Below are 140,966 nucleotides of genomic sequence, written 5' to 3' on the forward strand. Positions count from 1 at the left end.
ATGGGGACAGAGCATCTGCGAGGACATGGCCGGTGTGTCCCCAACTGCCTTGGCTCCCTGGGGGTGAGGCAGGGAACGAGGCATTGCTCTACCAGACTTCTGACCCAGCCAGATGGTGACTGCCGGGCTGCGGGCTGGGGGGTGCCCAGCGCCGGCCCCTCGTCAGCCCGGGCCAGACGCTGGGATAAAGGGCTCTCCAGGTACAGCTGTGCATCATGGTGATCTCGTGAAGGATTAGCCCCTCTTCCAGCCTGGATGCAGTAAGGGCAAATGAAGAAAACAGTTCCCACATTTGTCAAATGGGAGAGAAATACACTCCTGTTAGATACATATATTCCCAGAGTAGGGAGGAGATAAATACGAAAATAAAGTCAGAAAGAGCAGGGATTAGCAGAAAAGTGGAAATCTCTCTTTAAAAGACAAGGCATCAATTTTCTTAACATGCCAAGGCGCAGAAGCATCTGAAGGACAGCGGATCCTCAAGAGCCAGGAGGCTGAGGAGGAAAGCAGGAATTTCCCTGGAGAGGCTGCATGAGCTGCATTAACTTCAGGAACAAGGAAAGTGGTACTTGTTCTTGTTTTCCAGGGCTGCCACTCCACCACTGCCTTCACTGAAATAAATTAAATCCTGAGCGCTATAAATTTCTGGGACCCCACAACACCCCAGCAGAGCTGCATGGCCAAGTGGTGGTGAGACTTGCTGTTCGCAAAATAGCTTTTGTCCAACTCCTAAAAGAATGCTTTGGGCAAGGAAACCCAGGAGGATTTCTTGGGTGGTTTATGATTCGTTTTATGCAGATGTGGTCAAAGGTGAGACAACGTCACAACAAATAATCTAACCTTCTGAGCATATTTAATTATCAATGACATTTCTGGAGGAGCCACCCAGGCTGCCACGGTGGAGACTGATATGGAGGGGTGAAGTCAGGGAAGCCCTGGAGCCATGCCGGGACCTGCCTGCCCTGCTGCCCCGGCTCTGACTCACCTCCCCTCTCTCTCTCTCCCAGGGCTCAGCTCGGCCCCAGTCAACCCACTTCACTTTCCCTCCTTCTTTTTTGCTTTTTTCCTGTTCCCCTCCTCTCCCTGTCCTGCCTCTCCACTGCATCCCAGCTAAGGGGTTAGAACCACCGGCCAAAGCCAGTCTCCCTCCCTTCACCCTCTTCCAATGAAATAAATCGGAGTGAAACGGGAAGAGAGGTTTAAAGGTCTCGGATCATTCCATAGGGCCAGGTTAGGACTGCAGGGTGGGACCACTTCCAAGCAGCGCTGTTGCAGGGAGCACGTGGGTGGCTCATGCCCAGAGACTCCTGGCTCTGTCCCACCACCTTCCTCCACCTGCTGTGCTACAGCCTGCACCAGCCCCTCCAGCCCCCCATCCTGGGGCAGATGAGCAAAGGCCCCCTTTCTGCAGAGTTTAACATACCGATGGTGCCTGAGACACTTTAGGGAGGGCTTGTGCAAGCAGCTTTGCTGGCAGCCTGAAGGGGAAGGTAAGGTCTGTTGGTGCATGGCCATGAGCAGAAATGGAGGGACAGGTCCTGCCAGTGCGCCTACACCCACAAGAAGATGTAGTTGCACCCTTAGAGCATGTCTCCACATAAAAGGCATCCTACATCACTGGTGGGAGAGCTCTGTTTTGATGGCTCAGAGGTGCCCCGGCGTGAGCGCAGTGCTCCGAGGGAGGGTACGGACACTCTTGCACTGCACGCATCCTGGAGAGGCTGAAGCTGCATATTCACAGTGGCACCGACACAGTTGCTCAAGCTGTGTGTGGGCGACCAACCTGGCAGTTATCATTGCTCACTCCAGATGAACGCTGGCACGGCCGGCCTGGGCAGACGTCTGGCAGGCCAGATCCGGCTCCTAGCTGCGAGAGCACCGGAGCTGCCGCGGGAGAATGGCCAGAGGCTGCCCAGCACCCTGCAAGGGGCAAACCCACCTGCCCACAAAGTGCCCGAGGTCTCGGACTTCGGACAGGCAGTCCCATGTGCTCCCGGGGGCCCGCGGGGAGCCGGCAGGGCTGGGGAGAGCAGGCAGGGTTAGCAGCAGAGCCTGACGCAGGAGCTGACCCCAGAGCAGGCAGCCAGTGAAAGGGCTGCTGTGGGGAACATAATCCTTGGGTTTGGGGTTGGAAAAGGTCATTAAAGGGCTGCTCCACTCTGACTGCACATCTCTTATTGTTGCTTTACACAGAGGCTCAACGTGGACAATCAAATCTGGGAGGATAATCTTTGTTCTGCTACTTCAGTGAAGGACAGACTGTAGCAAAGATGTCACAGCCCTTGCTAGCAATTTGCAGTCTTTGTCATGGTCTCTGGAGCTTCTGGCATCTTCAGCCCCAATGGTAGAGACTTTCCAGAATAGACTCCATCCTGTGACTGGGAAAATGCCTCCAATTATAAAGGTGAGGACAGTCAGCATCGCACCGTGTCAGCCCTCCAGCTGCTCGGCAATGCTGTTTGCTTTGGATCTTCCCTGGAGTTTCTGCTGCCAGACGGTTTGTGAGCGAAGTGGGAACCTCAGCTGTGTCGCTTGGAGGGAGACGGAGACTTGGGGTGGACTGGATGCTGACCAGCTCTCAGCTTTGCAAGAGCAATGTGCTCCCTCTGTTTTTTACTAAAAGACTCTTTGCCACATGGGGCTTGCTCCAGCTCCATTTAAAGCCAACAGTGTCATCACCGGCTTTGTGCAGGAGCAGAGCACAGACAATGCATGCATAGCAGGGATGTAAATATCTTCTACATGTACACCCACAGACACAGTGTACGCAATAAATACTCACTCAGCCAGCGCTTGCTGTGTGCTGGATCATAGACATAATTATTGATGCAGCAGGTTTTCAGAAAGACACAACAGGGTGTGTACTTAATTTGGCAATAAGAGCATACCTCAGTGGCCCTGGTATTTTCAGCCGAGTATCAGACCACTGCCACCCACGGGTGCTGCTACTTTTGTCTCACATCGATGTGTCAGCAGGAACAGAAAGGAAACCAAAGGCAGATATTTGTTTATTAATATGGAAAAACTCCACCGAATGCTGCCAGGTGCTCCTTGCAAGCAGGATTACTGTAGACCAGTTCTCAGTTTATGCCACCCACTACACTTTCTAACAAGGCTGTTAGGGCTCTGCTCTTCATAGCACCCGTACACGTGCCTAACCATAGGGATGGCTCATTCCACCAAAGACAACACATGTCATAGCTCCCAAAAGGAGCCAATATCCACAGAAGTGATTTTGCAAGCTCCATATTCACTTGGAAGGTGGCTGCCATCAGAAAAATAGGCTAAAATATTAAGCTTGTCACGGCACTATGCAGAGATTCAATTTATTGTGTTGCCTCTGTTTGCGTCAGCCCACCTCTGAAGGCTGATGATCTATCCCAGTCAAAGTGGACTTGCGAAAATGCTCATAAAATCCTAGATCCTTTGAGATCTAAATAACCTGTCAAGGGAATACATCAGGCTGTACTTTCCAAAATTTCCCAAGAAAGGAAACTTCAGCAGACAAGAGATAAAATTATTGTGTAATTTCATGTAAGTAATTTATCCAGATTTTACAACATCACTTAACTAAGTCCCCCTCAAAAAGCTATGATGAGAGCTGGGCTAAAAAACTGCCAAACAGCCCAAACTGTCTGAGTCAGAAAATAAACAGGCAATTTTCAGCACACCAGGAGGTCAAGATGCAGATGCCAAGAAATTCTCTACTGGGGCCAGCCTTGTTTGGGGATGGTATGGAAGAGTGCTGCTCTTCCCTGCTCTGCGAGGGATTGCAAGGACATCAGGCAAAACCAGATGAAAGGGCAGTGCAGGCAGAGATGAAACCCTGCCTAACTCCTGCCAGGTGACAGGAGTGGAAAAGAAACATCTGGACTATTCAGACACACAGCCGTATTTCAAAACTAACAGCAGAGGCAAGAAAGTGGGATGAAACTCTGCCTCTATTGAAGGCACCTGAAAAAAGACTTCAGGACTTCACACCATGTGGAAATGTGACTGCCTTCCAGAAATCTGGGGACGAGGACAACCAGGAACAAAAGAACATTTCAGAGGAAATTGCTTTCTATTAACTCATAATTACATAATGCAAAATTAACTCGCAAAGGCCAAGAGCTTAATTGGATTCCCAAGTGGGGGAGACAGTTGCATGGTGAATAAGAATGTTCCACAGCTACATTTAAAATGGTGTTTCACATACAAAATATAAATTCTTCTGCTGTGTAGCAAAAAATACCCATTACCTTTGACAGCTACAACCAAGGGGATTTTAACGATGTCCACTCAGTTGCTGACCGGTGCCAAACTACCCAGGTGACCCTATGAAATTACTCCGTCCTGGATGCCTCCTTGCAATTCCAGCCACACAGCTGAATCCTAATTAATTCTGTGAATATATTTGGATATTCTGCTGGAGTAAAGTATAAAGGCTTCCAGCCATCTTAACCTTCTTCCCAGCTTGGATTTTGATTAACTGGAATAAATGTTTAATTAGAAAGCCATAGAGCTGAACCTCTTGACCACCCAGGCGCTGCCTCTGTAGTCACTGCCCTTTGATGCACAAGTAAAGGGCTTGTAGGACTTTCTTAAAACATGTGCAGCCTTTCATTTCTCTTAAAATCGTAGCAAGGTCGGGCTGTGTTTTGGGGTTTGTCGCTCAGAAGCAGCGCAGTGAACATTGCACAAAGTGATTCCTGCTCATCCCGGTCTGATGAGGGGAGGGGAGGCTTGCTTTGCCCTCCACAGCCAACAGGAGCTCGGGCATTTGTTTCCCAGGTCCCTATGTCACTCACGTCCCCATGAAAACCATAGGGCTGGAAAGCTGGCCCTGCTGTCTCACACCTGCCTGCATGCTGCCGGCTCCCACAGCAATCCCCAAGCAGCGCCAGCCTGGCTAAGTATCTGCTGCGATGCTCTGTAACGTAGCCGCAGGACCAGCTCCTGGTGACGGGCAGCGCCCAGCTCTGCAGGAGCTGCCAGCTGCGGCGTGGTGGTACCGGTGCGGTGGTACCAGGAAGGATCGTACTCTGGACGGTTTCCTCCTGCGTAGAGCACTGATGTGGTGCTGACAGGAGCCGGGTAATGTCGACACATGGCATTGTCGGGCTGCACATTGGTGACAGCACCGGGTGAGGGAGGGGCCCATTTCAGCCATGCTCCCTTTCCCTTCCCTGTAACCAGCAAATCGACAGAGCACTCGAATACCTGCTTAAGAGTCACCAATTTCAGCGGGGATTAGGCATGTGTTAAATCAAGGCTTAGGAAGCACCTTAGCCTGTGACAGCAATCTGCTAGAACCATCAACACCACCCTTTCGGGTTCCCTCTCCTCTAGGCTTAATTACCGCCTGCTTTTGGCGCTGGGACCATTTGTGCCATATGCTTTTATTTTTCTCCGAAGGAGCATTTGCACCTTTACTATATTGATTTTATTCTGAGGAAATCCTAATGGTTTCCTTTCATGCTTGAATTTGTTCCTGTTTGCAGTGCGACTTCTGCTGTCGCTCTATAAATATCTGACTCTGAAGTCTTTGCAGGACCGAGCATGACTGAGAGCCGAGAAGGTGAAGTCAAGCTAAAGAGACCTTTCCCAGCTCTAAAAACAGCTGCTGCTCTTGCTGCTGCGAATGATTTATACCTCATCTGGAGAACAACCGTTCAGAGCCCAGAATCGTTGCCTCCAATGATTTGTTTGGCTGTGCTGGAGTTTGGCGACTTGCTGTATAATGTTTTTTGCATGGAAGTGTCACTCTGAGGGTGGTTTAATTGCTTTCAACGTGGATGGTGATGAGAACGCTTTGGAAAAGCTATTTGCATACATTTTCTTGAACGCCAAATGTGTAACTTCCTCCACGCTCAGGCAGTCTGAGGCTGCTTCCCCGTATTACTCAGCTTCGCTGGGTGCCTCTGAAAAATTAACAACCCGAAATTCCCCAGCATGGAGCGGAAAATGTAACTCGGGGCCAGTTGGTTTAAATGTAAGATTCTTTGCAACAGACAAGCCAGCAAGACTCTGAATATGGGGTTGCAAACTACAGACACAGACCAGCCCAGGCCCCCAACGCTCACGGCTCTACAGCTGGCGCTGCTGCAGAAGTCCGGGGCGAAGCCAGGGCAAGGGCTCAGCACTGCCTGTTCCCAGAGTATTGCCTTGACTTGCTGAACAGAAGAAAGTCAATGAGCGATTTCAACAGTGCGGGCCAGTGTCAAAGAGCCGAGCCGCCACCAAGGGCAGGGCACACACCTGCTTGTCACCGCACCCACACTACTGCTCACATACTGCCTGCTCAGATTCTGGAAAGCGCTCACCAGTCATCCCTCCGATGACCTTCACGCAAGGCCAGGAGGTGCCACGCACAAATCTCTTGTCCTTTCCTCACAGAATTCAAAGGCACAGTATCTCTCGAGTGGCCTCAGAGGTTGACATAACATCAGTCACGACAATCTGGTCTAAACAGATCTTTACTCAACCACATATCTCACTCCACAGGGCAGTTCATTTTTGTAATTACTTAATGCTTTGAAGCATCAGCTGTTGACATGAGCAGGACCCTGCCTATAGGAGTGAAATAGGTATTGATTTAATGTCCTTAGTGCAAGGGATCCTAAAGCACCTGGAAGCAACTTGTTTTGGAACTGCAGCCACCCCCCCAGGTAAGCTTGCTGCCTGCCTGCATTTCCCCAGATACACGCTCTTTTTCAGCCTAGATGTTTTACCTGGGGAGAAGAGTTATTTACAGCAGTCTGGGATTTGCAGTCTGGTTGGCAGCGCTGTACGTCAGCCCCAGCTGTTCTGCCACACACAGCAAAAATCAGGAAGAAAAAGTACAGCGTTTTTCTGTCCATCACAGAGTGAATGTGCTGCAAGACCAACACCTTCTGGAAGCATCAGATTTGTTGTGGAGGTGCAGGGCAGCTGCGTACGTGTGTGTGATGGATCAGCACCTTTCAAGCGCGATGGATTTGCTGAGCGTGTACAAACCATCTGCTGAGGAAAGCCACAAAGAAAGGCCCCAGCCCTGGTCCCCCACGCAGGATGGCAGTGGTCCTGTTCACCCATGGGGAAAGACAGCAGTCATGTCAGGGTGGACCTTGATAGAGGCAGAGCATTTCCTGATGGACACCACGTTTCTGGTGTGACAGGGTTGTTTGTGCTAACCTGGATACCGCGACACGGCGCCATTTGTGCTGCCAGCCAAATTTGGGCTTGGTTTGGTTTTGCACACGTGGCTGCGTGTGTGCTGTGCATCCATCTGAACAACAGGAGCAAGGGCTGCGATCCACGGTCAGGCTGAGCCTGTTCTGATATCTCCTCCAGGGAGCTCAAGCCCTCAGCCCAGGTCCATACCAGGGTCTGCAGCTGACAGTGCAGAATGACCCAGGAAGCAGGGCAGGGCAGGAAAGGCAGAGCATCACCAGCTAGCGCAGAAACAGCAGAAACTGTAGCAAAGCAGAACACAATCCCCTAAACTGGCATTTAATCAAGACACCAGGGCTCATATTTGCTTGCTATGAATAACCTGAGTTGTAACTGCTGTGAGAAATAGTCCAATTAAAAGTCAGGCTAAATTTTGTAAAAGAAAAAGTGGAAGTGATAGTTTCTTTATTTCTTGCTGTCACCCAGTTAAAGCAGGGTAATTCTGTGCAATTTGTTTGTCAGCCACACATCCTACTTTCAGGACGGAAGTTATGGAGCTCATCACAGGGTTTTACAAATGAGACTAGGCAGCCTGTGATACAGAGGTGGCCAGCCGTGATGACCTAATGGGTCTGCTGGCCCTAACCGCTCAGTGTCCCCAAGCAATCACCACCGCATGATTCACCGGGAAGAGAGGTTCTCCCTGCATTACCAGCGTGACAGCTGGTTTCAGCCAGGTTTGCAGAGTTTCTCATCTTATGCAACCTCCATTAGTTATTCACAACAGCTGACTGCGGCTAGCAGGCGAGTTTGCTAGGAACGGTGCCTAGTTACAACAACAAACCAGGCTTGGCTTTGCCATGGGCGTATTTTTCTCAAACCAAGAGAAAAAATTTTACAGCACACAGTTCATTGTATACAACCTGGATTTAAGCTGTTTAGTTTGTAAGGGTATTTTAAACTAAACAAACAGCTTTTTGTTAACATTTTCACTAGCGCTGCAAATTTCTAGGTTTAGAATAGCACTGATCACTCTGAGCCAGTACCGCTTCGCTGGGACGGAGGGATGAGATGTTATATGCCCCAGTCAAAACTCTGGGACCACACAACCATTTTTCTGGCAGTGTCCCTGAAATTAATCGCAGTAAGTATCAGCCAAAGGCCTAACCCTCGGACTTTCCCTTGGCTTTCAGAGCAGGAGGAGGTGCTGGGTTACAGCTTCATCTCACCCCACAGCTGGGGAGAGACATGGGCAGCAGCACTAAGGCAAGCGGCAAGGCACCCACTCCAATCCGTGTGCCACAGCTGGACGGGAGTGGCAGAGGGAAGGAGCGGCTGGATCTATCAGAAGAGTCAATTGCAGGGGTGAAAGCAGCCTGCCAGAGCTGATCTCTTCCTGGAAAGAGAGGAGGATCCAAGGAGGATGGCCTTGTCAAGGAAAGAAACAATTCCCTTGCCCTCTGCTCTTGCTCTTTCTTCATGAGGCTCTCCTCCTCCAGCGCTGCCGGACTGGGTCTGGCTGGGGCAGAGTGGAGTCCCTTCAGAGGCGCTGGTCGGGTGCTGTGTTTTGGATTTGTGACTAAACCAGTGTTGATAACACTTCAGTGTTTTACCTGCTGCTGAGCAGGGCTGGCGCAGTGTCAAGGCCTTTTCCCCACTTTGCTCCCGCAGCGAGGAGGCTGGGGGAGTGAGAAGCTGGTGGGGATGCACAGCCAGGACAGCTGACCCCCTGTGACCAAAGGGATATTCCATGCCATAGGACATCATGCTCAGCAATAAAAGCTCAGGGACAGGAGGAGGAAGTGGGGATGTCCGAGCTTATGGCATTTCTCTTCCCAAGTAACCTCTATGGGCTTTCCTAGGAATGGCTGAACACCTGCCTGCTGATGGGAAGCAGTGAATGAATTCCTTATTTTGCTTTGCTTTCTTCACTATTAAACTGTCTTTATCTCAACCCACTATTTTTTTCTCACTTTTGCCCTTCCCCATCCCACTGGAGGGGAGCAAGCACCAGGGTGGGTGCTTACCAGCCCACCACAGATAGACTGGTTTCCTTCCATTCATCCTTTCTGTTTCTTTTGTTATGTATCCCCTCCTTCCTATGGGACAGGTACTGCTTTTGCCAGCCTTAAATCTTTGTTATCGTTGCTTTTTCACTTTACCTCTCTTAAATCTGTACTTCTCCCCTTCTCTCTGCCCCAGGCTGCAGAAGCAATGTTGCTGGATCCAGGGCAAGACAGGCCATAGGGCCATGGGAAGGGATGCCCCTCGCTATCACATGGGGCCTGCCTGTTGTGTGTCAAAAGTGATTAGCAGAGTAGGTGTGAACAGGAGCTGTGTTTTATCAACAGAGCAATTGCTGTCCTGGTGAGGGATTACAGAGATAACAGAAGCAGCAGAACATTCTTCTAGGGAGACACTTCAGACCAATGCCTATAAAAACAGCCACCAGCTGCCTCTGATTGAAAAGAGACGCAAGAGGGAGCGTGGCCTGCTAGTCAGAGCAGGAGTCAGCATGCTCAGATTATAATTTTTCTCTCTGCTATCACTTTGCTGGGTACTGAACTGGATACCCGCATCATTTCACCGGTGAATCTTCTCTCTCCCAGCAGAGGCACCATGGGCAGGGTGACAGAGCCTACCAAAAAACCTAGGTCCTGCCACCTGGATTCCCACCAATCTGCTAAACAGCACTGGGCAGAGATCCCTGTCTTTCTGGCTGCTTCAGGGCTACTGAGCAGAAGCAGGCTGGAGGCTGGGAAGACCCAGCTGGTGGGAAATCTGTGTGCACGCTGTCATTCAATCCCACTTTGGAGTGCTCACCCCAGGTGCCTCCCCATGTCCCAGCTGCTTTTGCCGTGCCATCCCATTCCCGGCAAAGGGCAGAGAAGACTGGCATCCTTCTCCTGCAAGGGCTGGCAGATTTTGGAGGCACCTCGAGAGCAGGCTGCTCGTGTGAGCATGAGGCGACAAGTCCTGGGAGTGCCCAGCAGCTCCAGGCTACCACCGTGAGTGAGAAATGCAGTTGTTTGTACAGTTGTTCTCTTTTCCCAATGCCATTTGTTTGTAGACATGTCACAGCAGATGCTTCTCACCAGTACAACGGATACTTGGACTCATTTGGGGCTGGTACCAGTAACTGTAATCCAGCTAACAAAACACTCTATTTATCAGAGTTGTCACAGAGTTTCGTTAATTCCCACTGGCAGAAGGGCTTGCAGAATAGTCTGTGACAAAGAAGGAGGAAGAACTTTTAATTTATATGCCAACAAGAATGTAATCCAGCAAATACCTAAATGCTGCCCGCAACAAAAACCTATTCAGCATTAAAAACCCCAGCGGAGGGGCAGGCAGTGAAGGACTGCTGGCGGAGGGAGGAAAGCAGGGGACAGGCAAGGCCAAGCTTCCTGCAGCTGGTATTCGGGTTTCACCTCCCGGGTGATGAATGGCTTCTGTCCAGGAAGCAGCTGCTGCCTGGGGCAAAGGCGAAGGACACAACACACACGGTCCTCGCAGTGCATGGACCCATGTCCAAGGAGGCTGGTGGCAGCCAGGTCCTGAACAGAAAAGGAGGTGGCTCTGCTCACAACCCGATGCAAACAGGGGACTGGCTGCTACAGGAAGCTGCAGATACTATAAGTTTCCATGATTTCAACACTCTGAAGAGTAGCTGGAGAGGCTATCAGGTGCAGGACTGCATCTACTTGCCCTGCTCTTTGTCTCTCGAGATGTCTCCTTACAGCCTCTGCTGGCTTTTTTGTAGCGGAAGAATCACAGAATTACACAGAGTCACAGAGTGGTAGGGGTTGGAAGGGACCTCTGGGGATCATCCAGTCCAATCACCCTGCAAAGCAGGGTCACCCAGAGCTGGCTGCAGAGGACCGCATCCAGGCAGGTCTTGAATATCTCCAGAGAAGGAGATGCCACAACCCATCTGGGCAGCCTGTGCCAGTGCGTCGTCACCCTCAGAGTGAAGAAGTTCTCCCTCATGTTCAGCTGAAACTTCCTACACTTCACTTTGTGCCCGTTACCCCTTGTCCTGTCACTGGGCACCACTGAAAAGAGTTTGACTCCGTCCTCCTGACACCCACCCTGCAGATATTTATAAGCATCTGTAAGGTCCCCTCGCAGCCTTCTCTTCTTCAGGCTGAACAAGCCCAACTCCCTCAGCCTTTCCTCACAGGAGAGATGCTCCAGTCCCCTCATCATCCTCGTAGCCCTCCGCTGGACTCTCTCCAGTAGCTCCTCGTCTTTCTTGAACTGGGGAGCCCAGAACTGGACACAGTACTGCAGATGGGGCCTCACCAGGGCAGAGTAGAGGGGGAGGAGAACCTCCCTCGATCTGCTGGCCACGCTCCTCCTAATGCACCCCAGGATCCCATTGGCCTTCTTGGCAGCCAGGGCACGCTCCTGGCTCATGGCCAACTTGTCACCCACCAGCACTCCCAGGTCTCTCTCTGCAGAGCTGCTCTCCAGCAGGTCCACCCCAAGCCCGTACTGGTGCATTGGGTTGTTCCTCCCCAGGTGCAGGACCCTGCACTTGTCCTTGTTGAACTTCATCAGGTTCCTCTGTGCCCAACTTTCCAGCCTGTCCAGGTCTCACTGAATGGCAGCACAGCTTTCCAGTGTATCATCAGCCACTGCTCCCAGCTTTGTGTCATCAGCAAACTTGCTTAGGGTACACTCTGTCCCTTCATCCAGGTCATTGATGAATAAGTTAAAGACTGGCCCAGTACTGACCCCTGGGGAACTCCACTAGTTACAGGCCTCCAACCAGACTCTGCATCACTGATCACAACACTCTGAGCTCTGCCATTCAGCCAGTTCTCAATCCACCTCACCGTCCGCTCATCTAACCTACACTTCCCGAGCTTCCCTAGGAGGATATTATGGGAGACAGTGTCAAAAGCCATGCTGAAGTTGAGGTAGACAACATCCACTGCTCTCCCCTTGTCTTCCCAGCTCACCCATTGACTTGCTGTCAGTGTCAGGGCTATTTATCCAGCCACTCTGTGCCTCAGTCTGTAAAACAGCAACTGCCTCCTGCCGAAGCCTGTCACTAAGCATAACCTGTTCACACTGCGAGAGTCACATCTTCCGACAGAAGGCCCATCACACACTGCTGCGAGACCAGACTTGGATGAGTCACGGCGCACAAGCACCGCACCAGCTCTGAAACACATGAAATGCCTGAGTTCACAAAGCAAAAAATTCACTGCTTAAAAGTAAAACCAAAGGAGGACAATCCGTCTCTGTCCTGGCTCTGGGGCAGCACCCTCTGCCCCCACTTGACAGTGTTCGAACCATTCACCCAGCAGAGCCTGACTGTTGGGAAGCCAGAAAGCTCTGTGGGTGGGGACTGTCCTCTGTGCCTGCCTACCAGGCAGAGCGGCTGTTGGTGCGTGGCAGAGCACATGCCAGCATGAACAAACATCCAGTGCCAAAAATGAGGAAATGAGGTTGGGGTCAGGAGGGCTGCATTTCCCTGAGGGCAAACAGGGCTGGAGAAGTCAGCTGTCGCTTCTCAACAAGGTACCCCTCACCCTGTCCGCAGCTCCAAGGCAAGGGAGGAGTTCAGTGTCCTCAGCCCCTGTATTCAGCCACTTGACTGTCAGTGCCAGCAGGTGACATGGCAGTGTCTTTGGGAATATTCCCTCCTGCTGCCCTTTGGGTCCCTGTTCCCAAGGGCTGATGCCATTTGCTTGCGTTTCAGGCAGATCACAACCTCTGGCACCTGGCTACAGCAGTGCATCTTGCTGGGCACTGACTAGAGCCATGCGATGTGTTTCCTTTTCTCATTGCTTTCTCCTGGATAAACTCCAAATTTAGCATCTCAAAAACAGACAAAACATGAAATGAAAAGCAAACAAACCAAGCATCCAATAGTTTCAATCAACAAATATCAAAGCAACAGGAGAGACATTATCTGCTGAGAACTTGCGCCTGGAATTTGTCTCTCTCTCTGTTTATATTTATACATAGAAGTGTGTGTATATGTATGCACACAGGCATATGCCTACTGCGTATATCTAGAGAACAAGAGAATGAGATGCTACATGTTCTAAGACACATTAAGCAGACATAAAAACAAATTTATATAGTAAAGGGTTTAAAACAATTTTCAGCATTTCATCAGTCAGCCTAAGAGAATCCTTCCCATCTGCCCAAAAGCAATAAAGCAAGCAAATTACACAGCTGACGCTTTCCCTGCCTTCTTAGCAGCATGCTTAACCTTCGCCTGTATAATAAATAAATGTCCTGAGTTTGATAGCAAAAATCATTCATCCTTCCTTTTAAAGTACAGTCAGTTCTCTCTTTCTCAGTCTCGTACTGGAGTGCAGGAAAATTGAAGGAAGGGAGCAGGAGGAGAGGATCTTTTTGCACAGAGGTTGTTTTCAGGCCAATGCAGCTCCCCGGCATTCACATCCCAGCCCGCCAACATCTTCAGGAGCTGTGATGGAGCTGATCCTGGGTGATGATGAAGCCCCCTAAAAGACAGGTCTTTTGTAAGCATTAAGTACCCTGTTGTCACTTTGGTGCCATAGCCATAAGCATTTCCTCACACACAGCCTACAGATACATTTTAAGGCCACTGTTGATTTAGGTATTGTTGATACTGCTGATTTTCCCTGACATCTTTGAAATCCCAGGCTCATCTTGTTGTTTGGCCCACACCATATTCCATGCCAGAATCAGAATCTGGCTTCAGGTGAGCTTAGAGCTGAACCCCTCTCCGCACCCTGGGGAATATTTTACTTTTACTAGAAAGCCAAGCTATGAAGGTGATTGGAATATGTAAATACTCATAGGATATTTCTACAGTAAATCTAGGTGAAGCACTTCCACGTTCCCTACAACATCTGTCAGCCTCCTCCCACTACCTAACTACCCACTGCGGCAGGAGGAAGTTCAGTGCTTTCTATTATTTCAGAAAGACTTGAATCAAGGGTGACGGTTCAACCTGCCTGAGATCACAGTGTTTATAGATCATCTAAGAAGCTAACCCAGATCTCTCTAAGGCCAAAGACTGCCGTAACTTCTAAATCCACTCCCCAGAGTAAATCTGGCATGCCCTTGCTCTTTAGAGCCCACAGCCTCCAGTTGTAAGAGAGAACAAACTCCTGTGCCTGCAAATTAGTGCCCTCTCCTATGCTTCCAACACAAGGTTACAGCTGGTCACTTACTCATCTGTGCCTGCCCGCAGTGTTCCACACAGCTATCTATTTAGGCTGCTCTGTATAATTTAAGAATTAAAACTAAATACTGTGTTACCTACAGCCACATCATCTTAGATGAGCTTAAACAACTGTGAAATTCCTGAGATCTATTAAAAGCAACATTCAGCGCACACATTAATCAACAGATGCTCAGTAGCTGTGCATCAGAAATCCACAAGTGAGAAGCAGGCTGAAAGGCCTCCTGCCAAAACGATGACTTTCTGTTGCAACCAAGTCATTGAAAAACCATCTGTACAGTGATGCTAGACGGGTGTTTGGTTCAGTCGCCATCTCAGTGGCAGTAAGTCCGACTTACCCCTGCTCGGCGGCAACAACAGGTCAAACAAGCAGTGGCATTTCCTGCTGATGAGTCAGAGGTGAGGCATGAAAATCGCCATCTCTTCGTACAGAACATTTCAGACGTTATAATTTGTTATCACCTGTGGTTACTTCACCCACAGCATGCTGCTCTGTGGGATGACATTTCATTTCAGCGGAAATGTGAAAATTCACCGTAGCTGACCAATACCTATACCTGCGGCTTCCCATTCTCACACACTTGCTTGACCCAGCGGCCCTCGATCCGTCCAGCTGCCCTGAGGCTCCCCCTTCCTACAGGGGTCCCTGGGATCCTTGTCCTCCTTCTACTTCTTCTCTTTTTCTTTATTTCCCTTCAGATCCTGGCTTTTGCGAGGTTCAGATGTGGCTCTGTGTTTCTCTAGGTTCCCAGCTCTCTATTTTCCTGTCTCAATCCTCCTTCCTTCCACATCCCTTCCTGAACCCTTCCCATGGCCCCAAAACCTATCTGTGGTTCCCCTTTGGCCAGGGCCAACAGGCACAGTGAGGAGAAGGTCAGCTCACATCTTGAAGAGTTACATTTGCTGTCATCCTTTTTCTACATCAATCTCTCATGATTAAAAGCACATGACAGCTACAAGGCCAGTAAAACAAAACAAGCGTGGAGTTTCCTGATCATGCCAGTTGAAAGATTTAAGGAGCAAAACCAACCAAAAAAATGAGGCTGAGGCCAAGGCCAAGACCAAAACCAAAAAACCCCAAAACAAAATAAAAGCAAAGAAAAAGCAAAGATAAAGGAAAACAGCTAAAATTTCTGGCCTTCGTTCTTAGGCCAGATGGCCTGCTCTTCACGCCAAGCAAAACTCAAGTGACGAGGAAAGATACTTTAAGATTTTCTTTATTCTGCATCAGCCTGGTACAGGATTGAACATCGCTCTGGTGACAACTGCAAGAGTCCACTGCAACAGGTGAAGATTACACTGGACCCTAGCCATGCCCTGTTCCCTGACCAACACTGCCGCAACGGCTCTACATCTTCCACCACTTGCTGATTTGCTTTTAAGAAACTTTGCCCTTGCAGATGGATGCAGCTACTCCTTTTAATTCCGAGCAGCATAGGCACAGGTATACGATACGGAGGAAGGGGGTTACCGGGAGGGGCACCAAGACCTGTCAGAGCTGCACAACGAAAGAGGCACCAGTTATGAAGTGCAACAAGAAGGCTTCCAGCTGCACAACATGGAAAAAGTGCTTCTCCCTGAGAGTGGTGCAGCACGGGGATGGGTCTCACAGAAGAGCTGGGGACTCCTCATCCTTAGAGGTTTTCAAAATTTCTCTGGACAAGGCCCTGAATAACCTTCTCTAACTTTGAAGTTGGCCCTGTGTTGGGCAGGAGGTTGGACCAGAGCTTTCCACAGGTGCCTTTCAATGGCATTTTCTCTGATTTCTAGGTGGGCAGGATAAGGACCAGGCAAGGAGGACTGGGCTGCAGAGCAAGGGAGCTTCTTCCTGCCATGGGACCCAGAGCATGAGCTGTTCTGCATGGAGGTGAGATGCATACGGCCCCCACTGTCCTTCTCTGCCACATTTCCAGACGTTCTCCCTCAATCCCTTTTCAATTTAACTTCTTGCATTTTCACAGGGCTTCCCAGAAAAGCAAAATTAAAACACAAAAAGTTATTATGAGCTAAAAATACGCAAATTTGCAGAAGACCAATTCCTTTCTAGAGATGTTTCTCAAGGGAAACACTGATAGCTCCAGCTCTGGAGTCCCCAGTACAGGAAAAACATGGACCTGTTGGAGCGGGGCCAGAGGAGGCCACAACAATGATCAGAGGGCTGGAACACCTCTGCTGTGAGGAAAGGCTGAGAAAGTTGGGGCTGTTCAGTCTGGAGAAGAGAAGGCTCCAGGGAGACCTTATTGCGGCCTTTCAGTACTTAAAGTGGGCCTACAGGAAAGATGGGGAAAATGTTTTTAGCAAGTCCTGTTGTGACAGGGCAAGGAGTAATGGTTTTAAACCAAGGAAGGGTAGAGTTAGGCTAGATATAAGGAAGATATTTTTTACAATGAGGGTGATGAAACACTGGAATGGGTTGCCCAGAGAAGTAGTGGAGGCCCCATCCCTGGAAACTTTCAAGACCAGGTTGGATGGGGCTCTGAGCAACCTGGTCTAGTTGAAGATGTCCCTGCTTATTGCAGGGGCAGCTGGGCTAGATGACCTCCAAAGATGACGTCCAACCCAAAGCATTCTATGATTCTACGAGAATTCACCTTTTAGTGACCAGCTACTTCAGCCATCTAGTGACTTGCACTGGTCTCTGTTCATACTGATGTAACCCTCCACAACTCTATGGTGCTTTGACACAGCACATTTGGAGCACATCACAAGTACAGAAATTGGCCAAGGCTTGGCAAACTTTGAATTTTAATTTTTGCACAAAAAAGGAAGACAGCATGCACAAGGAAATTTCCCGTGTTTCATCAGTTTGTGTGACACATTCTGGATCAAACTTCATTATTTATGGATGAAGTGTTGTTCACAATCTCTGCTAGAGAGCATTGTGAAAACGGAGATCAAAGAGAAGAAGCACCTGAGCTTCAGATGCGCTGGAGGCTCACAGTCCCACCAGTTTCCAAATGGAGTGAGATGTGCACTTCAACTCTGGAAATCGGCTTGCACCACCCTGCCAAGTGCCGTCCTCATTTTGCACTGGCACCTGTGAGCTTTCAGTGTGCCACAACACATGTGCCTAAGCTGAAGTCATGTGCTCTAAACTGTCCCACACACAACTGGGATGGAGAGAATGAGTTAAAGCAGATGGGGATTAGCAAACTGCAGATTGTCGGAAATTAGCCAGTGTGGAAAAAAAATTTGGTTATAACTGTCAGAAGACATCTAAGTAGGTCACCACAAAACCACATCAGAATATGAGAGCCAAGACGGAGGTGTGGGTTCAGTCTCACTACAGGAAACCAGACATTCTCCAGCTCCATCCCGCCTGTGACATAAAGAGAAAAACAGCTGCTGTGCGAATCTCGCTGTTTTTTAAAGCTCACGCATATTCGTACCTATTTGAATGGCTTTCATTTTCATGTAAATGGCTCACAAGAGTGTCCGTGTGTCTGTGCCATGAATCTACAACTTTGATTAAAGTGCACAGCTGATATGCTAGAGGACCTTCGAAACGACCTGAGGCATACAAACCAGTATGTCTGTTTTACAACCCCCTTTTTTTCCCTGAGGAAGTCGGACCAGAAGTGAAGAGAAATGCATGTGATGCTGTTACTCTGTTTGTTTCCATAGTGCCTGTCACGCCAGCATCTCAGACTTTCACAGACTGGATGTAGACATGTCCACGACTGGCTTTGTAAGCTGGGAGCTGCTAATTAGCCCCGTTTTCCAGGTAAGAACTGGTGCGCAGCAGAGCTTAGAGACCCAAGTCACAGCAGCAGCCTGCGCCAGAGGAGGGCATTTGAAACTCACACCAGGTAAGGCTGACAACAGGATGATATTTTAATTCAAGAGCATTTTGACACTGATTTTGAGGCAGTGGCTTTCTGATTCAGCTTGATGGTAACTGGATAAACGCCTGTTTGACGCTTCCGTTTTGCTGTAAGGGTAGGTTCTCAGTCTGTGGTTGGGCAGTGAACGCTGGCCACAGATCAGCCGTGCACTCACCCAGGTCTGCTCAGCGGGCAGGAAAGGGTTAAGCGGGCTGCAGGCTGAACATGTCGTTTAAAAAGTCGGGATCCATTTCCTGCTTCTAGGCAGCACAGAGTATTTTGATGTGATGCTTCATTACACTTCTGCAGTCATTATATCCAGGTTTCCAGCACACCCTCTGAAACAATAACCCCGTGCTACCATGACCTCCGTCTCCACTTAAGCACAAGGGGTTACTTACGAGCTTGGGCGATGGCAGTTGAGGGAACAGAAGCCACCAGGCTATGACAGTTGAGGGACAAGGAGCTGCTGGGCAGTGGCAGCTGAGAGACGTGGTGCCAGGCAGCGAAGGCTGAGGGACACGGAGCTGCTGGGTGATGCCGGCTGAGGGACGTGGCGCCAGGCAGCAGTGGCTGAGGGACACGGAGCCGCCGGGTGACGGCGGCTGCCGGACACGGAGCCGCTGCAGGCCTGTCCCCAGCGTAAACCGCCGCGCGGGCCCCGCGAGCTGGGTGACGTCACACCACAGCACGAGGGCATGACGACGCGGCATCGCCCCGCAACAGCAAGCGCAGCGCGCCCGCTCTCACGTGACCACCCTCCCTGTCACGCGCCCGCCGGAAGGATGGCGGCAGCCGGCAGCCGCCCTGCACGCATGCGCGTTGCTGCCCCCGCGTCCCTCTGCGGTCCGATCATAGAGATTAGGGGCGAGCTCGCTAGAGCGCCGCCCCGGAGTCCCGGAAGTGGCTGCGTGCAGGGCGGCCCCGCGGGAGCGCGGTGGGGGTTTAAGCCGGAGGCCGGCAAGATGGCGGAGTGAGTGTGGCGGCGGTCGGGCCGCGCCGCGCCGCGGGCGGCGGGAGGGGTCGGCCCGCTCCCCTGGGCCCTGCTGGCGGGAAGGCGTCCCCTCCGGGGCGGGGCCTCGCCGCCGTCTGCCCGGCGGGGGTGCCTTTCCCCTCAGCAGGGGCTTGCGGGGCGGCGGGGGCCGCGTCCCCAGCCCCTCGGTGCCGGCCCCTCCGCGTGGTTCCCGGGGCTGCGGGGCGGCTCGCCCGGCCGGGCTGGGCCATGCCGTGCCCACCCCTGGGCGGAGGGGTTCCGGGAGCGGCCTTAGCGTGTTGGTCACCAGTACAGATTCAGTGTGGTCTGGGGTTGCTTCGTGCGTGCATGTCCTTAGCAGGCTGGGTCTGTGTCGTGCCGCTCCCATCCCCTGTAACCACATGTTGTATCATCCCGGCAGGTCCGCAAATGCCACCCACGAGTTCATCAACGTCACCCTCCACGCTACGCTGGCTGCTACTACCAAGCTGGTGGTACCCACACCTGCTAAACCTATCCTGCCAGTTCAGACTGGAGTCCAGGCACAGCAAGAGGAGCAATCTAGTGGCATGACCATTTTTTTTAGTCTTCTTGTTTTAGGTGAATGATGAACTGAAAGTCTTAATTTCTGTTAATTGTGCTGTGTATCTGAGGACATAGGCCAGCTTTCAAAATGATAGCACTTTATTTCTCTTCTGGTTTTCTGTCTATAAAGTAGTATATTGTACAGGCACAGTTGGGTATGTAACTGCCTGAACATCCCAAATCTGTGGAAAGCTGAGGACCATTGCAAACCTTGTCACCGTGGTCTCAGAGTGCAAACATGTTTAATGGGCTTTGCCTTCTTTATCAAGCACATGGCATGTGTTCCTGTGTGAAGAACGCACTGTCAGAATATGCCATGGTGCTTGCAGCTGTCTTTGAGGACAGTGTGTTAGAGATGCCAGTTTAAGTACTTCTAGCACTTCTGGACAGCCCTCAGATATTTTGTTCTGTTAGCCAGTAGCCGGCAGTCAGATTTACATGCACAAGTGCTAAAATTCAGTATCTGTTTTTCTGGCTCTCCTTACGTTCTTACATTCCTACAAGAGTGCAATAATAACATGCAGATTTCCATAATTATATTAACATTGTTGTCCCTATATAGGCGTTTTGAATGGCAGATGTACGCCCAACTTATGGAAAAGTCTGGGCTGTTATCTTTCGTCAGTAGAATACAGTTATCTCTCTTTATCTGCTAAGAACAATGCTGTAGTCAAAACTGTAAGAATAACAAAACTTTCATGGAGGGTGAAGGGTTTGTTTATTTTCCTTTGGGTGTTTGTGTGCTTTAATCCTCCAAAGCAAGCTACACTGAGAGACTTTTTGGTGACAGGTTAGTCACCTAGTCTATAGTCTAGGTTACTTTTTCCAGTAGCAAAAGGAGAAAATGATAGGTGTTGAGTTGACAGCAATGCAGAAAGTTCTGCAAATCATTTGGGCTTAAAAAAAAAAAATTGTCTCCTATAAATAACTGCTATTAAGTGCAGCACAAAGTAGAAGGCTTCTCCGTATTTCTGAAGTATCTATTCATCCTTAAAGAGGGTTAATGTTTTCCCAGGGGTCAATGATGTATTAGAATTTGAACAGAAACAAAAGCAAGACGAAAGCAAAATGCAGTAGATCAGAAGTCTTCTAAGATTAAAATAAAATTTCTGAATATGTGTGTCTCATGGATTTTAAAAGGGCCTTTCATGGTAAAATTGTATTCCTAGAACTTAAGAACAGACTAGGATTTTTTTTTGCTGACTTCCAGCCTGTTTATGCCAGTCTGATAACTTAATGGGCCTTAAAAGCATCGCCCCCAGGACAGGGGAGTTCCCTGAACAAAGTAAAGCCAGTATAAAAGCTTATTGTTCATAGTTATTCCCATTCATAATCTCTGATTTTAGAGTGTAGGAAGGGTGAAAGTGAATGTGTGTGCCATACTTTGGATGTTGCAAGCTGTAAAATGGCCTTTAAAATGTTCTAAACTGGAATAGACCCAGAAGCAGATCCATTCTGAGCTGTGCTGTGTCAAAGCCAAGCCCCAAATTTAAAATGCCTGAGGTAGCACGGGTTAGTCTCTGACCCCAGATTTCTGTAGCTTGTTTATCCGTTCAAACTTTCAAATTTGCTTTCAAAGTTCTACCTCTGTTCTGCCATGTTCACGTGATGCAGGAATTCCCTTCTGTTGTGTTATGTGCTTTTACTGTGCTCTTCCTTAAGGGGACACTCAAATGTTGTTTTAGCTGGTCCAGAACACTGCTTTTTCCAGCCTCTTGCCTGATTGTTACACTTCTGATCTGTGCAAGTGCCTGGAGCAGACAGTACACTGCCAGATACAAACTGTGCAGTCTTGCACAAGGAATGGGTGACCAACAGCTAAAGAATATACCAGGCTGCCATTATATTTATGGTGGTGGGAGTTAATTCTTAGACTATGGTTGCTTTTTTGTATTATTGCCAAAGCAGAGTAGTCAAAAGCTGGTAGAAAGGAGCTGGTGATTAGATCTGCTAAATAGAAAGCATGGTTGTGCTTGCATTGGAGTTTGCTGTAAATCCATAATATCTGGATGCCTTTATGGTTCTATCCCAAAGAACAGTATAGAATGCTTTTAACATAGTAGTACTAGATGTCTTTACTGGATGCATGTTATTCATGTTTAACAGGTAGGAAATTTATACGAAACTCAGTAATAGTGATTGACAGGTGAATAAAAACTTTGGGATACATGATGAAGCTATTGCTCCTATAGTCTGTTTGGCAGTTGGCAGCCAAGTGTCTTGAGTTGCTTGTTAGTCAGCTTCTGAACTGCTGCAGTTTCAAGTACAGCATTTTAAAGTAAACACCAGTTGGAGGGTGCATTAGAGCATTGTACTGTAAACTCAGGTGTTTTGAGAACTGTTTGACTGACATCATAAAGATTGGTGGAGTGGAAGTGGGGTAAATATGTGGGGAAGGGAGCCCTAACGATCTTTATGAATGCAGCCATCCCTGCTCATCACTCCAAACCCACAGCTTTGGTTCTGAGCACATTACATGCCAGTAATTGAGCAAATATTACTGTTTTTCATTTGTCTTTGCTCAGTTCTTAAGCCCATCCATCTATTCACATGCACATCAATGAAATGCTCACCAAGTTGTGTATGAACTAGGTGCACAAGATAACAAGTGGGAGAATGCAGGCGTCAGTGTGATACCCATTCCTTAGCACCGTATTGGAGAGTAGGGCGATGAAAAGTGATGTTTGTATTTATGAGGTTTGTACTTCTTTTTTGTGACACTGTATAGTAAATGCAGATCATGTTGCAGACCCCAGTAGTTCACAGGTGGTGTGATCCAGCAAGCATGCAGTGCTCAGAACTACTTGTGCACCATTTTGCACCTTTTCAGGCTGTAAATTGAAAGTGCTCTTCTGAACCATCTGCGAGTGGCTGTTTGGTTGTTAGTTAGTTGGAAGGAGCTGTTATACCAAATCACTAAGAGCAGTTCCTAGAAGCTAGTTCGTTCCCAAGTTCAAAATCTGTGCTGTGGTAGTGTGGCCTGGCACTGTGCTGCCCACACTGAAATTGGGTGAGTCTCACAGACACTTACAAGGCAGAGAGTGAAGATTCCCATTGCAGTTAGGAGTAGGTTTGCCAAATACATAGTTTAAAACAGTCTCCACTGCGATTTACAGGCCACAATTTGATTCCAGTATATAAAATGCTATTGACGTTGCTTGAGCTTCAGTTGCTTTCTGACAAAACGCAAGCAGTAATACTGCTTATATCCCAGGCCACTGCAGAATGATTTTTTAGCAAATAGAGCGAAATACATCTACTGCAGACATGCAGGCAAGAGGTTGTTTTTTTCTCTGACCCTTCGTTGAGCTAAATTAAAATCGCAGAAGTATTGTGTGATTTTCAGTGCAGGGAGTATTCAAATCAACATAGCTAGGAATTTAATAATCCAGGATTACTTGATTCTTGTTGTTTTGATTCTTGGTTTTTGATTCTTTGGTTCTTGATTCTTGACGTTTTCTGTCTACAGTAGTTCTAAAAGAATCAAGTGATGTCTTCCAACCATATCCACAGATGGTACCCGGATCTGCCATAGATCCTGTGTAATTTGCCTTTGCTGTTGGCATAGAGGCTGTGATGGCATTTTCATATTACTGTAAGCTTGTTTTTGTTGTGAGACATAGACTTTCTCCCTACTGGGTGAAATACATTACTACAGTACAAAATTGAGTTTTTAAAAACAGTAAGTGAATTTGCATCAGATTAAAATTCTAATTTTTATTTTAACTTCAAGCCAAATCTAGCTGGTGGTGTTCTACACTGGTCCTTTCCTGTTACTGGTTTAACTTTTAGCAGTGCTCAGCAGTAAATGACTCTTGCTGATTTGGGGAAGAAGTTGGCTGATGCTTGTTATGAGAACCAGGACATTTCAACAGTTACCCATTCTGCAGCCTCATAGACCCGCTGAGTGGGAGTTACAGGTAATGTGGAGCCAGACTCTTCTGAGGTGCGCGAAAGAACGAGAAGCACCAGTCACAACCGGCAGCAAGGGAAATGTGGGTTGGAGAGAAGAAGAAAATTCTTCACCATGAGACTTAAGCACTGGAACTGGGGTCAAGAGGGGTTGTGACTTCTTTGTGTTCAGAGATTTTCAAACTTGACTGGACAAGGCCCTGGATAACCTTTGACTTTGCACTTAGCCCTGCTTCGACAGGATGTTGGACTGGATGACCTCAAGACATCCCTTCCAATGTATTTTTTCTGATTCTGTGATGATTTCATTTGGGTAAAGCCCATCTGCTCAGAGGGACTCATATGTGAAAGCTGTAGCTTTGAAATTTTAATTGAGGCCATGTGTACATGTATGTTTTATTTCAAATATATGAAATGTTTACCAGAAGCTTTATTAAAACAGTGTATTCTGTGTAACTGACATTTTTTACAGCTTCTGTTCAGAGAAGGTTTTCTTGTAAGCTGAATTAGGCTGTAGAAGTAATAATACTGGTATTTTTAGAAGATAATTTTAAGTCCTAGAATCTACCGTAGTTATTTTCAGTCATTCATATATCCATTTACGTACTTAAGTGAGAATTAGGTTTGAACTAAAATCTGGTTACTTGCATTAGTGGATTTCTGCTACATCATTAGGAGAAGTTTTGCTGCATATTTTGCTGTAGTATTTTAGACATACTACTTAAAAGTATGTTTTATTCTCTTCCAACACTTCTAAATCTTTTTTTTTTTCCCTTCACAGCTATCTGCATCATATTGGTGCATTTACTGATAAAATACCGACTTCATTTTTTACCAGAGAGTGTGGCTGTTGTTTCTTTAGGTGAGTAACTGTGACATTTTTATACTGAATTGTGTTAATTCAGTGACTCTCAGTAGTTGCTACTTGAAATAATGCTCTATAGTGTGGTAATCAGCACTAGAAAGATGCAACAAACTGGATGCAGTGAAGAAAACAACCAATTCATAGAATTCAATTCGTGGAAGAAATCAAGAAATGAGCACGTGTGCAGAGACTGGCCCAGTAAAATGACACATGTAGGCACTACAGGGATGTCACTACCTAACTACTGTGGCAGCTTCCTCTATTTTTGCATCTGTACTGTACGGCGTGATACTGTAGCACTCTGGCAGCAAGACTCTGGCCTTCCCTTTGAGGTCGTGCACATGTTTGTATTTATTTTGGTAGAATTAAGTCTGTATATGTGATTTTAATCTAGCTGGGGACTGTAATTGTATCCTGAAAACTTGCCTGGACTACCAGATACTTAACTATCCCTGTATTACCATGACAAGAGCTCTTCCTATGACTTCAGCTATAAGGATGCCAGCCTTAATGAAGATTAAGTGCTTACTTAATTTGAATTAAATTTGAAGTATTCCTAAGCTTGTAGTTTTATGTTAGTGTAATTTCATTTATTTGTATGCTGTTACTCCTAATTTATAAATGTGTAAATGAGGAGGAAATCAGGCCAAATACATTTATTATTTTCTGTACATACTGTCTACCATAATGTTAAGAGCCTCGTCTAACTAATGCCAGCAACACTTTTTCAGCTCTCTCTGTAACTTGTTTACAAGAATATGTGATATTTTTGCTTCTGTTACTAGTGACGCTTTCACTGACAGCCATTCTAAAAATACAACAAAAAGAGGAAGATGCTTAGCTATGATCCTAACGTAGCATGGAGGAGTGTAATACTTGTTGAGCTGGTAGATTTTTGACTTTCTTCTGGGCTTTGCTGGTACCTTCTTCTATTATATTTCTTAACTGTATTTTGACACATTTTCTTAATGGGAGGAAGTAAGCTTTCTGGTGCTTGTCAGTACCTTGTGCTTTCTGGAAAACAGGGATCTTCTTGCATCTTGGGTGCTAGATTGTGAAAATCTTTGAGCTGTTACTCAGCAGAAAGAAAAGCATTTCTTCCTGCAGGCATGACTCCCTGAATTTTTAAATAACTTTCTTTGGTGCAGACCACATCACATTACTAGCATAGCAAAAGGTATTGAAGCTTAAAGAGGCATTCACTTGCAAAGCCCTGTTTGAGTTTCGATATTTCTGTGCAGCTGCAAAACAAGTAGAGCTGTAAGAAATCTCTCGTAGTGCTGGTATGGATTTCCTGGGTATTGCACGCACACCTCGTCTTTGTAGGAGCAGCATCCATCAGACTTCTGTGCATTTATGCTTCTGTCTACCACAGTGTGACATAGAAAGATCAGAGCAGCTGCAGATCATCCTGACTTACTTTGTCATCCCCATAGAAAACATGCAGTGTTTGATTCACTATTGACACACATCTCTTTCCTACCCTGCTTTCATTGTTGCCATGGACAGGTGAGATGTCTTGTGTATCATCCAGTGTCTTGAGAGGTTTGAAAAGCACATTACTATCCCTTCAATATCCTTCCTCTTTGTACACAAAAATCCAGGTGAAAGGTGTTGGTGTGGACTTCTAATCAGGTTAGTTACCATTGTTATTAAAGATAATCTAAATTTAAGCATAATCCCAATTAAAAATGCAGCAGTATATTAATTGCTCTTACTGGCATAGTTTTGGATTTTCTTTACCGTCATTCCTTGTATTCTGCCCCAAGCCGACTACTGGGCAGTGCTGAGCTGAGGTGTTAGGCAAGCTTGCGTCACTGCTCCTGCTGAGCTTTGCAGAGAGCAGCAGAGGCACAGGCATTCTTCTCTCTCCGTTTCTTGTTCTTGGCATCTCAGCATCAGGACAAGGATTTTGGCTGTGCTGGTGTGTTCTGCGCTCCTGTCAGTCACAACAAAACCTTGTTCATGAAATGGTAAATTTTCATGCTAGGGCTGTCACTGCTACTGAAGATGGGTAAGAAGGAGCAGCATTGCATCTCTTGTGTTTTCACACAGAGGACATATAGGAAGCTTGCACAGTTGTGGTGTGGACCACAGCATAGCTGTAGTCTGTCTCCCAAACCAGACAAGATGATCCCAGCAAATGCAATTCCACCAAGTCAAGAGAATGTTATACCCAGAAGCAATCCAGCTAACAGATGTCCTGTGTCACTTAAGGCTTATTTATTTAGTTTATTGAGTCAGTCGTATTTAAACTGCTGTCAGCTCTGTTGACAGGACACGGCATCTGTATAATCGTTGGCATTGCCAGCTAATTGCTGGTCAGTGAACCTCTGTTACTGGTAATGATCTATGCAGCTGCAAGAGCACAGTTTGAGTTTCAAGTATCCAGTTTGACTAGCAGTGCCAGAAGTGAGGTGTGTCCGGCTTTGAGTTGTGAATTAAGCAAATGTTCTCAGGCAGTTATTGAAGGCTAATAAAAATGGCATCAGAGAATATGAGTATGATTTTTACAACTGCTTTTCCTCCTGTTGTTTAAGCTGCTCAGAACCTTCTGTTTTAAGATTTCTAGGGCATGTTACTCTCCTGGTGGACAGGGTGGGAGTGCATTCTCTAAGGCTGGATTTTGATTTTTGTCCGTAAACGTTACTGGTATTTTATGGGTAAAAATAGTTGCCAGAAAAGTTTTTGTCTTTGATTTGTTACTGACTTTTAACACGTTATCAGGAAAAATAAAGGTTGGTTGTAATAAGAAAATTCCTATAACATTTTCAAAAGAATGAGGCTTAGATTAACTCTTACAGACTTAGCTTTTGAATTAGCCTCTTGACGAAACTGATCTACTTGATTTAACAGATGGAACCAGTTGAACAAAAACTGTGTTCAGTTATCTAGTAATAAAAGAAGAGTAGTTTGTAAAGGTGTGGGGCACAGGTTTTAAAACCAGCGTCAAAGTTTGATTCTGTTAAACCCTCTTGGTGATACATTATTTTGTGCAGCTCTCTTTCAGGACTTGGCTTAGCATAATCTTAGTTTAGTAGTACTGTTGTGTGTAATGTGCAGCTAGAAGTAATTTGTGCTATATAAAGGTGTAAGCTGTACGATTCAGCCTCATCCTTTACTAACCTACTTAACCTCTGCTATTGCCTTACATTATTAATATTGTTGCTCATTTAACTTTTTATATCATGAAAGGACCTCCTTGTCTGTCTGTGACATTGTTGTTAGGGTTAGTTTGTGATTAGCTCTTCCATCTAAAAAAGAAATTGAGACCAGCCTTTTACTTAAGCCTCTTGAGCTCGTAGGGTAGGGATGCCCAGCTTGTAGCCCACAGGCCATGGGTGGCCTACTCGCAGGAGTCCAATTTCACAAAGTTGCCCTGGACTTCTTCCACTTCAGCAGAAGTGAGTTAAGGATTCTCGTTTCTTTTAAATCCCCTCTGAACATGGCTCTATGTGAGGGCTCTCAATACTGATTCATAAAATACTGAAAGTTTCTTCAGGAAGTACGCTTCCTGAGGTCTGTGCTTTCAGCTCTATGGGCTCTGGTTGTTGTGGTCTGGTTTTCCCCCACATAAACTTCTTGTTAAGTGAAACAAGTGCTGCCTGTACCAGTTGAAGACAGTGTTGCTGCTCTTCAAAAAATGGAATTGTTCTGGTCTGTGGCTTCTGACACAGCTTCCATCCCAGAATGGAAAGCCTGACTGCTAGTACTGAGACCTGTGTTTATATGGCATGTGAGTGGCTGTGTCTGCCTTCTGTCCTCCTGCAAAGAACAGCAGACCTTTGATGTTCCTTCGTTAAGGTTTTGCTCTTCCTTTCCATATAAACCATTTCAGGGGATGATTATTTCTGTTCTCTGGGACCGATGCCTTCACATACTTTTGTATGAAAGAAGGCTTAAGCCTCGTGGCTTTGTGTGTATGACACATCCGTCAGGAGGAATCCACGTGATGCTATTTGTAAGACTCTTTTGATAGCTACAGCATGAGAGAATAAAAACACAAGAGTTACAGGAAAGCATACGTTAGGCTTCTCAGCCACATTTTACCTTTCATTCAATGTATTTCACTTCTACATCCCAGTGTTTGACTATGAAGTCTCTATTCTGTAAATAATAAAACACAACTATGCAGAAACACAGATCTGGAATCTGAATAAAGACAAATTCCTCATAACTACTTGAAAGCAGTTAATGACAGTTCATGAATTAACCTTCATGACTTCCAGAAGAAATCTTGTTAGTTTGGAGTTTTCTGTCTTACCTGTTTGAAGGTATATAGGAGGAGAGAGCACAATAACCTTTAACCATTGAGTTTGCAGCACCCTTGATAAAGTTTTTAACACAAACTCAAATTTGTGTTTCTGCATGACTTAAAAGATGTGTAGTTCATTTGGGAAATAGTTCTGACAGTGTCTCCACCCTGATCAGAATTTGTTATCTACTTCATTGCCAATAAGTGCTGTGATTTCATTGAGACACAGTTCACTTCTGTGGAGAACACTGATTTCACTTAAGCTGTGTTAACACTGCAAATAGCATTGAAGTGACATGAAGGTGGTGTGCTGCCACACAGATACCTAACTTGTAACTTGCTGATTCTTTAGCAAAGGTGGAATTTTATTGGAGTGCAGCTTCAATGAGAAGCATTTTCAAGTAGTTAAACCTGTTACCTTTGTGAACCAGTGAACACAGCACTTTCAATGTATGTGTTCAGTATCTGGGTATCCCAAGCGACAATCTCTTATGTAGGGAAGCTATGTAAATATGTAACTTACTGGAAACTGTCATATATCGGCCCCCAAATCACTTTGTGTTGTTGTGACTTAGGAATGAAAGACTTGCTGCTTTATATTTTGCCTTGTTTTCATGTTTAAAAGTTTGTTGACTGAGAGTTGATAAACAGTTAGTGGAAACAGTGATGTGTTCTGTGAATATTTCAGAATGTTATCTTATTCTCTCCTAGGTATCCTTATGGGAGCTTTTATAAAAATCATAGAGGCTCAAAAGCTGGCCAACTGGAAGGTATATTTGGAGCAATTAATTTTTAATTGTAGAGCAATCCTTAAATGTTTAAAATAAGACTGTTTGTAATATTAGTTTCTTTAGATATAATTTCCAAAAACTTATGTACATTGTACTTGATGCCAAAGCTTGGGGTTCTTTTAATAATAATAATACAGCCAATATGAGGTCCTGATCCTGCTGAACATTTTCTACACAATATTTTTTTCCCTGAGTATTTTTTTTTATGGTACCAGATCTGTTCTTGTCACATATATGGTAGAAGGTGGTACTGGGCATCTTTGGGATCAGTTACAGTAAAAAATAGAGCAATTCAGTTCTTTGTCTTCTATACTTTTTGACTGTATTTAATCCTCTTCCTCCTTTTAATTTTGTAGGTGTTTACATAGAAAAAATGTGTTTTGATAGGTTGTAAAGTCACATGTTTTACCTGAAGATGTTAACAGACATAAAAAGGGGCACTGCTTCAGAATAGCTGTGCTAAAAGTCACATTATTTACTTATTTTATTTACTTGAAACTGCAACAAAGTGTGGTGCTAAGAACAGACAGTTCACAAAGCAATCCATTCAGCATGGCCTGTTTCTTGGGTACTCCATGGCTTCTTGTGGAAAGACTGCCGAAACCAATATGCCTGTAGCAGAAGCGTTTTTCACGCTGGCTGAAACAATGGAAACATGATTTGGACTTTATTTTCAGTAGAAAAAACAGGCAAAGCTTCTGTGCAGAAGGTTGTCCTTGTCTTGGTGCCCAGAGCTTTACGGAGTTAGATATTAGGACGAAAATGTTAACAGTGATGGCAACCAAACACAGGAACGTGTGTCCAGAGATATCATGGGAATCTCCATCTACAAAGATACTCAAAACTTGTCTGGATAAAGCCCTGAGCAACTGAAGTTGCTCTGAGTTGGCCCTGCTTTAAGCAGGGGCTTGGATCAGACACCTCCGGAGGTCCCCTCCAACCTGAAGTAGCGTGTGATGCTATGAGGTCTTGTCTGTGCGTGTGTGGAGTTACAGAGGTTTCCCCAGGCAGGGAGGATCCTGGCAGAAGTGTCCCAAGAGGTGAAGTCTGCAGTGAAGCAAGGATTTTGCATCCTGCAGTTTATCCTCACCATCCAGGCAATGAACTCTTCACTATTCCTGCTTCAGTTTGAAATCTTGCAGTATTGAAATTGTGATTTTGTTTCATAGGATCAAACAGTTTATTAGGATTAGATCAGGGAACTGACTGAAATCACAGTGATTTGAATGACCAGTTTTAAACAGGATTTATATTAGCAAGCTGAAAATCTTGATCTGAGTACTGGATATTAATCCTAGCTTGCAGCTTAATGTTTCTTGGCAGTTATATCCCTAAAGGAAGATTTTTTTTTTCTGCTTAGTTGAAATACATTAAAATGTGTAGCTTTTTCAATCAGATGTAGCTTTTTAATGACATATTATTCTTTTTTTGTCAACTAACTACACTAATTCTGTGTACATTCATTTCAGCAATTACGTAGTTCAAGAGTCGTGATATTTCATTTTTACGTATTTACTTATTAGAAACAGTGGGTGGTGCACTGGTTAGTGTTTTTTTCATTTCATTCCTGATTTGTGTCTACTGGATTTGACTTAAAAATCGAAAACAGCCACAAAATCAGCATTTTAAAATAGCTTCTTAATGGTTAAATAAAATAATCTGAAGCAGATCAGATTAGGAAGATCTATGTAGGAAGAAAAAAGAAAGCTTAAACTATGCTATGATTTGAGCACTGGTTCTGTGAACACAGGAAATATTTATCATAGCTAGTGAATTACACAGTTTATTTCTGGTAAGCGCTATTCAGATCTTGGGAGGCACTTGGGATGCTGCGTCCTGTTGGCCACATTATCAGCTAAGGTAAAGGGTCACAGATATCACATTATTATTTACTTATTTAAGTTACTTTCACTGTATTAAAGCTTAGGTTTTAACATAGGCTGTCATAATTTCAGATGCAAAATGTTCTAATCAATTATTATTATGGACTTTATAAAATGGTTTTAAATGGTTTTAGATGTTTTTAAATTTACTAGAGAGTTTTTGTTTATCTAGTATGGAAAAAAATAGAATATTTTACTGCAGGCTATATCTGTGTACAAAGCAAATCTTGGATCATATTCCTGCCCTAAGAACTTTGTAGTGTAATTTCTTGTAATCATGCCTTGCTAAGTCTTCAGTGGACCTTGTACTTGCTGGTGATCCTTGCTGGCTAGCGTGGCTGATAATCACAATCCTCTTGTTTTACTTTCCGAGTCTCTGCTTCAGTGCGGCCAAATGCAGCCCTTCCTTTTCATTGTTTCTTACCTGCTTGTTCAGCTTTGCTTTCAGGGGCTTTTAAACAGTGTTATTAATCAGGTATGTGTGGTTTTTGGTCTAGTGCAGTTACTGTATTGACAGAAACTAAGTAGTGTTAGCCATCAACGCACAGAATTGTGCATGCAGAATAATGGACTAGAGCATTTCAGTATAAAGGATGAGTTTTATTTTCTAAGTCCCCCAAATCCTTTAAGATGATTATCGCTGGTACAGACAAGAATGAGACTTTAAAGAGATGAGTATTTCTTTTATGAAAGCTGGTGTTCTAACAGAACAGTCAATCAGCTGTTTCAAACACATGAATTGTTGCTTGCAAAGGTGACAGGTTCTGCTGTATTCAGAACTGTGGGGACCAGGAGGGAGCCTCGTGGGTACGGAGAGGCACATTCAGCAGTGACGAATTTGCCTTCTGTGCTTAGTCTGCCAGCAGAAAAAAGCAGGGTGTCAGTTTGGGGTACAACTCCATAAAGCAGTGTTAGCCAAGTGATGAGAGAGGTGACAAAGAGTAAGGTCACCAAAAAGTAAGATCTTACTTCATGGTAGGTTTCAGTTATATCACTCTGGTGGTAAAAAGGAGCCATCAGAATAATACCATTAAATTACAGGCATAAATTACATTTGCCAAGAAGAATCAAGCCTCAGACTCAACAGTGGTGTATATCTGGAGCCTGTGCACTTGCAAGTGCACTAAGATGATCTGATTTCTTCTTCTCAGGTGATGAGTTTTCTAGTGAAACTATACTTGGTCACAGTTAACCTAGATAATATTCAAACCAGTGGCCAAGAGGTCACCGTTCCTTGACAGTCCTTACATATTTTGAGACTGTGAGATAAAATGGGAATATTTTCTGTGGAAACAGAAGGACTTTTCCTTTGCCGTAAATAACCTGTTTTCTGTGCAGCTTATTTGGAGACAGTAATTTAAAAGAAGTAACACCTAGATTTCTATCACTGGATTAAAAAAACCCGAATAGAAGTAGCGGCCCCAGAGTAGTTTACTATTCTTCAGTCTTTTTATTTTGTGCTAAGAAGGGAGAAAGATTAATGCTATTTTCGTTTTCCAACGTTTTGGGGTGATTTTTTTTTTAATAGTTTCTCCTTTAGAAGATTTTATGTTATTTCAGTAATTATGACATCCTTGAAATTATGCTTCATTTTTGTTTTGCAGGAAGAAGAAATGTTTCGTCCAAATATGTTTTTTCTCCTTTTGCTTCCACCTATTATATTTGAATCTGGATATTCATTGCACAAGGTTAGTCCCTGTCAGACACTCATTTTACATGTTGAGGTTTTGTTTGGAACTTACATTCTGCTTTTAGTTATCTTCATGAAGTTTAGAATAATTGCATTAAATTCCATCATATTAATCATCAGGGAGTGAAGAATGCAAAATTTAAGCCTCTTCAACCCAGAATGCAAGGAATGTAGCTTGTTGCTGTGAACTGAATGTTGGCAAGGAGTTAGGTACTGCGCAGAGGTTTTTTTCCGTGGTTGGAGAGGTTTCCTACCTCCTCAGAGCTGTACAAGGGCTGATGTGAAGGACGCAAAATGGGAAGGAGTAGGATCAGAAGTGGGAAAGGTGGCGTCACTCTCTAGCTAAAGAGGAGGAAAATGTTTACAAGGGTTTTTACCCTTTGCCTGGGAACCTGTGCTTCCATGGACATTTCTCACAGCTGAAGTGGTTTTGGTTCTCCCTGTGTGCTGCCTTTCTACTTGAGCTGTGTTGCAGGAGAGGGAGCGAGCAGTGGGTGATAGTAATATCGTTAACTGCTACCAACACTGAAGATGTTTTCATACAAAATCACAACCTGAGAAATGGAGTAGCAACTGGGAAGTTTACAAGCCTTTTTTACATTCCCTGTCTACAATAGATGGATTAATATACCGTTCTGTCAGGTGGGGAACGTGTCAAAGTGCTGGTGAGCATCCAGCTGTTCGTCTGAGGATTGGTTTGTTGCTAGGGTACCAGACTGACATCCTTCCTGGGTACCAGAGGGATTTGCTGTTGTCCTCAAGAGAGCGGGCTCTTTAGGCAGCGGGTGTGGATGTATGTCTTGGGGTACCTGGAACCAAACTAATGAAGCTTCATTATCAGAAACCCAGTTGTGAATCAGAATCTAATCTAGAAGAAAACCCAAACATGAGTTTTCCGTCAGATCATTTGCACTAATTTACTTACTTTATTGTTGTGTTGCAGGGTAATTTTTTTCAGAACATTGGTTCCATCACTCTGTTTTCCGTATTTGGCACTGCAATATCAGCTTTCATTGTAGGTGGAGGAATTTATTTTCTGGGCCAGGTAAGAATAACTGCTTTGAAGTCCTTAAGTTTATCTGGCTTGCTCTTTGAAAGTCCATTTTTCAAGAGCAGACAAACAGTCAAAGTGAATTCCTGGGTCAAAGTTCAGTTCTCTGCTATCACAGAGGCAATGTTATATAACCCCTTCCATAGATATAGCATGCTCCATGTGAAAAGCAATTAAGACTTGTGTTGACTTTTTTTTTACTTACTCAATATTCCTGTCAGAAGGCTGTTCCAAAACCTGTATTCTCTAGAGCCATCTACTAATTTCCTGTATTAAACTTATTTGTCCTTTTGTCAATATCTTTTTTCACTTCACTGCTTTGAGTGTTTCCCCATTGATTCGATATAGACATAGATAATTGTATTTTCTCTCAGACTTCATTCTGGTAGGCCAAACAATCCATACCATCCTCTTTGCCTCTCAGATTTCCATTCCTTTGAATGCCTTAGTTACTCTACTCACCTGTGTCTGTTCCAGTTTCATTTGGTCTTCCCTGATGTTGGGTGACTAGAATTGTAGCGGTAGATCACTGTTGGAGGGCAGTGTTAAACCGGGTAACATCGCTACTGTGACTTTTTTCATGATAACACACTTAGGATTTGATGAATAGTTCCATTTTTAAAAACAGCAGAAAAACACAGTTGATTGTGATTTTTTTTTTTTTATGTTTTACCTATTCTTTCAGGCTGATGTAATTTATAAACTCAACATGACAGACAGGTAAGCTCTTGGGGAAATGGTGTAGTATATGAAATGAAGCATTCTTCAAGATAACTGTATATGAGAAATGCACTGTAGTTGGCCAGCTCTGCTGGTTATTGTTTAGATTGCTTAGATTCAATATGGTATATGAAACTAATAAATAGATCAAACACTTCTAAACCCTATTTATTACACACTTCCATATACTATTCTGTGCTCAGTGATTTTTCTAGACAGGAAAGACACTGGTATTTTTTAACCAACCTTTAAAGTTAAAATCTGTGATTCTGTGATTAGTTGGTATTATTAATGTATATGATAAGGGAATAACTTCCTTGTCCAAATCTTCTCTTAAAAGACAGAATGAGTTTTTCAGTATCAATAACATAGATTTTTCAAGAACCTGGCAAAGAATCTAATCATTTTTTTAGGAGTGCACCACCTACCATTAAATAAAGTTCATTCCTGGTTTATTTGGGATTTTTTTGTTTCTTTATTGTATAGCAAATACAGCAGTTTTGTGTTAAAATCCATAAATAACTCGGGTGGCAAGCAAGAAACATAACAAGTAAAACATGCATGAACAGCAAAAATCTTCCTTACTTGCTTCCAGTGTCTGACTTTACACAGCTGAGCAGTCCCCTTGCCTCTGTATTGTCTATCTTTGGGTTCCAAAGTAATGAAGTGTTAGCAGTTCCCTGTAAATGTTCATCTCTAGTACTCCTGAACAGGTAACACTATGCACTTATGATACATGGTTTGGGCTGGGTCTGTGAAGTTGTTTAGCTTCCCATTCCTCTCATTTTTTATTACTTAGTTGGAGTAAGACATTGATACTGTTGTTGAGAGCTGGGAGATAGGTATTTCTTCAACATCTCTTCCAGCTTTGGTATATCAGTAAATGAAAAACAAAACCTTCCATTTTGTCACCTCAAGTTCTTATGAATGGGAAGAGAGCATAACTTTTCACTGTGTAGAAAACTGTAACACATAACGTCTTTGTTACTAGTTGTTCATGTAAGTTTACTAGGTACATATTTTTCTTTCATCTAGTTTTCTTTTTTGTTTTGTGTTCTCCCAGTTTTGCATTCGGCTCTTTAATATCTGCAGTTGACCCTGTAGCTACTATTGCCATTTTCAATGCCCTCAATGTGGATCCTGTACTTAACATGTTGGTTTTTGGAGAAAGCATTCTCAATGATGCAGTCTCTATTGTCTTGACCAAGTAAGTGCATTTAAACTACATGTGTGTATGGAAACAGCAACCACATGATTTTCTGTTAATTAGTTTATTCAGATATTCAGTAATTCTTCCATCTCTGTTTGGAACAAACCGTGCATTTCTGGTGTGAAGCTGAATTTTGTATAATCCTTCTTTGTTAAAAGCAATCCATAACATAAACTGCAGAGGCAGAAGACAGTAAATGGATGTCTTGTTACCACTACCTCTGTGCCTCATCTCGTTGACCCCAGATAATTGATTGCGTTCTGAGTCCATACGTTTACCAGCTCTCTTTCCATCTGAGGGTCCTGACAACAGAAGACCAAACTGTGTCCTTTCAGGCTTGCACAAAAATATTTACCTTGCCAAATAACACAGCTGCGTCTCCTGTATCATGGGCTTATACCCAGAGTCACACTTGGGGGGGGGGGGGGGGGACGAAGTTACATCAGCATCCATGCAGAGTTTTATATTTACGTTGGGGCTATCACAGGGAAGAACAACATCCAATGTCCTTATCCTTTGCCCACGATAATTCTTAGAGGCTGAAAGAGTAAGAAAAATATAGAAATATCTTCATGTTATTGTTGAAGTCAATACATGTACTGTGAGTGTATAGAAGGAGTAGCTATACTAAGAAGGTGGTGAAGTTAGAGTAGTTTTTCAATGAACTAACTGCTTTTTAATACAGTCGTGGTTCTTTTATGGAAGACCATGAAGGCTAACAGCAATCAAAAGGAACACTAGTTAGAATCCGTGTTGTCTTTGCATGGAATTCTATGAAATACATTCCTGATATTCAAAGAGATTTCTCCCCTTTCCTCCTCAGAGCTTCTTTGTTTTTCTTCAGTGACTTTCTTGTCTCTCATCCACTCCTAAATATTTGATGAGAGGTCTTCCTGTTCATTTGTTCTTCTCTGAGGCTCAAATGATCCGTCTCTTTTTTATTTTCCATGTCCCAAGTTTTTACCACTGCAAAAGGTGTTTTCCTTTTCAAAGTTTGAAAATTGTTTTGTAATACTGGGCATTATTGTAGCCTATTTATGCCATTCTGGGGATTCTTCAGAAGAGCCATGCTGGATTTCCAGATTTTTAGCAGAATTAGGTTTCCCTTTGGGGATTACACTAAGACTTGATTTAACATCTTTTGACATGCCTCTTGTTATATATACGACAGTAAAGCCTTTTAAAAGTGGTAGCAACAAAGAAATGAAAGTCTTTGTTGTTGTTCTCAAAAGATGTTTGGTATTTTTGAATCCAGGCTTAGAATTTATAACCGTTTCTTTTTATTTCTTTTTTAATATCTAGCACAGCAGAAGGTTTGACAAGAGAAAGTATGTCAGATGTAAGTGGATGGCAAACCTTTCTGCAGGCACTGGGATACTTTCTGAAGATGTTCTTTGGCTCTGCAGCGCTTGGCACACTTACCGGTCTTATTTCTGCATTAATATCCTTTTTTAATTTTGGAGATATGCATGAATACATTGGTGAACTTCAGCATTCTATTAGTATTTTTCTTTCCCATCTTCTCCAGCATTTCTTAGGGGTATTTCTTATTAGACATTATTTTGTTGGCTGAGGATTTTCTCGTGCTCATTTTATGTTAGTGTACGTGGGTGTGTATTAAAAAGTTGCATCAAATTTTTATGAACATAATTAAGGTCTGAAATGCTGTATAGTAGCTTACAGTATGTGCATTGGAGTGTTAGAAAGTATGGTAATTGTTTTGTAAATTCAAAATATATTAATTCCATTTCAGTGCTGATCCATTTTTACAAGCATATGGCTCCTTTTTTACATACATCAAACAGTTCATTAAAAAGGTAAAAAAAGCTGCTTTTCCCCAGGGCTTTTGAGTCAGACCAGCTCATTTGTCCCTATATATCATATCCAGGCAGCTGAATGCAGATGTGGTTCTGTTTGGATTTATGTTGAGTTACATTTTGCCTCTTCCACTTCCATGATTTGGTTGCTAAACAACTCAGAAGCTTCTCTACTGAGATACGGAAGGATATTTGTTGTAAGTCAGACACCTTTGTTCCTTTTCAGAGCTTGTTCAATGTTAACACTGACTTCACTGTAGGTAGCCTTTTGTGCTAGGGTTGTATAGCAGTTACTCATGTCATCTGGGACATACTGTTAAGCACTTTGTTTGTAAATAAGAAGAACAGAGTGTTTGATTAAATACGGACATATTTCCTCTCTTGGTTCATTAGCCTGATTCTATGAACTTTTAAATTATCCCATACATCACAACAAAAGAGGCAGACAGATGTTCAACACTTCGTTCACTGATACCTAAATGATACAATACAAAAAAAGCTTATTTGCCATATTACATATTTGTGCATCAAAGTACTGGATTTACCCTAAGCATGCAAAATTTCAGTGCAGCAAGGGACATCTCTTATTAGTTGCTAGCAGATAACTATAGTTGAAGGTTGTAGCTGGTTCATGACCCAGGAGGAATGTGAACTTCCATGTCACAGGCTCTAATCCTCTGGATTTTAACAAAGACTATAGGTGGAGTATTTTAAGTTTAAGGTAAGGATATGATTGAAGGAATATTCCTCACTGTTAATATTACTGCAAATCTGTCATATCTGTTTGAAAGTAACTAGAAGTCTAGGGACTGAACAGAGGAGATTGCTTGCATGCTTAGTGCAGCAAATAACGATGTTTGAGGCAAAATCTGCTTGTACTTGGCAGCTGTGCTGCAGAACCATGCGTGAGATGGAAAGCAGAACTTGCGGCCCTTGACAAATGTTCACGTTTATGACTATAAATGTAAAATAAGTTTTTAAAATCTTGAGTATTGAAAGGACATTATTTTGGTTAAAACATAAATGAGAGCTAGTTTACTTTTAATTTGCTGTTTCATAGCTCTCACCTATTTTTAGAAAAGCCTTTCGTATTTAATGATTCTCTGGATTTTCTGCACTGGTTTTGGAGCAGAGATTTCAAAGACTGAACGTGTAGGGAAATGGCCCTTCTAGATCCAAACAAACAAATTTGCATGTTGTTGCCAGTATTGTATAGGCACATCAAAAGCAGATCGTTTCTGTGTCTAGGTCTGTCCATTCTGATAGACTTCCGCCAGCAGTAGCTTCTATAAGAAGTACTTCTCATAAGAAATTATTAATCTTTCCATACTTGAATTCAAGGCCAATGTGTAGATTTTGTTAGCTCTTCAGTAGAGAAGTACATTAAGCAGAATCATTGTTTGGTAATGTAATCACACAGATTTAAATTTTTCTTTGAAAGTTTTTTAATTTACTTTTTCCATAACATTTTCATGTGTACGTGCTAAAGCACATTGATTTAAGGAAGACACCCTCCCTAGAGTTTGGGATGATGATTATCTTCGCTTACCTTCCTTATGGACTTGCAGAAGGTATCTCACTCTCAGGTGAGTAGCAAAATGAGTATGTGCAAGTTAATTTGATAAATTTAGGGAGTAGGGATTGTTTGTGTCTAAGAGGGCCCCTGTTTTTTTACGTGTTTTCTCATTTAACCTGTGCTCTTACTTTTAACTTTGACTTACTTTAAAGAAACACTTACTCTTTACTTCATGTTATAGGAGTATAAACAAGGTAATTGCAGTTTTCATAAGAATGTTAGCCAACACAAATACTAGTATTCTCCCTGGTTAACCTCTGTCTAACACAGAATTAAAATTCCAGCTGCATGCTGTAGATCTCAGCCTCAGCCACATCAGCTAACTTAGATAATGTCCAGCCTGCTACCCTGTAGCTGTTTTTCTGCCTGTCCTTCAGTGCCATTGGGGAAGTTAGCTGAGACTAACTGAGTGTTGTATAGATCTCTGAGTACTTGGTAGCAGTTTTGCTGAAGGCCATGAGAAGAGGCTTACAGGTGAACTTCTTCCATCATTCTGTAACATCAAGTACAAAGACAGGGTCCAGTTCTGCTGGATGCCCAATGTCTCTGACCTTTGCCGATTGAAGTGGTTTTTTAAGGCAATCAGCTTCATGTCTCATTTCTCAAAGGCAACTGGGAAGGGGTGCAGCAGTTAGTATAATTCAAATAGCTAGGGAATCTGCGTGGTTCTTTTTTTTTTCTTGTCTTGTTTTGTTTTTTGTAAGTTTTAAGTGCATTGAAAGATATATTTGCTCTACATCTTGGACTATATAAGACTGTCACAAGTTTGTGAGGAGTAGTAGCAGGACTAGATTTCTTGTGAGCGAGCTGTAGGTATGAAATCTGACTTTCTGAAAATGTACATGTGAGCTAATGAATATTGTGGAATGTATTGTAGCAGTTTACATCAGCATACCTTCACTGGTGTCAGTGGAGTTGTATTTTTTTGTACGCATGAAGATGTGGCCTGTAGTCATGGTAGTTAGTTAGACATTCAAGATGTATAATCCTAATGCAAACATTCCATTCTGCCCATTTGCATCCAGAACTACTCTGTATGTGTGTATAGGCCAACACATAAGTAGGGGAATGAAATTATATGAAACCTGAGCAAGCAGTTTGATACGTTAAAATATTTGTATTGCTGTAAAAACAAGTTTTGCTTTGTGAGATGATTCTGGAGGGTCTCAGCACATGGCCTTTTCTATTTCTAATTTATATTGCTTATTAATATAAGATTATGATAAAATATTACAGAATTACAGTGCCATTGCATTATGTAACCAACACATCAGTATGTTGGTATCCAATGAAAAAGAATTTACAGTAAGATTTCTAGTTAGTTACTCTCGAGGTTCTTTGTAATTTTATTTGTAAAGACAACCTCTCTAATTTGCTAACGTGTCTTCAGGAATGACTTATCAAGAAATATAAACTTTGAAAGACCGAAGTTGGGTCACCTCTGTGTTTCAAACAAAGGATTCTTTCAACTGTACCTCAGCTATTCTAATCCTCCCAAGTTGTGTTCATCTGGGCCACTCCTGGGCACATAGCTCCAGCCAGACACCTCTAGTTGTTGAAACTTGCCTCGTTTTAGGCAGAGCAGGCATACTCCCACATGTCATCCTGTCCTCTTGAGATCTGCATTACAATTGATTTCTTATAGGTTATATTGTCAGTTTTGGTCAGTTATTTCCTCACAAGGAGTACTGTAGTTGTCCTTCAAGTGGACTGCTAAATTTTTCCACAGTCCTAACCATCATCTCCAATGACATCCTTTGCAGGTGTAACTCTGTGCAGCAGCTGTGGAAACGCTTAAAACTTCCTTTAAGATACCCAGCTCCCCGTGAACAGTGAACAACTGACAGTGTCTGTGATATGTTGTGAGCAGTTAGTGAAACAGGCTGAAATTCAGATTCTTCCCATAAATAACCAAGAGCTGGGAAGCAAGGTAGATGAAAAAAATTCCTAACACAAATCAAAGGTTTGTGAAATGCACAGAAATCTGAGGTAGCTGTTCTGGCCTGTGATATCAGTTGCTGTACCTCTGTCCTAGTTGTGCATGTCATTAGGACAGCTGATTTCTATAATGGAAAATTTGGTGGCTTTTCCCATAGTTGATTGCTGAGATTAATCTCTGTAGTAACTTACAGCGGATGGTTTAGTGACCCTGTCAGCTGGAGGCAAGCGACATTCTGCACAGTAGCATTCCTTGCTGGCCCTACATATTAGACTGTACCTTCCTTACGGTTGGACTCGATGATCTTGAAGGACTTTTCCAACCTGAGTTATTCTCACTCCTATGAAGGTAATTTTTGCCCTGAATGCCTAAGTCCCAATAGCTTTTCTGATTCGCAGATTGATAGAAAATTGGGGGTACACCTGTGTGCGCGCTCTTTGTTCTTAATTTTTTATGGTATTAGATGTGGTGCACCATACTGGAGTGGATTCACACCCATGCCCTGTTGGTCTCATTCTACTTCTGTTGGTGTGATTGGGCCTGGCTAGTCAGCAAGTAGCAAAGAATGACACTCTCTGGGAGAACTGAATCATACAGTTCTCTAGCCCCGCTATTCTCAAATTGTTCTTATTCTTCTTTTGAACTCACCTCTACATGTTAGGAGAGTGAAAAGCAAGAAAAACACTGAAGAAATGGCTTTTTATTTCCCTCACTTTTATGGGAAAACGTGACATAACAGGGACTTATTCTAGCTTGCAAGTGACATATACTGGACATCCTAGTATTTATTATGACCAGTGGAATGAGACCAGTATGAATTACAACGGTAATAGAAATCCCACTTACTGTTTCATAAGCTTTTGCATTAGTAAAGGCTGTAAACACAAATATTTGCAGAGTGCAAGCTGATCTTCTTCTTTTGACTGCCACATTTTTATCTACAGGTATCATGGCAATCCTCTTCTCTGGCATCGTGATGTCTCACTATACACACCATAACTTGTCACCCGTCACACAGATTTTAATGCAGCAGACACTGAGAACTGTTGCTTTCATGTGTGGTAGGTGCTACCTGCGATTAGTATTGAATATTAACAGTTTAAAATTTTATTTGCCTGAAATGGTGGTTCTGATGGGAGCAGCAGAGGTGTGAATTTTCCTCTAGTCATTTGTACGTCAGTGCTACATGTCTTTAAGAGAAGGATTCCTAATAGTGAGGCTGAAAGGCAGTCAGAAGTCACCTTTCCTGCCATACTGGATAAAACATACAGTAAATCTCTTTCTCCCATCCTGCAGGCTGCTACTAAGATTTGTCACAAGATTGATGACCAAATAGAGATCTCCGACTCCTGTATTCCTCTGGTCTATTTTTAGTTTTAGGAGATGAACTTTTAGCGGAATTTTTTAAAAATTGTTTTGGATATAAAAAGCTACTTGCAAAAGCAATAGCTTCACAAATGGAGAAGAAGGTTTTGGAAGCAGTGATACAAGCAGCTCAGAGTCCCATATCCTTTCAATTTCCTTTTACAAGCCAAACTTTTGAAGAAAGAGCATGCTTCTGTATTACAAATATATTCTTGTTTTTTTAGGGGATGGCATGAATGTGTCCATATTGTTTGCAAGAAGATGTATTTGGAACATGATCAGGGAGTGGCCTTGCTGCAAACTAAACTTAACCACTCGTTACCTGAGCACCAGTAGCTCATTGGGATTTGGTCTTAACCTATTACATATGCTAAAAAAGCACATACTCATTCAGGTCACTGTAAAGGAGTTATTTAAGATACTGTGCAGTTTCGTACATGTTTGCAGCAGGTTTTGAACATCCAGATGTTAAGTAGGCAGTACCCAAAGCATGACCCAACAATATCTTATGCTGCAATAACTTGGGTATTGCTACCGTCTGTCCAAAATCATCCTGTTTCTAGCTGTCTTTGTGATAAAGAACCTGCCTTGCTAGGACAGCAGTGAGCCGACGAAACATCTTGACTCTGCGATGCTTTGATGCTAATGGGTTGGTGCTGTGGAAATAAAATGTTTGGGTTACTGCAGTCATTGTGCAGTGGTGGTACCATTTCAGATTTGCAAACATCACTTCTAGAGGTTATCAGAATATACAAGGGTTACTAGATCATACAGTGCAGTATTTTATTACAAGGAAAGTCACGAACTGATGCCGTTTATAAGAATTTAATGGATTGAATACTTTATGATAGTGTTCAATTTGCAATATATGAGATTGTGCCTGACATTTCAGCTTTATGTAGAATCTCATTCAAATCTACAGAAGTTGTTAGTCACTCCTGTAGCTTGTGTTCTGCAGCTTGTCCTATATTCCTCAATTAAAAAATTCCTCAGTCTTTAGAACAAGGTTTTACTAGCTTTGTTCATACTCGTTAGTAATTTACGACTGAAAAAAGCCTATACATACCGACTAAGGTGCTGTCCACTGACAGCGGGAGTGGAAGAATCTTGCCTTTTGCCTAATGGCATTTGTGCCTATTTTGCGCACTCAAAAGTCAGGAAATATTACCTTATGTACCATATGTAGTAACTTATAACAGGAGTAGAAAAGGTTTTACAGAATTGTTTATTTAAGATGTGATTTCTCTTTTTCAGAAACATGTGTTTTTGCATTTCTTGGCCTGTCAATTTTTAGTTTTCCTCACAAGTTTGAAATGTCCTTTGTCATCTGGTGCATAGTAGGTATTCACTTTCTTCCATACGTGTTTAGATGCATTTTTGGTATTGGGGAGGGGGGAAAAACATCTTACAGTTAAAATGTTTTAGAATAGGTTTATATGAAAATCTTTTATATTTTTATATGTTGCACAAAGTTAACTCTCACTAATAGCATGAAATCATTCTTCTTGTTCTCAGCACTTTGGTGTGCAAATACATCAGTCTTCTTTAAGGAATTCCAGTTTGCTGTTATTTTGAAGCCCTTTTGTATAAGATTATTAAAACCAAGGAAAAGAACCTTGCTTGTTTTGACCCTAGTAGATTTATTAAAATAAATCTCAAAAGACGTTGAGATTATTATACATGCCAGTTAATTCCAGAAGTTATTTTACCAGAAAACAATCCTGAGCTTTTATGTATCTTTAGCTTCATATGAATGATTTGTGCGAATGGGAGGTTCTTAGAAAATGCAGTGCAAACTAGTATCAAACTCTGCTCCATTTCATCTCTCCAGGACTACAGCCTTTGAGTCTTTCTCTTTCATAAATCATTGCAGTTTGTTTACATAAATCAATTTAGTCTGCCCATCAACTCTTCACTCTGAGCTCACCTTCTTCAGAGGAAGTCCTTAGTCAAACATTCTCCAATGTGTATTCAGTCTTTGACTCCATTCTTAATTCTTTTTCTTTCATTCTGTATTTCACCGTAGCTTTGTGTAGTGGCACTTTGAATTATGTTTCACGTGGGGGTTACCTACATCTGTTGCTATTATAATTGTTTAATGTAGATGTGAAAAGTATGTTCTGTTTCGCAGAGTCAAAAGAGGGAAATGTGAATCCATTTCCAGTTGCGTACAGCAACATATATTAGCACATTTTAGCCCATGGTTCAAGGGATGAATTGTTATCTGCAATTTACGGATGCATGAGGAACTGCTTTCACTGTACACCCAACTTCCTTATCTAATATATATCTAAGGTGTGACATTTCCTTCTGTGCAGCATTGCCCTCACAGGCATAATGCAAATTGCGTAATTTGGGGGTGATTCATAATGGAAAACAGCACAGCGCTTCAAGGATCCTGCTGACTAATTCTAGGATATTTACCTTATCAAGGTCTGTTTGTTGTGGAGCTTGAAAGCAATGCCACTGTGAAAACCTTTGCTTTTCTGAGTGAAAGTTTTCACTGTATTTGTTAATTGCCTTCCATTAAATCAGTAGCACTTTTTTTTTTTCCCCTCTCAAGCTGTTGCTTCAATGTGTGGTATATTTTATAACCAGACCCAGGAAAGTGTTGAGGAACCAGATTACATGTGTTCGGCTTCTGGCCTTTTTCTCTGAGGAACTGGTCCACGGGGAGACAATGGAAGTACCTTATTGCCTCTTAACTGCTGCGCCAAGGGAATGATTAAAGGAGCTGAACTGACTGAACTGAGGAGAACTTCTACCCAGAGTAATTCTTGGTCTCCCAGGAATGCCTCTTGGGTTTCATTTATTTATTATAAGTAAAGTAGTGTCTGGTCTCTGTCAGTGACAAGTCTGGTTTATTTTCAGTTAAGCAGACAAAATGTTTAAAAAGTTAAATTCCACAGTGACCTATGCTGAGAGATTTCTTTCTGTTAGTTTATCAGCACACCTACTTGCAAGACTAGCGAGTAAAAAGAGCGTATTCACCTTACCCTGTACAAACCAGATGCAACTTGGGCCTGCATGAATGTAACACATAAAATGGTCTTTTGCTTTTATTTCTGTTTTTCAGGTACTTGTTTTGTTTGGTAGAGCAGTGAATATTTTTCCACTTTCCTACCTGCTCAACTTTTTCCGTGATCATAAAATCACCCCAAAAATGATGTTTATCATGTGGTTTAGTGGTAAGTTAAAGCTCAAAGTATGGAAAACTGGAAAAAAAATATCTTATTTTTTTGGTGCGTGGGCCACTATGGGAAGAACTAGTTTCCCATTTGTGGAGTGAAACTCAACTGAACAATTGTGCTGTTATCAAACCCAAGTGCAATAGCTATGTTCTCGTTCCCCTTAGTGTCAGAGGACTATGCAGTTGTGATCCCCACTAAAGCTTTTCTGCAAAGAGTCTACTTTTCTTTCTAGGTCTAGCTACTTCACAGTTTGAACACCAGTATCTGAAGAGTTCAAATCCATTTTAGGGTGGTAACCAAATGATAGATAAATGGACACAGTATAGGATTGTAAAAATCTTTTAAAGATGGAGAATTTCTGCTGAGTTACCAGAGTGCTGAGGACCAATGTAGCTGTTGATTCACGCTTCACTGATTTACTCTTCTCTCTGATAAGGTCTACGTGGTGCAATTCCCTATGCCCTCAGTCTCCATTTGGGCTTGGAACCAATAGAGAAGCGCCAGCTCATTGGGACAACAACAATCATCATAGTACTGTTCACAATTTTGCTGCTGGGAGGAGGAACCATGCCCCTCATCAGACTGATTGACATTGAGGACTCCAAAGCACGCAAGAAAAACAAGAAGGACATTAATCTTAGCAAGACAGAGAAGATGGTTTGTTTGGGTTTTTCATTCAGAGGATCACTGGGGGGTTCATTGGTTGATTTGTTGGGGTTTTTTTAATTCTTACATTTTCCAAGACTAGTACATTATTTTTTACTGAAAAGTAAAATGAAAGCAATAGAAAAAGCCAGGGTGGTAGGAAAAAGCCAGGCAATGTAACTTTAAAATATCCCAAAGACAGAACTTGGTTAGTGTTTACACAAAATTACTGTTTGGACAAAGGGAGGAGAAATAGTTTCTTAATCTAGTTATAAATTGATCCATACAAATTAAAGTAACCCCTGCAGAAGCATAAAGCAGATGATACAGGACTGAGTCATATACAGAAGGAAAGTAGCTAGTACAGTGTGAGTCATGAATTAATCATAAAAGGCAGATGGGAATTATTTTGAAAAAGGCAAAGCAAAGGCCATGAGAAGGTGGTAACAACAGCACCCCTCTGACTGGGTTTTATTTTAAAGCTATTTCTGGCTAAGCTGGAGTACTGAAGAAAACTAACAGCCACTCTGAAACCTCACGTGCAAAAGGCTGGAGTACATGGAGTATCCCAGCGCATTTGCCTGTTTTTCCCCAAACCATCAAACGATACATGCAGGGTATTGTTCTGCAGGATCTGAAGAACAGCTCCTCTTGACGTGAGGTTTCAGAAGGCTTGCAGTCTTTAGAGTTATCTTACTCTGTCCATGTAGGGAGGTGTGCATAGGAAGAGCACAGGAATAGGGTGTGTTTTCAGGGCTTATTTTCAGTGAGACAGCAACATCAGTGTTGCTTGCTGGGTAAAATCCTTGTCCAGCTCACAAGAGAAAACCTACACGCTAGAAATCCGGTCTCAGCAATAGCAACAATACAAAATATGGAACATTGGAGGTCTTTTACTTTCAGCATGACAAAGGAAGCTAAGTGGCTCTGGGAATCAACAGCTGGACAGATTCTTACGGCCATAAGCCCTGGTAGACTGGGGTGATAATTTCCATCTTGTTCCAGCATGGGAACTGGTTGTGAGAAGGGAGAACACAGAGCAGGGGGCTGAAGCAAGCTGGAGGGATGACTGCCACATTTCTCAGGTTATTCCAATATTTGTGATCTTTCTAGGGAAATACCATAGAATCCGAACATTTATCAGAGCTCACAGAGGAGGAATACGAAGCCCAGTACATAAAACGCCAGGACCTCAAAGGATTTATGTGGTTTGATGCCAAGTATTTGAATCCGTTCTTCACCAGAAGACTCACACAAGAAGTAAGTCTGTCTTCTTTTCTTGAAGAAAAGAAACTGTGGAAGAGTTGGTTGTCACTTCACTGCGTACCACTCCAGGCTCATAGCGTAGCCATGCAACTTCCACATGAGGAACAGTGAGCCATCTAATGTATTGTGCATATGTAGAGCAGCTGTAATGAAAAGCTGCACTGTATAATTGCAGGTTGGTGTAAATGAGCATCTCAGGGCTACCACAATCAAACTTTAAAAAGTGTATGGATTTATTGAACTCACCTTTAAGAGTACCATGAAGAGTATGAGGAGTTACCAGTTACTGCTGATGCTAGAAAAAGCTGCTGCCACTCATGCAGAGTTTTTAAAGCGCTGTCACTCAAAGTTGCTGCCATTTACTCTACATGGTCCCGTGAATTCTGGAGTTGTGATTTTCTTCTGCAGAGGAGTTTTTATCTTGGAAACATGCACTAGACTTTGTAAGACTTTTTCACTGGGAGACCAAGTCTTTGCAGCTGTAAATGCAAAATGACACCTGACTGAACATGTAACTTAACACTGAGTGGCTCTGAGAGGTGTAAATACTATGCCATTTTCACTGCACGCCTCAGAAAGCTGAGACTCCTTGGCTGTACATTTCACTGTTTCTCCAGTTTGCCATAGAATTAAGCATTTTTCTGTGGAGTTGATAATTTTGTGTAAAGTGTGCACATGCCATCTTCCTAGCCTGCACAAATAGACAGTTTTTCCCCTTGTTTCGTACCTTTCTTTCAAAAAGAGTGCTGTCAGCACTTTCCCACAAAAACTAAAAGCACTTTTTGCAAAACCAAAAAGGAATCAAGAAAAAAGAGTAAGATCTGATTTGTGGTTGGTAGCCAAAAGCACAGGCTGCCAACTGGATTGCAACCAAAGGCTGGAAAACTAAGTGTGACTCACCAGAGCAGGCCACAAGCTTCCCGCTGGCCCTGGGAACACTTGGAGAGGAGTGACAGTCAAAGCCAGGCCATCCAGACAGCGTCAGGGTTGTTGAAACCCATGGAGCAGGACTGTCTAGAAAACACAAGTGAAAATGCCTGTCATCAAAAATACTGTCTGTGGAAATAATTCCTGGTTGAACACTTGATAAATATTTTCTCATAGGAAACAGAATTGCTTTGCATGCTTGGACACCAGGAGTAGATTATTTCCTAAAGAGTGTGTTAAACTAGTTTTTCCCTTTTGCAAGTAGTGTTGTAGCTGATTCTGGTTTGCTTTTGCCTTAGGACTTGCATCATGGGCGCATACAGATGAAAACCCTCACAAACAAATGGTATGAAGAGGTACGACAAGGACCCTCTGGATCTGAAGATGATGAGCAAGAGCTGCTATAGCGGACCGGGGCAGGAGTGCAATGAGTTTACCTTTGGGGCATTAGAAAGAGGATTTAAGTATCAAGACTCCGACTGCACAAAAGCTGGGAAGCTAAGAATGAGCTTTCTGATTTCAGTCATGTCTTGTGCTACATGTTTAGGTGTAAAACTGCAGATCTACTGTGCTTGATATTACCAGTCAGTGATGGAAACCCGTAAGCGTCAGACACTGGACTGACTGAAGAACCTTTAGTTTGGATTTTGCAGCATAGCAAATTTCACGCAGCCTGTTGAAAAGCAGAAACATCTGCCATGAAATGATGACATTGTTTAGTGGGGGGGTCATCTTCCTGTGACGAAATCTGCTGTAAGCGTACGCTGAAGTACGGAGCCATTATATGACTCTGCAAAACAGAATGAATTGCACTTTATTTATATATATATATATTCATTCATTCACAGCATGAAGAGTCTTGACAGTTTATACTGTGAATTTGTGTCAGCACTAGTAAGGGAATCTGACTGGAATAAATCTAGAATTTATGAGATTTGCACATTATGAATCTGGACAAGATGCATACCTTGACAAAAAGCAGATGTTGCACATACAAGGAAGCACCTCTGAAAACTGGTGGTTTGGTCATTTAAGAAATCATTGATTTCTATTTTATGGGAGGTTTGTGGTTTTTTTTTTTTAAACACTGAGATACCTGATCCACAGTACTGATTATAGCATGGCTTGGGGGTGTGGGGGATTCTATGACACAGTACAGAGCTGCATTTAAAATTCTGGTGTTACTGTGTTTTTTTTCTTTGGCTAAAGCCAGTTGCAGTTGGGTTTCTGTGATTGGCAGTTGCTCCTTGCTGGCGCTTTGGCTTAAAATCTGAGAATACAGCAGCTTTTGTTTTGCTGAAGTCATGAAGTGTCCCTACCACGCCAGAATTCACTAGTGGAATTTTTAAGTTCTAGTGGAAGCAAAAGCAGCGTTTTCCATATCGTTTGGTTGCTGAACTGAATGTGTACGTGAGGAAGAAGAGTCTACAAAAATCTAATCCAGGTACAGAAAGTTTAATACTGCATGTTGCTGAAGCAGCCTCAGTTGGCAGTGCCAAACAGCTTTCACTAAGCTGTCCTGTTTGTTAATGTGATTTTTCTCTTCTGCTTGCGCTCTTTCAAAACCAGCAGTATCATTTCACTTTTCCTACATGGCCTAGTCTGTCTGCTCAGAATTGCCTTCCCCTGAGCAGACCTGCGGTGTTTTTTGCACATTTGCTGTGGTTACACTTGCAGCAGTTTGCTCTCACTGCTGACCCAAATTCCTCATTAGTCATTTGTACCGTAACTACTGAAATACGAGTTGTAGTTCTACACCTAAATCTGACATGCAAGTGCACGTTTGTTTCTGAAGGTGTGAGACTTATATTTTTGGTCTGGTTTTGCTACTAAAGTTTTTACTCAACTGCTTACCTGCTGGAAGGAATAAAAGTTCAAGAATGTATTTAGAATCCTAAACCTGTGTTGTCTGAGCAGTTTTTCCAAAATCACACATCTTGGTGCAGGATTCGCTTTCCCCTTTTTTCCCCCCTTTCCTGTGAGTGCAAAGAGCTCCTCTCTGCTAATCCGAGCTGGAACGCACTGGTGGGAGTCTGAATGGGACGTGAGCTCAGCTGCTGGTGTTGACCAGAAAGCAGTTGGTGCTTGCTTTAACCTTAGGAGAGGGTCTGCGTGAAAATCAGACTTTTTCTTCCCCCTTCTAGACAACAGTAGACTTAATTACATTTTAGTTACCCATCGAGCTTCCTAGGTGTCTCAGCTTGGAACATTGAAGCCGAGGAGCTGGCTCAAGGTCTCTGGGAGCTTGTCTTGTCACTGGATGGAGTACATCGATCCAGATGCTGTTGTGCTGGGCTTAGTGTTATGCCACAATCACACTGAAACGTAAAATAACCTCTGATTTCTATTGTTATTCCAGTGAAATAGGGCACCTCGAAATAAAGAGGTCTGCACCGGCGGAGCAGCGCTTCGGCAGCGGCTATCGAAGGAAATTGGTCTTTTCCTGCCCTCTGCTGGCAATTAATTAGTGATGGCGCTGGCATCTAATGAGAGCCCTTCGCTGGGAGGCCGTTCTCACATTACATTGAAGCAATTAACTGCTAGAGCTAGAACTAATGAAATCACTTTGAAGTAATTAAATTGAAGAAATTTTGGATAGTTTCATTTAAAAGCAACCATTCTAAAACTTAAGAAAATATTACATTTGTCAAAACTTGGAATTAAGACAGCTTTGTTCTCTCTCAAAATACACACCAACTGCCTTATTTTCGAACCAATAGAAGTTTACCATTATTTCAGTGACATACTCATATTCATGTATCAATACATTGACTTTTCTGTGACAGTCACTTCACAGATTGGATTTCTTCACTTAAAATAATGTGCTTAGAAAAGAAGAATAACCTGTCTGCTTATGGACTTGCCTTGCAGTTACTTTTGATCATTTCCTGTTTTAGCAGACCAATATTAAACTAATCCTCTTTCCACAAGTACTAACAGCCCCATCCTAACTTGATGTCATCTGCAAATTTGTGCAGGAGTAAATGATTTTTTTCTGCTCTCAAATGTGGACCCACCAGGAAGCGCGATGCAGATGTTACTGATCACAGAGCTCTGAAGTTCTGCCAGGCTGGAAACCCTGTGGCTGTTTCTGTCAACAACTAAAGACCTGTGCAAGGGCAAGGCCAGGGGGACCCAGTGCATAGCTCTTGGCAGCTCAGGGCCTCCCAGAAGTTGTTTTTCCCTCTTCCAGCCCGTGATGAGGTGCCTGGTCTGTGGATGGCAAAAGCAGCAATCCCCAGCGGGGATCAGCAACGGCACCCGGAGCCTCCCGCCGCCAGGCAGGGCTGAGCCCAGCCCTGGTTCCCTGTTTCTGTGCCAGTGGTGTGGCTACGGGCACGGTGTTGGCCCAGGAGTCACCGACGCTCCCCACCACCTCAGGGGGTGTTTCCTCAGTCTCAGCAGCCCTGGCTGGTTCTGGATGCAACGGAGCTGCTCGCAGAAACCAAGGCAGAGGTGTTTCCAGCAGCAGCTCTCCTCCCGTCAGCTGGTGCACAGCCGGGCAAGGTCCCTGAGGAATGGCTGTGACACGGCCAGCCTGCGGCAGGGGCTGTGGGGAGCAGACCCCCCCTTCCCTCCCGCAGGCTGTGCCCGGAGGAGGCAGTCCCTATGCTGGGAGGGGACAACCCACCGGCCACCTCGCTGGCACCGCCATGCCCGGGAGAGCAGGCCGGACACCCTGCAGAGCCTCTTCCCAGGGCAACAGCAGCTTTTGCCAGGCTTCACTCCGCTGCTCAAGGGGACAGCAAACCCACTCTGCCGTGTCACCACTGCCAGCTCACAGGTCTGCTCAGTGCCTCAGTTTCCCCATTAGTCAAAATCCCCATTTGCCAAGCCCCCTCCGAGCTGCTGGACTCTCAGGGCTACTAAAGCTACGGTCAGACTGGCCAGCTGACAGCAGCCCCTGCGCCAGGCAGGGTGGAAAGCCGGCAACGAGGGGATGCTCCTGCCTGCCCCGCTGCCCCGCATCAGGACAGCTGCGCCGAGGACAGCCGTGCCACCGAGTCCGGGACAGCACCCAACCACCGGCCCCAGGCAGGGCTGCTGCATGGCAAATGGCCAGCACGAGCTCCAAGCTCTCACCAGTAAGACACGATGGAGCACGTGATGGGGCTCCAGCACGTCCTTCCCACAGGCAGACCGCCACCACCCCGTCCCCCCCCCAGTGACATGTCCGTGGCACTGAGGCAGCCGCATGGCAGTCACCGATGAGCGATCACCACCACGGAGTCTGGTTTACACCCAGGCTGCTCTGCCTCTGCGCCCCATCGCTGCCCGGGTGTGTGAGAGCCGGACCCCGGCCCCAGCCTGCCCGCAACTCACCAGCCAAATGCAAGCAGACACCCCCAGCTTTCCCTGCCTTGGTTTCATCATGATGAAGATGTTATTTTTAACTCAGCCACACCAAGAGACACTTACTTATTTTAAACACTAAAGCACCTATGGGCTAAAGCTGCCATAAAAGGACCAAAAGCAGTAGTCACTATCTGCCTCTCAGGAGCTGGACCTTTGGAAACCAAGACCAAGGCTCTGAGCTTTGCTTGTTCAACATCCTTCGCCTTTTCCCAGCGACCGTGCACCTGTAGCTGAGGCCACCCACCCAGCACCAAGGTTTGCCCCCATGGGGTTGCGTTTAAAGGTCAGCGGCACAGACTGCAGCTGAGGGCTGCCCAGCCTTCGAGAAGAACGGGGCCACTGGAGGTGACACAGCCAGAGCACAGATGCCAGAGAGGAACGCACACCATCGGCTTTGTGCGACCGCTGGTCTGGGAGGTACAAAGGGCCTGGATGCCAGGGGCTGCTCCTTACTTGGGATAGCGGTGTGGGCTGAGGGCGGCTCCGATCTGAGCTGGTGGGATCCTCACCAGCAATTCCCACTGTAAGTGTGAACAGGAGTTGGGTGAGCTTGTGTGCGACCTGCCAGAGCAGGGAGCTGCTGGGGGGGCTGGTCCTGCCTCCCAGTCCCGCTGCTGGGGGGGAGCAGGGGGGCCAACAGCAGCACAAGAGCCCAGAGCCACCGCCTGGGTAATGAAATCACTCTGAAGCAATTACGCTGGAGGAATGTGTGGGGGTGGGGAGAGCATGTGCATTATTTAAAAAGCAGCTACGCTAAAGCTTCAGAAGGTGCCCACTACACTTGTCATAACTTGGAGTTAAGACTTTGTTTTCCCTCAAACTACATGTTAACTGCCATAGTTTGGAACCACTGGAAGAAAATTCTGCTTTCATGGTAACGATTTTCATATTCATTTATAGTTTTGCTGGCTTTCCTTGACAGTCACCTTGTTCCCCATTTTTCCTTTCCCAGGCTTCCCTGCCACCTTGGAGTGTGCTGTCCTGCCCTGAGATCTCCAGGCAGTCACCGGTTTTGGAGGAACACAGCTCACAGCAGGCCCTGGGGACCAATGGGTTGATGCACCTTGTTCTGAGCCAGTTGTTCCAAGTTTTTCTGTCCCTGGCAAACTCAAAGCCAAGCAGAACGGCAGAGCATGTCCCTGCCGTCTCAGAGTGGCTCTGAGGGGAGCACGGCAGGCACCGGTCACCTCATCTGAGGGGAAGCTGTCCTTGCAGAGCCAGTTCACAGAATAAACATCGATAGAAATTGAACTCCAAGGGCAGATTTTTTCCAAAGGTTCATATCTGTACACAATCTAACCTCCGCTACCCTTAGTTGAACCCGCTGTCCAGACAGCACTGGGGAGGGAAGTGGCAGAAGAATGACATTTGCTTCCAGCTTCATTTATGTAAAAATCACATTTTACTGGCCACAACCACTGTGAAACGTGGCCCTTTGGACTGCTTCTGGGGTCTGGAGGGCACAGCCCTGCCAAAGTCTGGAACACACCAGGGGGGACAGCGTTTGGGTACAGCCTTTGGAAGAAGCCGCTTGATAAATTCAGACGAAGCTCAAGCCACACGACACCCATTTCGCCGGTGCTGTCACACAGGTGGCTGCAGGATACTGCCTTGCTCCAGGGCCAGCCCCACGCACAGCTGAGGTTGGTGGGACACGACACCAATTTGAGGAATGTGCCTGTGTCCCCAGGATGAGCGGGAAGGCTGTGTGAGCACACACCAGCTGCTTCAGTTCACCCTTAAATTCTCTTTCGAACTTAAACCCCTGCCAGGCTGGGGCTCTCCCGAGAGGGCATGGGCGCACTGCTCGCCTGCTCACCTTTCAAGGTAAGGCAGCAAAGGAGAAGGTGTCCTGGAAACACTCCTGCTTTGCAGGTTATTAACGGAGTCGCAGCAAGCAAACCGCATAGCCCAGAGCCCTACGGTACTGCTGGTGGGGGAACACAGACATCCCAGGGGTTACCGCCTATGCAATCAGGTCAGCACCCAAGTGATTTTATGACACCGCTGGATGTGAAATCATGGGAGATCTGGGCAGAAAATAACCCCTGAGCAGGTCAGCCACCTTTTGAAACTGCCTTATGGCTGTAACTGGCCTCTGCCAGCTTGCCTTTGGGAAGGAATCTCTCTCCTTGAGCAAGGTTTCTTGCTGTGGGCTTTCTGGCTCAAGCTGGTCTTTTAGTAACTATATATTGCTTATGTATAGATCAACAGAGCACACGTGTCTGCACTTGCCTCAGCATCTTCAGCCTCAAGAGGCTGATTGAACTTGGAACAGGATGGCTATTCAAAAATAAAGCCATCACTGGTAAAAGGCACAAGTGCTCATGTTCAGGCAGCACAGAGTGGGAAACGCAGCAGCCACAGCACGCTGCCAAGGCACCAAACCCAAACCAAGGCAGCCCTGCCTTGTTCCCTGCACCATGCCCACGCTCCCACCAAGCAGCAGCACAGCACCCCCCCAAACCCCTTCCCACCCAGCTCAGAACAGGGGACCAGGCTGCAGAAGCACCAAAAACTAAAGAAATCAGCTCTCCCAAGCAGTGACCACATCCAAAACCCTGCCCAACAGCAGCAGCAAGCCCAGACCCTACCTCAGCCCCAAGGGGCAAAGCCACCATCCTCCTAGCAGCCACCATAGGAGCTGCCCTCTGGAGCTGCCCTTTTGGGAGGGGGGCTCCTGTCTTCAGGCAATTGGTGGCAGCTGGTGGCCCCGCTCCCAGCTGGGGACAATCATTAAGTCAGCACCAGCTGCGCCACGACCCAGGGGACGGGCCCAGCATGGCAGATGGGAGCACCTGGGTTAGGGTAGCCCTGGGTCCTGCCGCCGAGGGACCCTGGACCTGCTGTTTGGCCTGGCCACAGTGCATGGAGCTAATTAAATTGATTGGGATTTTGCTAAGCGGCTGCAGTGCCGCTGCCCGGAGCCCCCAGCAGCAGGAGTGTCTCTGAGTGAGACTGAAGCATACTCAGTGTTATGTGCTCTCAAAGTTACGCGTTCTCACACCAAACTACAGACAAAGATGCTGATCTGGGGTTTTCCTGGAATCGTAAAGGACCTAGGAGATTTGCAGGGTTTTTTTTTTCCTGTCTCCTTTAGGTGATTTCTGGACCGCAGTAGCTTTTAGCTGGCAGGAGATAAAGCAGCAGGCTGGGGGCTGGTAAGCAGAGCAGGGACCCGATGCTGCACTGGTGGCTGGACCATGCCGTGTCCCCAAGCCCATCACAGCCCGAAGCCCCGGCCTGGCTGGGGTCACCTTCTTGGCCCCCCGACCGCCCCCGGGGGGCCATGCCCTGAGAGCCCCCAGGAGATGGCAGCAGCCCGGCGTGTTCATGGCCTCCGGTGGGACATCGGCCCTTGGGCACCTTTCTGGAGGCTTCTGTGCTCCCCAGGGCAGCGATGGCAGTGGCACGGCCGGCCTTGGCCGAGGCGGCAGCTGGAGGGTCCCCCGGCACGGAGCCGTGCGGCAGGGCCCGGTCGCTGGCCACACCATCGCTGCGTCACCCGGCGGCAGGACGGCTCGGCTGTGGGGGTGGAGGGGTCTGCTCGCCCCCAGCCCCGAGCCCAGCCGATGGCCATTCCCCGTCCCCGCAGCTGCTCCCCCTCGGCACCGAGCCTGCCCAGGCTCTTGCCCCGGCACCGAGATTTCCATTCCTCCCAGAGCCCGGCCGCTGACACAGGACTGAACCAAGTCGAACACCAGTTTCAAATGAGTGAATTTACTTTCAAAACGCACAATTTCTGGAACACGATGGCTGGTCAGCAGAGACACCGAGTGCTTGCGGCTCCCTCGCGTGCCGGGCCCCGGGCCGGGCGGTCACCAGCCCTCCTGGAAACATGTACCCACGTTGGAAACTTTGTCCTCTCTCTTCACCGGCTGCCCTGATTTGTCTTGGTTTGTTTGCAGCGTTTTGCAGACATTGCACATCGCTGTGTCGGGTGGGGGGTGCTTTGCATAGCAGGGGTGGGGAGCACAGGCAGGAGCATCGCTCCCCACGTGGCCTTTCAGTAATTACTTGGCTCTTGGGCATAAACCCTGCCCTGCCCCAGCTGCCTGCGCCTGAAGGTATCACACGTGGGCAAAACCGCCCCGGGGAGCAGGCAAGTCCACCCCGGAGGTGTCAGTGACCCTCTCCTGTCACGGGGAAACTGCTCGGTAAAGTGGCTCAGTGGAAATGACCAAGGGACAAAAGCAAGTGCCACGACTGCCATGCTGTCGTGCGCTGATCAGAGCTGTGCAGCAGCGACGGTGACAACGGTATACAGGGAAAGCAGGAGCAGGGCCGCCAGCACCCTTCGCCGCTTCGCTGGGTGCCTCCGCACGCAGCAACCGCTTTCCCCACCGCAGACCCCTCCCTGGCCCCAGCGTCACCCACGCTGAAATTGGACCATAGCACCGAGGCCAAAAGCCGTGATATTTTTAATGCCTGGGTTCAAAAGGACCGAGTTTGTAGCTCCAACGAGCGGCGGCAGGCGTCCGCCGCCTGCCCCCCTGCCTTCCCGCACGCGCCGGCAGCCAGCCGGTCTTTCGTGAAGTGCTCTGGGTCCTCGGAAGAGAGGAGGCTGCTCTATCTGTGCCAAGAAAAGGCAGTGATACATCTTGGTTCTAGGAGCGACTGCTAAAAATAGCAATATCTGCGTCTGGAGAGCGGCGGGAGGAGGGAGAGCGCGGGCTCGGCGTACAGGCAGGGCGGCTGGCAGGCAGAGCAGCGCCAGCGCCAGCACCGAGGGCAGCCGCGGGTTCCCAGCGCTTGGTGTGGGAAACATTTCCCTACTCCCGTTTAGCACGTCCATGATTTAATGCTGCAGCTCTGGCCACGGGTTGTGGTGTGGGTTTTTTTCGATAACGAGTGACAACACAAAGTGCTCCCAGGAGTAACTGGCGGGCAGCACGTTTCCCACCCCCGCCACCGACTCTTCTCATCACCTTGAATGCAGCTTTTAGTTTTTTGGGGCATAACCAACCTCTCTCAGCACCCTGGCCACGTTATGCATCCCCTGCAAAGTAAAACCAGGTCCCGCCACGCCAAAGGCTGGGCACACAAGCGGCTGGGGGTGGGACAGGTGACCTTCACCGCGGGGCTGCCAGCAAGCCACTGCAGAGGGACGCCTGCCAGCCTGCCCTCTGCCTCCCACGGCAGATCGCACGGGGACTTTGCTGTTGATGGCTTCGCATCGGGCCCTGTCACAGCTTCTCGGGCCCCTTCATCCCGGACCCTTCCCGTGGCTGAGCTGCCCACACTGGTTGCCAGATGCCGACTACCAGCCCGCGGGATGCCGTTCCCTGAGCAGCTGCTGCCCCGCCATCCCAGCCACCCGGAGACCGCCTGCAGCCACAGCCCGTCTCCGGGGTGGTGCTCGGCCACAGATTCACCCTTCCCTGCCTGGAAAGCGTGACCTGGGACTGCTATTACTCGCACTGGGATTATTCTAACCCCAAATCCTCGCTCTAGAGACAAGCTCCCATTTTGATCTGTAGGATAGTTCTGGGTTTGCATTCCATCAGGGGAGCAGGGTAACCCAGCCTGGGCAGGGAGTGGCCTCTGGAGAGGTAGAGAGAGATGCTTCATCATCCCCAGTGAGGTAGCTGAGCGGTGCGGTCCCACTCCCCAACGGGAGCGGAGGTGGTCGGCGGGGGCTGGAGGAGCTGGCGCTGGAGGTGGGGCTCCTCCCAGGGCCCCCTGGTCCCCTGCCCGCCTTGCCAGGCACGGTTCCTTAAGACAACCAAGTTCCTACTTGGTCATCAGAGCACCAGTATGGAAAAGCAAAGGCCAAGGGCCCAGAGAGCAAGCTGCAGGAGAAAGTGCACCCTGGACTTGGACCCTGGGCGGGTTTCAGGCACTAGGGGCCTAGAAAGGGTCTTTTTTTTTTTTTCACAAGTGCAAAGACTAGGCTCAGAGTTGCACGAGCCAAAACAGAGGGAGAGGCAAGGCTGGTCTTCACTTTTCATGTCACTTCATCTGCAGAACATGCTGGGAACCCATCAGAAATGTAGGTGAGAGATAACTTGCGCTTGGGTCTGTCTTCCAGTGCGCTGGTAGGGCATGGCCGGGCTCAGAGGAGGTCTTTCATGATACTCGACGGCAGGGCTTCCCCCACCACATTCACAGCGCCCAGGCCTGACCTCTTCCGTGTGACGAGCACCATCACCTGCACCGTCCTCTTCAGCCCCGGCCGGGAAGCAGGTCCGTCAGCCAGGATAGCCAGGGGAGCGTGCCGGGGTGAGCTGCCGGCTGCCTGGGGGAGTTGGTAGCACTTCGGGTAGTTGCTGAAACACTCAAAAGTGTCGTTGCAGATTCTGCAAGCCCCAGGGTGGCCACCGAATTCCGGGGAAGAGAAGGGCTGGAGCACAGCGCTTGGGCAGCCGCAGCAGAGGAGGGTGCGGATGGCCTGGAGGAGCACCACGTCTTTGGAGAAGAACTTGTGGAAGTTGGGCTTGAAGAGCAGGTACACCAGGGGGTTGTAGAGCGTTGAGGACTTGGCAAAGGCGGCCGACAGCACGAAGGCCAGCGCCGGCACCTGGCTGGCATCGCCGAGGACTGCCCACAGGGCAACGATGGCATAAGGGGTCCAGGCAGCCAGAAAGCCCAGGCATACAGCAATGCTCAGCTGGAAGAGAAGAAGGTGAGACCCCACCTGGAGTACTGCATCCAGCTCTGGAGTCCCCAACATAAGGACATGGATGTGTTGGAGTGGGTCCAGAGGAGGGCCACGAAGATGACCAGAGGGCTGGAGCACCTCTCCTATGAGGACAGGCTGAGGGAGTTGGCGCTGTTCAGTCTGGAGAAGAGAAAGCTGCGGGGTGACCTTAGAGCAGCTGCCAGTGCCTGAAGGGGCCTACAGGAAGGATGGAGAGGGACTTTTCACCAGGGTGTGTAGTGATAGGACAAGGGGGAACTGCTCTAAGCTGAAAGAGGGCAGATTTAGATTAGAGCTAAGGAAGAAATTCTTCATTATGACGGTGGTGAGGTGCTGGCACAGGTTGCTCAGAGAAGCTGTGGCTGCCCCCTCCCTGGCAGTGTTCAAGGCCAGGTTGGATGCGGCTTTGAACAACCTGGTCTGGTGGAAGATGTCCCTGCTCATGGCAGGGGGGTTGGAACCAGATGAGCTTTAAGGTCCCTTCCAACCCAAACCATTCTATGTTTCTATGAGATGGAGACGGCAGTGCTGCGAGCCTCCTGCAGCTCACGTGGGTTGCTGACCCCCCCAAAACCCAGCCTGAGGCTTACAACCGCTGCCACGTGCAACAGGACCCCAAACATTTGGTCACATCCCCAGGGAAGGGCACTCGGCCCTCGGCCCCGCCGCAGGGGAGCACCGGGGAGTCAGACACCAGGGCAGCAGCCCAGCCCCTCCCGTGTCGGCGTGTAAACCCACACTGGCTTCAGGCGGCTCACACCCGTCCCATGTGGGAACGGGAATTCCCAGCCCGCTGCGGCAGCCGGGCACGAAGCACCCAGCGACCCGGCTGGGACCCGGCCAGCCTCAGGCCCCGACAGCCCTTTGGCAGCGCTCGGGTCCCTCGGGCAAGCAGCGTGCAGACTGGCCGAGGCTCTGGAAACAGGCCACGCTCAGACCCCTGCCCTCTGCGCAGACGTGAACATTTCCTTCGCAGCCAGGCTTGCAAGATGTTTTCTATTGTGTTGTTTTTTTTCTTTTAAAGGGTATCCACTTTTATTTTTTGTCAGAGCCTTGGTAAATTATAGTATTAGCCTGTAGTCTGGGGAGCAATGACTCATGCAAGCTCCTCTCATGATCTTTTCCAATGTAATTTAAAATGAAAACTCCTCCACCCGACGGCTTTAAAGGATGAGGAAGGTGTCACCGCCCACACTGGTACAAACCCTGGAGAATCCCTCGGGAGCAGCAGGCACCGCTGGCTGGCAGAAGGCGTCCAGCCATGTTCGCCTGCCCCCGGGGCGGTGGGCTGGGGCGAGGGGCACCCCGAGACCCCACACGCCCCAAGCCCTGCCCTACCTTGACGACGAGGCCGTGCACGCCGCGGGCTCTGCGCCGGGGGGACGTGTGCTGCCTGACGGCGCGCCGGGACACCCGCACCGTCCAGAGGATCTGCGAGTAGGAGACGAGGATGAGGAGGCAGGGGAGCAGGTAGCAGAAGACGAAGAGGGCGACGATGTAGAGCGTGGCCTCCCTGCTGGCGGCTTTCCAGGTGATGCAGCAAGCGGTGCCGTAGGGCTCGGGGCCGTAGCTGCCCCACTCGGCCAGGGGGGCCGTGGCGAACACCAGGGCGTACGCCCAGACGCACAGCAGCAGCACTCCGGCGTGGCAGGGGGAGAACCTGTTGCCTGCAGCAGAGGGGTCGGGGTGAGGATGGCTTCCCACGGGCGAGGGGCTGTGAGCCCGAGCTGCCCGCGCCTCCAGCACTGGGGACGGGGCCCGGGCTCACGGCTGGGGCTGCCCGGGCAGGGCAGGAGCTGCAGCCATGGAGGGGGCAGAGCCACGCCAGCCCTCACCCCGGCACCCCGGGACGCACAGGCGTCCCCTTGGCCCCTTGGTGGGCGCCCAGAGCGAGGAGCCACGACAAAGGTAAGGTTTTGCCCCAGCCCACGCAGCAAGGGCAGGATCAGCGGTGCAGCCTCTCCCCGCTTCGGGAGGAGCTGCTGGGAGGTCGCGTGGCTGCTGGTGGCACGGGGACACGGCTGCACCCACGGGGACACGGCTGCACCCACGGGGACACGGGCAGCCGGGAGGGAGGCAGGGAGGGCGGGAGGCTGCCTGGCTGCAGCAGCCTGAGCCTGGGCAGGGAAAGCTGGCTCAGGACTGCTCAGAGCCGCCCCAGACACTGTCAGCTGAGGGACCTTTTCTTCTCAGGCAGACTGAAGGACTGGGCGAGGCTGTTTTTCTCCTTTTTGTCCCATCCCCCATCAAATCTAAAACTCCCTGATCTTCTAAGAGCTCAGCATAAAGTCTTAAATTTTCAGCCATACATAGGAGTAACATTTTTCTTTGAAACTACGTAATTAAAAGCACATTGAGATCAGCTATTTCCTCACGGAAGGGGCTGGGGCATCCCGAGGAGATGAGCTCAACGTGCCAGGCTGCCAAGCACTGGCTCATCTAGAGAGCAGAACCTGAGCAGGGAAAAGCCACCGGTACCTGGGCTGACTGTAACCGCCAACTTTTATCTTTCCTTCTACCTTCTTAGCGATCTCCTGAGCTGTTGTGCTGGCACATAACCAAGGTGACTCTGCTCCAGCACCGTCCTTGAGGCCCTGCAAGCTGCTGGGGACAGAGCACGTTGGTGGCTGGCAACGGACGCAGGCTCGGGGCAGACAGGCTGCAAGCCACGAGAGAGGGGGTGGGGATGCACCCCAGGGTGCTGGTCTGCAAATCAACCTAATATCTTTGATTTCCTGTTTTATTGCTATTTTTGGTCTTTAATCGAAAGTCTATCCTGAAGATACATGCTAGATGGAGGATTATCAGCTGAGCTGAGGAAATTAAGAAGCAACTCCAAAGAACAGGAGCTGTAAGCGTGTGGGGGACCTCCCTGGGTCCCCTCACATCCTCAGATGCTCTCTGCACTGCAGGCCGTCTACAAAGAGCTGGTGCCCAACCTTAGAGCTGCAGACATTCACATTAGCTCTGTGGAGGAAGTCCACATGAAAATAGGGCTACAGAAGTGAGCTATAACACTGCAAACCCATCCCTCCTGTATTAATTATTTCACTGACTTAAATACATTTGGCCTATGGCTCTCCCATGAGGGACAAGGGAAAGCAGCTCTTCTTTGCACTGCCAGAGCTTGTGGCTTCCCAGATGCAGAGTCTGCTCTAGTCTGTGCACAGAGGTTCAAAACTCTGCAACCTGCTGTGATACAGCTGGGACTTTTCTACAGAGGGAGGCCAACCCCCTTAACCCTTTTCTGGATGATGCTCCTGAGCCCTGTAATGAAGCAGGGGATGGCTGAGATGCACGCACAGGGCATGGGCACAGGGTGCTGGGGCTCCACAGCCCCACGAAGCTGGAGGGAGGTGAATATGCGAGTGATAAAAGCCTTCAGAGTCTGCTTCACCGGTGTATTGGCTGGTTGCCCTGGGGTAAAGACTTCCCAGCACAGGTGGATCTGACCCGTAAAAAAAAAAAATAAGGGTTATGTTAACAGAAAGGGGTGTAAGTATGGATCAGATAATGCATCCCAGCACCTACCGTATGCTGGGTAACAGACCTTCAGGCAGCAAACCGTGCTGAGCACCGTCAGGCTGGTGAGGCTGCACAGCCCGAACAAGACCCCGCAGAAGGCGTAGAGGGTGCACACTGCCTGGTTGAACAGCCACCTGCGAGGGAAAGCCTGCGGGTAGACCAGCCCCGGCCCGCCGCCCGGCGCGGTGGGCTGACCGCCCTGCCACTCGGCTGGACAGGAGTTTTCTGCGTGGTCCCTGCTTTGGAGCAAGGCTGGGTATTTCCCGGCTACGTTCCTGGCCGTGGGGCCTCAGTTGCCGGTCCCACACCAGAGGCAAAGCTGCCCACGCGTGGGGTGGCTGCAACGGGCTTCGCGCACACCAGCACCTGATTGCCACAGAAAACATGGGCATGATCTTCCCCCTAATCTGTTCCCTGAGCAGACCAGTGACCAGCACAGGTGGAGCCACGGGTGCAAGAGCTGCCCCCACCCACGCCGGCACACACTGCTGCAGTGCCCACGCCACGTGCGTGCCAGCTCGGAACTCCACCACCAAACCACTTTTACAGCAGGTCTATGTGACAAACCAGAGGGACAGCTAGCAGCAAAGCACCCTGCTGTGGGATGGATGTGTGAGGAACACAGTGCCCCAGTGCCACCAGACTGAACCCTTGGGTCCCTCTGCACCCCCTGACAGGGATTTCCCCATTTCGAGACCAGGTTTGCAAATGACACCTGGAGCTGCTGGCCAGTGCAGAGCCACTTCCACAAGGTACCTGTGTGCAAAGAAGGAGGAGGTGGCCAAGGGGAAGAGCGTCACCGTCATGCTCAGGTCACTGATGGCCAGGTTGACAATGAAGAACTCAGCAGGCTTCAGCATGGACCTCTTCCGATAGGCCACAAGCAGGAGCAGCGAGTTCCCAGAGAGGGACACGATGCCTGCGGAGAAGGCAGAGGAACAGTGCTGTCTGTAAGAGAGCCGGGAAAGGAGCCAGGATCATCTTGAGATCTTTGGAAGCAAACACCGGAGATGTCTACTGAGGGTGGAAAGGGCTCCAGGCTTGCCTCTCCGGAGTGGGCTGAGCAGGGGAGCCCACGGGACCTGCAGAGCTCTGTGAGCACATCTGGAGCTGCTTTATATTGAATTTGATCCCTTCCCCTTCCTGAGATCCTACAGAGGCGCTTGTAGGAGGGCAATGATGGAATGAGACTGCAACAGGCTCCGGGTGCAGGATCTGGCCAGACCCACTTCTTGCAGCTGGAAGGAGCATGGGGGGGCACTTCCTTCCAGCTAGATAAATAACAGGAGCTTTGTGTGATTGCTCTTCTGATGTGAGGCCAAGGAGCCAGGCCCCTTTGCCTTTTTAATTTCTTCCTGGCAATGTCATTCCTGTGAGTCTGTGATGTCCAATATCATGGTAACAAAGTAAACAAGAAAAAATGCATTATGAAGATCAAGGAAAATCCAGACTAAACAAAAGAAAACTCTTTGTTTGCCATTGGTGTATGTAAAACAACAGGGGTGATTAAAATTTTATAACAAGGGCTTTCTCTCTTTTTAATTATGAAATTGTGCTTTCATTGAAAAGCGGTTTCAGTGTCCTCAGAAGGGGAGTCTTTGCTGCTCTTGTGGCAGGTTGAGTAGGACAAGAGTTTCTCCCCAATGGATTAGGCTGTAAATTAAATATCATGGTCAGAACCAGCTTCAAAAGTCGCTGAATGGCCAACACTAAAGTTCCTCTCAGGAAGAGGATTTCCATGCAAGACCTGGCCAAATCCAGGGCTTTGGAGTCGCTGGAGGGTAGAGTACAGAGATGTTTGTGTTCTGAGCCTCACGAGGCGTTTTTCCCACAGAGCTAGTCTCACATCTGCACTAAGCACATTTGATTAGCTTTACTAACTCCTAGGAGCTGCAGGTGCCTATAGGACTGCTGGCAGTCCCAGCAGCATGAGCACCCCTTGGGTTCCCCATCCTTGCAGGCACGAAAAGCTCTTCTAGCATTTGGGAGACAAGTTGCTCAGGGCGCAGAAAAATGGAATATTTTTCTCTGCTCAGCATTCACTTCTGGCCCACACCAGCCAGGTCTCGGCCACCTCAGAGCACATCCCAGCCCCTCAGTTTTGCCCACTGGCTTTCTGATGCCAGGAACTCCAAATCACAGGGCATTCACCAGCATCTTCTGCTGAAAGCAAGGGCTAGCTGGAGGTCCAAATCACCTCCAATAGCCACAAAGCTGGCAGTGCTGACAGGGAGCCCCTGTCCATCGCTGCAGTAGGAGTTACTGCACATTCATCAAAGATTATGCTTCAATTTTCTAAATCTTTAAAAACATAACCGGTACTTGTAGTTCCCCTGAGAGGGGAATGCAGTCACCAAGCTTTGGCCAGATCATCCTGCTGAGTAACATGGGGAAGGCTAATGGGGGAAGGGCCAGTTTGATTATTCTACTAACGACTGAACACTTCTGGAAGCATCAGTGACTGCGGAAGGCCTGAACGTCTCTGGCAGGCAGGCACCTGGGCTGTCTGCAGCAGGGGGAGAGGTACAACAGGCTGTCCTTCCTTACAACAGCTGTCTTTCCTTACCAAAGACTAAGTACAGCGTGCCAAAAATCAGGTCTTCTCTCTCCGATAAGGTGGAGATGAACACTGAGGCGTTGGACGCATTTCCCATCTGCAAAGCAAGACACAAATACAAGTGAGAGTGTATTCTGGCTAACGAAGGAGTGCTCAGCTTCCTCGGTTCCCGGGGGGCACAGCTCTGCAGCACGGCCTTGGCATGGTGCTAGGACCGGGCCAGCAGCGTGCACCCCACCGGCCCCACCACCGCGGGACGCGGCTTCATTAACCGCGTGCAGCACTGACCTGACCTGCTGCGCAGGGGCCGATAATAGGCTCGGGCTGGTAATCTCACTTGATTACCATTTCTTCAATTACAGGTTTTACTGATAAGCATTAGCCTTTGAATCTAAATTTTCTTTGCAAGTCCCAGACATGTGCTGACTGCAGCAGGCGCTGGGTGTTTGGCTGTGGGGACTGGCTGCTCGGAGCTGGAAGCTTCGTGTTCTGCAAAGTCGGCCCCCGCTGCCTCTTCCAGGCTTGCCCCATCCTTCACCTGCCTCCGCCTGTCCCTGTGTCCACATCAGCAGAGAGACTTGGCCCAAACTCTTGGCAATGCAGCCAAGACCTGTTCATGAGCCATCCCCATGGGGTATTAATTGCCTCTACTGTGAGACGCGCCCTGTGTGTGCTGAGAAGGGCTCACGCAGACGAGGGGACTTGCGAGAAGCTGTTCACCAAAACCCGGCCCAGCAGACCACACAGCTGGGACAGAAAGGAGTTGTCACCCCAACCATCACTGCTCCTGGCTGGGACCTTCCTTCCCCAACTGCAACTGAATCCGATCCGTGCTGCCAGCAGTGCAGGCGATGAAGAACTTGAGGGGGAACACATGTATTAACGACAACAAAAAAAAATAGCAGTAAAAAGCCATTCCCTTTCTCAGGGTGCCCGACTCAATCATTGAGTTTTAGCGGCCGAATTAGTTTCCCTGTTATTTCATGCAGCGGAGCCAAAGGCTCCCAAGTGCTTAGGAAGTTAATAGAGGGTAGCAGAGCAGAACAGCAGACGTGTTTCAGTATGTTCACTCCCTTCACTGATAACAAATAAATGGAAAAATATTTTGTTCAGGTGAAGAAAAAAAAAGGGGGGGCGAGAGAAAATAATGGTTTAATTATACGTTTCAATAGCTGTTAGCTTGCTTGCTGGGAGGTTTAATGCACGCAGTATTCCTGCCTCCTTCCCCAAGGTCCCTACCTGCACGCTGCGGGAGAACTGAACACAAGTTCACAAGCAAGGCAGCGGGGCCAGCCACGGCACGGTTCACCAGTGGCAAGCGGCGACAGGCTGCTTATTCCTGCCCCACAGCCTGGTCTTCACGGGGCCATGCTGCGAGCTGGAACGGGGAACAGGCTTAGTGTGACATGGATGAGGTGAATATCGATAACATCCCCAGCACACATCTCTACCTGACCTCTGACTGCCGTGAGGTGGCTTGGGAGCTACCGCACGGGCCAAGAGCCACAGGAGACGGAGCGTTTCCTTCCAGGAGCGCTGCTGACATGGACTTCACAAACAGAGCAACTACCCTCGTCATCTGCACCCGGGTGAAAATGCCCACCTCACATCCAAGGCTGCATTCAGACAGATGCAGCTAATTACTCAAAGTAACAAGTAAATTAGCCTTGAGTGTAAATGTATTTTAAGACACTAATTGGTGTTAAACTGCCAAAAGATCCTGCCAGTAGTTCTTCATTCTCTGTGTCACCGGCCCACACAGCCAAATACCAATGGACCATGGTTCCTCTGGCCTGCTTCGTGGCTTTCTTGGGTTAGGTGGGCACACAACCTATGGGATGTTTACAGCTCACACGGTCCCACCTGCTCCTTCTCAGTGAGCCTATCTCAAGCATCTGAGGTTAAGCAATCAAATGTTTTTATGGTCGGTGCCTACATACCATGAGTATGATGGAGTTGCCTCTGCAGGCCAGGCAGGATGCGGGGTAGTTTAGTCAACGGGAGTTGCAATGGTCATCCATGGTTCTTGGTTCACTGTGGTGAACTTCAGGCCTCTCTGGTTCCTGCTCCCCTTATGAACAGAGATGGTGGAAAGCAAGAGAACTGGTCTGTGCAAAACAGTGCCAGCAAGCGTGTGCTACACAGAAAGAGGTGCCATGCACTGAAGACAGCAGGAGCAACAGCAAGCCAGGTTTTGGCTCAGTCGCTTGCTCGCTCTCGTAGACATGGCCAAAGCCCTTGTGGTGCTGGCAGACTCCCACATCCTTGGGACATGTTTTGCCCAGGTTACTGGTTTGACAGCTTGATGCAAATGTCATTTTAAATTAAGCTCCATTTACATCACCCAGCTAAACCGACAGAGGCTCTCCGGAAGCTGTGTGGCACACCTGCCCCCTTCCCCAGCTCATTTATTGGCTTTTGGTGATGAGAAAGAGACACCGTACTGGTTTGAAATGCCCCATCCTCCTGCCTGGTCTGGGAAGTCTGGTCTGTGGCACCGTATGGACATTCTGAAGGCAAAACACGCACAGCCAGGAGGACTAACCACTTCTGTTTGCCTTTCCTAGTACAAAAGAGCTTCCTGCCACCATCTTTCACTTCGGAGAAATGACCACCACACCTGGGATTTTTCCAGCCTTTTGTTGTGCCAAACAAAGCATTCATTTAACCACAGCATGTGCTCTACCAAGAAACCAAACTCCAGCTAGTATCTGCCAGCTTGGAAGAGGCTGCTAGCCCTTGGGGTTTGATATGCAAGCAGCTACGGGGAAAAGCGCCGAGCAGTGGGATTGCCTGGGCAGGCTGACGGCCACGCAGCTGGTTTGCTACTCGAACGTATCAAATGTCCCCTGTCTTGTTAGCAGTGTGTGCAAACACAGGACGGCAGCTTCTCATACATCATTACTTGTATTTATGTACATACAGTTATGATGTTCAGCCTTAAAAATTCGTTAGCTTTCAGTAACTGCCTGCTCAAATATGTAAGGAAAATATTAATACTTCCATCTTAGAGGCTTCCTACTTTAAATAATATAGTGTTGGTGTCAGAGCAGTAACTTGACTCAGTGGGCTTCTCCTTGCCAGCCCAGCACACCCTTTGCAGGTGCGCACCCCCTGATCTGCTTCTCCTGATGCTTTCCTGGCTGGTGGACGTTGCGCTCTCAGTTCTGCTTTGGCACTGGGGCAGCCTTGGACCACATCATGCCATCTGAATGTCCTTATTTGCATGATATAGTTCAGCTGCACCAGTTTGCTTTTCTTAGCAAGTACAACTCACAAGGTGCTTGCTTTACACCCCCCCTGCCCTCTCCCTGTTCATCTTGCCTGGTCGCAGTGCAGAGGACCAAGCCCTGTTAGCATGGTCCCACAGCAGCAGATGCTGCTCACGAGAAGGCTGTGAGAAGTCACTGTAACCTCCACCTGCTCACTCAGGCTTTCTAGCTGCTCTAGGCAGTGGTCAAACTCCCTGCCCATCCCCACAAATGTCCACGCAACATAATGACCAGGGCGCGCCAGGTTGGAGCCTGAGCAGCAATGGGCCAAGATCTACCCTGAGCTCTGCTAGAGGGAAAAGCCAGGAAATTATCCCAGCTAACCTGAACTTGGGAAGCTGCACGCCATTCCTCAGCCTGCACCGGATACGCAGAGAAGCAATTCTCTGCCTGATCTATTTGCACTCCACCACACTGACAGCATCTCACTCTGTCTGCTCGGCTCACCACCTGCGCGCAGGCTGTCACTTACAGGTTTACGGTGAAGGCGACTGTCCCCTCTCTGTGTCCTCAGCATGGCTGGTGGCACCTGCAGCTCTGGGAAGCTCCTCCCTGCCGGTGTCCAGCCAGGGTGGCCTTTCCCGTTTGCTCCCTGGGAGCTTGGGGAATCAAATCAACAGGAATCTTGAGCGAAGCCCATGAATCCCAAACAGAGGTGACACCAGGCAGCTTTAAGCTGTCCCTCCTCACCCCGGGCTGCACTGGGCCCATCTTTCAGCAGATGTTCAAGCACTGGTAAAACTGTGGTTACCTGTTGTGGGAGCTGGGTGGCCCCAGGCCCTGTGCCTTTGGTGTGCTCCCTTGGCAAGGGCAGCCTGCAGAAACCAGCACTCCTGCGAGGTTACACCCCAGTGCAAGCCGGGCTCTGGGCATCGAGTACACACGGCTTGGTTGCACAGAGACCACCAGATCGTTTACGAGGGGAGCACAGTGGCTCTGGGGGTGGGAGATCATTGTTTTCTCCCTTTACGAGATCAATCACTTCAATAAAAGGATGTTCCTTGATAGCTGGAACTGACCCTGCGATGTGAGCCCTTCACGAGCTTTCACACCCAGGATTCAAGCTGAATCTCTCCCTTTACTGACTGTCCAGGGGAGATTTACGTTATCCCTTGAGATTTTCACTGACAATCCCAACTTGTTGGGCAGTGCTGGAAATCCCTAGCAGGAAAAAGCGAAGCATTTCCCAACCTTTCTTCACCTGCTCTGTGTGAATCTTGAACCTAGCCTCAAATCCTTGCCACACGACAGAGTGACCCATAAAGAACAGCAAAATAAGTAGGGCTTCTGTTCAGATTTTGTTTAAAACCTTGTGAGCCATTTTATCTTAAGAAAAAGTAGCAATGGCAAATCTGGGCTTTAGCAGAAGACAAAAGTTTGCCGGCTGCGAGACAGACAGCTAGGGGATCTCAGGCTTTAACCGCAGGGAGCAGGCAGCACTGACAGGATGCTGCAGAGAAGTTACCAGATGAGATTCCTCCATCACAAGGAAGAAGAAAAGGTTGGAGCCCTCCCTTTTTCAGACCACCGTCTAAAAGGTTTGTCAGGAAATGGGCTTTCCTCCCCACCAGCACATGCAGGAACAGGCAGGGCAGGGTGACAACATCACTCAGATGCATATTCATAAACGCCAGGGTGAAAAAGCTGCTTCAGAGTATTTAATTTCACAGCTAACGAAAATCCAATCTCAATGTGCTTTCCATGATAAATGTCCTTAGGAGCCCACCTCTCCCTTCCTTGTGTGCCAAAGCATTTTAATTGACGATAAGGTTAAATTTATCAGAAAACCATGAAGTTATCAGGCCCACAGTATGACACTGAGGATGTGGAAAGGGAAGGAGGGAGGAGGTTTTGCTACATATTCATCAGCTTCTAAGCTTCTCTTCAGAATTTCTTGAGAAAGTGATTCTTTCTTTCCCCTTAACCACAAACAGATAAAAACTGGACAGAGATTTGGGATAAAGGCACTCAGCATCAGCCTAGCTCTGCCTGGGGCACCGAGTTACACCCCTTGCGCATCCAAGCACCCTCAGCGTTGTCCGTTGCTCTGACCACCCCTACGCACACCAGGCTGCAAGGAAGGGAGCTGCGGTTTCTGGTGACGAGAGCCCTGCAGCAGTGCAAGCCGGGTGAGACCCCGCCAAGGGGTCAGAGTGCTGGAGATGTCCCAGGCTGCAGAGCGGCACCCAGGAGTGGGACGGGGAGTCCCTCGCCCTGGGGGCAAAGCTGGTGCAGAGGAGAGAATCCAGTGGGAGAGGAGGACGTGGAGGTGCTGGGGGCTGGGAGCCCCCTCTGTACTATGGGTGGGCAGGAGGACGGAGCGCTGGTGGTGAAAGGGGGCTGCTGGGTTCTTCTCCTTCAGAGAGCACCCTGGATGCTAAATGCTTCACAGCACAGTGAAAATAATCTCCCTTACTCTGCTGTGCTCTTGGGAGGGTAAAGAGTGTCCACGGTACAGGGACAGGTGATTTATACCTCCCTGTACCAGACCTAGTGACTCTGGCCATGAGAATGATGTCCTTCATTAACCTAATTGGAAACAACCTTTATTTAGGGCTGAGCAAATCATTCCTGAAATTCTCATAATGCACAGTTCTCCCCCAGGGCATATTTCATTCTTCCTCAAGAGCCCTTGGAAGCAGACGTGCTGAACACAGCACATGCACACCACCTCCACCGGGTGCTTCAGCGAAGCACGCGCGTCTTAAGAACACGGAGCCTGGGAAAAAGGAGCAACTGTGGCCACACAGCTGCACTGGTGACGAGACAGGGCAAGGCTCAGCATGAATGGTCTGGAAGGAGTTGTTCCCGCTCCTCAGCGTGCATGCACACACGCAGCAAAGGAAGGAGAGAACTGGCAAAGCTTGCAGGACACTGTTTCCCTCAGATCACTGGCAGGTCTCCATCCTGCAATACATCAAGGGAGCTACAAGTGTCCTGTGAGCTCAAGCTGGCAAAAGGTAACAATCACCCAGGGGAGAGGAACTTCTATTTCTGACATATTACTTGGGATAGGCCTTATTTTTATAGGTGTGCTTGAGCTATTTGTAAAGCACACATCTCTCACTGTAATCACAGAAAACGATAAAAATGCATCTCTTGCACTGACAGATACGCTGATGTCATTGACACATGGACAACAAATCAGTTTTATAGAAATACGGAGAGCTATCATTTTTGCATCTGAAAATAAATCATAAACTCGATCCTCTGTACTTATGGCAGCTACGTGCAGCCTGCAGTCAAGTGAAGTTAGGATCAGTACAAAAACTATTGCAAAAATCTCAGCCTTTCCCCCGCTGCTTTCAGTGGGGGCTTGGAAAGCCTCTGCCCCCCGACGCAGCAGGAGGTGGTGCCTGTGTCTGAGCTCCTCTGCGAGGGGATGCTGGGGCCTCTTCGCGCCTGGCCCCAGGAGGTGCTTACATGGTCTTTACCCTTCTGGAAACAAACCAGCGAGTAACCTGCTCCCCTGCCAGTGCACAAACCTGTACTGGTTCTGCTCGCCTGCTGGAAACCTGCCCGAGGCCTCCCCCAGTCTGAGCCGCTCCCTCCGGTGAGTGTGCGGCAGAGGGGGAATCCTGCTCCAGCCTCCCCCTCTGCTGTCATGTTCAGTGGAGGGTCACAGGCTGCAGAAGCGCCAGTGCAGGTACTAAACACGTCCACACTCATTTCTGACAGAACCAGCTGCTGGAGTGTTCTTCCAACTCAAAGACATTTCAAAAACATTTCCAAAACGTGACTATGCTCAATCAAGACTAAATTTGTCACCCCTCTTGGAAGGGACTTCAGACGAGACTGTCTCATCAGGGGCTGCCCAGCTGGCACAGCGCAGCCCTTTAAAATCAAACTGCTTGGCCACGTAGTCTTTGGGCATACAAAGCTGCTGTTGAATTTGATTAAAGCTCTGTTGCTCAGACTCTGTTCTGAGACGAGACAGACTGTGAAAGCTCCTTTCCCCTCAATTTAATCAGACTTCAAAATGAGATGAAGTTTTCCAAGCAGCTGCTGCCACAGGTACATTACCAGGAAGCCCTCGTGTTCTGCATCCCAGACCCTACTCTTGTGTCCACAGGAAGAATCAAACCTAAGCTGACGTCCGATGCCCACATCTGGCACCTGGGAGGACACCGGCATGGCTGGACTGACCCGATCACACGCACTCTGCCTACCTGAAAAACCATACATTTTATTTCGTGTGATTGTTGGTTTTGCCCTGTTCCTCCCCAGACTTTTCTTCAGCCAACGTGCCACAAAGCCAGAGCCGTTCTTGGAGAGGAGGAGGAAACCTGAGGAGCCTGGACACTCAGCTGACCCCCAGTCTCTTTCCATAGTAAATAGCAGGAATCGATTCCCGCAGTTCCTAGCCCAGGGAAGCTCAGACACTGCTGCCTGCCTGGCCAACACAGCAACCCTCAGAAGTCACAGCAGAGCAAGGGAGCACAGCGGAGTGCCCGCTCAGTCTCTGCAGGAGGGACTGCAGTGGAAGGCAAGGCAGCCCTTGGTCCCCGACCTGAAACCACTCTGTCGGTTACAGAGTTTCCCTGTGCCAGCGCTGCCCACCCCTACTGCTTACAGACAAAACAATTCTGCTTTCGGCCCCCCCGGCAGCCACCCAGGGCTCCCCAAGTCCCTTTGAGACGGGGCGTAACCCCCTGCAGACGCGCACCCCAAAGCTGTCGGCGAGGCGTGCCGCTCGCACACGCGCAGGGTGGGGAACAGCGGGGCACCCACGGCTGGCACTGCCGGTCCCCCACGGCCCCGGTACCGGGCTCCACCGTCCCGGGGCACGCAGCTGCGGGGCCAGGCGCCCTGCCCTTCCCGCTCGCCCACGGGGACCGCGTCCCTCCCCCGCGGCCGCGTCCCCTACCCTCACCTTACCTTCCCCGCGGCAGCCCCCGCCGCAGCCCGCTCCGCTCTCCGCCGCCACAAGCACAAACTTACCGGGGCTCCGCGGGGCGGGGGGGGAGCGCGGCGGCTGCCACCGCGGTTCAGCACCGACGGCCGCGGACAGCTCCGCCCCGCCCTGCCCGCCCCGGCCCCCGGGCTGGGAGGGTGCGGGACGCCGTCCCCACAGGCGGGGCAGCCCCTGTGCTCGGCGCGGACACCCGCCTCTCCCCGCACCCCTGCGGGCACCCAGCCCAGGCACCCCCCTCCCCAGCCGCCCATCCCCGCGAACTGGCCTCGGACAGCAAGGGAAACTGAGGCACGGGGAGGGCAGTGCAAAGCAGCCCCCCGTGGCCCTCAGCATCCCCAGGCTCGCTGCTCGCCGCCCTCGGCCACCCCCTCTCACCCCCCGGCAAGGCAGGCAGGCTGGCAGTGCACCCACCTCTCCCTGAAGATCTGGCTCACCCCATGCCGCGTCGTGAGGTGCTCCAAGGACACGCTCGGAGAGACGGAGGAGGCGAGGAGGTGGGGATCGCTGCGCTGAGCCCGTCGCCAATCCGGGCTGGGTTTTGTTTTCCACCCAAATCATTTGACCTCTCTCTGCTTGGCAACACACGAGTCCCGGCCATCACTTGGCCACACGTTTTGTCAGTTCTCTCCACACGAAGAGCTTTCCCTTGGTTGCCAGTTAGAAACGGGAGCAATACCAAAAATTCTAGTGCTCATTTTTAGAGCTCCAAATATTGTCAGGACTGCTGGTCAGCTTGGATTTGGCTGCTTAAATTTGCTTCAGAAAGGAACCTCGAAGCTGGAGAAATGGACAGCAATAGCACAGCAATAGTCTTATGTACTCTATGTGCTTTGGAAGGAGCCTTCATGAGAAACATTTATGGGCTAAACCGCTATGTAAATAGATACATAGTGAGATTATTACAAACTGAAAGTTAGTTGTTCTTTGTGTTCCAAAAACACAAAGGCTTCGGCCAAGTCTGAGGCCCTGTTGTGCAGTTCCCTCCACATAGCCAGAGTTAACCCAAAGAGGCCGACATCGATCAGGGAACATGCCCTGTTTTCTCCCTTTCCCCTGGGATGGACCTGAAGCACGACGTTCGGTGACGTGCCAAGGGACACAGAGAGTCCCCAGCAGAGTCACAAGCTCAAATAGGAGCAGCAGCACTTTCCACTCCACACTGTGCTGTACACAGGGACTGCAAATAGTTACTAAACTTTGCGGGTATGTTTGCACAATTCCTTTTTTTTTTGGCATAGTTTCCTTGGGAAACAGACCTCCACCTCAGTCCGTCTTCCCTCAGCAACACCACTCCATTCATCAGCCATTCTCCCCCACATTTGGAACAGGGATTGAAGTCTTTGAGATAATTTAGATCCCACTTGGTTCGTGCAGTGGGGAAAGACCCAAAGGAACCGGCTGAGAAGGTGAGCAAGGTCAGTGGAGACACCAGGGACAGGCAGCTGATGGGGCAGCACGTAGACCCCTGCCTGAGCCTCCCTTCTTGTCTGCAAGAGGTTTCTCGAGAGAGAGATGGAGCAGCCAAGGGTTACAGAGGTGACAGGACAGAAAACCAAACCCACAGGGAACTAGACTTCATAAGGTCAGTTGTCCATGGAACAGCTTTTTTTCTTCAAGCCTAAGCACGTGGTGAGCTGTGCTGAAACCCAGACCTACCACACTCTTTCAACATTGGTTTTTCATGGCAAAGGTCAAGGCACAGAGCAAGTCTTTAAAGGAGTACTTCTGAACCAGGATTTAACAAACTGGTCAATTTCTAGAAATCAAAATTAACCTGAAGCATAATTCTTTGCTGCAAATCCTAGAGATTTTGGTACAGCCTATGTTCTCTCAACCATCTACTTTTGTTCTTTAAGCTCTCCCTTCTTCTTCCTCCCCCTCCCCCTGAAAAAACAACCAGAGAGAAAGAATGACTATTCAAGCTATAAGTTCCCCAAAGGAACAACCACCCAATCGGCAGAAAACGACCACAGGACGCTGGCAGCATTACAAAGACAGCAGAAGAGGTATGTCAAACCTACACAATGTCACCTGTCCCAGACTTCATATTTCTGGCTGCCAGCCAGCAGAGTCCGAAGGGGAGAAGGCTCGCCAAGCAGGTTGCAGCCTGTGCTTAGGCAGGCAGCGCAGGGAGCCCTGTTCCCCTTTCAACAACAGCACTAATCACAGCTTTGGGACTCTAATCCTGTTTCATTTTTCTGTCGCTCCCTCTCTGCCCCGTGGGCCATGGGCAAAAACTAACCAGAAGCTTTTGATTCCTCTTCAGCCACCTCCTGGAGAGACCTACTCGAGTTCAATCTCGAGACTGTAAGTGCTTAGCTTTGCTCCCAATCCATCGGAGCCCATTTGTACCAGCCGAGGCAGCTTTGTAGAGCAGATCCCACCGCTCTAAGGTCTCGGTTCCAGCTACGCCCCCAAAAGAGACCAGAGTTTAGTTCTCCAAATGCCTGTTTAATCCTGTTCCGTGGTCAAGAACAGCTTCCCTCTTGGAAGATACTTTCTCCAGATGCTTTTGTAAGTCTGTGCTAACCAAGTAAAACAAGCCTTTTCATGTAATTAAACATTTAGGTTTTTAAGCATACGTTTGCAGAATTTGCAGGGGAACAGCAGCAAGCCCAGGGACAGGGGAACTCCCCTGCTCACCGGTGAGCCAGAAGTACATTGCAGCTGTTGGTAGGACCTCCACTTTAACAACACCAGCCTCCAGACCCGGGAGTAAGCATTGCATTCCAGCTTTCACCTTTGAAATAAAGCTTATGGGCTCTTTTCATAGAATCATTCACATTGGAAAAGACCTCTAAGATCATCAAGTCCAACCATCAACCCAACCACTACCATGCCTGAAAAACCAAGTCCTGAAGTGTCATATCTACAGGTTTTCTGAACACCTAAGGGGATGGTGACTCCACCACTTCCCTTGGCAGCCTGTTCCAATGCTTTGCCACTCTCAGTAAAGAAATTTTTCCTAATATCCAATCTAAACCTCCCCTGACAAAACTTGAGGCCACGTCCCTTGCAAAGAACTTGAAAATGGAAAGAAACCAATGAAATCAAAGTACTATGGCTCTTCAAAACGGGTATCTGGGTTCTCCTTCAGCCAAGAGAAACTGGTAGGGGAAGGAAATGCACAGGCACATGCACACATCTGCGTGCACATGCTAAATCTTCCTGTTCAGAGGAACCCAGTAAGTCAAGTTACAGCTAGAGAATAACACGGCTCACCTCCTAAAGCTTTCAACCAGCTCTATGCAGAGTGACAAAAATCTACAAAAGTTGCCTTGTTTTGCAGCTGCGCGAATGCAACGTTTCATTCGCTGCTGCTTACTCAGGCTTTCAGCCCTCTAGGGCAGGTCGCTGCTGCCTCGGCACGCTGCTCGGCTCTCCTGCTCCCCAGCTGCCCCGGCCAGCACGCCCGTATCACTTTTGCACCGGGTGAAGAGGGGACAGTGCAGCCCAGCTGCTACCCATCCGCAGTGCTGTGCGGCACGGTGCCCTTGCCCAGCCCCAACTCAGCATTTCTGCGGTCCAGATGGTGCAAAGTAACCTGAAACCCATATCCCTCTGCCTTTTAGAAACTACCAGCTCACCACCAGACATAGGACCCTCTCCTGGGAGCACCCCGTGAAAATGCTGGCAGCACAACTCTGATAGCGTTGGAGATAAGATGAAACTTTGAGAACCACTAGCCTGGCTGCGCTTGGACTTCCTTCCTTGTGGTTCTGCCCCTGTGCTGGAAGACACTGCAAGAATTTCTAAGTGTTTAGTCATTTAAACTACATAATTGTGCACCTAATTTGTATGTGCAAACGCTACAACCTTTTCCATGCAAACTGGGCATTTTGACACACAACCATTCATTACGGAGATGCATTAATTTACTTGTGTAGTAACTGGACATGGAAAACAGACACACAGCCATGGCTCTCTGGTGCATACCAACCCTGATGCCAAATACTGCCCCGGCAGCAACCTCTGGGAACTCTCACCCTCACTGCAGTACGTGCTTTGTGACAGCAAGCCAGCAAAGCTGGTTTTAAGAGGCCAAGGACAAGACGATACACGGCCACAGGCAGTGTTGCCAGGTGCTCAGTTCTCTGTATCTTTCTTCCATCTCTGGCCTTTTTTTTGCATTGGTGAAATGAAAAAGCATTCCTTGGCATACCGAAGGGACATGGCAGATCATCTGTTTTCTGAGACAAATGAGGAGGGATGCTGCTGCCCAGCAAAAGACAGCAAGCCAGCTGATCAGATCTGTAAGGAATTAGCTTAGATAAGGATAAGACAAACAAACATCAGCTGGGGATAGGGAATATCCTGGGAAAACAGCGGAAATTCTCCCATACCAGGAGACTAAAATGATTCAAAGGGGGAAAAAAAAGAAGAAACAAACAGATTGGTGTGGTGGAGAGTCAATTCCCATGCTTGCTCTGCGGTGGAACAGGTGTCTAAGAGACCACCCAGCTGTCATCATTAGAAGAAAATTCCAACATCATACATAAGATATCCTAATTGCTACATCTAATTACGAGGAAGAGTAAATCACCCAGAAAAAATTATCTGTCAAACAGAGTATAAACACATAATTGACAACCAAAGTGAGAGCCATCATACATCGTCAGAGGAAGCTGCTGTGTATAAAAAGACACTACCTATATTCGTGAAGTAGAAGAGTGCTTCTGGAGTTATTGTAAAGTCCTATTAATCTGATAAATCTTTAAATATTTACACAAACTTGGTCAAAAATGAAAACTTCGTCAGGTATATTTTCTCAAACTGAAGACCAGTAGGATCCTGCCTTATCAAACTGGATTTTGCTAAAGCAGCTGGACAGATGTTTATAACTGTGCTTTGTGAAACATCTGGAACTAATCTAATTGAAGAACTTTTAATTGGCCGTAAATTTCCTCAATAACACAAAACTCTAGACCACCTGCCATCACCACAGATAGGTCTAACCAAATGAGGGTCCCTACAGCAACAGCATGAACTCTGCACCTTGCCCCTACAGCTCGGATTTTTATACCTTTATTCATTTCTTGCTCTTCCTCCATCAAAGGCCAGGTAAAGTAAAACAGAGTTACTGTTGCTCAGGGATGATGCCTTCATCGGGACCCGAGCTCCAGGCCCCAAGCCCCCCTCGGGCCTCACCCTTACCACTCTCAGAGCGTGACTCGCAGCAATCTCCAGCCTCAGCCTGCAGCTCAGCCCCAGCTCAGGAGGCCCCAGTGGACTCCTGGGGCCGGTGCTGCTGCTGATGGTGACCATCTGCCCTTCAGCGGCCAAACCAGCCTGCGTCCCACGGCAAGACGGCTATGCTGGCACTGGTGACAGGTCTGAGCATGAGCTGTGGCCAGACAGGCTGCTTTACGGGCTCTGCTGCTCAATCAAGCAGCCCTTCCAGTCTGTGACAGTCACTTTAAAGACCAAGGCTGAGATTTTTTGGCTTCTGCCTTTTGAACAGAAAGCTCTGTGGATGTGTTACCTGCATCCACAAGCTGCTTCAGCTACATAAAAATGCTATTAGGCTTTTCCTTGTTACTGATCCATCGCCAAAGCAGCCAGTTTCATCGCACAGACCTCCTACGTTCCCAAACTGTTATTGGTCCTTTGATGTATTTATCCATTTTGTTTTTAAGAAGTGAAAGGCTAATGTAGTTCAGATTTCCATTTAGGATTTTTACAGCACTACAGCTGGGAGGTCATTTGTGAATTTATTGGATTTTAGTCCTTTGGAGGTACAAATGTTTTATTTTAAAATTAGATGAGGTTATCCAGTACCCTCTCTGTGAGCACTTCCACCCTTGATAAAAACACTGAGGGACTAAGAGGCAGGATGGACTCTACATCGTTGCAGTCAGTCATGAGGCTGAGACTATACTGAAATCCATGGACTTCCAGGGTCTGAGGATTTTTCTAAAAGTGGCCTGTTCCTGATTAGTAATGGCATTTAATCCATCCCTAATGATCTCCTTGGCTTGAGTTGAGTCTTGAATCACAATTTTATGCCCTCAGTCTTAAGTCATGGTGTTTCTCTTCCTTTTTGTGAACAGACATGGTTACACCCACTTTAAAGGTCGCTGGCAACGGCAGTACTGAATACAGTATCAACACAGGTAATTATTCAGGCAACACGTCCATGAAACCTGTATTGTTGGCAGATAACTTTGCTTAAAAATAGCTATTCCTACTTACACGAGTGACCTTTACAGGCAATGAAACTCTGCATGTAGAACTTAAACCCGCACAACTTGTCTCATCACACATTTCAGCTTTAAAAAGGGACAGGCATTCCTATTAGAAAACTGTAAGGAGACAACACTTCTGTAAGTATGACACTTACTAACATCCAGGAACATTAGAAACTCAGGGCTTGAGCAGCACATGAAAACATCAGCACAAAATTCTCGAGTTTGAACATTAAGATCATTTTAACGCACTGAACATTGATGGCAGGAGTAGATAACTGTCCATATGCATCCCTTGGCACATCGCATGGCAGCAGCGGCACTTCTAAATGCCCAGTGAAACACTTCATTTCCGTTCCAATGACTTCTAGGAACAAAGTCTTACAGAAATCTCTCAGATGAGAAGACCCTCAGTGCAAAGCCAAGAAAAAAAAAAATGCTACCACACTTGAATCATTCTTTGCAGAGTCGGGTGTTTCAGCTAAAAGGTGGTTTATAACGAAACAGGCGGCTCGGACTAGAGGGGCCGGCGTACAGGAAGGAGCCCGATACTTCCCGCAGTCCCCGCTGCAGCGACATTCGGGTGCGGCAGAGGAACAGAGTTTGATTGTCTTCAATCACTACAACTAGATTTTCCAGAGCTTTCAACTGATGCCCTTGGTAACTCAGCCCAGCCCCTGGCTGGCACACAGAGATGTTAACTGGACCATGCCCAGTGACCCTGTACTGGCGGGAAGATTTGCTTCCAGCATTAGGACTCTCAGTTTCCTTGGTCACCTCTGGTTGCCTCAGTTTCCCTCTCAGAAGAAAGCAAATTGCAGGGATGTTGTGAGGCATAATTTAAATTTTCAAAATGTGTTGACATCACTAGCTAGATATCTGTTCCAAATGTTTAAATTTTATTTTTCATAGCCTAAACAGAAAATCAGTCAGCAACACGCAAAATAAAATTGAACCATTAGAGGAGCCTGCAAGAGAAGCAATGTTTAGCTTTTTCATTAAGTATCAGTGACAGATACAGACTGAGAACATGCTCCATAGCATGAACATGAAACCCAGCTGCAGCCTGAGGCGTAGCGACGCCTGGCAGAACCACGGTCGTTTGTATGCAAATGACATAGCTGTCCGCAGAAACATGACTCAGTGACAGCACGTGTGTGCAGAGATTCGGAAGCACATTGCTCAATCTCCTACAAAGAGGATGGGAATATTTCTCTCTCTTGTACACCTAGCTTGTTCCTGCCGAATAAAGCGGCATGCACTGCTAATTGCTCTCATCAATAATCAAGCTGGCAGAGGCAAAAATAAAGTGACAGGGAGCAGGGATCCAGGGCTCAAGCAGCAAAACAGCTCTGAGGATATTGTGCTCAAAACACAATAGCAAAACTAGTCATGAGAGAGGCTTGAATAATCACTTTGTGTTGGTCAGGGAAGATGGAGACTCTGGGGTGGCCTTGCCCTTCACGGTGCTTCAGCCATGAGTCCTTTCCATCACCTCCCCAGGAGGTGAGCAGCAGTGTAATGGGATGGCGAAGAGGAATGAGAGCTGTCATGGCCCACAGTCGCTCACCTGTGAAGCGGGAGGCTCGGGGAGACAGCACGAGGAGGCAAAGTGAGGGTGTGCGGGAGCAGGCAGCCCAGGCAAGCCACCACAGCACGTCAGCAGGAGATGGAAATTCAAACTCCTGTGTGAAAGAGGACACAGTCACAAACCGGAGAGTGGCCAGAAACAGCACAGCCCCACGAAAGGGTCTCCCTGCCAGGACAGCGGCGGTCACGAGGAATACGAGTCAGCCAGCTGCGCTGCCCAAGCCAAATGCTGCTGTGTCCTGCATTGTCAGGGAGCTGAAAGGAGCCTCGTCCTTCAGTCGAATGAAAAATTAGCCCGTGGATGTGTTCATGGGACAAGGGAGCGCAGAGACAATTAGGATGAAACTATCTCAGTGCTCACCTGGATTAATGACTCGGAGAACTGTCCAAACAGCTGTGCCCGATACGGAGGATATCTGCAGGCAGCAAAAGGCTCCATACCAGACGCAAACACTATCTCCACTGTGCAGGCCAGCACTGGCAGCTGGAGGAAAGGGAGTTCCCTAAGAGACAGTTCTATTTTGAGTATGAAGGGCCACAACCAAATGGCCACGGGTGGGGTAGAAAGGCCGCACTTACCTGCTTTGCCAGTCATGCACAGAGCACAATGCTGCGCTGTGTCAGAACAAAAGGGTAAATCTTGCCTGACATCCCTGCTGGGGATTCACTTCTGCCCTTATCCTGATGTTCTCTGTACACGGCCATCAGCATAACTGCAGCCCAAATCTGGCTGAGCTAACAGAGAAGCTACAGGTGGGAGCTGAAGGAAACAGTAACCCTTAGGAGGACTTGCTCCTTTGCTGGCACTTTGTACAAGCAAAAAAGGCCATGTGAGACTAAACAAGTCATTCTAAACAATTATTTACCTACTCACGTACTGTTCCTGTGGTGCAACCAAAGTAAATGCCTGTATTGATCAAATAAAACATGGCTTGTAGTGGGCTAATGACCTGCAAGACAGCCAGCTTAGACCACTGAAAGTCCCTGCTCCTAGATGCCTCTTCCAATCTCCAGACAAATTGCATCCTTAAAACATCCTGTCTCAAAGGACAGTAAAAAGTTGTTTACTTTTTGAGGCACAGAAGTCCACAGAAATTAGACGGTGGGAACACTGTCCATCAGCCAAAGCCGAACTCCCAGCCAAAGCCAAGGTGGAGTCCTCATTTCTGAACAAACACAGAAACCATTGTCCTGACATTCGTTTCCCTCATAATTCCCAGAATTAGAGGCTGCACACCATCCGGTTCCTGCTAACATTTATCACCTCCACAGAACTATTGGACAAACCCTTCTAGCATTCCTCAGCCTGTGTTGGGAACTCATTTTACTGGACAAAGACATTTCTCCCAGTTGCTTTCTTCCAGCCTCTGGCTTGTCCTGCCCATTGTGCAGCAAGCTACAGACCTCGCTACATGCATCCACAGAACAGCTCCAGCTCTGCTACTGAACTGTTTTGTAAGTTCAGGCAAGTGACTGAAACTCTGCCTCGTTACCTCCACCATGCAACGCTGACGATACACCTTGTCCAGCTCACGGGGTGATGCCAAGCTTTGGTGGCCATAACGGAGACGAAGAGTTAGGTCAGTACAAATCCTCACTTGTGCTTCCTTACATTACAGATAAAACCTTTCACTGGTAGAGGGGGTGTTTAAGCCCTTGTGAAAACCCTACACTTAAATCCGTTTACTGGTAAGCACTCAACAGGACGGATAACAATGACGTGACTTGCCGGCAGTCCAGGACTGGCACGGGAATATGAAGTCCCAAAGCTATCAACACGGTGACATTTTAGTCAGGTCTGCCATGGGAAATTGTAAAGGAGTATGATCAGCTGCCAGGCAAAACTCATTCAAGACAATCAACAAATATATTTTGAAAGAAATTCATAGTCTTCAGTAAGTGATACGCCAATACCTCACAGAATTATCACGTGTTTTATAAGGAAAGGTCTATAAATATAAGCAGTGATGAGTGAAAAAGGCTCATTTGTGAAGGAACAGAGCCCATAACGGACAACATGGGGATTATTTCAGCTAAAAACAGGGATCTACAAGTAGATTAATTTTAAACACAGTGTAAAACACAGAACTGATCCACTAAATAAGAAGCATGGAACTGAAGAGAGGGTTTTGGATTCTGCTTACATGGCTGGTTTATGCCCCTTACAGAGAGGGTCAAAGGGACGAAACACAGCGGATGCTTTGTAAGTCACTTTGCAGCTCCAGTGCCATCCATGGGCAGGGCATCTTAAGTGAAGCATTATCATCCCCACTTGGCAGGAAATTTGTGAAGACCAGTTGAGAGGTCGCCAAGCCAGCCAGCTGCAGCTGAAGTGTTGCACACTACCACTCCTGGTTTCCACTCAGACCACAAGAGCATTTAATTTTACAGAGCAAACGGAGAGCAGAGAATAAAAGCACCGATTTCAATTGCATTCATAAAGCAGCATCCTAAGCTTTAGAAAAGACAGAGCTACAATAAGGTCAAAGATATTTCCCTGAAAGCACGGTCCTAACATTTGACCTCAATAACAGCAGATTAAAAGGTAAGTTCTCTTTCAAGACGGGCTTGGTCAGATTCATAAAGACAATCACCACAAATAGGCACAGAACAAAATTGTGCAGCAAAATTGCTTGAGCGTGGAGTGATTTGAAGCTCTCTGTAAAGTCTCATCCCCTCTCTCAGTACCCCACAATTATTAGTCTAGAGCAGGGATGTGCCAAAGCAGCCACAGTATGTCGTACTAATGAAATAAATGGGGAAAGCTTTACTTCCAGTTTTGTTGCTGTCCCTTCTGGTGAATGATGTCATCTCACTGGGCCTCTGTTTCCCCACCTGCAAACAGCACTAATAGCATTTATTTTGCACAGTCTGGTATGAGATCCTGCTTATTACTTGTCTGTGCATGGCTCTGAAATCTGCATGCAATGAATTTTTCAGCATGCCAGCCACATTTTATCCTTTGCTATCTCCCAGCACATTTTGTACCTACTAATTGTACCTACCAGTCTGTCCTGCCTCGCTGTGTCAAGTGTCTTACAGCCATCTGCGTCCATCGCTTCCTGCGTGCAACTCTGCTCACTGCATCGCCACCTTGAAAGACCCCAAACCCCACTACATTTGTCTGACATGATTTAGCCACACTGGCTGATTTTTATCAACTCATATTTCTCCCACTGCTTTGTGTTCTCGTCTCATTTTACTGTCACTAGATTCTTACCTAGCCTGACTGAGGTCAGACTCCCCGGACTATAATTTCCTGAGTACGTCTATGCTGAAGAGGCAGCTCAGCACCTTTGCCAGCAGGTTAGGGATGGATTTGAAGGGTAACATTTTGTGAGAAACAACACTAGGTGATGGCATTCACTTAAGACAGATCTATGCTACAAGCTACACATGCTGTTGCCCAACTTCCTACCATCTGTACACCAAACTTTCAGCTTTATGTTAAATAGACATTAATCCCATGCTTGTATACTTAGACGGAGGCATGAGATAACACATATGTTGCTCTTGAGATGCACTTCCCCCCCTCACAATTTGTGCTTGTGACTGTAATGGAAATATATATTAAAATATATGTTTCTGTTCTTGTATTTGGCTTTTCAATGCCACCCACAATTCCCAGTGCCTGCGTATTCTGGCTTCTCACATCCCACTTGTCCACTGTGCTTTGAATGCTGCCTGCTACTTCAAGTCCAGCTGGTCAGAGTTTAACCCTTAGCTTCCAAGATCCTCTTCCAGGGTCTCTCTAAATCAGCCTTGTTCAGGTCCACAGCGCCGGACAGGATACGGCAAAGCATCCCCAGGAGCACCCCAGGGGCTGGATCCCAGCCGATGTCAGCATCGCCAGGACAGAACAGCCAGCACAGTCACCAGGCTGCTCCCTCTCCACCGTCCCCTGCCAGGAAGAGCCCATCTCACTCCTTGCCACAGCTTCTCAGCAGTCAAACATTAGTGAAGAGACCAAAGCAGAGGGGAGCAGGGCAAACATTTGTGGAGCAACAAGCTGCAGGTCCTGGAGCAGGCTCTGATGCTGCGAGTCAAGGGTTAGCACATGCCTTAGGGTTACTTTCCTAGGATCAGACAAAAGCCCGGAAAGCAAAGGACATAAAACCCAATTGTAAGTAGGCAGCGCTCAGACCAGCTAAGAACCACCTGCAGAGACTGCAGCTGTCCCAGTCACAATGGGGGATACCTGACAGTCACCTTTAAACATAAGTACAGAGAAAACTCTTTCAGCTCAAGGCTATTTGATAGCAATGATAAGGGCTGAGCTGTGGGATGGTGCAAAGAGTCTCTGTGTTCCATGAAGTTATCCCAAAGGGAACAGACGTGCTGAGATCAAAGAGCACTTACTAGCTTGGCCATTCCTCGTGTCTTTCAGCTGTGGTGTCTCCTTTATGCCGCCTACCTGCCTGCTTTTCCCTACAAAACTGAAAAGATCAGCATGCTTTTAGGCTCCTGTGACACACTGAATGCATTAGGCCCACAAGTCTCATTTTCTGCAAAGTCTCTGCAAGCGTGCAGACAGATCCATTAACGTTCACCGTGTCTCAGATTTGCATTGCAAAGTGGAACTGGTGCACCCAGCACTGGCAGACCAGTGCATGCCTCATGGCCTTCAACACACACACAGGAGCAGAACCCTACTGGCACTAAGACGTATTGGTGCCAAGAATTTGGGTTTGGTCCAGGAAAGGAAAAAATTAGTATTTAAAATCCTCTTAGGCCTGCCACTTCACTAAACTATTTTGCAAGGCTCTCTGTTCCATTAACAACTCCAAAGGCTGATTTTCTCAATACTTTTAGCTCTTGCAGAGGTTACCAAGGGAGCACAGGTCTCAGTTGCACAAGGATGCTGTACATCATGCTTCAGCTTGCAAATGCCGCATGGCCACATGACAAATCAAGCACGTTCCAACCCAGGCAAATGGAAGTGCATGGGGTTCTGCATGCTGTGGCTCCACATGTATGAAGTGACCTGACAAGAAATAGAACCTTTGTAGTGGTGAATAAGACTTCATCCTTAGGAATTATGGACTAGATTCTCAACTGGCATAAATCAAACACAGCTTTAAGCAACAGCAAAAGAACAATATACAGTGGCTGACAAAGGGCTGCAACATGAAATCAAAGCAAGAGGCAAACATATAACCAGAAAACTGGTTAATGCTCAGCCTCCTTCCTTCCCAGACCCATACCACACAGATGCCCCAAATATCACCTCCTCTCTCTTTGAAAGCCACATGCTTGCGTTCTTCCCAGCCCTACCTCCTCGTCCCACAAGAACTGAAAGCTAGCTACCAGTTTGACAAAAGCACTGCAAGGTACTCTTCTCCTTAGCATACAGCTTGTGCTAACTCGTATTGTCACCAGCTACAGAAGAATCAGTATCTTGTTGCTCAAAACGTGGTGGAAAGACAGGAGAACTTGCATTAAGCCCTCCCATGTGCCTCCCAGCCCCGAGCGCAGCACGAGCTCTCAGACGCAGGCAGCCAGCCCCACACCAGGCAGCAGTGCGGATCAGCCACTGCACACCCTGGGGTGAATTCCTTTCAGTTTTGTTTTATTCTTTTCTAATGTTCAAAGTCTGCTTCGAACATATGCAGACTTAGTATCTTATCAAGTTATTATACTTTAGGAAAACACATGGCAGACTAATTTCCATTACAAATGCATCAATTTAAATAGATCTTTGGCTGGACTTTCAAATTATTCCTAATTAATATTCTCTTTGAAATCTATCATCTTCCTTTCCTACTACCTAGCTTTTCTGCATTAGAATATAAAACTACTATTTCACGGAAAAGTCACTTTTGCATGTAGAGTCATTAGATACCACTTTGTTATCAGGCTCAATTTTTAATCCAATTTTTTTGCCTCCTCTCTGAAGGACTGTCAGGCCAATAACCTTCTCCCCTTATCTTCCTACTCATACTGCTCTTTGACACTGGTGTAATTTCTTTCCCACATTTCTTTACTCCATGGCTTGATAGTTTTTAATGAGCCTTTCACACCTGTGGTTGTATCTAGTATTAATTCTGTACCCTCTCCCTGTCGTACAGATCGGGTTTAACCACATTGCAATCAGCAGTCCTCCTCTAGCACAAAACCAGCACAAAGATTATGGTGCCAGGCTTTGTTTTCAACATGAAACTGTGTCAGTCGTGATTAAAAGACAGTGCCTTGGTGACTGGTGCATAAGCTGGTTCGGTGTCTCTGTCAGGTTTCTAGCAGACAATTTTCCCTAATCTCAAACCCACTTAAAAACATCTTTACTTGCTGGCAAGGGGAATGCTGTTGACTGAACAGAACAGGAAATCGGGCTCCCCTTCATGGAGCTGCTTCTGGGGCAAAGCTGCCGGGTGTCACGACGTTAGTGCATCAGGGAAAAAGCTTCTCAGCTACAGCCCGTCGGGGAGGTGGGTGAAATCTGGACATCCCCGGCAGCTGAGCTGGTGATTTTCACAAGCACCATGTTCCAGTGAGCACAAATGGAGAAACCGGGACATGACTTTCAGTTTGACAGGGAAGGCGCCTGCTGACAATGAATGAATCTCCCTGTGACTTCAAGGTTTGTTGGGGAAAAAGACAAATTTTAAGTGTCATGAAAAAAAAAAAAAAAAATCCCATCACTTCGCCTCATCCTGTCACTCTGAACAAATGCAGTGCTTGTTTTTAAGACTACTTTTCAGATGGCCATAAGATTTCTGAACAGATAATCCACAGTGCCGAGCACTGACAGAGAAATCACTGCCTCTAGCTATTATCTAGTCATATGGAAAATATTTGACTGAGGAAATAAAGTCCTTCATTGGAGAGCTTGAGTGATAAGCTGCAGGGAGAAAAAGCAGAATCAAATCAGCGTCAAACCTACATTCACTTCCAAGACATGTGAGCATTCTACTTGAGCTCAGTAAAAGTAATTTTGCCAACCAGCTTTGAGCCTGTTGAAAAGAAGTAGGAAGTACAATGAAAGGAAAAAGAGGACTTTTAAATCAAGCACTGAAAAGTACCAGAAATGCCTATAACCTGCCCTGAGACTACAAACTCGGGAACAGCCAAGAACCAAAATACAGGGATTATACCCTAGGCTTGTACTACAAGGAACATTTGGTTTTGATCATTCCTAGCAGGTAGAGTTCTTGGTGGCAAAGTTCTGTAGGCTTTGCACTTCCGCAGCTATACGTTGCTTTGTAGGATCTCTCATTTTTTTTCCCCCCAAATCATGTTTATAGACCTCACAGTGTTTTAACACATCTCAAAAATGACTAAGGAAAACAGGTTGGTTTTATCCTCAGCTTTCCATTAAGTAAAACGGCTACACACCATGCCTTCTTGTCTCAACCCTGCTTCCGCTTAGCAAATGCTTGCAGAGCAAGACCAGCCAGACACTAGGCTCCAAAGGTATCTAGACCACCACAACACTTAACAGACTGTATTTTAAGTACTGAGCACTGAACCAGGAGGAAAGAATCAAACTCCAGCTGCAGGTACTAGAACTATACTAGAGACAAATTTGTGCCAAAAGTTTCAGGTGTGAGTTACCAGCATTTGAATACTGCACCTTCCCTCTTTCACTATGAAAGGAAGCTCTTGGGAAGGAGCAGCACCATTTTATTAAGCAGCACATAATGCTCACTGTAGTACCTACAGCAGCACAGTTATTACGCTCTATTTCACAGCATTAAAATGAACTATTCTCCAGGCAGGACAAATCTTCATATCAAAGATTCAAACACCACAGGCTTCGATGTTGCCAGAAGAGATTCTTTTAATTTTTGATATGCCTCTAAATAGTCCAAGACCTTAAGAGTCGCAATGGACAGTGAATCAGACTTTGATTCCTGAAACAGGCAGAAGTCACTAGAAGAGTCCAAGCAAACAGCAGTTTTGAAAACCTAGACACGGCAGACTTCTCAGACCCTGGCAGTGATCTGTGGAGTAGAGAATGCATTTCAAACGAATCAGCGCTTCTCTGCCTGAATATTGAAATGCAGGAGTAAGAAAGGGAAAGAAAGGGATCCCTGAGACTGTCCACGTAAAGCACCTTTCAAGTTCAAGTAAGACTCAAAATGCCAGATCATCTACATGGAAGCAGTGTCTATAAAAATCTGTACAGCAGGAAACTATATTCCTACAATATGACGCTGTTCTACCACTAGGCTTCATCTTATTCCTCAAATTTAACTTCTCTCTTCCTACCCTTAACACACCGTGTGCTCGCTGCAGAAGCTATACATAAATCTTCTCTCAGAAGCTGGCCACACGGATCTCACTCTCCCAAGACAGAGTCTCACTGTGCTCTGTCCTCTCAGCACAAAACCGGCTCGACACAGCAGTAACCAATACCAGAGTGCCATCTATAGCTATTTCACTTGACTTCGCAGCAAAGCAGAGTAGAAAACGCACACGCATGCTCATTCCCCTTCCTAGAGTTAGCAATACCTCTCAGAGAAACTTCTGTCATTAAGGTTTGGAGAATAACAGAATTTAATCCTAGCAAAGATGTAACAGGAGCTGCCCTAAGAGGGGCTTTACTTCTACCAGAGTGAGAGGTGCAGCGCAGGGAATAAAGCCCCTCTCCCCACTCTCCCCTAAAAAGGAGAGGCAGAGCATATGCATACAGCCCACTGATTTCTGCTGAGGTGGCCCAAAGCCAGCTTCTAGAACAGGCTTGTTACAGCTATAAGAATACATCTTCTCATTTAATACGGTGTGAAAAGATGCTAGAACAGGTTTGCATCTTTAGGGCCAGGAACTAAGCATAAAGCAAAAAGAGATGGAGATGGCATTGTCCCCTCGGTGTGCATCCCAGGACCGATAACTGAGCCACCTCCACCGGCTCTTTCCAAAGGAAACTGAGCTCCTGGGGAGTTGCTCCGCAGCGGTGCCGAGCTGACCCCTCCGGACAGAGAGGCTTATGGCTAACCCCAGCGAGGCAGCCCGAGGGAACCGCTTTTGAACAGGTGATGTGGCAGATGGCATCCTTGTCCCCTTCTGCCACGGAGTCAGCCAGTGCTAGCTGCGGCCAGCACATCGGTACAGCCACCCTCCTCGCAGGGCACAGCCAGCACTGAACCCCGTCAGCGGCACCCTGCCGATTCCCTCCACCACCCCTCTGGGGCCACAGCACAGCCCTCTCCATGCAGGTAATGACAGGCTCCACTGCACGCTCAGCTGTAATGGAGAATATGTCCAAAAAACCCAGCCAAACAAATACCCTATCACTTCAGAGTTAGACAACCCCACCTACACTTCCCAGCCAAGTGCTGTCAGGTGTCTGCTGGCTTCTTGTGTCACAAACTGCCGAGGAACAGTTATGCAGCTATTTCCAGGGGCTACATTCAGCATTCCCACCCAGCCTTGCTCCACCTGGGAACGCAGAGGGAATCTTCATGCCAGGACGCAGCTCTTCAGGAGACCCTCTGACCCTCTGCTAACACGGGTGTCTAACAAACAGGGTTCCTCTGTGCCCTTTAAGGGACCACACAGATTCTTGTTATTAGTCAGTGAGCTTCTACCAGCTTCTGCGGCTCCGCTGTGGGACCACACACACACCCACTGCTCCCGGGGCTGCAAGGGACACACGCAGCAGACCACACAGGAGAGGAAAAGGCCTCTCCGCTCCATCACAGACCTGCCTTGTGGGAAAGTCCACCACAAATATACTAGCTAGCGTTAAGACACGTAAACAGGCTGGTCCTTCTTAGACTTGCTGGTTGGTAGCATCTATTTTGATTAACAGTTCATTTATTAGGGTTTGGGATTTACATGTGCCACTGGCAAGAATCCACAACTGGGTCACTACAGAAGCTCAGTCTTGCCTAACTGGAAGGTAAAGTGCAGAGTAGAGTTTACACATGTGCATTGATGGAGGGACGTGCAGAGATCACTGCTTAGGGGCAGACAGTTCACCAGCACCAGCCATGCTTTAGAAAGCTGGTCTGTGAAAAATTCACGTAAGGCAGTTAAATTAGAGCATGCTGCACACAAAGCTACAAGACAGATTTTACTTACTCCGGGGGAAAGCAACATTTTTCACTAAGGAGTTGGTGAGCAGTTGTGGGTTGATTTTTCTTTTTCTTTTTTTAAAGCAGGTTGATGATGAAAAAATCTCAGAACAGTGTGACTATCATGAGAATGATTTCTAAAGCAGGAAGCATGACAGCCCCACACCCACAATAGCAGAAGCAGCTGCTGCATGCAAGTTGTCAGCCACACACTGCAGGTCTGATCCTGCACTATTTCAAGCTACTTGGAGCTTTGGCGTTGCTTTCAACGCAGTGAACTGCACAATGCAGAATTAACTACAAGCCCAGTGTAAGAGAGGAGAAACAAATGGGCAGTGCTGCCCAAGTCAGAAGGTATTTCGCATCCTCATCGCTAAGCAGGAACTGCTACGACAGAGCCCAGCCTGAACAGCAGTACCAAGACCACCACCACTTTAGATCTGCAGCACTAAGAAAGGACCTCACCAACAAGAAATATCAGTAATTAGAACAATCTCCAACCTCATCTGAAGTTCCCTGCAATATGACTTCAGTGCCTCCCAGATTCTGAATGCTGGGAAGAGAAATTTCTTCTTGATGCTAAGGGGGGAAAGAAAAAAAAAAAAAAAATCAGAGCAGGTTGTTTCATTTTTATCTGGAACATTTCCACCTGCCCACCTCTTTTCTGCACAAAGCCTTTCCAAGTTCAGTGGAAGTCCATGCCTGCCTTCAAGCACAGGCAGCATAAGAAGCTGCTGGGTGTCAGGAATATTTCCACAGCCCCTGTGCCTCTGCTACCACAGCGGAAAGCCAGACCCATTGCTGCTGGCTGCGAGGATTGAGAGCAGGGGCAGCTGGTTGTAGTGGTGGATCAGCAGCAATTGCAGCCTCTGACGCTGCTGTTCCTCAGGGTAAGGAAGCAGCAAGCCCAGTTCTCCAGGAAGGTGCCTGTGGCAGCACGGCCCAGATCGGGGAAGCGTTCTGCCTGCATCTGAAAATCTTGGAGCAACTCTGCCTTACAAAATGGCAGAAACCACCTGGCAGCACCCCACTGTCCCCGAGCAAGACAGTGTCTGCCCTGCTTCCATGGACTCCTAAGGAGATGAGATCCTTTCTTTTGCAGGGGACAGGGCAGCAAAGCAGCTGTTCCCAAAAAAGCAACGGCAGAGCTCCCATAGCTTGTCTCACACTGCGAAAGCAGCAAAAGCAGTGCAGGAGGGGAAAAATAAGGAATTATAAGGATTGCTCCACTTTGGGCACTGCTATGCGCTGCAAATTCCCGGCTGCAGGCCAACCATCCCCACAGCTCTAGATGGACAGCCTGGTATGACAACCGCCCTGCCTGACTTCAGCACAGAGCCTGGCTGCAGGCAGCTGCCCATCAGCGCTCCGTCCACCTCCACCGCTACGCAGGCTGCCTTGGCACCAGGCTCCAGATTCTGGCCTGAACCGATGACCCACTACACAGTACAAACCAGTGCTAAGACATTTTCAGTGCAGAGAGCTTTCAGCGCTGTAAGGAACAGCCTTGCTTTTTTCCACACATTAGCACATTGAAATCTGTACGGCAAGCCTGTCAAATAAAGCAGCTGCTCTCTGGCTCTCCTACACCTCTCCGCAGATGGAAGAGCTTCAATTATGTGGCACGTCTGCAGGATTTCAGAGCTATAAGAGCTGCTGCCATATCGCATACCTTAACCTTTGCCTTCCTCTAGGCACTGCATAAGATCTGACGCTTAGTCTGTTCATTTTCATATGGTGGCACAATGCAAAAGGTTGCCCTCTGAGTTTGTTTTTCACAGCAAGGGTGTAGGAGTACAAACCCAGAAAGCTACTTAATTCCTCATTCCCTGCCCCTACATTTTCAGACTGGCAAGACAAGTTATAGGAAATATTTTCTAGGGGAATACGATCAACTGTAGGAAAAAAGTAAAAGTAACTGCAATGTCCAATTTTACTTAATTTTATACTAGAGCTCCAAGACATTTACATGCTTACAAACGCAACCACATTCCACGATTTTCAGAAGGAAGCATGGAACATCCTTCACAAATAACAGTCAGGAACATTTGTAGCCCAACTCAGTTGCTGCTTAGATACCACACTAATGGCCATGCTAAAATGCCCAATTAACTCCCGCTGATTTCAGAGAGGTAACTAAATTAGAGCCAAAACAGGTACATCAACATGTTACCTTAACTTGCAGTCACCTCCTGCTTTTCTCTCAGTCACTCTGGTAACATATCAATTATCACAATACTCAGATTAGCTCCTGTTTCTAAACAAACGCTGGAAAGGTGAATCTTTTCCCCTGAAAAGGCATAGTTAGCAACATGTACCAGACACATAATTAGCAACATGTACTAAATGCTTGTAATCCACAGTCATCTTTCAGAAAAAATAAATTTAAGGAGCTGTCGGTTCAAACTGTCAAATCTGAATTACTTGACAGTGTATTGAACCTTTAAACTTCTGTTGAGAGCAAAAGACACATCAGACAGTCATCTAGGTCTGTAATCAGAAATGTCAGACACTAAGATGGCATAAAGTCTTGTTTTATATGCACCAGAAACACATCAGCGTAAGAAGCACAGCAGTGTAAGATAACATTTCCTGCAAGAATATTTTAGTTACCTTGAGCCTGATTTTTACAGTCATCTCTGGTACCTCCAGTGACCTCAATAGATCGTAAGATTAGAGGACCTGTAGAAATGGCACTTCAGGCATTTAAGCATTCACCCAACATGCTTTAACACAAAGAACGAACATAAAAATAATCTAGTTTGGAACTTGAGAAATTAGCCTGCTCCAGAGCTAGCAGGGTGAAAAAGGACCCAGAAGGCCTAACTCAAGTGCCAAAAAGTATATCAGTACTATCACACACCTTCTGCGAGATGCAGCTTACATCAGGAAGCTAGTTAGCAAAAGTGCATATGACATCAAGAGTCAAGGCTGGAAATCGGCGTAGGCTAGCTTCACACCGCACATGAAACCTGCTCTCTACCCAGCGCTTGCCTGCTGCAGATTGCTGACGTGTTGGCTTACATGCTCTTATGGAACAAACTGAGTCATGCTGCTAAGACTTGAAAATAAACTTTTTTCAAAAAGCTCTGCATTCTGCAGGTAGTACATCCAATTTCACAAAGCTGAGGCCCATGATATATACACACTTGCCCATTTTGCACCCAGGATTACTTTTGTGCACCAACTCATTTCAGCATGCAAACCAGTTGTGAAACAGACAGCTACATGCACTCAACTTTAAGAAAAGAGTTAAGCCTTTTCTTAAAGGCCTCTTTATTTTTAAATTCCTTTAAAACATAAATTAATTTAAACAAATCAGATGCAAAACACCTGCATTTTAAATTAGCATATATTTTACTGTATCAATCACAGCAACCTCATACAGTAAGATACACAAAAATAGAGCATGGTATCACTTCAACACAGTTTCGTACTACAGTATTCCATGACATATATACACAGGACTTTTCTTTTTCAAAGCAAGTATAGTCCCTCCTATGTTCACCGTAAAAATTACGTGGCATCACAGTTTTAGTTATTCACTGTAGTGTGAGTAGCCATATGGAAATCGAACTAGTGAACTAGAAGATACACTGTATAGCAGCCAAACAGGCATGACACTTCAGAAGGTGAACAAAAACAAAATAACCACTGAAATGAAAACCACCCTTAGACCGTATTTTAATAGTAAAACTGTTTTTAAATTTTTCACTATATACATAATGTATCTACATTTGTGTCATATTTATATATATATATTTATAAAAAAACCATACAAGATCTTGAAAACCTTAAAATCATTCACCTAAACAATATTCACCCCAACCTTCAGGGTCAGCAAGGCAATACTTGCCTGTAACATTATACTCAGCTGCAGTCGCTTGATTCAGAAATTTCCCTGATTGCTAAACACACACCATTCGTTTTGTTTCTTAGTGCAAACTGTACAGTAACTTACTGTTCTCAGCCCTCTGTAAGACTCAGGTTTCACCTTATTTCCATAATACTTCTGACACCCATTTATGGCTAAAATTATTTTAGCTATTTTACAACATTACCCTATAGTTTCCCCCTCTACCTACCTCAAGCCCCCCACCCACCCACCCAAAAAATGTAAGACAAATGATCATTCATGCATGTTTCTGTCACACAGGGATCAATGGACACTTAAGTTTAGAAGCCTAGACTCTAACAGTGTTTTAAAAAACCCTAAGTGAATAATTTTAGTGCAAAGTGGACTACATAGTTTACATCTCAGCTAGAGTTCTTTACAGATATTTTAAACACATTTAATTCTGCACATCAGATTAGGTTGCCTGACACTTTGTTCTAACTAGCTAGTTGGAATAAGGAAGTTAGAAGGATCTCGTGGGTTTCCTTTTCATAAAAAAACTAAAGCCTATTCATAATCAGGTGTTGTTTAGGGGTCAAAACTGTACAGAGCCTAGCACAACAGAGTCCTGGTTCTTGGCTAGGGTTCCTGTGTGCTACAGACAAATATTATTATCTGATTCACATCCATAACTGATGGGTTTACTTTAACAGGAGTCACAAATAAGCTCTGATTTTTAACCAGGCCAGTGCTTTACTTGCTGGACTACACTACAGACTTCGCAGTGAATTTGGAAGCAAGCATAACATTTATACTTACAATTTCCATAACCACAAAGGAAAAGCGTGCACTGAGAGCCAAAGTCCTGCAATTCTTAGACAAGACTCCACTTAGACTAGTGGTGGCCTTATCAGAGGGAAAAAAATGACAGATTAAAAACGAAAAATTGATCAGAGCCAAGAACATCAGTCTGCCACAGTGACTATAATAAGCTATGGAATACAGTACAAGGAAAAACAGAAAGTCACCTGAACAAATAACCCAGAGAGACTTCATAGTTATAATGATTTTACCACTTTTAAGAACTCAACATATTAAATATTTATTAAAAATAAACTGTTTCCAAATTACCTATTTACAGTACAAAGAACAGTACTTAATACATGTGCAACAGAAAGTAAAGAAAATTAGTACTCATCTGGAAGGACAACACTCTCGGCATAATTTAAGTGACGTGAATACAGGCTCACCTTTTTTAAAATACCATACAGTAAAAACCAGTAGCATGATCTTGGCAACACCAGAAAATAAAGCACGTATTGTCCAGATTCAGATTATATAAGCTCGAGAGAAACAACCAGGAGATAAGGGGAGAAGGACGAAACAGAAAGACGAAAGGAAGAGATGCTGTGGTGTTTGCATTTCGGAGATCAAGAAATGCAGACACGCTTCAAAAAATAGTCCTTGTTGGCAAAACAAGCCATTCACGTATTTCTTGCACATTTTAAAGTCATACTGTATCAAAAACCGGCAGTAGCTTCATCGCTCATAGAAAATGAGAATCTTAATCTTTAGATTTTATTTTCAAGCCTTGCATGGTTTTATTTGGGCAAGGAGATGACTGTAATGTAATAGAAAGGCGCGATGTCACTTTTCTAAAATGCAACAGCTGCCAAGTTTTAAAGAAAAATGTGCTCTTCTCCCCCTTCAAATTGAAAAGTAATGATCATTTAGGAGTTACCTAAATTATAGCAGCATGAAATCTGATGTATCTGCAGCATCTGTGAAGCCACAAAAAAAATCAAGAACTGGCACCTGATCACTGAACCATGGTTCCAAATATTTGGACGTGTCATTTTGGTAGGAGGTCAGTGTATTTCCTTATCAGTGGAGTCAGTACATTAGTGAGGATAGCCCTTTCCCCTCCCCCTTTCCTTCCCCTCCAAAACAGACTAATCAAGTCTATCTATACACTACATGGGACAGCTGGGATGATTTATAGTTTAACTGATTGTTAGGCATGAATCTGTGAAGCTCGCTCTTCCTACAGCAGGGATCGTAATAGTAAGCATTGAGGCAAGTGTCACATGAGACTTTGGAGCAAAACGTGCAAGTGTTTGCAGCTCCAGATCGGTTACAAAAGCCACAGCGGGAGGTGCCCGAAGGTTTGGATTTTGAACTGAATGGAGCAGCTCTCTCTTGACTCTGAGTCTGTGATGTGTACTGAGATTTCTCCCTTAAAGCAGACACAGGAGACAAGCCATCATTTGGAAGTGGTTTGATTGAGTAGGTGCTCTGTTTCACTGCTGGATATTCTTGCCTAGAGTTGAACAGATTGTCACACTTTTGGCAAACAGAAGTGCCACAAGGTACACCGCAGTTTTGGCACTTGAGGGAAGCTGTCTCTTTGGCTAGGTGGGTACGCTTGTGGTAAACAGGGTTGGCATCATTTCTTAACAGCCATACATCAGGCTTAACAGCTTCTTGTCTTTTAAAATTTAACATACTTCTAGAATCGGGATCAGTATATAAATCTAAGTCCTCTTGAGCAGAAAAATAGGAGCTGTAAGGGACATTTGCTCTTAGCATGCCATTGTGATGAGATGAAGTTGGCAAGAATTCATCTGAGCACCCGTGTGGGGAGCTTGACATCGTCAGAAGAGAGGGTGACGGACGGATAATTTCATCTTTGATGTCATCTTCCGCATCAACTAGAATTGGTTCTTTCCTGAGACTCAGTGAGCTCATCAAAGGTGGTTTCTTACTTTCCCAATAATTATCATATGTGTCCACTGATTTAGAAGGCTTGCTCACCTTTGGCTTGAAATAATCTTTAGAGGCCCGTTCGCTCGCTGATTTCTGGAGTACCATTCGTGCCATCGAAGTGTTTAAGTTTTCTTTGCACTCCACACGCCGTTTCATGGCTTCTGAGCAGCCTCTAACATCTTCATTGCAATTTTTCCTTTCATTTATGACATCAATCTCTGAATAACCTTTATCCTTCACTTGCAAGTGAATTTCGAGAAGCTGCTCACATTCCACTTTGGCCAAAAAGAGTTCAAATGAAACCATTTTCACCTGAATGGCATCAACCTGCTCTTTGAGCTTATACATTGTTCCCAGTTCTTGGACATAGCCCATGTAGTTCAAAATCTGCCTTACATCATCTTCAGTTAGAGCAGACTTTACATAATAAACAAAGGGTCCAGTGTAGGTCTAAGGGGGGTGGGGAGGAAATAAAAGGAAAACTAGGTTACAAATTCAGTGGTGGACTAGATGTTCAGATAATTCAGTGGCAGATATTAAATAGAATCATAACAACAGTGAACACACGCAACTCCCATGGCAAGATGAACTCCATTTCTGCATCCCTCCTGTTCAGCAGATGGAAATTCCGCATGAGGCAAATTCAAAGTAGGAGAGTTTTCATTCAAATTGAAATCCTGATTCGCATAATGTCCTCCCTGTTGATTTAAACCACTATGCTATACACTGACATTAACTTTTATGCATACCAGACATGTTTGCGTTTACAAGCAAGTCTACCATGAAAGGCAAAAAGGCAGAGATTTCATGTATTGCCCCTGGACAGGGGCTAGCTGGAGATAACAGGAACTTGGAATTACTGCGGGCGAACCAAAATCCTCTTCAGTTCAGCTTTAAATATACTTGTGGTGTGCACTTTTTTGTGTGCCATTACTATGCAATCTCAAATGTCTGATTTATTTGATTTTATATTAGGTTAAGAACTTCCTCTAAAAAAGCCCCCAAGCGAAGATATGAGTTTGTGCGAGTTGAAATATCCTTAGCATCTGGCATACCTGAGGTTATGTTCTTAACCCAGTTCAAACTGGTTTGGATTGCGGGCAAGAGCAGCCTGCCCGTCACATCTTTGTGTAGAACAGTTACTGGATCCACAGCGCACAACCAAAGCCAATATTGACAGGGTATTAAGAGATATCCACGACAGATCAGCCAACATTTCAAAGGCCAGAACTTCAGCATAATAAAGAAAAAGATTATGGAGAGATCTTCAAGAAACGTAGTTTCCCTTTGGGGAAACAGAGAACTCTCAAATGCTCTACTAATGTTCAAAATTTCTGCTAAATAGTGAAAAAGTGTCTTTTTAAGAAAAACAAGCAAAAATACACATCACTAGTGCACATAACCTGCAAATGACTTTACACACCTATACCAGCAGTGTTTTCATTCAGCTTTCAAGTCTCAAAACTTCTTGTAAGTCACCTGCAGCATTCATTTCTGAAACGCTGCAGCAGTTTTGAACAAGCATATAAGAACAGGTAAAAGACAAAACAGAAAAATCAACAGCAGAGAACTCACTATCTGACTTCCAGCACCCAAGCTGAGCAATATACAAGTTCCTACTTTTCCCTTGGAGATCTTGGCATAGATAAATAATTTGAAAGTATATTAAAATCAAAATGTCATGAATTGAGAACTGGAAAGCAGGTAACAGATATTCTGCAAACAATTCTTTCAGAGAAGCTCCTTTACCATTATCATATAACTTGCGGGAATCTCAGCAAAGCATCCACTTGAAAGCACGCATTGGTTGTTAGTACGTGTGCTCTGCTAATAGCTTTTGCAAGACAAAAATCAAACTTCGAGTGACCTTAAACAGAACTTGACCACTCACCCTAGTGAAAGCATCTCCAAGTAGAAATTAAGACACTGTAGCAGGGTAGGCTGAGCAAAAACCTTAAATAAGCTCTTCCTCTACTTTATGGTTAGACCATAAATGCAGACAGTACTTGTACTTCTGCTCTCGGGATACTCTCACCAGCAAAAACTTCACTTATTTTACACAGAAACCTTCCTATGGCTTCTGTTTACCAACTGTACATAGACAAAGATATACATTGTGCTAACAGGTGGAAAAAAGTAGCCTTTATGGGAAATGCATGAAATGTGTTAAAAGAAAGAAAAATAAATTATTTTCTCATTATGGCCACACATAAAATGTCTTACCTTAATATTTTTGAACTCCTTTTTCCAAGGGTAAAGAAAGAGATTAATTCCAACTGTCTCGAGCATGCTGAATGCATTACGGAGAGAATGTAAACTTGAGGATTTCACAGATCTCAGTGAGTTTTCAGCCATCTCGTAAAATTTTATCAACCGGAATCTATAAAAGGGATCAATTTTGGGAAGGCAAAGTAAGGCTGCTGCTGCCACTCGCAAATACTCATCATTAATAGGACGCTGCTTGTTGTCAGAGGCATTCAGTTTGCATTCATGGAACTGTACATACTTCCTAAATAAATCGTCTTTATATTTTGTATCCATTGAAATCAGTTTTTATCTCACGCTTGGGCAGCTACCTCATCTCTTTCATGGTTATTCGGCAGTAGGTTGATTATCTGGCATTAAGAATCTTCAGTAATGGCAACTCTTCTGGAATAAAAATTGAAAACAAAGACAAGTCATCACAGTTGCATAAATCCCAGATGTCCACAGCATCTATCTGCTTCACAGGATTCTATAAAATGGTTCACAGAGCAGCAGCTCCCAGAACAGCCTCTTTAGGTTTCTGAAAAAGCGCCAGAGTCTACACAAATGCTGTTGTCCTGCTTTTCACTGTCATTCTCTACTCCTCTTCCAGCTATATGCCTAAAACAGCGCAACAAACCTACGTTGAGCAAGCCACTGAGAGTTTGATACGATAAAGCTGGTGTAGGCTCAAGCCCAGCCTGAGGGTTCCTTGGCTTAGGGAACCAAGGCAAAAGTAAATGACAGCACAAAAATGACAGAAGCATGAGTTTTTAGGGTCTCTTCTCTGCATTTTATTTTGCCCTTTCAGTTCAGACAATGCACACAAACATAATTTTAATCAGTCACTGTTTGTGTTTTGTTGTCCTACACAGTGATATAAAGACTTAAAAAAACCTCACAAAGAAGTTTCATTTTGCTCAACATGTGAAAGCATCTACTTTTTTTTTTTCCCCTCTAGTGGCACAGGACTGTCCCTAGACAGAGCAGATTAATTAATTTTGCCTTTCTAACATTTTCTAGGCTTTTGACTGCCACTCACATTCCACCCGACGGCACAGCCAGGCCCTCCCACCAAGAACACACTCCCCTGGATGCTGCAACCTGCAGCTGAAGTTTCAGCTGAATGCTGGAAGCTGCAAAGAAGGTTGTAATCGCTTCAGCAAAAAGCTACACCTGCCATTTTTAGCTGCTTTATTAGAACAGAGGAAAATCATTCTGGCTTCACATCATGTACACCTTTGCTTGCAGGGACAGTTGCCTTCATGTATACACAGATCTGCAGTTTCACCTCACCGAGCTCACATGCTACACGGAAAAGGCTGGTGACAAAAGAAGCTTCCTATTGCCACTTTACCAAAACCGAGGTAACTAACAGGCCAACAGACTCCGTCTCGACCTTCTGAGGAAGTTGTGATCGAAAAGCAGACCGCAGGCTTTGTTTTTTAAATGAAAACACAATCTAGCCCTTACGGACTTCCCAACTGTGAACCAAGGGGAGGGGAGGCGGGGGAAATCAATGCGCTGTTTCAGTTATAGTCAGTCTGAAACAGCACTTTAGAGAAGACTTTCCACCCAACATTAATTGCAGCTGCTAGAATACTGATCAATGCCCCCACACACTCCTGCTAAAATGAAAACCACAGTTAAGAGCAAAATCAACCGAATGAAAGGAGCCGTAACACAAAATACATGGGGAGGAAAAAAAAAACCCACCACAAACCAACAACCAAGAGGCCAGGAAAACAAACAAACACAAAATCAACAGCCTGGCAGTTAATACCACTTGATGAAAGACTGCACTTAATGAGAGCACCATGTGGGAAAAGTTAACTAGCGGTTCAATTTCTGCTCAAAGGCACACTGCTCTTGGTTTTTCCACAACCAGAAATTGCACTGATGTCAAGAGACGAGCTGTGAATCACAGGAAATGTGGAGTTCTAAATTAACAGCCGAGCATAAGGGACAGGAGTAAACCCTTCTCTCTCCACAGATCGTTCCTCCTGAAGTTGTGCAAGATGAAGTCTGTGGACAAAGACAATGGAATGCCTGTTCCTTAGCAAGGAGAGCTCCATCAGAGAATTTCAGAGAAAGATCTTTGTCTGGCACATCAGTAATATACCCCCAGGACAAGGAATGACCCTGTGCTGACAAGGAGCTGGATTAAGTATTACAGTTCTTCCACCTCCACTGTCAGTAACTGCTAAACAAAAGCGCTTGGCTGCATGTACGAGACGTCAGGATTAGGAAAGTCCCCAAACAAAAGTCCTGCACCGAGGCCCCGCGGACAGTGACACGCAACGTCACTGCCAGCTCCGATTTTGACCTGTGGTTTGCACAGGAGCTGAAAGGCAGAAGGCGACAAAGCAGACAGGCCAGCGAGCCTCTGCAGAGCTGCTCCTCCTCGCGCAGAGCTCCCAGCAGCGAAACCTCCCCGTCCCAGGCAGCCCACCCAGCGCCCAGCAGCCAGCCACCATGGTTACAGGGCTGGGTGCAACCCTCAGTACGTGAGCAGGCACAGATAAATACAGTTCGAAGCAGCACGCTGGCTGATGGAACAGATAAGGTAACAGGGGCGTTTTGCTGCAAATCACTGACTGAAAACCTCCAGATTTCACAGAGATGCGTGAATGGTCAGTTCCGAGCCGAGCCTAGTTCCCGCTGCGGGAGAGGGAAGCGTTTCTGTCCCTCGCCCGGGTCGGAACCCCAGCTGGCCGGGACGGCCGGGCCCGGCACAGCCCCGCAGCCACCGCCACGGCAACCGGGGAGAAACACGGGGCAGCCGCAGCCTCCCCCCGCCCCGCAGCCCCGAAACGCCGGGCTTCCACCGAGCCTTCCCAGAGAAACCCCCCGGCCACGCCGCCTCGCCCAGCCGTCGGGGTGGGGGAGCGCGGGAGGCGGAGGGACCGGCGCCCAACCCAGCGCCCGCGGCCGCCCAGCGCGAGGAGCACCGGGCCGGCCCCGCAGCGGCACCCTCCCGCCTCCCGCCGCCCCCCCCAGCCAGCAGCGCTGCGCCGAAGGCCCGTAGGCCGGGCCCGTCCCTCACCGCTCCGCGCCTGCCGCCCAGCACCCGCCGCCGCTCAGCCGGAAGCGCCCGTGACCCGGATGCGGACCGCGGACCTCTCGGGCCCTCGCACGCTCCCGCGACGTCCCAGCAGAGGCGGGAGCGGCTGTGGCCTACGGCGGGCCCGCGCGGCCCGGCCTCCCGGCACCGGTCCGGCGGCCAGCGGGAGGGGGCGGCTGACAGCGGCGCCCCGGAAGTGGATGGCGGTGGGCAGAGCACCGCCTCTTCCAGTCTGGAGCACTTCCGCCGCGTGACGTGAGAGGGGCGGCGTGCGAAGGGGCGGGGCGGCCGCCCGCACGCTGAGGCGCCGCGGGCACGGACCGGCGCCCCGGGAGGCGGGGTAACCTGGGGCCACGCCCCCACCGTGTGCCGCGCCCCCACCGTGTGCCCCGCCCACCGAGCACGACCACGCCTCTGCAGGGGCGGTGTCTCGGCGACGCGGGGGCGCGGCGCTGCGCCTGCGCGCGGGCCGCTCCCCGGTTGGCCGGCGGGGCGGGGCGCGGCGGCGGGAAGATGGCGGCGGCCGGGGGCGGCTCGTCCCGGTCCCCGGAGCGGCGGCACGACCCGCTGTCGCGCTTCACCTGCCCGGTGTGCCTGGAGGTGTACGAGAGCCCGGTGCGCGTGCCCTGCGGACACGTGTGAGCGGCTGCCGGCGGCGCGGGGGCTCGCGGGGGCGGTTTGGGGCCTTGTCAGCCGGCGGCGGGCGGGGAGCTGGAGCCGGGCCTGCAGGCGCCTTCCTCGCCCGGGGACCGTGGGGCTTTGGGAGGGAGCCGCAAGCCATCCCCGTTCGCTCCCCCCGGGGCCGGGCGAGGCCGCTGCCTGCGCGGTGGGGCCGGGTCCCGCAGCGGGGGCGTTGTCAGGCCGCGCTGCCTGAGGCCGAGGAGGCTCCGCGGGCCGCGCCGTGAGGGTGGCCTGGGACTTCTGTGGCAGGGGGAGACCCAGCAGGGAAAGCAGCTGATACGCTTTAACTTTCGAGCGCTTTGCTTTCTGAGGGACGTGGAAACCGAGGGAGCAGAGCACTGTCCAAGAGCTGCCGACGCTGAGCATAGCGAGCTGGAGTCCTCCTCCCCCCGGGCAGGAATGTCGGCAGGCTGCTGTCGTATTGGGTCCCTCACTACGAGAAGGACACTGGGGGGCTGGAGCGTGTCCAGAGAAGGGCAGCGAGGCTGGTGAGGGGGCTGGAGCACAAGTCTTATGAGGAGCGGCTGAAGGAACTGGGGCTGTTTAGTCTGGGGAAGAGGAAGCTGAGGGGGGACCTTATTGCCCTCTACAACTACCAGAAAGCAGCTTGTAGTGGGGCAGGTGTTGGTCTCTTCTCCCAACTAACTAGCGATAGGATGAGAGGAAACGGCCTCAAGTTGCATCAGGGGAGGTTTACATTGGATATGAGGAAATATTTTCTGTACTGAAAGAGTAGCAAAGCATTGGAACAGGCTGCGCGGGGAGGTGGTCGAGTCGCCATTCCTGGAGGTGTTCAAAAAATGTGTAGCTATGGCACTTCAGCACATGGTTTATCAGGCATGGTGGCGTTGGGTTGATGGTTGGATTTGATGATCTTAGCGGTATTTTCCAACCTTAATGATTCTATGATTCTAGATACCATGTCTTGAGACTCCATTATCATTTAGGGTAGAAGACACGGAACGGCTCTGGATATTCATGCTCCGTGTCCAGGAGGGCTGTTTTCACCACCTGCTGTTTTTCTTCCCACCCTAGCTTTTGCACTCCATGCCTGCAGGAATGTCTTAAGCCAAAAAAGCCGGTTTGTGGAGTCTGCCGCAGTACCCTGTCACCTGGTAGCAGAGCTCTGGACTTGGAAAAGCAAATTGAAATGACAGAAACCACTTGCAATGGCTGCAATAAAAAAGTATGAAAGTATTTGGAAATAAAGTCCGTGAGGTGTGCCCGCTTGGCTGTACTGCTTAGGGGGAAATAAAGTGCTTCCTCTTCCACTTTCTGCAGAATCAGCTCAAAATGTTTGTTCTGAAAGTGCTATAGATATTTTATATAAGCAGCACCCAAATGTTGACATTCTTACCACAGTTTTTTATTGTTACCTCTTCAAGAAGTGAATGTCAAATAAAAGATACTATTTTAAAATTATAGTAAAATACTACTTCTGCAGTTGCTTCTGTGAGCATGTCGCTGTGGGAGAAATGTTGTAATAAAACAGTGGTTGTGGTTTTTAGATAGTGATCTCTTTGGCTCTTAAACAGAAATTCATTTGCTTTGTTTGAAATAGTTATGAGCCAAAGTTGTCTTAGATGGGTGGTGTATTTGATAGACTTACTGTTTGTTAATGTCCTGCATGCTGGATACCTGTACGGCATCCTTTCTGTCGCTCCCTTTCTCTTTGTAAAGTTGGGTTTCTTAGCGTTAACTGAATTTTAATAATAAGTTAGTTTTCCTAATAAGCAAATATCTTGGCAGATGGCAAAACAGCAAGAAAAGGATAATTAGACACACTAAGGTGAGGGTAACAGTTCAGTTAATTTCACTTTTTATTTTGGGCAGTGTCTTCATTCTGTCTTCATTCCAGCTGATAGAAAACTGTAGTGCCTTGAAGGGCAGACTTCCTTATTGTAAATTTGAATTTTCATTAATGGGATCGAACAATTGGCAATCAGTCTACACCAAGATCTGTATTAAAAGCGAAATTATTTTCCATACGCTGTCTCTTCTCAGTGACCAGGAAAACTGGGTTTATATGAAACTTTTTTTTTTAATGTATATACTGTAGTATAGGTTAAGAAAAGTGAGCTGTCCTGAGCGGTGTTGTATTTGTAAAATATTACAGGCAGCAAAGTTACAGTTTAACTAATCTATAATCTCAAAGGTTTCCGTCTCGCCAGCTGAAGTGTTTGGGTCTTCCTGCTTTATCACTGTCTGCAGTGGGCTGCTTTGTTTGACATGTTTACTGCTTCTGCTTACAAGTATACAAGTAACTGCAAATACTTTAAATTAACCTTGCCATGCAATTGTTGCCTGCACAGATGTATCTCTCAAAGATGCGTAGCCATGCAGCTTCTTGTTCAAAGTACCAGAATTATATAATGGAAGGTGTGAAAGCTGTAACTAAAGAACCACTTCACAACACCAGGTAACTAGCTCTAACTAGCTCTTCTCTGGAAATACTTGTCGTCTTGTCACAAAAGCAGGGCTGCTACTGATTAATCATTATAAAATCTCTCAGTTTTGATTCTTCTGAGAAGAGTCCTTTTGTCTTTGAAAAATTCAACTGCATTATGGGTTTTCATGCAAACTGTAGAATTTTGGAGTAAAAGCAGACTTTACCTCTTTGCTCGGTTTGGGTATTAATTGTTTTAATCCTTTCACATTGTTAAAAATGAAGCCTTAATCCTGCATCTGGAGCATAGGCAAGCTGTTCTGCTTTCTACACAGTCCATGCACTAGACATCTTAAAGATCAGGGTACTTGGTAAAAGTAGCTGTTTTTTTAAATGAAAACTTTATCCTTCCATCTCTTGATAGTAGTAACTTCTAACGAAGGGAAGTCGGAATTGATTGCAGTGCACTCGTCTGCATTGTAGCATACTGGGTGGTACTCTGTGCATTAAAAAAAAACCAAAAAAACACACACAAGATGGTAAATGGCATTTATAACATTGTAGAAGAGCTCTCATTCTGTGTAAATATGGATGATATTAAGAGTTCCTTAAGCTGTTGTTGAGAACTAAAAAGCTGATTCTTAAAATTACCTTGTCTTAATTGCATAGATTATTGCTTTAAATTATCTGTATTCTTAAAAGCTAGCAAGACATCTTTGGAGTATTGAACCTGAAAGCTTTTACTTTTAACTTTCTTGCAGTGGTAAATAACCTCTTTTTCTCCCCCCAACCAGGAACTTCCCGAATCGCTTTACCTTTCCTTGTCCGTATTGCAGCGAGAGAAACTTTGATCAAGAAGGACTAGTTGAACACTGCAAAACATTGCACAGCATGGATGCAAAACAAGTGGTAATAAAAAGTCTTGGTGCAAGAATTGCAATGAAGTCTAGTCTTAAATCCCTTTGAAACAATGAATTAGAGTCTTACTCTTCAAGTTAAGGGCATGTTTATAATTGCTCCTGTTAAAGTCAAATGTGGGTATGCTGTTCATGCATTTTACTCTTGCATAATTTGGATGTCGATTTTCGATACATTCTCTGGAGGTGACTAGTCTCTATTCCTGTCGCAGCTAGGTCACATCCTCCTTTCATATTTGAAAAATGGCAGACATTCAAAGTTAATTAGGCACAGTAACAAACATGAAATTAATAAGATGTAATTTCAAAAAAATGTCAGGCATTTAATTTTCTTCTCTGCTGTTTTCAGCAAGAAGATATTATAAACCATTGGGAAAAACACTTGAAAAAAATAGTGTATCATTCTAGTAATCTTTGTCTGCTGATACTCCTTCTCATGTGAAAGGAATTGCAAAACATGGAACTGAATTTGGAGCGCTCATTTTTCTGGAAAGTTTTTTGGAATTCCAAGTTATTTAGGAAAAGAGTTCTTTTTTTCCCTTGGAGAGAAGCGATCTTTGCCAAGGAGATCAAGGAAACTTTTCTGTTACTGAGAAATAAAGGCTGAAGTCTTCTAAAGCAAACAGCTGTAGTCAATTCTGATTTTCAGAAGGCAGAAGAGTAAGCCGTTTCAGTTCAGAGGTCTAAGACTTGAATTATAATTATTCAGGGTAATCTGAGGCATTTTTGTTAATGTCCCAGCAAACGAATTGACGTCACTTTGCATATAGAATAGTAATTATCACAAACCTCAAACTTCAGTCTTCTGTGCTGTCTGTCCTGCTCCTCCTCCTGTAAATGTTTAAGCTCTTAACTTTTAGGACTTAATTGGCTTTTTTGGGTTTTTCTTGAAGGTTTGCCCAATTTGTGCCTCAATGCCATGGGGAGATCCAAATTACAGGAGTGCTAACTTCATGGAGCACCTTCAAAGACGACATCGCTTTTCGTATGATACTTTTGTGGTATGTGTTTCCTCATCTTTGGAATACAGCCTGGTGACTCTTAAAACCCAGCTTTTTTACATAGCCACTACTGTGAAATCTCATCCATGCAGATGGTATTGTGAGAGAAATTGGATTATTGGCAGGTCAAAGGAAGAGACAGCTTTTTTCTGTTCTTCTTTGGTGTTGTATTAACCAGTAAGGCTGTTGCAGTAAAAGAATTTCTGTACCCTTTGTCCATAGGATTACGATGCTGATGAAGATGATATGATGGCACAGGTTTTGATGCGTTCTTTGCGGGATAAATGAACCGACTCGAAGATTAACAGTAAACCCAAGCTTCCACGAGGGGGAAATGCCCAGCATCCTCGCACTTCTCCCTCTACATCCCAAGATGAACTCAGGCATCCAGAAATATGGAAGACTTTTTAATCCCTATTGGTTTTAAATCCTGGTTTGGTATTTCTGTACCACTCAGTCTTTTGTTAACATGGTCTGTGCCATTCAACCCCATCAGCCTGATTTTCTTAACTTGCTTCATGCCAAGCTTAGTTGTAGGTCAACGTGGAGGAGACAAATCTGTTTTCCTTTACTTAGCCTATCGCTTGGTTTCTTTTGCAGTTGTGTTCATTTGACTGTCTGAAAACAAAAACATTCTAAATGGAGTGCCCTGAACTAGTTAATAAATATCTCTTCCCAATCTCATTTACATATCTTAAATGATACTATGAAAGGTATTATTTGTAGCTCTGTTTTCCCTTTAGTGAGACCTCTAGGTGCTAACTGTAATTGTCAGACCAGCTCTCCTCTGAAGTGACCTATGATGCCTGTGATTTCATAATGTTTCCCAGTGTTTAAATTCTTAGGCGCAGCCTCTCAACTATATGGAAAACGTCTTCAGTATGAGTCTTCAAACTACAAACTTTCTGAGCGAATCTTTGCACCTCTGTAAGCAATTAGTTCAAAATATTTTAGTTTTGCGCATGATTAATACTTTCTTCCATACTTTGACAATAATTTCTAGCCTGGAAGATAAACTTTAACGTGGTCTAAGTTAAAAAATTATGCATTTTTACTATCTTGGCAAGTATTAATCGTATTTCATGACTGTGTGATGAAATTGGTGGTTTTGAAACTGGTTTTCTAGTGATTGTAAGCCTTATGCTGATGGGGAAATTCAGAAGTGTTTTTTTCAATACCTCTGCTTTCTACTTAAACTAAAATTTTCATATATATTCCTAGTTTTTCCATCTCTCTAGGCAAGCTGGTAGCAAAACTTACCAATAATTCATAGTGCTGCTTTTCTATATTACAGATTTTAACGGGTATTTTGAATTCCCTGTTCTTCATTTAAATGTTGCTAAAGTAGCTGAAGCTGTACTTAGATTGTTTTCCATATAATATATATAGTATGCAGGTATAGCTTTCAAATAAAAAGTAAAATGTAACGCAGAAAGCAGGATGACAATTCCAGTACGTGGTAAGTGGATACTCTGTATTCAAGTCTACACTTCTATTGTAGAGATTCCTTTTTAGTTTTACATTTTCATTAACTGCACAGTCAAGGTGCTGAGAGCTAGCGATCTAAGATGCCTGACCAGAACTTGTGAATCACAGTAGTGTTGAGATGCCTAGTCTAATTTAAGCATGTTTAATTGGAGCAGTGGACCTGCACCACCACAGAACTGAGTACCGATTAATTTATTTGACCAGTAAACTTAGTATCCTCGCACTCTGCAGACTGCAGCATAGCCTTACCCTTAAAATAATGAAACGCATCCCAGCTCAAACCTCTTGATTAAACTTTGTGTCCTGCCAGACCTCTAGCATATTTAAGCTGAACTTGGTTTTAGTATGTTTTCCCCAACTTGGTGCGGGCTTCTATAGACTCATCCGTACCCATCTGCCTGGTGACTGGAAGCTCAGTCTTGCGGGAGGGAAAAATCTTGTGGTACTGAGGAAAAAGTACTGTGTTTGGGGTTGGTTATTTTTAATGCTTGATCTATGAAGAGATTATGATGTATTGATGGTTGGATGGTGATTTCTGGGTTCTGGCTAGAACCCGTTTTGGTGATACCCATTGACCAGAATCTAGATTTCTGCTACTATTCTAAGTGCACTTCCATGCAATTCTGATAAAATCTTTAAGGAGCAGTTAGAAGCTTCCGAGCAAATACTGTCATGTTTTTGACTTTTGAAGACCAGTTACAAATAAAGGTCATTTAATTTATAAAATCCTATCTTCGTGTCAGCTCTTGTCATTTCTTCCTCGTGGTCTATACGTTTCATTTTGGCACCTCCCTGAAACCCCTTCTTCCTGGCTGTGTAATGCTGCAGGGAGCATGCTCGACATTGAGAAACGCAGAGACTTCAGCTTTCTGCTTCTGTTAAATATTTTGTACTGCTTAGCTGCAACTTCATAATCTTTCAAACAGTGGATAATGCAGGTTATGAAAAATAGTTCAGAGCAAGTTCTGCTAGAGCTCACCAGAACACTGCAGCTGCAGTCTTGTACGTGAATACTCCTATAAGCCATAGGAACACACACAAGTTTCTTGTAAATGGGGAGAGTGTGACTGTCCAGCAGGGCTTTGCTTTTGCAACCTTCACAGCTCCCGTAGCTTTAACTCCTCTGGCTGTCAAGTTTGTGATGTTTACCTCCTCAGGTTGCCCTCAGTTCAGGTAGCTCCAGCTGCGGAGGTGAGGGCTGGCTTGCAGCCATGACGGGTCAGAAATTGCTTGTGCAGAGTGGTTGTGCCCTAACCCTCTGTGCAGACCCATTCCTTGATGATACAGCTTGGGTTTCATTTGCAACAACTTATTGCTTGGGAATTATTTTACAGAAGGTACCGACCAAAAATATTGACTGGAAAATGCACGCTAGTTGAACTTCGATTATGTTAGCGTGTAACAAGCACCTGCTAGCTTGATAGCAGCAGCATTCACAGCACTGCTCTCTGTGCTGGGATGAGCATCCATAGAACCGCTCGGAGATAAACCTAGCCACAGGCTTCCACTTACTCCAGCTGCTGAAGAGCTTTCTGTCTCTATGCTGCTGACTTCATCAACTTAACAAAGACTAGCATGTTTACGTGTGCTGTGGTTTGCCTTACTGGGATTTGCTGGTGATTTATAAAGACTTTCTGTTGAGAGGTGCGTGTGTTCTGTGCACAACCTTGATTCATCTCATCTGTGTACAGAAACTCGTGATGATAAAAAGCCTTGTTATAGAACAAGCTAGTTTGGGCTTCTAAATCCAGTGGCGTGCTAGTGCAGAAGAGTGAAGTGCCCTGCCAGAGCTGCTCTCGCCTCGTCAGCAGCTGATCTTGGAGCTGCAGCAAACCCCAGTGCCCATTGTGGTGGTAATGCAATCGGGCCACCTCGGACCTGTGAAATTCCCGGTGTCTGGCACAGGGAGTGAGCCTTAGGAGGACAATTAGCGCAGAGGGAGAGTGACAGAATGGGAGGAAACAAGTTTGCAGTTGAGCTATTTTTTTAAATTAATCTGTCTCCGGTCAAAGACTGGCCTTAACAGGTCTGACAAACTGTTGCCAGCATTAATTGCCTAACACAAAAGCATTGCTTCATCTGGAATTACAGCAAGAAATCCTCCTGGTCTCCTTACACTGGGGGGATGAGATCTTGTAAAGGATCCCACCCATAAGAAAGCATTAATGATATATTCTGGGTCCTCACGTCATCTGATTGACAAAAGCGCAGCAAATTTACTTCGAGGCCTTTGGCCAGCTGTACTGGATGGTCACCGGCAAGACCAGCGCAAGAAGGATCAACCTCTCACAGAGAGGCTACGTTAAGCCACAGAAAAGCAAATAAGGGACGTGCTCGCAGTCCTAAAGCTTTGCTTTGGTTTAAATATACTACGAACAACAACGGGGCATTTGCCTGTTTTGGGGGTGGGGTTTTGTTTGCTTTTCTAACGCAGAGCTTCATGTCACAGTTGCATTGGTCCGTGCTTCATTCTTCAAAAGCAACTCGTTTTTATGGGTAAACTACATTATTCTCCAGGTGTGGAGCTTCTGGGAGCTGTTTTAGTACCCCCATGCAGTGAGGTTCCCTTCCATAACCGGAGCGTGGTGGGAACAAACCCACCCCGTTCGCTGCAGCAGCTGGCACGGTGTGCGCTGACGGCAGAGGGAGGTCTTGCATTTTGGAGAGGGCAGGACTTGCACCTCCCAGCCCTGTGCTCATCCCCGTCCTCCTCCAGCGCGCTCAGGGAGCTTTTTCTGCTCTTGCAGTGAGGGTGCACACCTCATCCCCGCGACCTCATGGCCAGATCTTCCCTTCGCCCCACCACAGTCTCCTTTGGCGGCAGGAGCTTTGCTCCACAGCTGGATATTTGAGATGCTTCGTGTAGCCATGGGGCCAAAGAAGGCAAAACCAAGAATTTGCAGCAGACTTGCAGCTCTGGAGGTGGTTAGCGTGTGCCTGTGAGCTCCTTGGGTCAGTCTGTGTGGCTCTGGGACTGGAGCTGCGCCACGGGCTGCTGGGAGGGCTGCTCTGACCACCCTGGGGCTCCGCAGCTGCCCGAGCTGGGTGCTCCGGCGCAGGGTGGGATGGCTGAGAAACCACTGCCACTTCCAGCCTGTGAATCATCGCAGAGCTTCCCCTCCACTCTGTTCTTCTGCTCTCCATCCTGTAGCGTTCTGGCTCACGGGCACGGGCAGGTCAGATCACTTTCTCCCTTGATCTTGATTTTTCTCTAGCACATGCAAGATTTTTCCATGCGCAGTGGTCGGAACAGATCTGATTGTTGACATTTCAGAAAGAACAGAGGAGCAGCCTTCGCTTCTTGAAAGAAAACCGCCTAGTTGGGTTCCTTGTGCGAGTGTCCCCAGCGTAACCACATCCGCGGCAGGTGGAGGAGCGCGGGGGGGCACCGGCGAGGCACCGGGGGAGGCACCTGCACCGGAGCCACTGTTCCCTGCTCCGCGAGGTGCTGCACCCCCTGAGCCCCGCGAGGAACGGGGTGGACCTGGCCTCTGTGATTTTCATCCCCCAAGGCCTTCGGGGGCACATTTTGCCCCAAACTTCAGGCTGATCCGGGGATGAGCTGTGCAGATAAACACCTGCTGAAAAGTCACAGGCGATTCTGCAGCGAAGGAGCGACGGATCAGGCTCCAGAGTGCATGGCTGCAGGGGAAGAATTTGCAGACACGTCCGCAGGACTGCATGTGGCTGGCAGGACAAGCTTTCCAAGCTGCCGCTGCCCCGAGGAAAGACTGACAGTGAGCTCAGCCCCCTGCACTGCAGCCGTGCCAGTGGAAAGCTTTGCTCCTCACTTCTGCATTTCGTGCGGGTTGTGGCTAAACAGTAACGTGTGGTCAGCAGGGGCTGGCAAGCGGCGTGTGACGGCTGAGTCACGAGCGGCCCAGCACCACGGACCCTTTGTCGAGTGGCAGGGCTGGGCGCTGGCTGGGAGTGAGGAGGCTGGGCGCGAGGAGGCATTCCCAGCAGGTCCCGTTCCTCCTCCTCCCGCAGCCGTCCGCCGCCAGCAGCTGTCTTGGCCTGGAGCTGAGCGTGGCTCCCACAGCAGGTGCCTGGACCCGTGCCCTGAGCCCTTCCACCAGGGAAATCCCCACGTGAGCTGAAGGAATGGGGTGAGCTGGAAGCCTGGGCTGAGCTTGTTAACTGCCAGGCCTGGGGGACTGCTCCGGCTCTGCTCACCACTCGCCAGGCATCCACCAGCAAGGCCTGGGTGCCTTCCCGTGGGCACACATGCCCCGGGGAGTGGAAAGCCAACGGGAGCGCGTGCCTCACGGGGGCTGTTTGACCCACACTGCCATGTCCGTGGGGAAGGAGCCAGGGCAAGGCAGGAGGGAAGAAAACCAGTAGGCAGCTTGCTCGGGGAGGCTGAGCTGCCTGAAACCTGCCCAGCAGCAGGGAGAAGCCACGTCTGGGCAGGAGCTCCTGGACCCTGCCTGGGGGAGGGAGTCAGCAAGGGCTGTGCTGGATCCATCCCGCTCCAGAGCCATTGCCTCTCTTCCCAGAGGCGTAACAACCTGCGGTGAAGTGTGTTCCCCCCGGGCTGTGTCCCAGCAGGGCCTCGGAGCAGCGGGGCCGGCGGAGGCTTGTCCTAATCCGCACCGCAGTCCCCGGCATGGGACGGGGGCAACACAGCCACGCGTGGGGGGCCCGGGGATGACCCTCCCGGCGCGGCACCTTCCTCCAGCCCCGCGGCTGCAGGCCTGCCCGGCTCGGGAGCGGAGGCGGCGGGCCGGTGCATGGCTCCTTGCCCTGCTTCCCTGCGGAGCACCGCGGGGAAACAACCCGGGGAGGCGCCAGGAACGGCTCGTCCTCCATCACCACCATCATCATCACCAGCAGCGGCGGCGCGGCTCGGCTCAGCTCGGCTCGGTTCCTACGCGAGCCCGGCGGAGCTGACCCCGCTGCCCAACCCCGGGGACGGCACCTGCCGCTCCCCCGCCCCTCCCTGCCCATTGGTCCCGGGCCCCGGGGGCGGCCCCGCCCCGCCCTCCCGGCCCCGCCCCACGCCGCCCCCCGGCCCCGGGCCCATATCAGCGGGCGCGGCGGCGGGCGGCGGCGTCCGGCTGCAAGATGCCGCGCTCGTTCCTGGTGAAGAAGCACTTCTCAGCCAGCAAGAAGCCCAACTACAGCGAGCTGGAGAGCCAGGCCGGTGCGTGGTGGGGTGGGGTGGGGCGCGGGTGCGGGATCCCCGCCGCGGGTGCGGGATCCCCGTTCGTCGCCGCACGGGAGTGGGTGGGTGACCCCCCGGCCCGCCCACCCCCCGGCCGACAGACTTTTAGCGGCGGTGGGTTTGGGGTTTTTTTTTCAGTTTCGCGCTTCTTGGGTGGGATGGGGCGCGGGGTCCCCCGTGTCCCGGGATGTGGGGCCGCGCTCCGGTACCCTGGGGTGGGCGGAGGCACCGGGGCTCCCCGTGGGGTGGCCGCGGGCAGCTCCCCGTGATGGGGGTGGACAGGGGTGCGGGGTCCCCTTCTCCCCATCTCTCGCAGCAGGGTGGGCAGGGGTGCCGAGCCCCCGTGGAGTGGGATCTCCTTCGGGCTGGGGCTCTGGGTCCCCATGGGGTGGGCTGGGGTCCCTTGGCCCCTCCGGCTCCGTGGTGGGGCGTGGGGCTGCCAGGGGACGGCCTGGGGTCGGGTTCCATCACCCCGGGGTGGGTTGTGGCCCCCTCGCCCCCCGCTTTGACGGGGAGTGTCCGGCCCCTGCTGATGGCTGCTGCCTCCCGCAGTGCTGGCCGCCCCGCTGCTGTACGAGACGTGCCCGCTGCCCGTCATCCCCCCGCCCGAGGTGCTCGGCCCCGGCGCCTACTACCCGCCGCTGGTGTGGGACGCGGGGCTGCTCTCCAGCCTCTTCCCGGGTGGCCCGGGCAGCGAGGCTGGGGGCGGTGCACCCCCCGCCCTGGATCTGACCGCGCTCTCCAGCGAGGATGATGAAGGCAAGAGCTCGGGGCCCCCCAGCCCAGCCTCAGCCCCCGCCACCGCCGAGCGCTTCCGCTGTGCCCAGTGTGCCAAGGCGTACTCCACCTTCGCCGGGCTCTCCAAGCACAAGCAACTGCACTGCGACGCCCAGGCCAGGAAATCCTTCAGCTGCAAGTACTGCGAGAAGGAGTACGTGAGCCTGGGGGCTCTCAAGATGCACATCCGGAGCCACACGCTGCCCTGCGTCTGCAAGATGTGCGGCAAGGCCTTCTCCCGGCCCTGGCTGCTGCAGGGCCACATCCGGACGCACACCGGTAACGCCAGCTCTCGCCCCTCTCCCTCCCTCCCTCCCTCCCTTATCGCCTCCCGCTTCCCAGCTCTGCGGCCCCCGGCGAATCGGCGGGCCGGGTGTTATCTGGGAAGATAAGGGCTTCCCAAACCCCCTTGGCACATCTCTCCAAAACGTCCTCTAAATATCCTCTCGGCTGGAATGGAGTGCGGGGTCAAGGCTCAGCTCGTAGATCAGTGCCAGCCCCTAGGCCACGCTTTGCCCCCGCTTCACAAACCGGGGCCTGCAGCATCCCTGCCCGCCCACACCGAGGGCTCCCAGCCGGGCCAGCACCCTGCACCCACCTGCCCACCACCGCAGCCTCCGGCCCGCTCCGTGGCGATGAGCACGGCTCAACGCGGGCCCACCGGCGGGCAGGGGCTGGGGGCGCGGGGCCGGACGCCGCAGCTGCCGCCCACCCCGCCGCCCGTACAATGCATCTCCCGAGCATCCTTTGTGGGGCTGCAGGGACAGCGTAATTGTTCCTTGGCACTGATTTCACACCCTCCTAACGCACTAAAGATGATGGCTGAAGGAAGCCGGGAAGACTTAATTGTGCTTTCCAAATTAAGCATACGCATTTGTTTCCTCCAAAAGAGGCTTTCTGGGAGGATTTCGCCCTGGCCAGGCTTTTCAATGGGAGCCAGGCGGGAGAAGGGGGAGCGCGGGGTTCGGCGGAGGAAATGGCTATACTCACCCCGGCCCTGGCGCCTTCCCGCCGCTGCCTGCTATGATATAATTAACACATCGTGCTTGGCTTTCCTGCCTCTCCGCAGACGGCTCGCTTGGCTCCAGGCAGCGGATGGATAGCGTGTCCTCGTTTGTATGGGCAACTGCCTCGCTGCTCGCGGGGTGTTCCCAGCATTAATTTTCCGTGGTTCATAGGAGAGGTTTTTCTGGGAGTAGGAAGCTCCACGGCTTTCCCCGAAGTGAACGCTGTCCATACTTCCCCCCCCTCCCCGCACAGTAACAGCCAGCACTTCTTTTCACTCTGCTCTTCACAAACTTTGGCTAATGAATGGCTCCTTCTTTGATATTCCCCATGTGTTGATGCACTGGTTAATTGGGAGCGTTTCTCTTTGTCCCATAGGTGAAAAGCCCTTTTCCTGTACACACTGCAACCGGGCCTTTGCCGACCGCTCTAATCTCCGAGCCCACCTGCAGACCCATTCAGATGTAAAGAAGTACCAGTGCAAAACCTGCTCCCGGACTTTCTCCCGCATGTCGCTGCTCCACAAGCACCAGGAGACGGGCTGCTCCGGCTCTCGCTGAGGCCTGCGCTCGCCGGCCTCTCGCCGCGCAGACGCCCACGCCACGACCAGTTTCTGTAGGAGCTGGCTTGCTCCGCCGCCATGGCCGCGTGCAGCTGCTGCGGCCCTCGAGCCCCTCACGCTCCTCGCTGGGCACCCTCCGTGCGGCGCGAAGGGCTGGTCCCGCTCCCGCCCCGCGTCTGGGGGTGTGGGGCTGCACAGTGAGTGCGGGGAGTTGGGGGGCGCAGCCCGGGGCCCCCTGCAGCGGGTGCCCCGCTTGCCAGAGGCACTCAGCACCTTGCGGGGCTGGACCCGCACCCCGGTCCCGCCGCCGGGATCGAACATTGCCGCCGTGTAGCTTGGAGGGGGTGGGTTGGTCGTTTGGGGTTTTTTTAATTTTTCTTTTTTATTTTTTTTTTTACCATAACCACTTGGTAACTTTTAAGAACCAATATTTTTTTTTTAATGAAGGACAAATTGTAAACCCCCCAGCCCCGAGTGTATATAGGCCGCCTGTAGAAGGTGTAACTATGCAATAATACAGTATCCCTGTAGTTGTGAAGCAGCTGCTTCTCCCCAGCACAATGACAATTTGCAATGCCTGCGAGATTAACAGTGTCCATAAAAGGCATGGGTAGCCATTTCAAACATCAACCCTGTTTACAGAGCAGCTATGCACTCAAGCACCTGTTAATATGACTCTTAACAACTGCTTTTCAAGAGAACTGTGACTAATAGCAGGCACTTGTCAGCCGATACAATGGTGGCCTGTCCCAAGGCTGCCCATCGACAGGTGTGTGCCAAAAGCCCTATTTATGGGTATTGACAGGTGCCTCCTGAATGCATCTTTCTTTGGACATTGTTTTCATGGAATCATTACAAAGAGGATGTTTACATTTCAAAGGTACACTGGTATTTATATTTTTGTGCCACAATTTTGTACTGATGAAACTTTTTATATAAGTATATACAGTTTATTGATATTCAATAAAATTTTTAATTTATAATAGGGTTTTGTGGGTGCTTAGGGCCAGCGTGCAGCAGCAGGTGTGCAGGGGGAGTTCTGCGGCCCCCTCCTGTGCTGGGGGGACCGGGGTGCTGGGCTGGATGGGGGTGCTGGACTCTGCTCTTCTGCTGCAGGTGAACAGCAAGTGGCATTTGCAGGAGGAGATCCCTTTGCAGTTGCCTCTTGGGGGAGGAAAAGGGCGGCCAAGCCAGCTCCTGCCAAAGCACCAGGGAGGGGGCAGCTGTGTGGCGGTACAGGCTGGGGGGCACAGGGCTGCTGGGAGGGCAGTGGATCTCCCTGGTTCCGTGTGGGAAAGCCCAAGGGCTCGCCCTGTCCTTCCCGGCCTCTCCGAGTGGGTGCCGGCTTCCCCGCAGGGCCGCTGGAGCTCCTGTGGCCTTGGCATTGCCCAGAGAGTGGGTCGGTGGTGCAGCGCTGGGGACTGTCCCGATGGGGTGGTGGGGGGCTGCCTCCGGCTCCTGGCAGCCCCTGGACCCTTTCCAGGGGAGACTGTGGCTCCAGGCACCTCAGTGAGCTGACCTGTGGGGTGTTGTGGCAGCAGAGGTGGCCGTCCTGTTGTCACCGCAGAGCCCTTCAGCATGTGCAGGTGGGGCTGTCCCCTGCGTGCCCGCAGCCGGGAGGGGACCGAGGTGCTCCGCCATACCCCACGTACCTGCCTCCAGGATTTCCACAGTGAAGCTGTCCCAGTGCCCCGTACCACCTGCCTTGCACCTCCCCAGCCCCCTCCGAATTCGGGGTGCTCTGGGGACAGCACAGCCAGTCTTGGCCCCCGCCTCCCCCAGGGGCTGGGATTTTTGTCCTGCCCCCCCTGCATTTCCATGATGCCATGTGCAGGACATCGCTCTCAACCAGGGCGTAAAGGCGTGTGCCCCCCAGCACTCATCCCCCCTCCAGCCCGCTGGCGTCCGGCTGCCTGCGCCGCTCCCAGGGGCTGGTACGGAGCAGGAAGATGTGTGCGGCTGTAAAAGGCAGCAGAGCTGCTGCTCGGCCCTTCTTTAATTAAGAGCTCACCCAGTATAAACTGACTTTCCCAGCCGAGTTGGACTCATTACTTGATTATTAAGCAGGGCAGGAAGTTTTGGGTTTGCTCTTGTGTGTGCTTTTTTCTTCCTTTTCCCAACAGGAAGCGGGGGAGGGGCACTAATTACTTTCAGCTTTCCATCCATAAAATCCTGGAGCCGCAAAAGCAGCTAAATAGTTAAAAAAAGACCAGTTTTGAGAACGGACCACCTGCAGGAGCTGGAAAGGAGGGTCGAGGAGTGGGTAAGCAGGGAGCAGAAGCCCGCCGAGCCCTGCACGGGCTGCCCGGGTCGGGGTCGGCTTTGCGGCTCGGACACATAGGAGCCCTCGGTTACTGCTCAGCATTAGGGCCCTGCAGCATGGGCATCCAACCACACTGCACAGCCTGGGCCTTATCCCCATCCCCGTGTGTCATGGCTGCCACCGATCTGGATGGGGACCCTTTCCCGCGTTATCTGGGCTGTCATTTCATCCCTGCACTGGCACCCACCGGGGAACCCTGCCAGCTCCCTCTCAAAGGGCTTCCACTAAAATTGGTTAGGCAGGCGATGGAAGTTGTGAGAAACCTCCCCCTTAGCAATCTTTCCTGCTCTCAGTTGTGTCTCTGGCTTTGTCCAGAGCCTGGCTGGGACGCGAGGCTTTTAGAGAGAAGGTATGGAATGGGTGGAGGACAGCTTAGGCCCCGACTGACAAATCCCACTGGCATTCAAACACAAATGCAGCCTTAAAACACTGGAAAAAAGAAATGCTGCCTGTTCTGAATTACAAAAGCACAGCCCACTGGCACTTGGGCTGCTGCTGCATCTGCTCCCTGCCCTGCCCAAGCACCCAGAGCCCAGGGGACCTGCGGCTGCTCAGACGGGAGCACCCTGTGCCCTGGGCATCCACGGCCGCCCAGATGCCGTCCTGTAGCTTGGGGCAGTGCCTCTGACCTCCTCAGGATGTACACAGGGCTGGACCAGCTGCTGTCCTGTCGCAGGCTGGTGAACGTGGCCCAGATCCCTGCTCTGCTGTCCTTTCTCTGCCCCCATGCACCCTTCGGGCTCTGGGATGCAGAATTGCACCCAGGAGCTGGGCCTGAGGATGAGCTGCATGCTTTTTCATTTCATTTTTGGAAGTAAAATCCCACAGAGCAGCAACCCTGGCAGCAAAGGCAGCTGGCAGCAGCGCTGTGGTCCCCTGCCCTCGCCCGGGCAACAGTTGCTGCACGGTGAAGCCAGAGGGTTCATGGTGAAACCTCAGCAGTGTTTTTCCCCTCTCTGTTTCAATGCCACAGGAGCTAAGCACACCGTAAAGCTGCTGCATGCAGCCCGGCTGTTTCACCCAGGTAGCGCAGGCTGCAGTTTTGGTGGTGGGGACAGCGGTGGGGGGGGGGAGCCGGCGATTAACGGGAGGAACCATTTGGTGACCACCTTGTGTGACCATCTGTAACAGATTACAGTGTCAGCGCTCGTAAAAGCCGGGATTCAATCAAGGTCCCGGCAGGTAGCGGGGCCCCGCTGGCAGGGGCCGCGGTGCCGGGGTGCAGGCGGTGCCGGCTCCGGGCTGCCGCGCTCCCCGGGCGGTGGCATGGCCATGGCGTCGAGCGTTTGAACTCCGCCGTTTAATTTCCACGGACCTCCACAGGACCTTTAAAGAAGCACGTACGTCCCCTCGGCTCCTGGAGCCCTTTCAAAGGCGGTGGGGAAACCACAGAGTGCCTTTTCTTCCCACAGAGGAACAGTCTTTTCCCCCCTTCCCCAACCCGATGTAGAATTCAGGGTGTTTGGAAACCCACCCTGCCATGAGCCCCCCCTGGGGCAGAGAGCCGGGGCAGACCCACGCGGGTATATCGGGTTAAAAAGGCTTTTAAGGCTTCCGTCACGCCGTTTGAAATTGTCCTGTCTCTGCAAGCATCCCCAGCGTCCCAGAGGGGACGAGAAGGGGAGTGGGTGGTTACAGCCACCTTTGCAAAGACCAGGCTTCATCTGCTTGGTGATCGGGGGGCCGCAGTTCCCAAATCTGCCTTTTCCACCCCTTTCTGTCCCCATCTCTCTCAGGGACAGGCATGAGGCACATCTGACCCCAGTGCCAGTGAGGGCAAAGAGCAGCTCCAGGGCCCCCCAGAACGCCTGCCCCCAACTCCAGGGCAGTAGGAAGGAAAGAAATTTTACTTTCTTCTCCCGTCATTGCAAAACTGTCCCGTAGAAATGTTCGCTTCGTGATCTCCCGGATCCCCCGCAGCCGCTGGAGGAGAGTTTCCAGCAACTGAGTGTGGAGCCCAGGGAAAAGCCAGCAAAGCTCAGCCCCTGCAAAGTGTAGCTGCCTAATTCTTCTTTTGGCTCTTACTTTACCTAGAAAAACCTGAATAAATAAACAGAAACCAGGCAGGATCCAGGGAAAGGCCCGTTATTAAAGTCAATCGCTTGGCGGCTGCTTCTGATTTGAGGAAGGGAATGACTGGAGCCTCACAGCAGAAGCTGGGATGGCTTACGGGGCGGTCAGTAGAGACAGCGCGGGTTTCCCACTCGGGATACCTGGGACTGTGGGAGGCCTTGGGAGATGTGTGCGTTTATCCTTGGCTGGGCAAGACGGGCAGCAGCTGCCGGAGAGGGCTCGGCCAGCCCCTGCCACCAGGCAGTCCTGGTGAAAGCCTCCGTCCATTAACAGCTCGCAGTAAGAAGCCCGGTTCACAAACAAGCTGCAGGTGTAGCTATTGTTTTTCCCTCTCTGGCCTGTTGACACTAGCAATAATCTCAAATTAATCTTTAATCAGATGATGAACTGATAGCATGGAGCTGGGGAGGTGTGAGTCTTCCCGTGGAGACAAAGAGCACGGCAAATGCAGAGAGAAGGAGCCAGGCAGACCTGGGGAAGGGACATGAGACTGGAGGATTAAAATAAAGATGATTTCTCCCTGCGGATGCAGGTGGTTTGGGTTGCACCATCACTGTGGTCTTGCTGTGGGCTGCGCTCGCCTTTCTGAGGGCATCGCCTTTCCCGGGCCATGCTGCCTGCCCGTTCCTCCCTGCCTGCTGCTGTGCCGGTGGGGCGAAGGGCGATGCCCACCCCAGGGCTGCACTGTGCCCTGGCGAAGCATCAGCGAAACTTCAGCCACCTGCCGAAACAGTGCCAGCACGTGCCTTGCTGGCTCAAAAATCAGATTGTAAATCCTCCTGGTGGAGGCCGGTGTGCCCCTGGGCGCAGCAAGCACAAACGCCTCACCCGCAGGGTTGAGAAACACCTTCCCGGGACTGTCTCACCCTCCAGCTATTTATGTCCCCTGCGCAAATGTCGTGGCAGCAGCCATGGCCAGCGGGAAGACGGGGAGCGCCCAGCTGCGCTCGTGGGGGTTTGGAAGACCACAGAGGGACAGACCAGCCTGATGTGCTGGGTTAAACGAGTGTTTCTCCTCCTTCGCTCTCAGCCGGTCCGGACGATGGGGAAAGCTTTGGGGGCTGCCGGCGCTGCCCCCTCGATGGGCACGAGCTGGGGTGGGGTGGGAGCAGGTCTCTGTCCCCGGGCCGGTGCAGGTAGGTGGGTGAGGCTGAGCAAACAGCCCGGAGCAGCCGCAGAGCCCCCCTGCAGAGACTCCCTTGCCGGAGCCCCAGGCACCTCACAACCCGTTCCGTTAACAGCCGTGGGTTAGAAGTGAAATCCATAAAGGCATTCATTTTAATTTCTTCACCTGAGGATGAACAGTTTGGCACAAGGGGCACAAGGGGCACAAGCGCACGCACAGCAGCGACCCGTGTCCTCCCCGCAAGAAGAAGTGCAGGCGTTACCAGCCTCCCCGACGGCTTTACAATAGCAATGCTGTGCTGTAACTTATTGGAGATCTGCCTAGAAAATCATCAGAAAGTATTTTAAATCCAGCATAACATACATATTTATGGATCACCTTCTGTTTTACTGGGCTCCCTGAAAGCAATGCGAGGCCTGTTTTACTTTTCTCAATAAAAAGGCTCACATTTCACATGCGAGGAGATTGGCGTCTCCCGAGCTAATTAATCTGGGTTCCCCTCCACCTCCGCATTTTCCACGCAGGGTTATGCTGGCGACACTTTGTCTGTGGCCGCTCCGGGGAGGACGGTGCTGCACATTAAGCCTCCTTTGCTGGCGATGTGCTGGAGGCAGAGCAGGGCAAGGCGAGGAAGTGGCGGCATGTCACGGCATGGAGTCATGGCCCGTTATAAAGAGCTTCAAGGGCCTGCATTATGTCATTACTCAATTAGCCTGTTGGTAATAGCACTTCATTAGAGAGACAGTTTCTATTCACTGGCCCTAATCCACTTTCTAAAGACGGGGCTGGAGCCATTGATCGCTTTTCCCGCTTTCCCGGTGAGACAGAAAGCGGGTTTGGAGAGTGGCCCTGCAGTGGGTGGGGTGGGGGGAGCGATCCCACCACTGCAGCCAGGGCAGCCCCCCACCACCCGAAAGCCAAGACAGGGGTGGCAGCACCCAGCCCCGGCAGCTCGGGGATGTGCAGGGTTGCAGAGCACCTGCCCTTCTCACCAACCCCAGAAATCAGACTGTTAACCAGTGAACAAAAGAGTTTTAGTGTCAAACCATAGGCAACCACAGCTGAGACGTGACCCCCCCTCGCCTGGCCGGATGCAATGGGTGAGCCAGTGCCAGGGATGCTCTGGCAGGCGATGCACCGCCTGCCCAGCCTGCGCCTCGCTTCGGTCCACGGTGGGGGCAGAAAGAAAAGCCACTCTTTTTTCTTCTTTTTTTCTTTTTTTCTCTCTTATTTTTCTCTTTTCCACCCCCCCTCCTCCGCTCTGTGGCATGCAATGCTCAGTGGAAACTGAAGTGGGGTAGGAAGTGGCGCGAGAGCCGCACGCAGGAAACCGATGTGTGTCAGGAAAAGATGTCAGCGCCGGTGGTGGGACCGAGGGGCAAACAGTCGGCGCGGGAGCTGCTGCGAAACGGAGCCCTTCCTCTATAAATAAAGGTATCTGCTTCCATTCGAGACGGTGCTAGAGCAAGCCCGGAGGTGCTGGGAGCTCCCAGCCGGTGCAGTGGTGCCCAGCCAGGGTAGTATCACAGGGCTGGGAAGTGTTCCCCATGTCCTCCCCCCCCCCCCCCGATGGCTTCAAAGCCAGTGGGGTCCTGTGCCCCGCAGGGACCTGGTCCCTCAAATCCCCCACCACGACAGCAAGCGCATCCTCAGCTACGGCCTCGCGCGAGGCTGCTGCATGGCTGGTGCTGGGGGCCTCACCCTGCCGCAGCCCCCAGCGGGACACCAGCCAGCAGACACCTCGCCCACCCCACGTCCTCCTTCCCCAGGGTGTCCGTCAACCAGATGCCCACTTCATGCTGTGCTGCCATGGAAGGAGCTGGGCTTGGGGGCTTTCCCTCCCACATAAAAAATAACCATTGCTCAGACTTCAGAAAGACGCAGCCTAAGCACAGAAGATATTTTAGGTCAAAAGCAGTACCTAGGTAGGAAAGTTTACTGCCCTGGTTACGGCATTTGCCGTCTGTGATCTATGTCATCCAGATTTCCCCTCCCCAAAACCTCACTTTACAGCAATAGTCTTCTACTGGGCTGGAGGGCTGGAGCCCCCATTTGCTGGAAAAACTAATAGTTATTATTACTTGTGACTCAGGCGAGAACCTGAAGGCCAGTTTTTAAATGCAGACACTGTGGTAGATGGCAACTGGTTTCCCTCAAATGGTCTTCAGAGCATCATCCCAGGAGCCGAAACAGCGGCTGGCATGTGCCAAGGGACAGGGACTGCGGTCCTCACTGGCTGCAGGGCAGGAAGGGAAGGCTGGGGCATTACACTCCACTACCCATTGGGAAGTCCAAATCTTCCACAATTTAAGCAAACACCTCGTTTTCATACAAACCCTTTTGCCATTTCATACTACTGGTTACTTCTCTCTGAAAGGAAATAGCTGTCCCATAAATAAAAGAAGGTGGGAGGGAGCACGGGGGAGGCTGTGAGCGCAGGCGAGGCAGATGCAGAAAGCTTTTCCTGGCGTGGTCTAACTCACGGCCAGAAGATAACATCAATATCGTAAGAATAGAGAGGGTCCATTGCTCACATGCATGCCAAGGAGCCGCTCGCACATAGCCATGCCTGGGGCACCCCCAGCCCTCCCCTTGTCACCCTCTGAGCATCCTCCCCGTGAGCATCCTCCTGGTCAGCCAGCCCAGCGTGGCAGGGGTGTGCTGAGAGTGGTCCCAGGGTGAGCCCCGCACACCGAGCCCCTAGCCCAGGCTCCTGGGCACCCAGAGCTGATTCCCTCCTGCAGAGCCTGGGAAAACCAGCGGCAAAACCACCTCGTGCCACTGAGCGAGGGCAGGTTGGCCGCGCAGGGAACAGCCGGGCAGGTGCCAGTATTGCGTCCTGACTCTGCACCCTTGGTCGTGGCACATCATCTCCACACGCACTCTTTTCCACGCGCGGTGGGGAATGTCACGCCGCTGCTGCAGCCGTAGGGAGCTCTCTGAGCCTGGCGGTGGGGAGCAGGGATGCCCAGCAGACAAGCCAACACACAAGAAAGGGCACCAGGACCAGCACCCTCCCAGGGGACCCTCACTGGCAGCCCCATGGGGAGGCCTGGGACCCGCTGGCCCTGCGTGCCCGTGGGTCGGGGCTCTGCCGGCTGCGGGTTTCTCTCTGCTGTCCTGGCCTCAGTGCTGAGCCGTTAATAACCAGCTTTAGTTGTGTCTCTCCAGCCCGCAGTCCCTATTTTCTTTCAAAACCAAGCTGCGATGGGAGTGAATTATCTCTCTTCATTTTCATTTTCCCTCTGTCTCTGCTGCTGGCAAATTAACAGCTTCCCTTGATGCCAAACAGTCTGCAGTTTTATCTCCTGAAGCACAAGTTTCACTCCCAATCTGCACTGGGGAAACTTCAAGTAATTGCAGAAAACTATTCTGAAAGGGATCCAGCAGCAAAGAAGTCAAATAAATAGGGACCATATGCACCACGCCGGTCAGAGGCGCCGCACAAAGATGCTCTCATTCACAGTGCTCCGGTCGCACCCCGAGCCAGCAGCGTGGCTCGCCTGCCCTGCACACAGGGCTCTGCTCTGCTGCAAAAGCTTTCTCCGGAGATGGCTGGCAGTGTTAGAAGCTGACTGGGTTTGCTGACTGACTTTTGCACACACGCGTGCCAGGTATGTTTTTGCCCAGGGTTTAGCTGTCTCTTGGTGGAGGACAGAGAAGAGCTGGTTGCTAACCCAGCCGCTGCTGGTGGATATTTAAACTGCCCTGTGGGTGCAATGCTGGGGGGCGATTTCTAGCACACCGTGAAGGACTCCTTGCAAGGGCCCCATTTGCTGTTGGGCTACGTGGGGTCTTGCCAACGTGGTCTCATTCTAGCTAAGGCAGAGACTCGAGCTTTCTCAGCTGCGCCAGGCTTGGCTGCTTTGCTTCCCATGACCCATCTTCCCCCATTAAATGGGGTGCAGACACTGCAAGGTCTGTCAGCCCACAGCCAGGTTCCCAGTGCTGGGGTGCACTGCCAAGCATGATCTGGCCCCAGTCCCGCACCGCGAAGGTCTGCCATGGCTCTGTGAGGGACAGCACAGACCGATGCAAAGCGTCCCCTAAAGCAGAGGTCACCAGGACCTTTGATGCCTGTGCACCCCATCTCTGCCTGCCATGCACGCGCATTTTGGGTGCCCCCTTGGTCCCCGCTGGCGAGGCCAGCGCTGCCTCGCCGCTTGTCACTGCTGGGGCAGCCAGCCCCGTTCTCCCCAGCGGGGAGAGGCAGCAGCCGAAGGGCTCATCCCGCAGCCACCTTCATCCGGTCCCTGCCTTACATCAAGGAGCCCCAGCGCAGATCAAAGTGCTCTGAGGTTTCCCTTGCGCAGCCCAAAGTGCTCTCAGAGGGCGACGTGCTGCTGTCAGCAGCCCCCGGCCACACGGACGGGTTATCCCCACCCCATCAAAGCCACCTCCTTGTCACCGCTCCTCCCGCGGGCAGGCGGACAGGCACTTGGCTGGCTCTGCAGACCCTTGGCATCGCTCGGCACCAGGATCCTGCACCGGCTGCCCACCGTGGTGCCAGGGTTCGCAGTGCTCCCCTGCCCCGGGCCAAGGCGCTGCTGGGTCTCCTCTTGCTCGGCACGGCCTGCGCTTGCCCACGGATGGAGGGTGACGGCAGCACTTGGCACGGTCGTGGTGACCATCACAGTGTGGGAGCTGAGGAGGGCGACAGTGCGTGGCCCCTCCTGGGGAGCACGAAGCTCTCACATGCCTCTTGTCACTGAGTGTCGGGGAAAACACTGTGATTAAGCAGAAAGAAGGAAAATAATAATGGCTAATGCTTCCAGAAGTAATCTGGGGAGCCTCAATTTAGAAAACCAAAACTGAGCTCCCTTGAAGAGGCTGTTTTCCAGAGGCTTCTCCAAAATGTCTGGAGGAGTTCTGCGTCCTTTGGCACCAGCTGCATTTGCCATTTCTGCAAGCTGTGGCCGGCAACTGCTAGCTAAGACACCTGCCTGCCTGGCGTTGGGGCTGCCCATCACCGGGCAGCGAGAAGCTGTCTCACAAAACCCTCTGGATTTCAGATGGGCCGGCACGTGCCAGCGACACCGGGCTAGCGTTACCCCAGGCTCGGGATGTTACCATGAGCGAAGTTTCTGAAAATAGTCCCTGGCACCGCTCCACGCTGCCGGGCCAGGCCAAGAGTCTCTCAGAGTAGCTTCCAGCTTCCCCACAGCCGCAGTGGGAAGAGGACCCTCTCTCCCTCCGCGCTGCCTTGGCCCCCCTCCGCCCTGCTCCCCTGCCTGGGGCAGAGCCCCCCGTCCCCCCGCTGCCGCCCAGCCCCGCAGCCATCCCAACGGCCGTGCTGCAGGCAGTCTGCATATATAAAATTAGCACCCTCGCAGGAGGCTGTGAGGGGAAACCTGCCCTGGGCAGCTGCAATGGGAAGCAGATGCTCTGTGATTAAGCCCACATGCGCAGGGCAGCACCGTCCTCTGAGCAGGACCGCGGTGCCCGGGCCAGGGACGGAGGGCACGTGATGGAGCAAAGGCTGCTTTGGGCAGGGATCGCAGGGCTGGGGGCTGGTAGAGGGGCTGGGTGCAGCCTGGCTGCTGCCGGCCTGGGCTGGGGAGGGCTGGTGGGATGGAGCCAGGAGAGCTGCTTCTGTATCCCGCATGGTGTTCAGGGTGGAAACGGTCTTAGAGGCAAGTGCAGCTTCGCTGGTGGCAATGCCCTGCGCTTGCAGGAGCCAGACTGAACTTCTTAGCTCCATCAGGCCAAGAGGACCACGTGAAATGAGGGCCGGGGAGCTGCATCCCTTGCGCTGCCGGGGATGAAGCCCTGGAGGTCAAGAGGATGAGGAGAGCCATCCCCAGCGCAGCTCCTGTGCAGTGTCCCCAGTACTAATGCCGTTTGCAGCCTGCCTGGAGGGACAAGCGTCCGGTCGCAGCCAGCAGCTCCGCTCCCCAAACCTTCCCCCATCACGCAGCCCTGGGTCACCGAAACACCATATCTCTTCCCTGCAGAAAGGGATGCAGCAAAGTTTCAAAGTCCAGGAGCCGGTGACCCCGGCCGGGCCCCTCCTGCGCGGCCGCGTTAGGAGGTGCAGAGGGAAGATGTGGGTTTGCCATCCGCAGTCACCTCTTGTGCTGTCCGGGGAGTTGAAAGCCCACACCGAACAAGCTGTGTAACCTGAGAGCGATTTTCTAGATAAGATCTAGGCAAAGTAGGGGGGAGTTTGCAAGGTCAGGTCGCAGGGGGGGCTCGCTGACCACTCCGAACACCAACCCAGGACCCAGGAACCAGTGCGGCGAGGGAGGATGCTCATCGGTTTTGCCAGCTTAATTTCTTCTCATTTTCTTCCCTTGCATGGTTTTGTCTCTGAAGGGCAGAAGTCCCCACTTATCTTCTGCCCTCTCCAGTCTCCCCAGTACGATTTCTCCAGCCTTGCAAGAAGGGATAGCCATTTCTGTTTCTTCTCAAGGCATTTTTCCACCCACCCTCTCTGGCCCTGGTGGGAATTGTCAGCTTTGAGATAACGAGAAGGATGAATTGTTCATACAGGATGTTGCATGAAGCCCAAGTGCTATTTGCAGGCAATTTTAATAAGTAATAATAAGGAGAGAGAACTCCAAAGGAAGTAACCTGGTACAGCAGACAAGGCAGATTTATCAAGGCAGGGAGGAAATACTCCCCAGAAATGAATCTGGCATGAGTTCCTGCACACCAGTCCCACGATCCTGTCTGCCACCACAGGCAACTCTTATCTGAAACAGTCCAGTGTTTAAAATAGACTGGAAAATAAATAGTCTTCCAGCGCGACTGATCCTCCAGAGCCTGCAGTTCATCCCAGCAGCATTTACAGTTTTCTCTGGAGTGTTTCCGACATGTACTTCAAGGCCTTCCAACTCTTTTCTCCTCCCCTGCTTGTGACATTAATGAACCTTAAGGGATTCTTAAAGCACGTTTTATGTGGATGTATTTTTAAGCAGGAGAAGGAGAGAGCGGTTCCCAGCCCTCGGTGCCTGGGGTGGATGGAGCGTCGCTTTGCGAGGTGCACTCCAAACAGGAATCCATCAAACGCCAGGGCTAAGTGTTGCTGCGGCAGCTCCGCGAGCCGTGAAGTTGTTTAATGTTCATTGTTCACAGCTGTGTCACCCTAATAGAGTATTTTATTGTTTTTCCAGTTGTACTTAAAACCATCATTCATTATCCTGCCCGGCCAGCAAGCGCCTCACCTTTAATTGATGACACGAGACGAAACGCCTGGTCAAAGTTTCCAGTGTCTCCACCACCATGGGGACTGGGTCCCTGCCGCCCCGGCTCAGCACCGTCCAGGGCGAGGGGGGCACGGCTGCCGGGAGCTCCAGTCCCTCATGGTGTGGCTCCCGGGGGAGCGGGGCTGCCGTCCGAACCCTGCCCGGAGGGGAGGTTGCACCGGGGCTGGGGCTGCTGCTCAGAGCTGCTGAACCCTGGGGAGAGGGCGGTCACCCCGAGGTGCTGGGGATGGTGCAAGCCAGCCCCTGGGCTGCGGCGAGGACATGCCTGGGCAGCAGCAAAGCCCACGGGGACGTCCCTGCCCGTCTGCAGAGCAGGGTGCTTGTGGCCATCGCCTTGCCCTGATTGAATCAGCCCTCACCGGGGGCCTCTGATTGCACGCGAGGGGTAGGTGGAGGCGAGGTCCAAACAGCCCCAGTGCCTGCACACCCTGCTGCGCCCAGCTCCGGCATCAGGGTCACCTCCCGTGGGTACACCTGGCTGGGTCGAACAGCCCCAAAAAGCACCTTTTTGGCCAGCAGAGCCATCTCCCCGCCTTGTCCCCGCACACTGGGCCGTCCCATCCCCTGTCCTGCCCTGAGCCACCCTGACGCCCGCTCACCCATGGCCCAGTACGTGCTGTTAGCCTATGACATCTAATTGCAGTGACTGACTTTTGTTGCTGGAAAACAGCCCTTTTCGCAGGCAGGGAAGTCTCTCTGCTCCGTGTAAATCCTGACAGACTCTCTACAGTAGTTAAAAGGGCCGGCATTCAAGAAAAAGAACTTAAACAACCCCAAAGTGAAGGACCTGTAATTTATTTACTCCCCTCAATGAATGCTGGTTGCAAATCACTCTGTATAAAAATAACTCCTTTCTCCAACTTTTGATCTCTGATATTCCTGTATTTCCCTGGGGAAAATGTAAATCTATGAACTTATTACTAATGTTTCCTGTCCCTGACAGTGGAGCCAGTTGATATTTTACTTGAGAAGCTGGAGAGAGAAAAAAAAAAAGCAGCATAAACTTAATGACTGCAGACTGTTTCCAATCTTAGTTTCACTTTTCAGATGGAGAGTTTCCATCTTACAACAGGGAGAGGGAGATTTTTAAATAAAACATGATTTAACTTTAGCCAAACTTCCTCCTAGTGTTTATGCTTTTGGCTCAGGGCTTGATCCGTTTAAAGCTGGTTCCTTTTGAAGCAGCCCCGGCTCATCACCACGCACTGACACGGCGGCTTGGAAATTGTCTGTTCCACTTCTGAATCCAAATTCCCCGGCCCCTGCCTGCCCTGCTGCTCTCCTGCCTTGCCCTGCCTCAAGGAATGGCTCCCAGCTCCTGCTCACCTATGTGGGCAGCGGGCAGGGCTGGGTGATGCTGGCACCTTGGGATCGCTGGGCATCTCCTTGGCACTGCTGCAGGCACCTGGCTTGGCCATATAAAGCGTGGCCATATAAAGCATCTCCACATCACCGCTGTCCCGGACCATGGTCATTCTGTAGCCTCAAAGACATGTCTGGGAGCGGCTGGTGGGGAGGCGTGGGACAGGAGGTGGCACTCAGGGGTCTAAAAAATGTTTGGAATGTTTCCTAATTGTCTCATTTTGGTGTGTTTCCCCCAGAAACTAAACACGTTTCTAGCTCACAACAGGCTTTGCTTGGAAAGGTAAACCAATGTTTGGAAGTGATGACAGAGGGAGGCTCTGCTCTGCCTGCTCTGCTCCTGCCCTGGGTTGTGCAGGTCCAGCGTGATCTCGGCAAGATTTTTCAAATTTTTCTGCTATTTCAGGCCAGAAAAAAAATCCCCCAGCAAATCTCAGAGCACAGGAAGATCCTCTCCTGGCAGCGCCGGTGCTGGAGAGATGGCTGCACACAGGCAGCCCAAGCCTGACTCCCGCAGAAAATGGCCTCTTTGGCTTCTCCCTCCTGGCTCCGGCTCTTCTCACGGTCCCCCAGAGCCCTGCCAGAGTCCCAGGATGGCTGGTGTCAAACAGGGAGCATCATCTCCTCTCCTGCGTGCTCTGCCCGCACCCGCGGTCCCCTGGCCACCCCTGCCCCGATGAGCCCCCGCTCGGGGCTGGGTGCTGGGTGCCTGGGGTGCAGGGGATGGGCGAAGCGGAGGAAGCCGGCCCCGCGGCCGCTGGCCGGAGCGAGCAGCAGACCTGACGCCAGGCGTGGAAGCGGGCTCCTGCAGGAGCAATTCAGAGGCTGTTTTAACGTCAGCCAAAATGCAGGGAATAAAAGGAACTTTAATGGGGTCGAAGTTGAGTTGTGCACCCTGGAGGATTCCTGGCTGCCTCTGTTCGTGTCAGATAAATAGCCCTGTGACTGCACTAATGTTTAACATCCCCTCTCATTATCTCGCTGGCATCCCCGGGCTCCTGCAGGGATTGCAGCCAGGCCCCGGCCACATCTTCCCCCCTAGCCCTGTCCCGCTAGCTGGGCTGCAGCAGCAGTTAAGAGCATTTTTGAAATGCGGCCTGATCCAGGGCTAAGGAAAAGAATATATGAGCTGAGCTCAGCACCGGTCCCACCACAGGGCGAGAGCCGCAGGCTTCTCCCACCACTGGGAGAGCCCCCGCGCCTTGTCCCTGCGGGCCAGCCCTTTCCTGGTGCCGTTGGCTGGCCAGGCACACATGGTGCCAGCCTCAGTCCCTTCCTTGACTCAGTTTCCCCACCTGTAGTGCAGCCTTCTTGTACCTGACAATATTTTCTAAAGAGCTTTGAGGTTTTAAGCTGGTTGGAAATACCATGCTTTTATTTTCATTTCCCTTTGTCGTAATCACAGCTCAGCAGCAACGCACTTCCCAGCCGCGAAGCCTCCCCACGTGGGCAGCACTGCAGCGGGGTCCGGCAGCACCCACGGCCGCCCCTCGCCAGCTGCATCGCCCAGTCCGTGTTATCTCCCAGGGGCAGCTGAAACCCAGCGCTTCGCTCACCTCTCGAGTGTGAACTGCCAAGTGCGTCTCAGAACAACCCTACAGCTCCAGGGGCTGCTTTTAAGACAAATATTTTACTGTGGAGACCCACAGCAAATGAACAATTAGGCTGCCAGTGCAAAGTTTCCAGGATCCCACCATCCACGTGTTGAACCGTCATGCCCACAGCTGTAACATCTGTCCTCCAACGCCCGGCCCTTGCCTGCAGTCCTGCTCTTCTGGGAGAAGCCCCTTTCTGTCATCCAGGTGTATCCTTCCTCCACCCGGTTTCAGGGGGAGAGTTACTGCCCAGCTGCCCAGCTGGGGCTGAGCTATCGTGTCACTGTGAGCCCTTCTCCGGCACAGCCGGGGCAGGACGTCAGAGCAGCTGGTCCCCTGACAGCAGTGGAGGTGACAGCAGATGCCACCAGGTCGGGGGCTGCTCTGGTTCCCCACGTTCAGGGGAGCCCATCAATACTTTTCACCCTCTCTGTGAGTCCCCGGGTGGCTTTCTGGCACTCGGGGACAGGATTAGCTCTCAGCGCTTGCCAACTGGAAAAAGTCCTTATTGTCACCTCGGTGGGGACGCAAGGATGTGGTGCTGGGGGGCTGCCTGACCCCAGGTCTGCCTACAGCCTGCCTGCCTGGCTCACTTCTCCTTTTGGGCATTTAACACCGTCTGGAAGATGCGTCAGGGGGAGAAGAGGAGACAGACAGACGGACGGGAGCTGCTCTGATGTAAAACAGAGACGGGGAAGTGAGAGCGGAGCCTGTGAACGCCCCGGTGAGAAGCCGCGCGCCGGGGATAGGGCGAGAAGCACGTTTGTGTCATTACTCATGGAGCAGCTGGCAGGGAGGCACGCAGAGAGGGCCAGATCCCCGCTGCTAAAGCACTGCTGACTTCGCACGGGCTTACCAGGAGGGAGCACAGCCCGAGTGCTGTGCCAGGATCCGGCCTCTTCCCGCTGCGGGAAGCGCAGAGGCAGCTCAAAGTGTGGAGCCAGGGATGCTCCGTGGCCCCGGGGCTGGTGCAGGGATGCATCATGGCGTCTCTGTCCGAAAGGGAAGAGGAGGAGGCAGGCAGGGTGGCCCCACGCAGGGAGGACAGCCCCACACCAGGACCCACCGCGCCGCACAGCCCCTGCCCCATGCTGGCCAGGGTTTCCTCCACTGATCTTTACAAACATAAATAGGGCAAAGAAAAAGAAGGAAAAACCCAGGGGAGGAAACAGCCCATCCCCAGCAGCCCTCAGCACGCATTTCCTCTGCCAAGCGGCCGGGAAGGGCTCGGGCGGATGGCAGGGCCGTCTCCACGCCGAGTCCCAGAGCTGCAGCTCACGCTCCTGCTTCCAGCAGGGAGACCACACCTTGCATGAAGCACATCAGCTCCCCGGGGCTACCAGCACCCCTTTTACCATCTCCGACTGGGTCTGCAGCGGGAATAGCCAGGCAGGACCCTCTTCCAAGGACGCGGGGTTGTGATACAGCTGCACAGGGGCTCATCCCCCAGCCCTTTGCAGCCTGGAGTTCCCTTTGAGGCCATAAAAAGAGCCGGGAGCCTCATTGCGTCTGTTTGGGAAGGGTGTGAATTCCCCGGGCAGCTCGCTGTGCCCTCGCAGGGGAATGCAGGGCTGCTGAGGGACAAGCACAGAAATTCCGCTCCTGGCTCCTGGCGCGCGGGCGCTGCGGAAGCAGCACCGGGAAGCAGCACCATGGGGGCACATGGCGTGGGACAGAGCCACCCGCAGCACCCTGTCCATGGGCAGGACTTTCCCAAGTTGCCAAGGTGTGGCTGCAGGGAGGTGTCCCCGGTGTGAGGCAGCAGCTCGGGAGGGTGCTGGTGGGGAGCGCTGGGGCCACGCTTGCCAGCGGTGGGGAGGAAAGCCCTGGCACCCGCCCCTGGGGATCAGCCTGGGCCAGCTGCTCAGCACCCGGCCTTTGGAGACAGCCCAAAGCTTTGCTTTTGTGCGAGTTTGCATCCCAGACTGGGGTATACCTGGAACCAAAACCCAAAAGCTTTGAGGATGCTTGCGGATGAATCCTGCATGGACTTTGTAGCCCAGCTTCACCTGCCGAGACCACCCTAACCACTGCCATGGGCCTGGGGTCAGTTTTTACCTTCCCCCACATTGATTAGTTGATGCACAGTGTGAGTGACCCCAAGCATCCCCCCAAAACCTGAGCTGGCTCCTGTTAGGTCCTCAAGACAGCCTTGGAGAATGGGTCAGTCTTTGAATTAACACTTTAAACTGTCCCAGGCAATCCTTGGACAAATCTAAACCCTCTTTTTTGTAAAGGTGTAGAGATTGCTGCCTTAATTAGCAACCAAAATCACACCTCAGCACCAGCCCAATGCCGTAGCTCTGTGCAAAGATCTTTGTGGGGTAGCCTGGGAAGGTGTTGGACAAGCCCCGTGTTAGCTGGAGCGGCTGCTGCAGGAGCGGAGGAGCCGGGGTTCAGCGGGAGGTGGCTGTGCAGCCTGGGCTGCGGGAGCTCACGCGAGCGGGGGCTTTTCGCTGGTGCGTTGGTCACCTGGGGAGCTCATCGCTCTGCAGGCATCCTCTTGTCAACCCGCGATGGGGCTCAGGGACCCACAAGTCATCTGAGGGATTCGCATTTCCCCCAAAATAAAACGCCGCTTGTGCAGATGGAGCCAGGAGCAGTGGGAGAGCTGAGACCCCCCCTGCACCCCACAGTCTGGCCGGGTGCAGCCCTCGCCCCGGGGGGGGCACAGACCCTGCTGGTGGGGGACAGATGATGGAGCCGCAATGCTGACGTTAGCCAGAGAGCTGGAAAGTTTTCCACATACCAGTGTTAGCAGGAATGTTATTTACTGAGCGAGGGAGAGGTCTGACAGCACAGCAGCATCTCGCCCGGCTCTTCCCCATGTATGGATGTGGACCGGCGTTACTCAGCAGGATGCGGCACAGACAGAGGCACCGGCGCCGGGGCATGGCTCTCCTCGGAGGAAGCTGGATGCGGGACGGGGGGCACCTCCCCGCGCCCCCAAACAGCCGGCTGGGCTTTGCGGGGTAGAAGAGCATGATTCACACCCCAAGGAGCAGCAGATTGCCCTGAGCCACGCTGGGGTGGCTCCCGGGGTCCCCGCGGCCGCCTGCCCAGCTCAGCCGGAGTTTGTAGAAGTGGGGGGACGCAGGTGGGACATGGCCACCAGCACCTGGCCCTGGGGACACGGCGGGAGGCTGCCTTCATGGGGAGCCAGATAGTGGAGCACCGCGCTGAAACGAAACTCAAACCCTCCCTTTCCCTTAATACGCCTTCTTACAGCTCAAAGCAAATATTATTATAAAAGCGGGATTTCACTTCCCATTTGTATTTCTGATGTTTGGTGAATGCTGACAGTGAACATTTTCAGCATAACACTGCTTCCCAAACCTGCGGACTTCTCCCAGCTGTGCTGTGGCCCCGGGGAAGCCCGTCCATGTCCCTCCCGCCCAGGGCTGCCCGCGGATGGGGGGACGCCCACTGCCCCCCGGCCTCCCGGCTGCCGCTCGGGGTAATTATTGGTCATAGAGGGGGTGGATTTTCCTGAGTCACAGGCACATCCGAAGGCCCTGCTCTTGTCCCTGAGGACTTCAAAGACTTCACAAACATAAATAGGTGCAGCCCCGGAGTTAAGTCAATAGAGCCTCCTCTGCCAGGGTGGGCATGGGGGGTGCGGGTCCCAGCTGCCTCAAAAGCACCCAGGGTTGCTGGCGTCCACTGTACACACTCAAGTGATTACACACAGGCACTTTTCTTCTCCCAGATGCAAATCCTGTGCTGTTTCGCCCCTTGGATGCTCTCACCGCTCCCCCTGCATCCTTGCCCCTGGGCTGCCGATATTCCCAGGAGCAGCCCCAGCCGGCACCGGGAGCAGGCGGGCAGGGAGAAGCAGTGGGGATTATTCCCAGGCAGGAGGCATTTTGAGGGTGGCTGAGCAGATGTGAGCGTGTTTCCCAGCGCTGACTGGCCGGGGAAGTTCACAGCGTGACTCATGCGCTTTCCCAAGTCCCTGAATCGCAGCATTGTGCTGAGAAATCAGCAACTCGCCGTCACCCTCCCGGCACGGCAACATCCCTCCTTGGTGCCCGCGCCACGATAGCCTCCTCGGGCCCCGCAGCTCAGACCCAAGAGGAGTGACCTGGGGAGAAAAGGAGCAGCTTCTCCTGAAGCCGTTGCCTCCACCGAGGGCCAGGCTCGGTGCTGAGCCACTGATACGCTTTGACAGACCAGAGGCCCCAGAGCTCTCCACCAGCTACTTTAAAATGCCTCTCTTTTCCTTGGTGTCCTGGGAAGCAAACAACTTGCACAGGAGGGCATGCATACGTGTGCTCCCTCAGCAAACAAGTCGGGGGGAGAAAAGAAAACCAAGAGGAGCTTTTTCCCGGCGCCCCTCCGCCAGCACCACACCTCTCCCCGCACGCCGAGTACACAGTTTATTTTCCTTCCCATTAAAGTCTCCCCACCAGCCTGGCTCTGGGAAACTCAATTTATGCTCAGAGCTCTGGGTATATTATTCCTAGCGGGAACAGAGCCGGGCAGTCAGTGCGGAGGCGGCTCAGGCAGCCGAACAAGCTGGTCTTTGGTTTCGCGCCGGCAGCGCTGTGCGGGGACGGGAAGTCCCCGTGCAGACAGAAAGTCTGCAGCACCGTGGCGTCGGCTGCCCCGTGCCATCGCGGGCTCGGCCAGGGCTGGGGACAGAGCAACGGTGATGGGAGGGCTGGGCGGCTGCAGCGGTGCGGGGCAGAGGGAGGGGAGGGGGTTGCTCTGGGGCTGGATCCTCAGGTCAGCACGCGTCCCTGGCCGGAGCAATGGGCACCTCCCATGTATCCCGGGACAACGGCCCTGATGGGTCCTCTGTGCCATGGGGCTGGCATGCCCAACCCTACGGCACGGAGCCAGCCTCTGCCAACCGGGCACAGCATGACACAGCTGTAAAACTGGGAGGCTCAAAGGGTGGTGAGCGGAAGGAAAGGCTCTTCATTTGTCCCCAAGAGCCTGCTCCAGTCCCCGCCACCGCTCAGAGATGCTCCACGAGCCCCGAGCATCTCTGTCCCACGGCCCATCCCTAGCCAGCACCCCGGGAGCAGGGAGCACAGGTTTGAACAGGGTAGATCTGTGCAGGGGGCATTCCCAGCGCTGTGCCAGGCGTTTTCCAGCTGTTTCACTGTACCTGAGCTGGCTGCGCTGGTACCTGTTGTACTTTCCCCCAGCAGGGCTGGTACGATGGAGAGAAAAGCCATGCCTGTGCCTCCGCCACCTCCTCTTCTAGACCCATTTTATGTGACCTCAGCTGAGTTATCCCCCCAAGTGTCTGGCGCGAGCAGGAGGTGACCTGCCATCCCCACAGCTGTTTTTTCCCCTGCTTTGCAGGGTTACAATAGCTCCTTGTTCCTCCGTACGCCCCACTCCTGTATCACATCCTACACGACCGCTTTGCAGTGACCTCATCTTTTTTTTTTCCGTGCCTCCTGCTTAGACCAAGGCCACGCCGCTGTGACCCAGCCTCTGCCCCTCGCCGTCTCCCAGGGTTGCCGGAGGGGATGGGGGTCCCCGGGAGCCAGCCAGCCCCCCTCGCCCCAGCGCCCGCGGGGTAGCGCCAGCGCCCAGGGACCCCCACAACCTGAGCATGCAACCTGTGAAGGTTTGCAGTCCTGGCTAAAGGGCCATCTGTGAAATCCATCTGCGGCTTTTTCCTGGATTTTTAACCCTTTTGTCCCCACCCAGCCTCTGTCCTGCGATGCTGAGCAGCCCCCCCAGATCCTGCCTTTCCTCTGGGGTACACAGTGACTCCGTAGGGTGCAGCCCCATGAGGGACCTCACCCCAGGGGTGGGTTTGGTATCACATACCTCTTCGGTTTCACATGCTGTAAACACCTTGGAAACCCAACGCAGCTCAGCAGCCCTGCACACAAGGCATCTCTTGCCCAGGTGGTGTAGGACAACTTGGCATCTCTGGCTGGGCAGCATTATTTTGGCTTGACAACACAGTCCATTTCCAGGGCACAAGTTTTTTTTTATTTCTGGGACCTTTCCTGCGCCCTGTCCCCTCCCAGCTCTTTCATGTGGTGTTCACAGGAGCCCGGCTGACATAAAGCAAGAGGAAATCACCAAAGGCCTTCCTGCCCTGGGGTCTGGGACCTTCACACGCGGCCAGGGCTGTGGTTAGCCAGAAGCAAACATTTGTGGTGGCCAGGGGCTGGTGAGAAACCAAGAGAGTCGTCCACTCCTCCTGGCAATGCTCATCCAGCCCAGGGTGCTGAGGGAATGGACTGCCCAGCCATGGTGGGCACCAGAAGCAGAGCAGGGCTGGACTTCTCCTGCCTTACACCCAAGTCCAGCCTACACACTGGGCTGGGTGCCAGGGCCAGGGCCAAGCCTCCCCTTGGGAGCCACGCACCCGATTTCTGCATGCCTGGAGGAGCCCTGCTTGGTGGCACACGCACCCCGGGGTCCCATGCTGCCTGTGGATGGCCGTACCTCCAGGCTGATGGGGTTGAAGCACAGTGACCCTTCAGCAGGAGCTCCAGATCTTGATTGCTCACACCCTGGGTGCAGGAGCAGCTGAAAGCCATCTGCCTGTTATCAGCCCATGCAATAAGACCTTCCTCTGGCTCTGCCCATCTTAGGCTTCATCTATGGAGGGGAGGTTTTGGCTGCCCAAGGGCAGACTGGGCCAGGCAGAAGCACTCTCTCAAGTACCATGCTCTGTTTCTGCAGCATGGGCACCCAGGGCAGCAGGACCTTGCTGGGGGGATGTTGTCACCTGTCCTGGTAAGTCATGAACTTGGTGATGTTGTGGGAGCTAGTGCAGTCCCCATGTCCGCAGGGGATGCAAACATGAGGTCCCCAGTTAGGGAATGCCCACTAATACCACCATCTTCAAGGGAGCTATGCAGATACACTTCAGTGAGCACAAAGGAGGACCCAGGTCCTTCTAAGGCTTTTCTGTTTAAAACCATGAGGCCTTGGGATCCATGTGGGCAGCTGGGGGGGTTTGCCTGTGACCCCACCTTGTGCTTTTGAGATGGTGCTTGTCTGGCGCCTGCTTGTGCAGTGGGAAGCTGGGGCAGATGCTTTGCTGTGAGTGTAAGCCTTGGAGCAGGGTGGCACATGCCTGCAAGCATCAGCATGAGCTCATGTCTGCCGGCAGCGACGCAGCCTGAAGAGCCTTAAGTAGGTGTTGAAAATTAGGAGTTTCTTTCAAGAAGCTCTCGGGGTGGGAGGCACCGTGTGGCTCAACACTGATTGATAGTGTGCAGCTAGCTTGCAGCTGGGCATCGCCGCTCCTGGCTGTGAAGACCCCAGTGCTGGCAGCATGGGGGGCATGAAGACTTGGGGGGCATGGCCAAGCCCTGCTCCCCCCACGCATGCAGCTGGGCATGTGGCCACCAAAATGCTCCTCTGGCCCTCCTGAACATGGGGCTGGGGGTGAGAAGGGAGAGGTGCCTCTGCACCAAACCCTGGTTGATGGAGACACACAAGGTGGACACACTGCTCAGTCCTGCTCTGTGTCCTCCAGAGCCTGGGAGCTGCCCTACAACCCCTGGTTATCAGTACTCCTCTATCACCT

General features: G+C 49.2%; 5 protein-coding genes across 7 annotated transcripts; 3 read left to right on the forward strand and 2 right to left on the reverse strand.

Moving 5' to 3' along the window:
• Positions 1 to 19,023: 19,023 nt before the first annotated feature.
• SLC9A8 (solute carrier family 9 member A8) lies at positions 19,024 to 50,691 on the forward strand. The gene is made up of 16 exons (XM_075438565.1): positions 19,024 to 19,126; positions 19,548 to 19,726; positions 24,405 to 24,485; positions 29,455 to 29,513; positions 33,022 to 33,105; positions 34,051 to 34,152; positions 34,844 to 34,878; positions 35,942 to 36,085; positions 37,391 to 37,529; positions 39,386 to 39,491; positions 42,365 to 42,481; positions 44,040 to 44,122; positions 45,862 to 45,973; positions 46,413 to 46,633; positions 47,735 to 47,881; positions 49,114 to 50,691. The coding sequence occupies exons 1-16, from the start codon at positions 19,119 to 19,121 to the stop codon at positions 49,219 to 49,221; spliced, it is 1,725 nt and encodes a 574-aa protein (XP_075294680.1). The 5' UTR covers positions 19,024 to 19,118; the 3' UTR covers positions 49,222 to 50,691.
• Positions 50,692 to 56,870: 6,179 nt separating this feature from the next.
• LOC104328842 (opsin-5-like) lies at positions 56,871 to 68,038 on the reverse strand. The gene is made up of 6 exons (XM_075438972.1): positions 67,833 to 68,038; positions 65,902 to 65,989; positions 64,092 to 64,254; positions 63,342 to 63,469; positions 61,149 to 61,477; positions 56,871 to 59,780 (listed from the first exon to the last, which is right to left on the reverse strand). Exons 1-6 carry the CDS (start codon positions 67,833 to 67,835, stop codon positions 59,226 to 59,228), a joined length of 1,266 nt encoding a protein of 421 aa, XP_075295087.1. The 5' UTR covers positions 67,836 to 68,038; the 3' UTR covers positions 56,871 to 59,225.
• Positions 68,039 to 95,976: 27,938 nt separating this feature from the next.
• On the reverse strand, positions 95,977 to 103,962 carry SPATA2 (spermatogenesis associated 2). 3 transcript variants are annotated; one of them, XM_075438828.1, is made up of 4 exons: positions 103,762 to 103,962; positions 100,978 to 101,120; positions 100,695 to 100,851; positions 95,977 to 98,921 (listed from the first exon to the last, which is right to left on the reverse strand). In XM_075438828.1, the coding sequence occupies exons 2-4, from the start codon at positions 101,010 to 101,012 to the stop codon at positions 97,668 to 97,670; spliced, it is 1,446 nt and encodes a 481-aa protein (XP_075294943.1). In that variant the 5' UTR covers positions 101,013 to 101,120; positions 103,762 to 103,962; the 3' UTR covers positions 95,977 to 97,667. The 3 variants fall into 3 exon arrangements, with proteins under 3 accessions (XP_075294943.1, XP_075294941.1, XP_075294940.1); XM_075438826.1 differs by having other exon boundaries at positions 100,695 to 101,120; positions 103,836 to 103,962; XM_075438825.1 differs by having other exon boundaries at positions 100,695 to 101,120.
• Positions 103,963 to 104,256: 294 nt separating this feature from the next.
• RNF114 (ring finger protein 114) lies at positions 104,257 to 110,983 on the forward strand. The gene is made up of 6 exons (XM_075438813.1): positions 104,257 to 104,417; positions 105,496 to 105,646; positions 106,773 to 106,879; positions 107,641 to 107,755; positions 108,657 to 108,764; positions 108,987 to 110,983. Exons 1-6 carry the CDS (start codon positions 104,293 to 104,295, stop codon positions 109,050 to 109,052), a joined length of 672 nt encoding a protein of 223 aa, XP_075294928.1. The 5' UTR covers positions 104,257 to 104,292; the 3' UTR covers positions 109,053 to 110,983.
• A 4,336-nt stretch (positions 110,984 to 115,319) lies between these two features.
• Positions 115,320 to 118,682, forward strand: SNAI1 (snail family transcriptional repressor 1). The gene is made up of 3 exons (XM_075438665.1): positions 115,320 to 115,398; positions 115,972 to 116,475; positions 117,580 to 118,682. Exons 1-3 carry the CDS (start codon positions 115,320 to 115,322, stop codon positions 117,759 to 117,761), a joined length of 765 nt encoding a protein of 254 aa, XP_075294780.1. The 3' UTR covers positions 117,762 to 118,682.
• Positions 118,683 to 140,966: the final 22,284 nt, after the last annotated feature.

The sequence above is a fragment of the Opisthocomus hoazin genome, chromosome 18 (assembly GCF_030867145.1).
Source record: "Opisthocomus hoazin isolate bOpiHoa1 chromosome 18, bOpiHoa1.hap1, whole genome shotgun sequence".
NCBI lineage: Eukaryota > Metazoa > Chordata > Aves > Opisthocomiformes > Opisthocomidae > Opisthocomus > Opisthocomus hoazin.

Excerpts from the sequence above, each read along its gene's own strand:
- SPATA2 (XM_075438826.1), bottom strand. The coding sequence starts at position 101,012 with ATGGATACAAAATATAAAGACGATTTATTTAGGAAGTATGTACAGTTC. Across the intron at positions 98,922-100,694 it reads AGGAGTTCAAAAATATTAAG|ACCTACACTGGACCCTTTGT; the intron begins GTAAGACATTTT and ends CACCCCCCTTAG.
- SNAI1 (XM_075438665.1), top strand. The coding sequence starts at position 115,320 with ATGCCGCGCTCGTTCCTGGTGAAGAAGCACTTCTCAGCCAGCAAGAAG. Across the intron at positions 115,399-115,971 it reads CGAGCTGGAGAGCCAGGCCG|TGCTGGCCGCCCCGCTGCTG; the intron begins GTGCGTGGTGGG and ends TGCCTCCCGCAG. Across the intron at positions 116,476-117,579 it reads CCACATCCGGACGCACACCG|GTGAAAAGCCCTTTTCCTGT; the intron begins GTAACGCCAGCT and ends TTTGTCCCATAG.
- LOC104328842 (XM_075438972.1), bottom strand. Across the intron at positions 61,478-63,341 it reads GGTCTGTTACCCAGCATACG|GCAACAGGTTCTCCCCCTGC; the intron begins GTAGGTGCTGGG and ends CCTCTGCTGCAG. Across the intron at positions 59,781-61,148 it reads TGCACGGCCTCGTCGTCAAG|CTGAGCATTGCTGTATGCCT; the intron begins GTAGGGCAGGGC and ends CTTCTCTTCCAG.
- RNF114 (XM_075438813.1), top strand. The coding sequence starts at position 104,293 with ATGGCGGCGGCCGGGGGCGGCTCGTCCCGGTCCCCGGAGCGGCGGCAC. Across the intron at positions 105,647-106,772 it reads GCAATGGCTGCAATAAAAAA|ATGTATCTCTCAAAGATGCG; the intron begins GTATGAAAGTAT and ends TTGCCTGCACAG. Across the intron at positions 106,880-107,640 it reads GAACCACTTCACAACACCAG|GAACTTCCCGAATCGCTTTA; the intron begins GTAACTAGCTCT and ends CCCCCCAACCAG.
- SLC9A8 (XM_075438565.1), top strand. Across the intron at positions 24,486-29,454 it reads TGTGGCTGTTGTTTCTTTAG|GTATCCTTATGGGAGCTTTT; the intron begins GTGAGTAACTGT and ends ATTCTCTCCTAG. Across the intron at positions 33,106-34,050 it reads CTGGATATTCATTGCACAAG|GGTAATTTTTTTCAGAACAT; the intron begins GTTAGTCCCTGT and ends GTTGTGTTGCAG.